This window comes from Thermobia domestica, chromosome 14 (assembly GCF_964235325.1).
Source record: "Thermobia domestica chromosome 14, izTheDome1.hap1.1, whole genome shotgun sequence".
NCBI classification, from domain to species: domain Eukaryota; kingdom Metazoa; phylum Arthropoda; class Insecta; order Zygentoma; family Lepismatidae; genus Thermobia; species Thermobia domestica.
The window spans coordinates 148837417-148981595 of record NC_137467.1 but is presented as its reverse complement, the minus strand read 5'-3'; positions in this window follow the sequence as shown (position 1 = coordinate 148981595).

The following is a 144179-nucleotide window of genomic DNA, read 5'->3' as shown; positions in this document are numbered from 1 at the left end:
CAATGCGAGACCACACTGAGTGACGACAACGCAAAATTATAATGCAACTCTTAGGGTGGAAGCGCCTTCCTTATCCGCAAGACAGTCTTGATCTTTCATCTGTTTTCGACTTTGAAAAAGACTCTTGGCGGCAAGCGCTTTTTACGCAATGCTAAAGTCACAGCTGTTAGACACTTCTTCCGTATGCAGAGCCCTGAATTTTTCCTGGAAGAGTTTTTGAAGCTTATAGATCGGTATGACAAATGTCTGAAAGTATGTGATACTTAGGTGGAAAAATAAAGGTACGTCTGATCTTTAAAGTAACATGCTGTTTTTTGCCTTCATTCCCACCTCTGTCCACAGTCGCCTGGAGTGGCTTGTTTTTGGACTCCCCGTCGTATAATTTAAAAAAATATACAAAACACATATTGTGCTACCATACAGACCCGTCAGATTTTGTTTCATTTTTTCTCTACTTCTCCCATCACATTCATATTTTTCTTAACCTGACACGTACCAACATGGAAGTATTTTTTTTTTTAATTTTTAAAAATAATTTTTCATATTTGTTTTGGAATGGATACATCAGCTGCCACATAAGGTTTAAGCTAAAGCTTGGGGAGCCTCAGATACAACATTAAAAACATTATTATTTACTTATTTTTTCCTTGTTGTTTTTCCTGTAATAATAATTACAACTACTTGATTATCAGCTAAACAATAACACAAATGCAGCACATTATCTTAACCACATTGTTTTTCTGCAAAATTTCTTCACTAAGAAAGACTACACTACCAGTCTTTGGAAAGCATATCCTGTAAAAGAGAAAATGTATATCGATTAATGCAGGAATTTGAATTGACTCATGGGGTGTGACTGCGGCTTAGTGGTAGAGTGCTTACGTCTGATGCGTGATGTCCCTGGTTCGATATCCGGCGAAGTAAGTTTGTGGTGGACAACATCGTGCTCGTGGGTTTACTCGGGGTACCTCCTGTTACCTTCCACTTTCTCATTCCACCAATTCTTCCACTATCATTCACCTGCTTTAATCTTCGTCTCCCTTAGCCTAACAGGCATAGTTGTGGGACGTTCAACTCTAAAATTTCATTTTATTTTTTTGAATTGCATCAACAAAATTGTACGCTAAAATTTGTGTGAAGTGTTGAGACATGAACTTATTTATTTTTTACAGAGACGTTTTTTTTAAATAATTAATATTTGCTGACCAAAGTATATGCTTATTTACTAAATTAAAATAAAGTCTAACAGTTTCAATTTTAATGTTATTAAAATTATATAGGCACATGAGAGGATGATTCAAATTAACGAAAAATTGGCTACTTAGCAATAATCTCTTGGGAAGCAGAAATATTTTTCACAAGTTTCGGAACAAAACGCTGGTTTTTTCTTTAGTTGCAAGGTAACAAGATAAAAACGGATTGGAAATAAAAGGTGTAAAACAAGGAATACATGCTCTAAATAAATGTAACGCAAAGAATGGATCCTGGAATGTCACGAGCAGTGCAAAGCGCAAAGAGAGTGGACTGAATCAAAGGAAGCCCGGTCTATGTTACGTCGCTATTGTCAGATTCAAAATATGCATCAAAGGTTGGTCACCCAGTTCTATCAATTTTGCCAGTATCCATATTTAAAGTGGATTTATATTCATGAATAAAAAATGCACTTAGTTCCGCTCGTGAAGTTTCATGATCTATTCTTCACGTTACATTTATTTCGTGGTATGCTCCTCTTGTGACATTTCACGATCCATTCTATGCGTTACACTTATTTAGTGATATATATTATTTGCTTTTACCACTATTACCTCCTATCTGTTTTTTCCTTTTTACTTTGCCACTCAAGAAGGAACCAACGTTACGTTTCGAAACGTATGAAAAATATTTAGGCTTCTCAAGGGAGGGTTGATTCGTAAGTAGCAAATTTTTGGTTAACTTAACGTTATCTTCATCAGACGTTACCTGGAAAAGATATCATTATAATATTAAATTATTGTTATATAATTCTAATTCTTACAATTTATAATTTTAAATTTTAATATGAAACAATCAGATATTGTTATAATTTACTACGGCAGGGATTTACTGTCATAAAAGAAGTTTTGTAGATATTAGCACAAAAAGAAACTTCGTAAGGAGTACAGAGAGGAGAATAGAAGAAATAGATAGTGACGAAGAAAGAAGAAAGAAAGACTACATACAGAAATTTCACAATCTACTAAAGAGCAATGGGTACACCGAAAACGAGATAAAGGAAAACGGAATAGAAGAAAAAAGAAAGGAGACAAGACAGAAGCAGTGACGAACTCAATAAGAAAGAGCAGTGTGAAGCCATACAGAGAAGGAGAGTTCTAGAAGTGGGTACTAAAATGAGAAATAGAAGGAAAGACATGAATGGAGAAGAAGAGGAAGGAGTAGTGTATGAAGTGAAATGTAAGAACTGTAATATGATACACATTGGAAGAACAGAAAAAAATAGAGTGAAACAACATGAGGATGATGTGAGGTTTAAAAGAGAGAATAACGGTGTATACTAACATGATAAAGAAACGAGGCATGATATAAATCTTGAAGGAAAAAAGGGATAATAGAACCATAATAAGAACATGGAAAGAAGCGCGAAGGATTAAGAAAGAAAGAAATGAAATATTAATAAACTGTAGAAATGAACTTCAAAATACACGAATTATTGAATAGATTATTAGAATGAAATGAATTGTAAAAATCAAGGATATGAGAAATTATTAGGAGAAGCAAAAAAATAAAATTATATGAAAGAACACTGAATAGAGACGAAACTTTAAATTTGACTGATATTTGGAATAATTTATTAAAAATAATAATAAAAGGAGTAGCGTGAGAATAATAATGATTAAGGAAACAGTTATAAATTTAAAAGGAAGCAGTAAATTATATCAATACGTAATTGTTTCACATTAAAATTATAAAATGTAACAATTAGAATTATATAAGAACGTGTAATGAAGATTACGTTAAGTTATTAAAATATTACGCCCATTTTAATTCTAATAAAAAAATATATATTAATTACTTACATAATAGTCCCCGAGTCAAAATCAGTGGAGTTACAGATGGTTTTGGTGTCATACAGTAGCAAAATAGATAAGTTTTGACTTACACAGTGGTAGAACCGAATACCACCAATGCAAGTGCTAAGCGCCACTGGAGCAGCTAGTGACAGTATCTATTAAGCATATCAACACTATACTTTAAAATGCAACAAATGAGTTCTGTGATTGGTGTAATACTTGGCGACTCGGAATCAACTCCACTAAAACACAGACACTTGTCTTCATACCATCAGGACAAACTAGTTGGTTCGATGCAATAGATCTCTTATACATATTACTATAGCTTTCACACGCATTTCCGTCACACGTACAGCGAGATATTTGGGTGTTATAAGTGTTAGGACCCCTTTTGGGAAACTTTTCGCCCTGGGAATGTTTCCTGGGCACTGGGTTGCTAAGATGAATATCGTAGTTCATGATTGTTTTAAAACGTGTTGGATTCCATTGATTGAACGTAATCTAATAACGGAAGCTTATCATAGTATTTTATAATGTTTTCAGAACATAGGATGAAAATTTGTATACTCAAGTCAACAGGAGGCGCTTGTATTGCCTGTGAAAAGTGTGATATGAAGAATCACATTAACGAAATTATGATGATGATGTCTGTAATGGCTAGTACTTAAAATCACATATACAGAGAATTCAAAGATCAAATTATGTCAACGAATTTGCTGCTCATGTTGAAGCCGTGATGAGATATGTAGGTGTTCAAGACTTGTGTGATTTGAGAAACCATGTCGTTCCTGCGAGACGTTTAAGAACGTTGAGACGATTGTATGGTTTGGTCGAAATATTTTTAAGTTGTTGCATCCAGGTGGTGTGTGTGTCGAACGTGATGATTAAGTATGTGACTGCTTTTGTAGCTTGCAGGGGAAACTGTTCTACGTGCAGAGGTAGGTAATGTCGATTTCGGCACATTTGGTTGTTTTCTTTGGTGGAATGAAGACGATAGCCTGTGTTTTTGTAGCATTGGTTGTGAGTTTCCAGTGTCGGCACTAAAGGCAGAAGTCAGAGATGGCTGTTTGTAAGATCTTGTTTATATGGTGGATGGATGTTCCTAGAGCGAGAAAAGCAGTATCATGTGTATACTGGAACGAATAAATTTTGTCTGGAAGCTGTGGCATGTGAGTAACAAACAAAATGTATAACAGGGGTGAAAGTGCAGAACCCTGTGGAACTCCTGACAGTAAGAAGATGGGATGAGACAAAGGTTTGTTAATGGAAACATAAGTGATACGACCTCTGAGAAAGATAAAGATAAGTCGTATTTATGCTGGAGGAAGCTCGGGCCTAATCAGTTTATAAATAAGAGCGAAATGCGACACCTTATCGAAAGCTTTCTCGAGATCGAATAAGACTAGACATGATGGTTTCACTCTATTGTAATGCGCAGTGAAAAGGCTTGTGAGACGTAAGAGTTGATCGTTTATAGAGAAACAAGGACGGAAGCCTAATTGAGCTAGAGGAATGATATTTCTGGTGTTGAGGTAAGTATGAAGCCGTTTAACGAGAATGTGTTCGAGAATTTTGCTAAATGTGCTTGTAAGCTTGATTGGCCTGTAAAAGATCTCATAAGTAGGCTTATGTGGTTTAGGAAACATAAGAGTTTTAGGTGTTTTCCAGGGCAGAGGAAGGTAAGTTGTACGCACTACGAGTAATGTAGGTGGACACTCTTTGATCTGGCGATAGGTGATATTATTAAAGCCAGGCGCTGTGTTTCGTTTACATTTGAAAGTATCTATGACCTTTTCAACAGTGATAGGTGAAGTAACAGGTTGGTTTACACTGAGTTCATGCATGGTGTTGGGTTGCAAGAATGGAGAAGTCTAAGCTCTGTCTGCAACATGGGGTGTAGTTCCAGGTAGCTGTGGTGTCAAGATGTTCTGCAAATGATCTGCGAAAGCATTTGCTTTCGCCGTATCTGTTTGAGCAGCAGAATTGTTGATCAGAATTCAGTATGGAGTTCTTGTGAACTTACCTTACAAAGCGTTAAACGTTTTCCAGAATTTGGTAAGGGGACTGATGGTAAACTGGTTATTGCAGGTTTTAACCCAACAACGAAGTTTATATGCCTGGATCTAGTTGTGCACAATTCTCTGCAATTGTTGATGATGGCGTAAGGCTTCAGGATTTCTGGTGCGAATATAATCTCGATAGAGTTGGCGAGAGCGCGAGATCACAATCAGATAATGTGGGAGGAGTCGAAGTTGATATGGGATATTTTTGCTAGCGTGAATGTACAGAGTGCTAGCTTCCTGTATAGTTTGAGTGAGTGTATCAACCACGGTGTAGAAATCGTCTTCTGTGGTGGGAGATTTCAGGTGCTTGCTGCGTTGAGCGAGGTAAGAGCGATAGGTTAATCCAGTAAGCTTTATCAAATCGGAAACAGGTACGGGAAGACATTGCGAGCGAGATGATGCTAAAAATGGAAATTTATGGTGAGTTTGACAGGAGCGTGATCACTACTTAGTATATCAAACACTGCAATGCTGCTACGAGCTAGGAGATTGGTAGATGCTATAACGATGTCAGGTCTGGTATTTGACTCTGGGCGAGTAGGTTTGGGCAACTGTCGAATGGTTCCAGTGGTGTATGTGGTGATAAGACCTGCAAAATTGGTACGATCGTGATCTGAGCGACTATTCATATTTAAATCGGCCATGATGGTGATAGCTGTTTGAAATGTACTTTACAAATTGTATCGCTAGGGAATGACCAGGCCGGATGTAAATGGTTGCAACAGTAGTCATAATAGATTTGAAATACAGAGTGGTAATGATATATTCGGGTAACGGAGTAAGAGCACAGTAGAACTGGCGATAAGGCAAATGAGGGGAAAACCCAACCGCTACACCCCATTATCTCGCTACTGCGAGTCGAGTCGAGTCGAGATTCGAGACATGTCTCGACTCGTACGCATCCCTACTTGCGAACACAAACAATTGAAAAGGTACTTGAAAGGTGTTGTTTACTATTTATTACAAGGATGAAACATTTTATGAAGCACGTTCGACCTTCAAAGGAGGAAAAGGTTTTGCTATTGTTAAACGGACACGTAAGAAGTAAATGTTTACTCCTTGCATTAGATTTAGCTAAAGAACATGGTATTCCTATTGTTGTCACATGACGCATAGGTTACAACCTCCAGATATCTGATTCTTCGTACCTCTTAAGAAATATTACAACAGTACATGCCAGCAATGGATGTCCGCCCATCCTGAATTATCCTTCACCAATCTTCGTGTTGCTAAGCATTTTCAGAGCGCATATCTTCGTTATGTAAAAATGGAAACTGTTGTGAACGGTTTTGTGCAATGTGGAGTTAACCCAATAAATGAAAATGTATTTGATCACTCGGCCTTCATGCCATGTCTAGCACCACCTAACACAGTCACTGAGAATGAAATTATTCTTTCAAATGATTCAGCTTCTACGTTTAGGGATCAAACTACAGCAATGAGAACTATCAGGAAAATCATCTGGTTGAGCCTTTTGTACCTGTTTCAGGTAGGGATGCGCACGAGACGACATTTGAAGCTGTCTCGTCTCGAAAATGTGCTATAAAAGTGATCTCTGGACTCGGAAAATATATAGTTCTCTATTGGAAGGGCTGTGTCACGACTCAAATTTGGTCACAAAAATTCCGTCTCGTCTCGTCTCGAACGCATCCCTAATTTCAGGTGCGTCAGCTCAAGAAAGTCATTGTAATTCTCCGCTACCAGTCGTCAATGTTGCAGATGTCCCCAGTGCCACGCAAGCAAAAGGCAACATGGAAACATCAGGCAAACTACGTGGAAGTGCTAGCGAGTACTCTTGTGCAGTAGCTTTTTGAAGAACAACAACTCAAACGGACGAAGAAATCTCGCAACGATACACTATGCAATGTAACGCAACTGTCACTTCTACAGATATTGCTTACAATTGTCTTATTTGTAATGAGAAATATGTAGATCCTCCACGTGAAGACTGGCTTCAATGTATGATTTTTCTCCGGTGGGCTCACGAAAATTGTTTGCACATTTGAGATCCTTCCATGATAACTTGTGATTTGTGTAGGTAAATGTTCAGCTGTTGGATGGTTGGTGCTTATGTAAAGAGGTAGTTTCTACACATGTACTGCTTTACAATTTTATATTCCATAGTCTTTCGTTTGTTACAGAGATCTTGATATCTTACAGTGTATTATAATTATGTACTTTCATACCACCAATTTACCATGCAATAATTACTACAGTGTGGCTTCAATGTATGATTTGTTTTTAGTGAGATAACGATAATTGTTCGGAGAGTCAAGATTCTTGAGTAGTAAACTGCCACATTTAGAATTACGTGAACATAATGAACTGTATTCTGAATATATTTCATGTCGTTTGAATAGACAAATATGGAAAAGCTGCTTCCATTTTCTTTTATTTTTAGTTTCCATTTCATTTCTTATAAATGTATTGTAAACATAGTCTTACAAATCCGGAACTTCATAATTTTGTTCTCCGAAGGTAATAGTTACGCAACTAATTTCTTAATTAAGTTTGCTATATCATCTCAGCAAACAGCATCTTTCACCCCAGTGCATTTTTTAAAAAACACTACTGGGTATCCAGGGACAAAAGGGGCCCTTGACACCATAACAAAATTCAAACGCTACACAACGTGAGAAAGGTTTACAATTTGTTACGCTTTGTGACATAAAGGATTCTTTTTAACAATTTAACCATCGCAAACTTTCAATCATTTTGTAGCATCTCACTGATCGTAAAATTGCCAAAGAAAAGGAAACATTTTTGCCAATATTTAAGAAGTTGAAAAAGAAACGGAAAACTAGACAGTGATCAATAATCTGAGTATTAGAGCTCCTTATATTAGGGAATAAGGAGATGGGCACAAAAGTAACCAGATTTAGAAAATATTTTGGTAGGGACTTCTCTTAGGAATACTTCATGTTTAGAAATCCCAGAATTTTAGGGGGAGGGTTTGAAGGTTTATGAGTAACATTTGATTCGTTTTCTATAGAAATCCTAAAATTTTGGAGAAGTTCAGGCCCTTTCAGGAGTAAATCCGCCACTGAAGGGCACTCTAAAACAAAGAGAATTAAAAATTGTTTAAAATATCGCTTTGTACTTAATGGATAATCCCTTACTTTCTTATATGTTTGTGCCATCTATTCATTATGTCAGAAAATGTGCCCGAAGAAATCTCAATTACCAATATTGCTCATAACAGACACAAAATGTTTGGTTGACAGGAAATGTTAGACCAGGATAAACCAGATTAGGTTAAAGAGAACAATCTTTGAGAAGGCTGGAATTAGGCGATAATGAGAATTGGGTATCTCTGGAAAGCGAACAAAATTACGAATGCACAAGTGTAGCCAGGAATAGCTGAAAGCTAATCTCAACAGGCTTCTAAAATAACGACTCAAAATTATGTATATGCACTCAACACAACCCAATCTAAGTAAAAAGTCAAAATTAGTTTTATCAAAGTTTGTAAGTTAATATGCATCGCATCAAATGAATATCAGCAATATAGTGCACAGCAGATCGGTGTGATGGTAGGATATGTGTAACAATCATGTGGTGGTAGAGAATAAAAAGCAATGTGACTTTAAAGGAAAAATCGTCTGTGATAGCTTCTTCTGAATAAAACGGAAATGGATTCTAGGAGACTCGATATTCAATTGTCGCCAGAAAACATACAAGCTGCAAAAGAAAACAAACATGGTAAGCCTAACTAATTTGGTCGCTCTAGTTCCTTTCTATTTACCATAGCCTCCGCTTCAAGAGAAAAGTTAGCTTAGCCTCAAATTGTTCTAACACGTGGGCCTACCGTACAGATGACAGACAACAAGCCTGGCTTTGACTTCACGTAGCTACATTAATCATTCGGCGTGAGAGATTTTCACTAAAAAGCCATCGGCGTCGAAACTCTGAATCAGCAGCTCCTTCTTGCTGTACATCTCGCCGTTTTTGATCGAAGGTTACCACGTCAGAAACACAATTGGCTATCGTCGTAAGGCAGTGTTCCAAAAAGTGTAAAAGTTCTATTCACAATATTTTATCAGAAATAATCAGCCCGGCTTTAGGATTTTCACTTTGGGTAGGCCTGCTCCCTCGCTTATGGATACATATACACGTTTCATTGATTGATGACAGTAGGAAATTATTTTTACAGTAGTGGTTGATGTTATTTTGTTAAATAATTATTTATCGTTAATATAAATACTGGAAAATATAATTACTCTTTATTGTATCTTTTAGCGTTTATATAGTTATCAAAATTTTTGTGTAGCCTCGTGCCTACCCGACCTACCCGCTAAAGCCGCCACTGGAAATAATGTCTTAATTGTAACGAACCAAAACATTGTTTTAAGCTAAAGATAAGTAAAAACTCCATTACATAAAAATTAAATATACAAATAGCAAGTTGTTTTCTTCTGTTATTTTCTCTCAGAGACTATTCAAAAGGTATATAAGCCAAATGTCATTTAGACCGTTACATGTGAGAATTCGGCTTCAATCTTTCTACTATTTTAGTTGGTCTATTAACTTTCTTTGCATTAGAGTAGAATGAAAATGCTGAAGAACAGATGAATATCTGAAATTTCAAGAATGAATCTCTCCAATTTTATACTTATCCACAGAATACAAGGTAACACATATAGTCACAAAACCAAAATATATTGGAGTAATTTAAAATTACAGTAGGCCTAATTCAAGTAATTTATTGTTTAAGTACTCTTCCAGTAATTTAAAGATTTATGAATTACACTGGGTATCCAAACTGGTAGGCCTGGGTATCCAAGTGCTGGGCCTGGGTATCCATTTGGATACAAAAAGGCAGCTTAAAAAATGCCCTGTTTCACCCTACATACATGTACATTCCAATTTGCCCGCTTATAAGCGGGCAAAGTGGACTTTGTTGTAACGACATTAAATCTAGTCTATCATCAATACGTTTAATTGTTTATTTTCGTTCTGTTGTATAATATGGCAAAACGTCCAAGCTTTCCACACGTGTATCAAACATTCTGTTATTGTGTTTTGTTCCGACAATATTACGCCATATATTACTTGTGTGTCACTTTGATCGCCCTTCTTATATATATATATTTCAATTGCACCTCCTCAGTGTTTGAGATATCTATCTATCTATTTAGATAGGTAGATAGATAGATAGATAGATAGATAGATTGATTGATTGATTGATTGATAGATAGATATTTCAAACACTGAAGAGGTGCAATTGACTAATTAAATGCGCAGTTGGCCCGTTTCGAAGCTCCACATGACTATCATTTCAGGTGTGAATTTTGCGGTTTATTTCAGACATAAAATTTATAATTTAATTGACATTCTTATTATTCAGCACTAGAAATTATGCAGAAATAAATTATCATATTTTTTTTTTAAAAAAAAAAGTGTTATTAAAGGACATTTCTATTTATTAATAGTATTATTTCTGTACCATAGATGGCAGAATGTTGGCTTTGGAATAGAATTTCCAAATCTGTAAACATTTTTTACAACTAAAGAAAATTAACTTATCGTAACCGATTTCATTTAATAGACTTCGTTAAAAGATAGGAATAAAAATGCTAATTTGTGAGTGTTGTGAACATATTAGAAATGTCTTTTAAAACAGCCGGTGTTCTAACGGGAGATTGAAGATACTAATTGCCAGGACACGCAACACAAGATACCAACACTTGAAGTAGCACATGTAAATCATTTGTAAAACTTTTTGTAGGAGCAGTAATAGGTAATATAAGCCTTTGCTCTGTCAGTGATGTTAACGTGCTTTGTTTCTAGGGGAACAATAGTATTTAATAAGAATTGTTTTCATTACGCAGTAAAGCACTTCTTATCCGTATGCGATGATTTTACTAATCGGAATTTGTTATTGAATTTCAGCCTGTTACTCATGTGCTTAAAGCAATGACCGCTATGTTTATTACACGTAGGGAAAACTGTGCCGCTCAATAGGAAAATGGCTTACACAAAGGTACGATGCATGTTTTTCAAGTGTGTACGAAGTTGTGAATAGACCAAAGAATAAAAAAATACCAGTATTTAAGGTTTCTTTAAAAAGGAAACTATTTCTAATATTTATTTATTTATTTATTCGTGTATTGATGTATTGCCAGCTTTTAACATATATTACTACTCACTAGGGATGATTCCATTCCTGGACCAAGTACCTGGGAAAAACCTATATATCGTCTGAAAGCTCTTACCATGAGAAGTACGAAACCGTTTTCAAATCACGGGCAAACCGTGTTGGTGTTTGTGACCCTATGTATGGTATATTCGACAGAAATAAAAATTAATGTTTCGATGCATCACACATAAGCCCCTGAGCCAATCATGTTCCTGTTTGGCTCACTGCTAGAACTTGATTCGGGTAAGGGCTTGATAGTATCAATTTGCACCCAAACGTACCAATTTCGTCAGTGTTGCCAACGAATTGTAAATACAAAGTGGCAGGTGGTTTCTGTACCACTAGATATATATCAATGAAAACGCGGCATAAATATCATTCGTCACTAGAGAAAATATATTTCAGACATATTCCTCTCCCAAGAACCCCAGTTTGTCAGTGTTGCCAACCAAGTATAAAAACAAGAAATTGTAAAACAGGTTCCATACGATGAGACGTTTATACACCAAGCTTTGCAGAAACATCACACGAACTATAGCAAAAAGATGTTGAGTGTGACCGTCTCCGAACCATTCTAGGTTGTCAATGTTGCCAACAAGTGTAAACATCACAATGTTGAAAATGGCGTGAATGTCATTGAACGAATATATGACAAAAGTGATAGAAGCAGCATTGAACAATGGAGAGTGTCCCCATCTTCCAAGCATCTCAGTGTTGCGGATATAATTAAACTATGGTCCATACTAGGTTTGTAGTATGTTAGTGAACCCACAAGCACCCATGTTGTCAATTATTATATGTTTGCCAATGCGGTAGAGTTCATGCGAAAATCTTGAATGTTCGCATTGGTTGGCAACACTGTCGCACTGGTGGGCTCGGGAGACGGGGACATACACTGTGTTTTCCATTGCCCAATGCTGCTTCTGTCACATTTGTCACATATTCTTTCAATATCAGTCATGCCATTTTCAACATTGTGATGTTTACACTTGTTGGCAACACTAACAACCTAGAATGGTTCGGAGACGGCCACACTCAACATCATTTTGCTATAGTTCGTGTGATGTTTCTGCAAAGATTGGTTTATAAACGTCTCATCGTACGGAACCTGTTTTACAATTTCTTATTTCTATGCTTGGTTGGCAACACTAATAAAATGGGGTCCTTGGAAGAGGAATATGTTTGAAGTATATTTTCTATAGTGACGAAAGGTGTTTATGCCGCGTTTTCATGGCTATACATCGAGTGGTACAGAAACCATCTGCCACAATGTATTTACAATTCGTTGCCAACACTGAATAAATGGGTACAAAGTGATATGATCTAACCCTTACCTGAGTCACTTTCTAGCAGTAAACCAAACAGGAATATGATGGTCAGTTTGCGGGTTTGCTCATGATTTGAAAACGATTTCGTACTTCTCATAGCAAGAGCTTTCAGACGATATATAGGTTTTCCTCAGGTACTTGGTCCCGGTATGGTTCATCCCTAGTCAGTAATAAAGTCAGTGCATTGATTCAACTCAGTGGTTCTCAACCTAATTCCTATCACGAACCCATTTAAAAACACCCTCTTGCCAGCGACCCCCGTTTTAATTTCTGGTTTGCAATAAACTTGTGGATTTCAAGTACACCTATTGCGGAGATCTCAGGATATTCATCTATTTTTATATTCGTAGAATCCATTTCTTGTACTGTATATAGTGGATAGAGTAACTTCCATAAAAGCGAATAGATTAAAACAAAATTTGGTCAGTTCATTCAAATATCGAATCCGATTAGTCATATTGTTTCCAAATGGAAGCTATTTGACAATTTTAAACTTCATAACCATCTTAATTTTATGCCATAAGATGAAAAAATCCTGTTGAAAATGTTCAGTACACTTTTCCTGTTTTGTTTTTGTTCTTACCAGTATGTATATAAATGAAAATATGCGTATCAAAACAAAATTCAGAATAATATTTAAAAATATTTTTCGGAATTTGAAGCTTATTTTCACTACAGGGGCGTCATGTAGGGGGGGCAGGGAGAGGCATTTTCCCCCCCTGAGTTTGAGATTTATATAGATTTTATCAATAGAATAGTAGTAACTCAGTAAAAAACGCGAAATTTTACTTACATCAAGGGGAGCTGCCCCCCCCCAAGCCAAATCAGAAATGACACGTTCTTACTCGTATTAACTGCTTCACTACCGGCATGAAACTCTCTCGCGATCCCCAAGTTGAGAAACCTTGATTTAACTAAACTATATAGGGGTCGTCCACATATTACGTAACACGGCAAAGGGCGGAGGGTTCTCGGCCTTGCGTTACGAAGTGTGACAAGAAGGGCGGAGGGGGTTTATGTTTTCGTTACCTAACGCATGTTTTGTTTTCTTTTTTTTTTTTTTTTTGCTGTAATTTTATTTTTATTCTCAGTGTTATATGCAGTCTTTTAGACAAGTACTTTATTTATTTCTTTTCTTTTTATAAATAAATAAACATTTCTATTGTTTTGGGAAATTCCGAACTATAGTCTATATAAATTGAATCATGTAGAAGGGATTAGAAGATGCTACTAGATACCAGCATGACTGGTGATAAACCTTCCGGGTATTACAATGCAATAAAACTACGTGTTGTGGCTATCCAGCAAAGCATTTATGGCACACGCTTTTCTGAAATTAGTTGTTAGTGATTGTAACCACCGCTTGAAAATGCTCTCGCGTTCTTACTCCTATTAATATTTCTGTGAATATTATTTAAAACTTTTGATTTAAATTATTACCCACTTTATTCTTCTAATGGGTTTCGCATGTGAATCAGAAGACACTCTTTTTCGTGAAATATTTTCCGCAACGGAATGATCCATGATTTCCAGAAGAAAATAACATATTAAAAACTTTATTCTTCGGATATTCATCTCTTACTTTTTTTTTTTTAAGTTGAATATTTGTGGAGAAATTGAGTTTATTCGCATTCTTGCACTGATTTAAGAAAACCACAATTTGAAAAGAGGTAAACTTAAGTCCAAAGAAAACGCTCGAAAGCTTGTTCACAAACGAGATATCCTTCCTCCTTTTAGGTGTGCAGTCATTTCTATTCTCTGATCGACAAGGAAAAGAACTTCTTTCCATCTTCGCCACTGGCGAACTTCAAATGGATGAAGCATCCTGGATCCCAGAAAAAGAGGTCCAAGTCTGTTCTTAAGATCTTATTTCACCTGCATATTCCTGCAGTATGGGTGCTGGTCTCTAGAAAAACGACAGTAGCGGTATGCAATTTCGAAAATTAAGACTGGTAAATTAAACAACTTTATGAGGTTAAAATATTATTACAGTACTACTATTTAAAACACCATTTGTTGGCTAAGGAAAATGCAAATACAAGCATTTTGTAGTAAATAGTTCTACCATTAAAAATAGCTTTTTATTGTAATAACCCTCAAAATAAGCAAAATAAGCATAAACAAAAATCAAAAAGTGTTACGTAACAAACGGGGGAGGGGTTTGGTCTTGCGTTACGAAGTGTGACAAGGGGGAGGGAGATGTAAAATGGGTCCAAAATAGCGTTACGTAATATGTGGACAGCCCCTTAATACGCAACAAGTGTTACTTTTCTTAGCAGCGCAGCAGAATCAATACCTACAGAAATTCGTACTCATGAAGCTATTACGAAAGTTATAATTAAGCTACTCGTGAAAGGACACAAAGGCTGTTGTTATAATAATTTCATTCAGTAGCTTTAAGTAAATGGGCATTGTTTGAAGCCTGAGTTTATACAGTAACAAATGCCTTGATGTTTGAATCAACAATATGATATCTCTCTCTCTCTCTCTGTATATATATATATATATATATATATATATATATATATATATATATATATATATATATATATATATATATATATATATATATATATATATATGGGTGATAGGGGCTAATTGCAATACTTTTCAAATTTTAAAACTCGAAAAATTATAGGCCTATAATTTTCGGTTTTGAACATACATCCACCAAGCTCTGTAGCTGTAGCGAGATATATTATACTTCCATAGGAAACTTGAGAAGTTCGACACTCTTGTACTTTTCTCTCGAAAATTAAAAAATTCCAAACACTAAACTTTTGTTGCAACACATAGAAATACAAAGCAAATCATGAACGTGAAATACATTTATATAACAAATGATACAAAGAACAATGTAAATATTATGTTAGACACGGGTCAGCATATGCTGACATTGTACTTAGCACCTACAACGGAAATTGTCTTTTCTAACACAACTAAGTAAAATATTTTTATTCTTTAAAAAATATAATATTATTATTCTAATCTGCACTGAATATATCATGTGGTGCCATCATCTTACACATAGGCCTACCAAACAGACTAAATAATATTTTGAAGTTTAGGTAGGCTTACACCTAAAAGTTTCATAAGCTATTTGTAGGTTACAAATGTAGGACAGAAAAATAATATATACAAACAAAAGAATCACTTCGATTAATCTCAGAAACAATGATGACAAACATAAAACTGATCCTCTTTCGCACATTTCTTAAAATGACCCCACCCGTCACACTTCAAGCACTGTAGTCTCTGTCTTCCATTATCTTCACACGTTTTGAGACATACTAAACATAAGTACTCATCATCATCCAATGAACTATCAGTGCTCTTACAATGCCATGTTCTCTGTCTTGTTTTTCTTCGGACTGTCTTTCCTTCTCCTTTTCTGGGTCAGTCATCTCTGTTTTTCATAATGCTTCTATTTAACTTTTGCTTCATTATACCAAGGCATGTTTCGACACCTGTTGGAACTCACCCGTTACCAACCTTACTTCACAAAATGAAGAAACTGTTTTCGACATAAACCTCACTGTAAAAACATGGTTGTTATTATTATACAAGTAAAGGTACATCTGTTTCGTTAGTAATATTATAGTTAATTTAAAAGTTACTTGTACTAGTCGCCAGTCACTTCAAAATACCTTCTTTATCTTTTACTGATCTAGTCTGGAAACAAATATTCTTCTCTCTGTCAACAATTACAAGTTCGCAACAACCAACACTCCACCAAGCTTGTTCTTCCACAAAATGTACATGCGTCAAGGGCAGGGCCACTCTCGTAACTGTTCGCGTTGAGATGATAATAACATTATTGGAACATGTCCCTGTTGCAACTAACCTCCGCTTCTCCTATATATTGATGTACAAGAACGATAGTTTGATAACGGAGTGCTAATTTCTGGTATACAAGTTCGCCATAGATCCGGCAAAAAATGCATTCAGGGAAGAGTAGGAGGAAATTTATCCTGGAGAAAATATTTCCTCAAGTAAAAATAATACAAATTCTCTACCGAATTCAATAAGCTTCGCATTCAGCAAGTTAACACGATAATCATGTCTGTGACTTCTGTCGGAATTGTCTACTACTATTATGGAGGTATTTTATGCACAAATAATATGATTTCACCTTTGTTTCCTTTAGCCAATGAAAGTTAATCGTTAATTGATCATATTAGTGCATGAAAAGTATATAACTGACAATTTGGTAAATAGTGGTCCATGTTAAAAATTTAGATACCAACTGAAGTGTTTTGAACACAAGAGTTAACATTTAAATCAGCAAATAAATAGGTATAATAAAACAGTAATGATAAAAAATACTTCTAATTGGATGATTACTGAATGAAATGAAATGAAATTCCTAATTTAATGTCCAACATTTATACCCTGTAATGATAAGAGTGACGGATAACTAATGAAGGTGAATGTTTGGTGTAATGGTTATTTGGGAGGAAATGCCACAACCGCAAGAAAACTCACGAACAAGATTTTGCCCACTAGAAACTTACATGGTGTGGGATCGAAACAGGATCCCTCAGACCACAGGTTAGAAGTGCACAACATATTCACCATGTCCCCTGGTTACTGAATGAGTACGAATTCATGCGATATTTTATGAAGAGTAACATCCACAATATTCTGTTCTTGTGATTGAAGAAATGTAAGGGGAACCAATGCATACTAATAAGACTTAAACATAGGATTTTAACTCTTCATCCGCTTAGTTTTCTGATATTTTCCATGTCTACCTGAGGAAATGTACAACACACAAACGCTTTCACGATCTACCCTTTGCAAGTATGTCATCATATTCCAAACTTTACTCGCAATCACAGCTGACGAAAGAAAAATTATAAATATGTCCGTTCGTTAAGAACAATATTTCCTGTAAGGTTCTTGAACTAAAATAAAAGACACTTTATATAAAAATTAATTTCATACGATGGTCCTTAATTGCAGCAAACTTGTTGATAACTATATCATTGAAGATAGAGATCTTTTGACCATTTCCTTTTCTATTGATAGTATGGCAAGTGTCGCTAACCATTCTTTTCCCTTCTATATTTTAGAATGTTTTTCACTCTTTTAAAGATAGAAAAAGATAATTTAGTCTCACTTGTAGTTAGGGCAGCATTATGTATATTCTCAAAAGTTTTAATACTTCAGAAGAAGTGGAAGCAAGACTCGTTTATAATGTACTGGAAGAAATTCACAGCACCAAGAAGTTTTTTGAACTCTTCTCTCGCATAAACTTCACTAAGTTTAGTATGAAGTTTGTCAGAAGCAGAGAAGAACTTTGTAAATTTATAGATTTATTCAGGAAATGACGTAATAAACTGATCAAAATTAAATTCCTATAGAAGTGAAGATACAGGTAAGTATTCTGTAAAATGGAAGCACAGATTATTTCGTTTAAAACAATGTAACACATTTCTTTCGCTTCTACTGCTCTTGACTGTGTGTTTGAAACAATTCTAATTTTGTTTCGACTTTACATTTCAGTGTCAATTAGCCCCAGAGATTCCTTCATTTTAGTAGTGAAGGTATATAAATATGGTTGAACGTTTTCTGTATCCATATGAGGACTCTATGGTTTGCTATATAGAATATCTAGGTGTCTCATAACTAAGTGAAGAAAACAATAAAACAAAACAAAAAAGTTTTCTGGTTTTAGTGTTTTTCTGGTGTCTCTTTTCATTACAGAATTTAATTACTATCAAGACAGTACATAATATAAGCATCAAGGTATATCTATATCCCTTTGGCCTGCACTCCATTTCTAACCCACTCATTGTAACTGCGTCATCATTGCTTTGATCAATAACTTTACTTTCTTCTTTCGAGATTTGATTAATCTCAGAGAGTATTCATTGCTTTGGTTTAGAAAAGCACCAGAATCATTTGACACTAACAATTTCAGTAGTGCCGTGCCGTGGAAAATCAGCGTTCGGGACGAGATTATAGGGCTACGACGGCGCTCCCGTACATAATGAGTGACGTTGACACACCAGCCGTGAAGAGCCACCATGGTTGTCACGAAACGTAAGAAAATTTTCAAAAATAAACCCTGATTCTCTGTGATGTTGAGCAGTTTTTTATTACTTTTTCCCTTCCATCTTTACATATTTTTTGGTTTTCCTTCCGAATTTTGCTCCCCCTTTCTTTGGTGCCGGGACCGTCGCCCCCCCCCCATATGGGCACAGCATTGACCTTAAGACAATAAAAAGTTGAAACATGTCTGCAATGTCAGTTGTCTCCTCACCCATGAGACAAGTTTGGCAGCTTTAATTTCTTTTATTATATTTTCGCGGGTGTCTTCTACCATGCATTACAATATTTCATTTTGAATTCCCTTTAAACACTCCTTAAATGCTGACGAACTGTCAAGATAGAACCTTAATAAGGAATCTAGTTCAGTTGTATATTTAACCAACCCGACGAACACTGATTTTTCGAACCTTCAGCCTTACAAACATCATTAATTTACAAACATAATGATTTAGAACACTGTATTTTAAACATATGATAGCTAAGTATATAAGGAAAACATTCGTGCAAATGCGTTAGTAAACATTTAGTATAACCATGGTTATTAAAATATAAACTTTGGGGCAAAGTAAACCCTTATATGCTATAGGTGACGATACTTTGGACCACAACAAAACAATGTATTCAATCTACGAACGTAATGTTTCTATCCAATGTTTTCTCTGTAGTATTTATATACTTCCTTCCTGCACAAAACAGTACACAGTCAACACTATCATTGATATGAGACTGATGGTACTGGTGCCGGTACTTAGTATAAATTACCGACATTTGTAAAGAAAATTGTGTAGCATATGTCCCACAAAAATGCCAACCCAGGAATAAAAATAAAAATCCGTTCAAGTAATTTGCCTTTGTTGGTTTTTATCTCCAAGAATATCATCCCAATCGTAATCATTGGAGGATTTACAGAGTATGAGGCAATTTGAGGAATACACAAATTTCAAGGTTTCTTTTTTTAGAAACATCTACTATTAGTCATTTCTATACGTATAAGCTTCAAACCTCCAAAAAGTCAATGAAAAAAACGAAGCCTTTTTGAGCGAAGACCTTCTTAAACTATTTTTCTAGATCCGCCACTGTTCGTAATTTATTTTCCAACAAAAAATCCATTCCAGCATCTACTTAAATAGGAAATTTACCTACAATTAGAAGACAGGAGGTACCGGTAGTAATAACTTCCAATTTTAGGGGTTACTTTAGACCGGTGCAAAGTAACTTCGATTAGACGCTGAAGCCGCCTACTCGCAGTTTTATTTTTTCTATGACTTTCAAGCGTTTCACACTTCAGCTACAACTATTACTTCAAAGTCAAATTATACACAGTAGTGCTCTACGAAACTGACTTACTTCGGATGGAAATTCTTGCAGCTTATATTTTTCATATTTTGTCGGCCTTTACAGTGACTGCTTTCTATACGTCTAAAACACCAAACGCTCCGAGTAATTAAAACTGATGCTAACAGCGAAAATTATAGCGAAAATACAGCTAGATGTTCTGTTTTACGATGGCAGTTGAAACTTTCTCTTTAAATTTCATGATTTTACTGACACACGACTGTACATCTCTTTTTCACACTTTGTGCTAAGTCACCTCTGAAAGTGCAAAGTAACTCCATCTTACGGTAGTTTAAATGTAAAGATAAAATATTTCTAGGCTCTAGATGTCATTAACATTAGGTTTCGTGTTATTGTCATTGACGGAATTTTTTTTTTCAAGGAGAAAGAGAAATGTCGTTATTTTGTATTCACTATAAAATCTCTTTCCTAACCTCTTCCATTACAGTTTGCTGTCTTTCGAGAAATGTGTCAAATACAGCGGTTGTTCCCCTTAATTATTCAACGCCGTGTTTCTCATATGGAAGTTAAAATTTGATAAAATGTTGATGAATGTATCGCGCATTGTGGTAGATTTTTTTATCTGAATAAAAACTCACCAAAAAGTATATCTATGTCATATATACTGATAATTTCACTTAACAGTTGTTGTAGCTTTCTGAAAAATAGAAACCTTCGGAGTCTCAAGTGCGATATACTATAATAATGATTTGATTAATAATTTTGTTTGTTAATTCAATTGGTGTAAATTCAAAGTGTCTATCAGCGTTTTCTATTTTGTCAGTTACTTTGGGCGTGAGCTGCTCAGCATTTTTTGCAATGTATTCAAACACCTCTACAGTATTCAAACATCAAACTATAACCTGAAATAGTTTATTCGTTTAACTCAAGCAAATGTTCTAAGAGACATAATACATCTATATCATATAGCTTCAATATAATTTCCAGATCATTTTGTTTATTCCGAACTGGTTTCACTATCAATAGTTCATTGAATTCATTAACTCTTTCGGACCCAGTTCATTTTTGTCGTTTTCCTACATTTTCAGTTAGTGACCTATTGCTTAAATGTATTTACCCGATTCATATGGTTAAAGCCTTGTTTTTTAGAAGAGAGATGAAGCTATTTTCTGGTGTAAGTTACATTGCAGTGTTGCCAACAAGAGGGAAATTATTATGGAAAATGTAAGGGTGAAAATTTACAAAAATTCCATAAACGAATTTCAAGATTTGTGTAGCCGGCACACTATTACCACACGGGTTCAAGTCACCTTTTTTTTTTTTTTATTGACAAATTGTCGTTAGAATCTGAAGTCGCTGGCTACCATATAAAGAGAGAAAGATTAAATTTTGACACTTTTTACGCGTCAGAACCAAAAATCAACAAATATGTCGAGGCTACAGCTTATAAACATTATCCTGTTGAAACTTTTTACGGTGCGTTCTGTAGATCAAAGAGAAGACTTTCAGATAGTGCGTGAATTCTCCCGTTTCTTTCTACTTCCTTGCCGTTGAACGATAAGCAGTGATAGTTTCTCTTCGACACAGAAAGATATGATGGATCACCTCCACCATAAAACATCATAATATTAACACCTTCTGCGGGTAGATGGTGGTTTTGGAAACCGTGTTCCTGAAGTGATCACGATCCAACTAGTGTCCTGACCGTTTTCGATTGTTGTCTTAAGTTCTGCTTGTTTAAAATTCCACATCTATTCTTCACAATCTTATGCTGGAAAACTTCTCGGTTATTCCATACTCAGAGAATGGCATACCTTTTAACGGCGATATTAGCCGATGTCAACTCACGTAGCCATTAATCCAACTTTTTCTACTTGCTGATTGCGTGAAGTCACGAACGATAGAGTCATGATCTGTATCAAATTCTACTACAATTTTAGGAATACTTTTCCGAAGGTCTGCTTTCACAGTTATTCTTAGGAGCTCATCAGAACATGCTGTTGGTCGGTGGACGCGGGGTTTATTTTTCAATATTTTCACTGGTGCGAAAGTTTACAAACCAATACCATATAGTGTGTTTATTCACCACTCCTGGTGCAAACGCACTGTTTGTATTTCGCGGATGTGAAGAATGTTTTAACTTGAACTCTTGAACAAAAATACCAATCGCATTTATGAGTTCTTCATGATGCATTTTCCCACGATCCCGTTCAACGACAAAGGACAGCGTGACTCAGTGATACAGCATTCACTTTTGGTGCGTATGGGTGTTTGGTTCAATCCCAGCTCGCGCCAAGTGGCCTCTTGTGGTGAACAAATCTCATATGCATGGATTTTCTCGTTCCGTTTCTTTCCATTTTCTTTATACCGATGTTTCATTTATTCTCATTATCATCATCTCCTTTATCCTAACCGACATACACGTAAAACTGAAAACTTTCATTTCATTTCTGTTCAACGACAAGCTACCTCCATGCTTGTTTTATGAAAATGTACACATGATCTTGATTTGTTGATAATTTGAGCTGGAGAGAGTTGTTTTTGAGCAGACGTAATATCCAATATTTCAATCGCGAGTATTGTGTGAAATCTCTACAGTAGATAGATTTTAAAATGTAGCTAAAAGCTTATTACAACCAAGAGAGTCACTAACAAAAGGGTGTAATAAAAGGGTGATATGAAACAAGTTGAGTATTCCTAATCTACACTGAAATATTCTGCACCTATCACTGTATAGTCTTAACAAGAATAAAATAAATAAAACCTGAAAAACCAAAAAAGTCTTAATAAATATATTATTAAACGATTTTGATATATTTTTAAAATAATGTTTTAAACTGTTCAATATGTTTGAAACCTTTTTCCTGTATGTTTTGAAACATGTTTAAAACATTTTGAACATCTTTTTATGTTTTAAACACATGTTTTGTTCTTTTTTTTTTAAAAAAAATGTATTTTTCCAACCCCGCTGGCAGACTGTTCACTTCTGGTGTATGGGATCCCTGGTTCGATATCCGCTCACGCCAAGTGAACTTTGTGGTGGACAAACAGGGGCTTCAAGTTTCATCTATTCAAGATTCGCCTAATACCTCCTAGCTATGCAAACATCCATGAAAACGATGACACAGAGCTAATTTTCTTATTAGACGAAAGTTGAATTTTTCTTAAAACTTGATTTAGGTCGCAGATGTGGATAGTCCTGCACCTCATTCATAATTTATAATGTATAAAAGACACAAAAATTAACCAATCCTTGACACTGTACACTATTGGGACCTGAACGATACGGTTTGAGTTGGATCAGACCCACTGCTGCTCCAGATAAAAAAGGTCATTGAAACAATCAGTTTTAAGGAGAGGGTTTATGTTTTAAAATTTTAGGTTTCATATAATAAACTCTGCCTCTTTCAGAACAGAAAATGTATCTATTACCTGAAAAACCAAGAAGAATAAGAAAGAAGAAACTTCGAAAGATTCATAAAAGCTATGTATAATTCGAGGGTAGTTCAACACTAAGATAACGCCAACATGTCACCTTCATCTTGTTATTTGATCCCCAAAACGTGATTTCCCTACAATTAATGTACATGTCTGAGTAAAACAATCTCGAACAAGAACAGTTGAACTAAGGACATGGTGGTTTTACATTTACAATACACTAGCTTCAGAAAAGAATTTGATACTTATATGTCCAAACAGTGATTGGGTAGCATTCTTCATTTTCTCCTCCGATCCCCAATCAATTGTTGGAATATCTTACTCCGGCGGAGTTTGCTTTTGATAGCACCCCTCAATACGTGTCGTCTGCTCGCACGCTTTCTTGGGTAGACCTGAGTGACAGTGACCGGTGTGAAATAAGTCTTCTGTATGTGAAATACCGACAAAATGCCAGCGCCTTACTATCATGCGATGCATAAAGGTGTAATTGGAAAAATTATCCCACTTTTACGAGTTCTTCAGGATTCATAGTAGATGAATCAATTGACCAAGTGCCATTTTGCGATTTTCGAGATTTTTACATCAGTGAGTAAGAAACACTGTAAACAATCTAAAAAAATGGTTTGAAACCCTACATATTTGTTTAAATGTTCAGGAATAGCTATTTGACCAAGCGCCAAGTACTGGATCGTAATGGGAACATGTTTTTATTTCCTTCAATATCTGAGAACCGTGTTTAGACGCTTGGTCAATTGATGCATAACACCGTTCAATTAACTGTCTATCTCTCGAGTAGTTTCTTACAAGTTTTTTTTTCTTTTTCTGGAAAAGACAAAGTCGTATCTCTTCCTAAAAAAATCACGTAAAACTATCACATCCTTCATACTTCCCCATGTATTTTCATGGATTCCCTCCTATTTTGCCTATTCCTGTTTAGCCTACTAGCCTCCCAACAATATTTATCAATATTTCTACGTTATCAAGATTGTACGCGAAGCAGAAATTCCTTTTTTGTCTATTCCTGTTTCGTCTACTGTTAGGACAAAGGGAAATTTTTGAGTTGGGGATTTTTTGAGGGGATTTTAGCTTTATGTGAATTCAGGATATTGATCTAATGCAAGTTACCAAAAACAGGTAAAAACATTTTAGCATGAAATAAAACTAAGTGATTAGGATTAAAAGAAATGAAAAATAGAGAAGAGCTATCTTATCGTACATGTTCATTTATTTGTATTTTTTTCTGTCGTACATTCATACTCAGTTTTTCAAATGTATGCAATAGAATACAGTATCAACGTAATCCATTAAATCTATAGCTCTAGATTTTAATCTCTCTTTCAAAGTATTAATTCTTTGATCTAAGCGTTTGTAGTTCAATTTCTGCAGTTTTTCTTGGTTCCCTATCTTTAGCAACAACATTTTACTTTCATTCTCTTGCTGTTCTTGCTTCAGTAACTCCAACTATGTAAATATATTGGGGAGATCATGACACAATTTTTATTCAGTTTTCAATGCCATTCAATGCCATCCCTCAACCCTGTTAGTTGTTCTTGCCCTTTATCACATTTGTTAATATTTCATACAAAACAATAAAAAGAAATAGGTGAGTTGGGAGACTATTAAATTTTCTTCACTCTTCCACTTGGCTATTCCACTGTTCATTGGTAAAATCTGACAAATCAACTCTGTGCTTATGATACTAGAAATGTCTGTGACTTGGACTACGATAGCAATTACCCCCTAATAAAAATAACGAAATGTCATTGTGTTGTGCCTTACAACAAAGAAATGAACGTACCTGTACATTTTTACAAGTAGTTGAATTGGATCCTCGATTACCCTGATCGTCATTTTATCCACAACACGTCTGTCTTCAATTGACGTTCTTTGCGGCTCGTGCGAATGTATACCTGACAATTTATGGGTTCATCTACAAGAACAACAACAGTGGCTTTGCATCCGAGTGTACATTTCATGTAAGTCTTCTCACAATTACGCCTTTAATCCGATATAAATAATCATTATATTCGAACAGTTTGCCTCCACGTTTAGTTTTAACAAATCTCGACATATCCTTGAGGATAAGGACACTTCTTACAAAAATATTCTCACAAAACACTCAGAAGACAATTCTATCTATAATTTTAAAGATGTGCGTCACGGGCCCAGGACAAAGCCTAGGAAATTTCTGAGTTTCCACAATTCTGAGCTTTTATGCGTACCTTGGCTACATATCTAAATGAATTCTGTCCGGAAAATGTTAAAAGAACTACCATAAGGAAGTAAAAGTATTGAAACAATGTTTAATTGGTATACGCTACATCTTAAATCACAATGGAATATTGTGATCATTTTGAATAATACTGTCACCACTATAGGATTACCGACTGATAAATACAAATAAACTGCTAAAAAGATTATACAAAATGATTAAAGCAGCAAAAATTACTGCAAATAAAAACTTGATTAATTCAAAGAATAAATGTGCAGCAGCTTGGTCTATAATTAATAAGGAAATTGGGAAACGCGCTGTCCGAGACCCCGTTCTAATATCCATAAACGAGTTGAATGGATATTTTGTAAATAGTATAACAGAATTAAATGGTAAATCAAAAGATGAAAATTGTTCCTCCGAAAATCAAAATTGTTACTTGAGAAGTTTATTAGCAGAGCGAGTTGTAATTAACATTGAGTCAATTTTTTCATGGACTGCAATTAATACTAGAACAGTTTTATCAATCCTTAGTAAACTGAAACCTTCAAACAATGAGGTTTTCTATGGATTTTCTATCAACTTGTTAAAAAAAGTGATGTTATAATTGAACCTTTAATTTACCCATTTAACTGGATGCTTTCAGGGGAAATTTTCCCGACTGCCTTAAATTGACAACCACTACAGCCATACATAATAAAAGCGATAAAAGTAAATCTAATAACAATCGTCCTATATCTTTAGTGCCAATTATATCCAAAGTTTTTGAGCAATGTATTACAAATCAATTATTAAATTATCTAGAAACGAGTAAACTAATCCATACTTCTCAATTTGGATTCCAACTGTGGAAAATATAGTAATACATGTTAGACAATTTTGAAAGTAATTTAAATACGTATGCTGTACAACACTGCTAGATCTGAGCAAAGCTTTCGATACAGTATCACACGATTCATTGGTTGCAAAGTTATATTATCATGGTATTAGGGGAATTGAATTGTCATTAATGAACTTTTATCTTAGTATTAGACGATAGGCTGTCCGTATTGCAAAGGAAAGTTCAAGTTTTTAGAATGTAACATCAGCCGTGGCTCAGAGGAGTGTGTTAGGATTTTTACTTTTTATTATATATGTAAATGAGTTCCCAAGTTTTCTACCTTGTAAATCAATTTTATATGCTGACGACACAAAACTTCTAAGTACAGATAAGACCTTAATGGGAGTTAAAATAACGAAAAGTTAAAAATGCCATCAATATGGTTAAAGTATAACAAACTTTATCTCAATGAATCTAAGACAGAAACCATTCATTTTTATCTTGGTAATCACGTGACTGATCTAGATGCATGCAATTCTGTAAAACTTCTAGGAATCTATCTATATATAGATCAGAAGCTAAACTGGAATGTGAAAATTTATGTAAAAGGTATTCAGAATATTGTTTATAATTCGGAAACTAAGGACAACCATTACTGAAACCATGCTTCTTACAGTGTGTTATGTTTACTTTCATTGTCATTTAAACTACAGTATATTATTATGGGGTAATTCATAGGGTGCTCAAATTGTCTTCCAATGGTAGAAGAAAGCTATAAGAGCAACAAAAGGTTTGCCAGATACTGTATCATGTAGACCATTCTTTAAGGAAATTTAGATCGTGACAGTTCCTTCTTTGTACATTTTTAGATGCCTTACACACATCAGAGAAAATCAGGATGGTATTGGTTATCGCAATAATATTGACTCGTATAATACAAAACGTAAAGATGATTTAAACACCCCACATGTTAGACTAAATACAACCTAAAGAAGCTATAAATATAACGGCGTCAAAATTGTATAATGTATTACACATATACTGCATATTCGAAAAATGTGTAATGTCGATTTCGAAAACCAATGTTAAGCATTTTTTGTAAGTAATATTATTTATAGTATTTAATGAATTCGAATAAAAATGTCAGTTATGATAACCTGATTTTTGTATTTATTGACGCTGTCTATTACAACATTCGTTGTTTAATGGCAATGAAAAAATATTCTATTCTACTTATATGACACACACGAAGTTCAACACAAGACTAGCACACACATTACATTCCCGGTGGCTCATTATAAGTTTCTATTCAAACGAAACGCCAATCAGAGCGAAATATTTGTTTCAACTGGCTAGGATGACTTTTGGTAAAAGTACACACATTGACTGTTGTTCGTACTGTAGTTGTTTAAATCGCGACTAATGATGCGTTTTCGTTATATTAAATTATTTTACGAAATAGGCCTAACTGAATTCACATTAAAACATTCATTCCTAACCATTCCTAACTGAATTCACATTACTTTATCTTAATAGTAGGCGAAACAGGAATTGGCATAACAAGAATTCCTGTTTCGCCTATAATTTTGATTACGTACGAATCTTGATAAATATTGCTGGGAGGCTAGTAGGTGGAACAGGAATAGGCAAAACAGGAATGCGCATTTTCCTGGTCATTATTTAAAAATTTTGGCTTGTGACAATTTCTCGCGCACACTTGATTAACTAGTCATATATTTAGATTAATATAAATAATTAAATTTAATTAATGTTGAAATTCAAGAAACGTATTTTATTTTGTTTCATTTCTTCTGCAAAGCGAATCCTTTATTTTTCGCAATTAGAGATTTTTTCGTTCAAAAAAAAAAAAAAAAAAAAAAAAAGAAAGAAAGAAAGAAATATTAAAGCCGCATCCGATACTCTTCAATTTTTGTCTCTACTTGTTCAAAGACCACCCAACATATCGCCTCTCGACTCATCGCTAATGGACTACCATTGTTAGTGAAGGTAGAGTTTCGCAGCACATAAGAATAGGAATCTTGTGGATCTCACGCAGTAGACAACCAGGAACCAAAAAATTTTTATCTTGCATCTTCGCAAGTGCATATGAAGTTCATCAAAATCACGTAGTAGCAAGAAAACGACGCTATTAAGCCAAGCCACGCCATTAACCCTTTTTTTTTTTTTTTTGAAAATGGTGTCACGTACCCACGACTACGAATCAGAAACAAAAACTCAAACTTCATAAAGAGAAGAAAAGAAGTATATATATATATATATATATATATATATATATATATATATATATATATTAGAAAATTTCGGAAATCGCCTCAGCAGAGGAGGAGAACACTCCAAGATCGTCTTTCGTACCGACAACATCTATAGTAGACCACATTATAATCGGGCATATACTTGTATATATTTTTTAAGTGTTTAATACGATAACCATGGCATGCTAACACCTTATTAGCTGCCGTCTCAGTGCCCGCACTTTCTCCACGACTACTTTCCGATATCGATTTTTTGTAAATATTTTATACGTTATTACGGTCATCTCATTATTATTATTTAATTGTGACGCTTCCTATTGTTATTTGAACTAAGTGATTTTGGTGACTGTGAGCTGCTTGCATCGGGAAAGTTTAGCATTATGCAATAAGTGAAAAAGGAATAGGCGAAAGGGTGTGGTGCTGTCGTGCTTAATAAAAACTGTGTTATTTTAATGAAGATTTACATGCAAGTGGATAAATACTTGTAAGTTCACGTATCGCTGCATCCCAACACCATGGAAATAGAGAGGGATATAAACACGAGTTTAAAGCCCGTCAACTCAGACAGATGCCCCACCATAAGAAGAGATACACGCTTCAAGCAGACGAGGACTTCTTCTCCGGGATTTGAACCCAGGAAACTCAGCGGGAGACGCTACTGCAAGACTTGGAAATGGACACTAGTAACCACTGCGGTACTCAGGAAAATAAAGTGCAGCTTTCAAATAAAGTGTGGATATATAAGCTGAGGAGGAAAGTCTTCATAAGGTAGGAAGTTCTAGTTCTAATATTTTTCGTTTTTGAGGAAAAATACAGGCCAATATTTCCGGGAATCGTGATCTTCTCCATACCTACATTTTAAAAAAAAGTTCGGGAAATTGCTTATCTATACGTAACTATTCGTAAATTTTAAGAACAAAAATTCTTTTTAAGATATAGAGAAATAACCTAATGCCTTGATTGCATTTCTAAAATTAATTTATTGGTTTAGGAATTATTAATTTAAATCTTGAATGAATTTTTGATTATTTTACTGGTAAAATCCGCACACCTTGATTTAATATTTAATCGTTCAGTTATTTGAAATTGTCATTTGTAGATATTAAAATTCTGGAAGGTGTCATTACGATCATTAATATGTAACCGAATATTTAGAGGGTCTATTAATATCAAGTGTGAGTAATTTTTGTTTTTCTAAATATAAATTGCGTAAGATGTCTGCATATAGTATAACTTCCATCTTGATAAAATCATAATCTAGTGTAAAAGTATAGTTGTTCAGATTTTAATTTTTTGTGAGGTTGTGCTAAGGAAATTGGTGCTAAAGCATCAAGCAAGCTTAATATTATTTTATTGTAAATCGTCAATTATTATTATTATTAAAAATAACTAATGCTAAGGAATTTCCAAAGTCGTGCTATTTCAAGCAAGTTGTAGACAAATAAGTGTATATCTTCTTATCACGTAATATCTTAAGAATTCTTAAATAACGTAAACAAGTTAAGACATTCGAGTAAAGTTACATTACATGTCATGCTAAAACCATCTTATGTATTCGTAAATAAAAATGAAATAAATTAATAAAATCGTAATACTCATCTTCAACAGACCTACAACAAGTAAATTGGTTCTCATGGCCATAGAGAAGGCGTTACCTTCTACGGCCCACCCATCTCGGATGGGAATGTAATTGCTCTTTAAAAACGAAGTGGTGGAAACAATTGCAGTAATTAAATGAGCAATTGTCCCTCTTTGAAGCCTCAAGTGACTCCAGTGTAAGGGAAGGTGAGATTTACATCGCAAAGTTTTGACGAAACTAGATTTGTCTCACGAAGTTTTAGAGTAGAATTTTGCAATTAAGTGTGGTACACATAACATTCCATAACTTTATTATAGTGCTGCGGATTAGCTAACCTATTGTGCACTTTTTGATAAAAGCACCAAGTTTGGCACAGAGGTAGACAGATATAGTATGAACAAATTTGGATGTGGAGCCATCGCCCAACTGACCCCGGGCGGCCGTGGTAGATGCATCAAGCGGCGGCCCGGAATACACGTAAATTTTCCAAAATGGCCACCAGTGGACACCCGAAAGACAACAGAAATTAGATAAAGTTTGTTGCTGAATATTTTAGTGAATGTTTATTGAATGTTTTGAATAGAAACATGCCGTGTTGTAATATAAATATGTGTGTGTGTGTGTGTGTGTGTGTGTGTGTGTGTGTGTGTGTGTGTGTGTGTGTGTGTGTGTGTGTGTGTGTGTGTGCAATATCTACAACAGTAATACTTAACCTTTTCATTCCCATTGCATAACTACAGATATAACCACAATTATGGAAAAATTATTAAAAAACTTTCCCGGAGTGTCACTTGAGATACGATATTACCGGAGAGTAAATTTTGGTGCTTTTATCAGAAGTGCATAATATGTTGAAATATCCAGCTAAACTCCCGGACTATCACTAATCTGAGCTAGCTTTAAAATTTCGAAAGATGCTGCTTTCTAATGCTAATTTACATATTTACTCATTCTTCCATTTCTGTTTCCAGAACAATATCAAAGGTCTTCAAACTCGTGAAGTCCCGTGGTGAAGAAGCAGAAACAGTACAGTCTACCTCCGGCCGAATAGCAAGAACAGAGACAGACTGGTCATTATGCTTCATATATCAAGAAGTGACGCAAGAGTCGCTAACATATCCATCCAGGAATACACGTAAATACAAGAGGAGCAGCTACAGCATTCTCGCAGGATATCTGAAAAGGTTGAATGACCTTGAGCTTCTCCTTAAATCATTTCTTTTTAACCGACTAGATCAAGGAAGTGGCGTTGAAGCAGCATTGTTTGCAAACAATGCACGATAGCATAAAACCTGTATGCTGAGGTACAACAAAACCAAGTTAGAGAGAGCAAAAAAGAGGCAGCTGAAAATAGGTGAAGATGAAGAAGTACAGAAAGCTGCTGACCACAAGCAAAAATGTAGTCGGCCACGACAATCAAGTACTGAGCCTAAACAACGAGAAGTGAAATGTTTCTTTTGCGGAAAAACTGCTGGTCGTGCTCTCTTCATGAAGCTGCGACATTCCAACTGGACTCGCGTGTCAGGTCGTATGCAATGATTCTGGGCGATATGGACCTACAGACGAAACTCAACGCTGGGGATATGATTGCACAGGATGCAAAGTACCATCGCAATTGTCTCGTGAATTTGTACAACCGTGTTCGGAAGATTAAGGAAATGTCTCGTAAAAGTTCAAATGACGAACAAGCAATAGAGGGGCTTGCATTTGCACAACTGGTCGTGTTTATTGAAGAAGTTTTAGTGGAAGGCGAGACGGCTCCGGTTTTCAAACTTGCAGACCTGGCCCAGTTATATGTTTCGCGGATGGAACAAATGTTGGGAATCAAGTATGAAGGCAGAGTGCACACGACCCGTCTTAAAAGGAGACTGCTTGCTTACTTTCCTAACATGTGTGTACAGCATCAGGGGCGCGATGTTCTGCTTGCATTTAATGAAGAGCTCGGCGATGCCTTGGCAAAGGCTTGTGAACTGGATATAGATACTGATGCTGACCATCTGGCGCGCGCTGCCCAAATTGTGCGACGCCACATCTTCGGAGATTACATTTTTTCCAGAATGTCAACAGGATTCCGTGCCATCCGTGTTGCTTGCCCTAGTCACTATGATCTTGGAAGGATCAAGTATCAAAGACCTAAGAGAAAGCACTACACAAGCGGCACTGTCCATCAGCCAACTCCTCAAATTCAATTGTGTGAAGCACCGAAGAGCCGACATAGGCAGTACGTCTCGACCAGTCCGTCACGCCACCACGCAGGAGATGCCACTTCCCATTTATATCGGACTCATGCTACACGCACACACTCGTAAAAGGGAGCTAGTCGACAAGCTGTCACACATGGGAATTTCTATTTCCTACGACCAGGTCCTGTCCCTCTCCGCACAGTTGGGGAACAGGGCCTGTCGCCTCTACCATCAGAAGAAGGTAGTCTACCCTCTGGGGCCTGAAAAAGCTCAGGCACTACCGATGTTTCATGCTTTGACGGGCTGCGACACGGTCTCCTGCTTCGCTGGACGTGGAAAGAGGATAGCATGGGCAGTGTGGACATAGCTACCTAAGCTCACGCAGACGCTCACTCTTCTCTCCACTGCACAATATCGTATTAATGAAGACGCCATACATATAATTGAAAGGTTCATCATACTGCTTTATGATAGAACAAGCACAGAAACGGACATTGGCAAGGCACGTCACAAACTCTTTGCAAGGAAAAACAACGTCCAGGTGATCCCACCGACAAGAGCAGCCCTAGGGCAGCACGACCGAAGAGCAGTATATCAGGGCGGACATGTCTGGGGTCAGGCCATGGTTCCTGCACCAACACTGCCATCACCAACCGACTGGGGTTGGATCAAGACCAGCGGCGTGTATGAACCTCTATGGACACCGCTACCCGAAGCATCCAATATCTGCTGGGAGCTCGTCTCTTGCAAATGCAAAGACTGCATGAAAAAGTACAAGTACAAGAAGGCCAGTCTGGAATGCACACCACTGTGTGCTTGCGACGGGGAATGCTCTGAAATGTAAAATTATGAACTAAATATATATAACTTACAAAATTATCTGGCATACTTTTCTTCAAAGCATCTATTAAAACCTTCAGCAAGAAACATTATCTAACTTCTGCTGTCTTTCGGGTGTCCAATGGCGGCCATTTTGGAAAATAGCCACCACGGCCGCAAGGGGTTAGTTGGCCGATGGCTCCACATCCAAATGTGTTCATCTTACATCTGTATAGCTCTGTGCCAAATTTGGTGCTTTTATCAAAAAGTGCACAATATGTTGTAATATCCTAGCTAAAGTGCCGCACTATTAACATTCTTATTGTTCAAAACTACAAATTGAAGAAAAATATTTATTACAATTTTAAAACTGCCTATTTCAGATTGATTTGTTAATAGTATTAGTTCAGAACTGCAGATAGCAGCACATTCGACATGGTAGACAATTTCAAACTTTCTATCAACTTATACAACTAGTGAAACATTAATATATTTTTACGTTTTATCTTAATAAAGTCCTTTAGAACATAGAAACAAAATGCCAGTTTGCAAGTTTTGTGATTAAATATTAGTTGTGTTATTTAAAATACCCACTAGTTTTGTAATGTCATTAGGCTTCTCATTTCCAGGGTGGGGGCTTTGAAGGACTTCCATGCCTCGTTGATTACAGTTAAACTAACTTTTTGTAGGAGCAGTAATAGGTAACATGCCTTTGCTCTAAAAAGCGATTAACATACCTTTCACCGTTTCACGTTCCGTTATTTTAAAAACCAAGAAATGTGGTTGTTATTGTGTTAAAGAAAAGTTTTGCTATACCGTTGTGAACCACCTACTAGTGGAAATTTGTTATTGAATTTCTCATCTGCTCAAAACAACGACCCTCATGTTTATTGTTTTTTATCTATCGGTTGAGCGGAAACTGTGCCCTCAATACGGAAATGGTTTTGACAAAAATACGATGCATGATTTTCAAATGTGTACGTAGCTACTAAAACAAAAAAAATAAACCAGTTCAAAATGTTCCATGCATGGGCGGCGATTAGGGGGGGCAAGAGGGGGCAGTTGCCCCCCCACTTTTTTGAAGAGACGCCCTAATTTATATAATTTCATTTGGAAATGTAAACAGTGTGTCCACACAATTTGGAGAAAAGATCTCTGACTTTTCCCTGACTTCCATGACGAAAGTTCCAGATTTCTCTGACCCCTGAATAACTTTAAAATATAGAAAAAAGAAACTCCATCCTCCACACTCCCCATAGTTGGCCTTTTCCGCTTCTGTTTCTTTCTTTTTTCAATTTTCTTTCCAAAGGAATGTAAATTTACAAACATATGTATTAGGCCGATATTGATTAGGCCTACATATTACACAAAATGTAAAGTTACAAACGAAAGTGTGCAGTATACAGAGTACTTAAGATATGAAAAAATACACATTATATGCTTACACATTATAATCCCAATTACACTGCATTATAATATTGCCTATAGTAATAAACAGTTCATACATGATTTTACTGATTATTAAAAAAAATACACACAGACACACATACTTTTGCTGGTGCAGTTGTTAAATGCAACACATTTAGAAGTTTGTTTTCATCCTTTCTCGCATAGTTTTCTTCTCATTGATCTGAATATTCTTCTTGTCTCCGCAGTTTAACTTTCTTTTTTTCTTCCTCCAGCTCCTTTAGTTGTTGCTGAATCTTCCGTTTCTCTCTCCTCTCCTCGTCTCCAGCATTTATTTCTCTTTTCTTTTCCAGATACACATGGTATTGTCTCATTGAACTTCTCACTGAATTTATCATGCCTTTTGTAATTATTAATCCTGGTTATCCATATATTATCATCACAGAATCATATATGATCCGTTGAGCCACCCGAGATTCTTCTTGTAAGTTGTCAACAATGAGAATTTTATTTATTGTGAAACCACTTTCAAAAAATGCGTTTACGTGAAAGAAGAAAAAACACAATTTCACAACTGACCATAAGTTAACGAAGTTCTTCCCATTTCCTAAGACTAAGTAAAAAGCTCATCAAGTCCAATACCATCTCTATCATTGGCTATGAATTCATTCGAGTGTTCTTTAAATTCTTCAGTCTGAGCTTTTACTGTGAGCTGGAGATAATATTTCTTCGCGTTCTCAACCACTTGTTCAGATATCCTCTTGGCACCATGCAATTCTTCTAGAACAGAGTCTACTCTTTTGAGCAAATATGCCAGGATGCAGTTAGATATGTATTTCGCAGAAAATTAGTTTCAACAACTATATCAGAGAACACTACATTTTGCATCTAGTAACAATAAAGAAATCAACCCTATTTCATAAATTCAGTAATTGAACAATGGACCTAAGTCGATTTTTCCCTGACTTTCCCTGACCAATCTGCCATTTCCCTGACTTCACCTGACCCATTTTTACTTCCCTGATCTTCACTTACCTGACTTTTACTTACCTGACTTTCACTTATTTACAAGAATGTGGATACCCTGGCAAAGGTTTTGTATGTATTACTGTTTCATAGGAAAAAATGATGCCATATGATATTTGCCGTTGCGTAGTACGTATTGGATATTTGTCTTCCCATGGAGTTAAGAAAGCTACAGGAATTGCATTTTAATTGCAATTCAAAGCAATTAATATTGCAATTGCATATTTCCTTAAATGTCATAGCATATGCTTGCAGTACTTACTGTATTTCATTTTCTAAGAGTAAAAACTAGAGATGCAAGGGCTCGAAAAAAAACCGGCTTTTTTTGGAAAAAAACTCGGTTTTTTCTGCTTTGCTTTTTTGCTTGGGAAATTTTGGGCTTTTTTCAAAATACTGCTTTAAATTGATAAAACAGACTTTGTATCGCTTCTCTATAACACAAAAAATCATTTAATTAGTGGTTGATGCTGATAATAATATAAAACATCGAAAATAAACTATGAATTTCGAAAAAATATTTCAAACAATTTTTCTTCAACATATTTACATTATGAATTCCACAGGATTAACCAATGTATATAATAAGAATTTTTTAACCTCCTATATACAAAAGTAAGCAGAGTTGGCAAGAACCGTGGTTGTTTTTGAAAATGCCAAAAACCCGTTTTTTGGGGGATGTTTAAACCAGGCTTTTTTGATTTAGATTTTTTGCTTTATGTATTTATATTACATATTCACAGAAATAAGTTTCTTTCGCCTTGATGTTATTATGCAACAGCGGGGTTATGCCGGAAGAACTCCCATAAGCTTAAAGAACTGCGGTCAATAAATTTCTTAAGTTGAGAATCTCCCGCCCTAGCCATTGGGAAAATCCCGTCATTACTTGAAATGTAAGACAATAACGGGAAAATCCTGTTATTGCTTTGCATGTAAAATTTAAAGGTCAACGTACCATAATCAGTACGCTAAAACTGAGGTATTAAATTACAAATTTAGTACGTAGATATCATTGAAAATCCAATCCAAGCTAATGTTGGAAGCTACGTAGGCAATCGATAAATTTTGCCAATTTCTATCAATATATTTAAGCAATATTGGCTTCTTTATAAAACAACACGCATTTAGGAACGCAGAAATATACAATTTGGTTTGTTTCGTATATTTAGACTTAACATCCTTACGAAATACCGAGGTTATCAAGAAGAAGACTTTCGCTTAAACTGACATCCGAACCGCTACTTGGGTTACGCATGAAAGAAGGTTTGTGGTTCGACCGAGAATTGAACATGGGACACCTTAAAACTATTGCAGGTGGTTTGATATCTGGAAACGTCAACATGAAGTTCAAAGGATTCGCATTTTTCATTCTTTTTATTTTTGTGGTTTAAACCAGTTATTAAAAAAAAAGTTGGTGTAAACCAGCCAACCCTAAAAGTAACACTTCTTTTTAAAGAATACACAAATAACTAGCAAAATAGTATGTAGTATTTTTACTTCAAAATATTCCATACCCTCTTTTTGAAACAAAATAAAATTAAAATAAAACATAAGAGAAATACTTAGATTTATATGATACACTTAAAGGCTGCACATCTAGAGCTTTTGGTTCTGTATATTCTTGAAATTCTACAGTTAAGTTTTATAGAACCACCATCACAGTTTACCCAATCCTCAAGTTTTCTGAATTTTTAACAAGAGGGATTCAACATATCATTACGGAACTCCCCTCCCCCCCCAAAAAAAAAGAAAGGATAACGGAATATATTTAAGTTAAGCTAAATACAACTGCACAACAAACATGACTGAGTGATTAGCTTTTGCGCTTCTATCGGGAAGTCCGGGATTCAACCAGCATTCGACCATTCTGACAAAGCTTTTCTTCATTCCATCTGTGAATGTAGAAATAGTGCGTGTACTGTGAGTTGGGCGACTTCCTTTTTTATTGTTTTTAAATCGTTATTATTACTAATTACCAGCAGTTTTGCGAAGGTTAGAGGGGCGGTCTTTCGGACTGAAGCCCGTTCCCCAAAGTTACGAAATGTCTGCAACAAACGAAATATCTATTATTTATGCCTTTACTCATAAACTTTAAGCTGCCGTCAAATAAAAATTACGAATGTTTATAAAAACTAAACATTAGTAAGAAAAAAACCCTCCCAAAATACTTTTCTAAATCCGCCACTGATTCTCAGTATAAAATGATTTTTAAAGTTGTATCCGGAAGATTATTGCTAAACATATAAATCAAACGAAATATTAGTTATGCCTGTACTAATAAACTTCAAGCACTTCCCAAATAAAATTAGGACTTTTTAGGAAACGACACAATCAGAAAAACCCCTCCTAAAGTACTTTTCTAAATCCGCTACTGATTATTTGTATAAATTGGTATTCAAGGTTGTGTCCGGAAAATTATTGCTAAATCACTTCACAGCTACAGTATAACAGAAATGTGGAAGTACGGTTTGACGGATATATTGAAGAACGTACGCTTTGACGGATAAATAAAAAACGGACAAGTTTAACTTTTGCGCTAGAAGCTAGAGTACTAAAAGCTCTTAGAAATGAAACACGGATGACAAACTAGAGAAGAAAAAAGATGTCGATAACTCAAAAGTTAAAATAAAGTTAAATAGCCTCTAAAATTACCCTCAAATACTACATTCTTCATGTTAGCTTTAATTCGTAAAACATGTGCTCCATCCATCTTGATGGTGAATTTCAGAGCGAAATATCACATTCAGGTCATAGAATTCTTATCTAACTATAGAATATATTATAAGAAAGCTATTTAGATAGAAAAATCATGAAGTTGAAAAAAGCCAAAATTTCCAAAATTCTCGTTTTTTCCCAAAAAAGCCGGTTTTTTTATGTGATAAAAACCATCGATTAAAAAGCCGGCTTTTTTGCATCTCTAGTAAAAACATTCATTTAATGGCATGTGTGGAATTAAAAGTATAAGTTGTTCATTAATTCCCAGTTTTAATATACCTTCTGTAAAACAAGCATCATTATTCATTACTATGATTAATATTATCCTTTCTATTTATTTGTTTTGCAAAATTGTTATTAAATAATCTGATCACACAATTTTCCAGACAGAATTGTAAGATATTCATGAGCAAGGAATCAAATCTCTTCTTACGCTTTCGTTGTTTAAGAGTATAAAGGGCTAGGTGCCTGTATTGCTCTTACGAATTTACTTAATAAAACAGAAATACGATATACGGCATTTTAAGTGAACAAAGATAGTATCCTATTAGTTATGCAACTTTTCATCAACCATTGTTAAAAACAACCAGGAAATCTAACATTGATATACAATTGTTAACATCATGTCTTGCCCCCCCACTTTTAACGTCCAACCGCCGCCACTGGTTCCATGAGCATTGCCGAAACTAACTTTAAAAGAATTAATTTGTCTTATTAACATCTACAGATTTTATACCAATTGTTCTATGTATTTTATTATTATACTCAATAAACATTTCTGATAAATATATCTATCTATTTACAATTTCCTTGAGAAGTAATTTTTTTCACATGTTTTCTTGAAAAGTTCTGTTAAAACGTTCTACGATATATTGTTTTACGAAGACACATGTTCAAAATGTAGGTGCTCCAGATTGAAAAAATCACAAAAGATCATCTGTCTATGACTACTGTTCCCGAGGTATAACCCTAGTTTCTAAAATCCCCTAAAATCGGAAATTTTTTGGCCAATATCTCAGGAACGGTAAAAGTTGCGCGAATAATTCCATCGCTTTTTTCAAACAGATTTTGATGCTCTATCGAATGGAGGACTCAAGATTGAAAAAAATCGATAATAACACAAACACACAGAAAGAGACATACAGAATTTAGTAACGACCCCAAGTTTGTTGAAAAGTAAAAGTATTTAAGGCGTCTTTGAATTTTTTTTACAATGATAGCAAAGGCTGGCTACCATTTACAGGGTTACGCCCAGTGACGTAATGCTGATTTTTTAGGCGGGTATACGCTCATCTTTTGTCACACACACACACACTAACACACACATACACACACACACACACACACACACACACATATATATATATATATATATATATATATATATATATATATATATATATGTGTGTGTGTGTGTGTGTGTGTGTGTGTGAGTGTGTATATATATATATATATATATATATATATAAAGATAACCAAGAAAGTTATGTTACTTTTTGTGGAGATCTGTGTTCAATTGGCCCTCACACCGTCAGTTGGATGCGGATGGAGATAAGGCGAAGGTCAGTTGTTGGTGTGGGTATATCCAACATACTGCCTAATTGTGGCAGTTCAGTTACATTAGTTAAGCCGTGAACTTGCGTAAGGAGAGAGTGAATATGGGACTTTTACAGAGCGTCATAAGGGCGTGTATGCTGTACGAGTTCAAAAGTTCAAACTGGGGTTAAACGCCGCTGCAGCGGGGAGGAAGATATTCCAGGCCTTTGGCGAGGGTGTCGTGACTATGCGGAGAGTACAGCGGTAGTTTAACAAGTTTAACGACGGTGACGAAACAGTCGAAGACGCACCACGTGCCGGAAGAACAACATGTGTACAAAATGAAGATCTTGAGGCAGCAATTGAGGTGAACAGTGGCCAGACATGTGAAGAACTGGAACTACAATTCAGTGTGTGTGGAGAAACCATTCGGCAGCACCTCCATCAACTTGGGAAGCACTACAAGTTGGGTTGAGGATCCTACATGATTTGACTCCGGGCCAAAAGGCAACTCGAGCAGACACCTATATTTCTTTGCTGCCTCTTCTAAGGAAGGAGCCATTTCTCGACAGTGTGTTGACATGTGATGAGAAGTGGGTCCTGTACGAAGCTCCACGGCGCCGTCATCATTGTTTAGCATCCCATGAACCGGTTCCAAAACAGCCTAAACCAGCACTGCACCAGAGGAAGGTCCTCCTGTGTGATTGGTGGACTGCTCGCGGATCGTGCATCGGAAACTGCTACCAGCTGATCAGAGCATCAATAAAACTGTGTATTGTCAGCAGTTGAGCCGTGTTCAAGAAAAACTCAAAACTCTGGAGCCAGCACTTATAGATCGCAAAGGGGTCCTCCTCTTACAGGACAACGCTAAGCCCTACGAGACTAGGATTACCCGAGATACCATTCTAAGCCTTGGATGGGAAACACTATTGTATCCACCATACTCTTCGGACATTGCACTGTCCGATTATCACCTGTTCCATTACTTGAACACCCACCTTAGAGGACACTAGTAGAGGTACAAAATGCACTTGATACCTTCTTCGCTTCACTGCCCACCAAATTCTACCGCGATTTAATTCATTGGCTTCCAAAACGTAGGCAGAAGGTCGTCGATACTGTTTTTGATCTTCGAGGTACGTCTTAGGTGACGTATCGATGTTGAAGTTGGTGGGTGAAAAAGCGACAGAACTTTCTTGGTTATCTTTATATATATTCCCAGGCCCGTATTTATATATTGTGTTCCCCTGTGTTCTAAATATTTTATCGCCTCCCCCGCACAAACTCATGTCTTAAACAAGGAAAGAAGCCATGATTTTGCAAACATACCAGCTCTTGTGAATATTACAAGTTACAAAAGTTACAACGTAATTTTAAATGGGCTAATTCTCTCAATGATTATAATGTGGTGTTCTTCCGACGGTAGGTGTCCTCATGGTTGTTTGCCATTGTCTTCCATAGGATAATGATGATTATTAAGGACGGAACCTACAGCTCAACTTGAAACCACTTGTGTCCCCACCGGGAATCGAACCTGGGACACCTTGATTAGAAGGCAACGAACGAGCTTAATAACTCATCCATTGAGAACACATTCTCTCAATACTGGCATGTAATTTATTCATGTAGGTTTTAATTTACTGTCCGGAGAAAATGCATTCTATTAATTCTTATTCAAACGTTATGTCATTTTTATATTTCATAATTTCACTTGAATCACAATTGAATTTCTTAAAAATTTACTCTTATCAATGTAATAATAACATATGGAATTTAGAAAAATAGACAGTGTTTTTAACGTTGTTTGTTTTGAACTTACAATGTAATTAAAGATTATAGTGAGTTTAGTGAGAAGTATTTTATAAAACTTTACATTATTCATCGTCAGTAATGGTTTAGTAGCATCTAGTATCTATATCAATAATACAATAAGCTGTCTGTCTGTCCTTCTATAGCGCTTTTCAAGTCGAGAACCATAATAGATAGAAGCACAAAATTTTAATATATTTTAAAGCTCTCAAAGAAATAAGCCAAAGATCAGGGTTGACCTGTGCTGAGATATGGAGGTGCGAAGTCCCCATAAGAATAACATGAGGTCATTTTGAAAATAAATTAAAACAAACAACATTAGAGTTGAATTGATAGTTTCTGGGGTCGCTGAGATGAATAGTGAAAGTTTTAATCCAATTCAATTTCAAGGTCAGACTCCACTTTCCAGGGAGTGGATGATATTTTAAAAGTAATCGAAAACGACAGATAGTGTTGAATTCATAGTTTTCGAGGTCGCATAGTTTCACAGTATCAGTTTTCATGATGTTCAAGTTCATACTCACCCTTGGGGTGGGAGTTCGAGAGGATGACATTTAAAAATAATCAGATAAGCTAGCTAATTAGTAACTACTGTAATTAGAGCGAATTAAACTCATTAACATATTTTCTCGCGTTTGCGTGGGACTGCGTGCTGCTAGTTTTAAATATTACTTTATTGTGAATCTTCGAAAAAATTCCAAAATTGCTCTAGACACTGATGAGAACATGGGGAGCCCAATTTAATAAACAAAGGTAATCACTGTGCGGGAAATGATGGATGGATGAGAGGAAGATTATCGAGAACAACATATTCTGATATGAATCGCAAAGTTGGGTCTGGTGGTTGAAGCGTGTAGTGATATAATGTAAACAGTAGAGAGAGTGGTGAATAATAGTAGGTATAAGGTGTGAGATGAACTGCTAAATAATGCATTGTATCTTGAAGTAATGGGTGGCGAGTTTGAAAGCGTTTAGTGATGTATGTTAGCCGCAGTTTTGCGAGGTGAAATTTCAGAACTGGAAAAGTAATATGGCGGTAAAGTTCCTGCGTAGGGCTAGGGAGCTTAATGCTATAAGCTGTACGGAAAGCGTGGCGTTCTAAGATGAAAAGTTTATGATAGTATTGAGGTCGGGCGGCTACCCAGGCAGTGAAACCATATGTCAAAACAGGTCGGAGGAAAACTTTGTAGGTGTTGAGGATTGTGTGTGGCTTCAGACCCCAGGTAGTACCAGTAAGAAGTTTCAAAATATTGATGCGATTATAGGCTTTAGTAGTGACTGTTTTCAGATGTTGCGACCATGTAAGATAGCGATCAAAAGTAATTCCCAGATATGTTACTATATGGTTGGCCTGAAGCGGCACTTGATCAACATGGAGAGTCCTGCGAGCTCTCGAAGAGCGTCGTGGAGGTAAGAATACCATGGTCTGTGTTTCTGTTGCGTTAATAGTAAGTCTCCAATGAGTACACCAGTTACTGAAACGATCGATAGCAAGCTGGAGAACGGTATTGATCTGTTGGATAGAGTTTCCGAGTCCAAGGAAAGCCGTGTCATCGGCATATTGAAAAAGATGAACGTTATGAGGTAGTCTGGGTATGTCAGCGACGTACAAGAGGTAGAGTAAAGGAGATAATGCAGACCCTTGTGGCACTCCAGTAAGTAGAAAGATCGGATGCGATAAACAGTCATGAATGGATATGTAGGCGAGACGGTTGGTAATGAAATTGTATATTAGCCGGATGTAGCGAATGGGGAGTCGAAACTGAAGAAGTTTGCATATTAGCCCGTGGTGCCAGACTACCAAACGCCTTCTCTAAGTCAAATAGGACTAGACAGGATGGTTTTGCAGAATTGTAATGTTAAGTAATAAGTGATGTGAGTCTTAAAAGGTGATCGTTAATAGAAAAAGAGGATCTGAAGCCGGCTTGTGTGACAGGAATTAAGCTGCGATCGCTTAGGTAGATATGTAGGCGCTTGACCAGGATGCGTTCCAGGATCTTACTGAAAGTCGAAGTTAACTGAATAGGACGATATGATGAAACGTTCCGGGGTAGTTTATTTGGTTTTAGAAACATGAGTGTCTTACAGGTTTTTCTTATTAAGGGAAAGAAGCCTGTGCGCAAGATAAAGGTATAAATATTAGCGAGGAGGAGTAATAACAAAGCAGGACACTCTTTGATATGACGGAATGTTATATTATCTAGACCAGGTGCAGTATTTCGTTTATTGTGGAGAATCTGAGAGATTTCGTGAACGCTTATAGGATTAGATATGGCTGTGTCTGGCGGTAAGAGATGGGAAGCGTTTGGTTGAAGGTGCGGTGTGGACGTGTTAAGCCTATCTGCAGCGACTGGAGTATTTCCGGATGATGGCGTAAAAATCTCATCCAAGTAATCTGCGAAAGTGTTTGCCTTATCACTATTGGTGGAAACAGGTGTGTCGTCCTGGAGAATCTGATAGGGTGAGCTAGTAAATTTGTCACATAATGCATTAAAACGGTTCCAAAATTTGGTTGGATGAGAAGTCTCGGATATATTATTGCATGCGTTTACCCATTTTCGAAGTTTATACGCTTTAATGTAATTGTGAACTGTGCGTTGTATTTGGTGATGATGATGGAGTGCTTCAGGGTTGCGAGTGTGAAGATAATCTCGATAAAACTGGCGTGAGCGTTGGATCAGCGTGATATATTGCGGCGGAAGTTTAGGCTGATATGGACGAGATTTGGTGGTTGAAATATATAAATAACTGGCCTCTTGAATAGCTGAGATAATAGTATCAACGACAGCAGTTAAATCTTCACACGTATGTGGTTCAGTAAGATGATCTGTGAGGTGAGAGATATGTGTGCGATAGTTATCCCAGTTGGTCTTATCGTAACGAACGCTTAAGCGGAGTGGTGCAGATGAGCTATGCCTGGTGGTGGTATTTGCTGATAGGTGAATTTAATTGGGGCATGGTCACTTCCCAACAAATCAAGAATATCTAGCGTGCAATATGAACCGAGGTTTGCGGAGATTATGACTATGTCAGGCTTTGAGTTGGAAATGGGACGGGTTGCTTGTGGAGGATCAAGTATGATTCCAGTGGTATTGGTCGTAATGAAGTTAACAAAATTTGTACACTCGCCATCGGTGCGGCTATGCATATTGAAATCAGCCATGATAATATACGTCTTATAAGTTTTAGATATGTATTGTATGAAATGCTCTGGTAGAGGATGGTTGGATCTGATATATACTGCTGCCAGTGTGGTGATGACGTTTTTGAAATAGACAGTGACGAGGAGATATTCCGGAAGAGATGTCGTTCTATAATAATATTATCGAAACGGTATATGCGGCGAAACTCCAATGGCCACTCCCCCATTGGCTCGAAGTGCAGGTATAGGATTTTCAGCGTGCAATATAGTGTATCGTGGTAAACACGTTCGAGATCTTGTCAAAAAAGTTTCGTTTAGTAAGAACACTGTGACATGTTCCTCAAGAAGCAATTGTTCAAATAAGAGTTTGTTTTTGGGTAAAGACCGGATATTTTGAAACAGAAAAGTGACAGCCATGTTATAAAATAAACTAGTCGAGAGTAGTTGTTTGAGATTTATGAAAATGAACAGTGTTTCCTGAATAAGTGGCTGTGAAATTTACATAGAAAGTGGTTTTTGCCACAAGAATGATTTGTTGCAGTATGTGAGGCCTTATGAAAGGATGGATATTCTGTAGAGCTAAAGTCAGGAAAGTCAGGAGTTGATCTAACGAAACATTTGCGTCAATCGGATGTGGAGTGGCATGGGCTTGTGCTGGTGGTCGTAGTGGAACTGCGAGTTCTGATTGACCTTGAATAGATTCCGGTTTTGCTTTACACTTGTAGCCGGATGCTGATCGTTACAAGTAGCACATTTAACTGTAGGTGGTACAGGGCGCGAGGTATAGCACGAGCTATGACCTTGAAATGCGCCACCAAAACACTTGAAAGAATAAGGCAAAGGTAATAGTTTTGCTAACTGCCACAGCGGTGAACTAGCATTTGGAGATTTGAAGCACTTCTGGGAAGGGATGACAAAGACACTTTGAATCAATCTGCAGCTTGCATTTCTCACCTTCATTTAGAAAGATCTGAACAATAAAGTAGCATATTTATTTAATAAGATGTAAAAGTGCACTCGGTCCGTTAAAGGTTTCCTTACACGTTTATTTTTTAAATACATAATGATCGTAAAGTAAACTAAAATAACTAAAAATTATATCACATAACACCATCTATATTTGCAATCCATTCATTCTGGGGATCACGACTCATGTCTTAGCCTTAGGGAAATTGTGGTTACAGACCTGTCAAATCCTTCCCCTCTCATACAGAGAAGTTTGTCATTTTCTCCAATAAAACAAAGTGGTCCGATTGGTACCCTCCCTCCCGGGGTGGTTATTTATGACACAGATGGGGGCGTCCTAAGATACACATGCAGAAGCCGAACTGGACACAGTGTTATTGTGTTCAGTGAAGAGTGGTTCTTTGTGCATAGTTCAGTGTTGTTTTAGTCTGTGTTAGTTTGTTTCTTTTTTTAAAATCATAATGGAGGGTAAGAAGAGCGGAAAACTTGGAGGATCGAAAGTAATTCACAGCCAAAGCAGAGAGATTTTGGTTAATGTTTATGATTTTATGAAGAGAAAGGCTGACAGTGGAAATCCAATTAATGTAAAACAAGTGCAAAAGCGAGTATCTGAAGCAACAGGTGTTTCAGTAAGCACACTAAAACGTGTTTCGAGTGAGCGCGAAAAAAACAAAATTACGGGAACGAGCTTTTCTACTCCCAATAAGAAGCGAGCACAATGAAAAACAAAAATCTCAGTGGATGATTTTGACAAATGCGTTATTCGTCGAACAATTAATGAATTTCATATTGTTCACGGTCAACGACCCTCTGTAAAACACTGTTGCGAGTACTTCGAGAAAAGATTAATTTTAACCCGGGAAAGCCCGGTGTCCCCTACAGGGGACAGCAATTTAAAAGCCTCCTATTTTCCACCTGAAGGAAGTATTTCGGTTATGTTTGGAGTTTTGGAAAGTATCTAGTGTGAAGATCACCTAGCACTACTGTGCGATTTTAGATCCACCTAGCGGTGGAGATATGAAGTACAGAATTACGCATTCTGCGGCCTGAGTGTCTGTTTGCACTCTTCACTGCATGAAAATGGCTGCCAAGAAAGGAAACAGGTGACTATATTCTTTTAAACTCTTGATTTATTATCTTGAAACATTCATGTTCACATATAAAATGTAAGGTTTGGTCACAAATGATTAAAAGTACTTATAATTTTGCAACAAAGAAGGTGTCCCCTGTAGGGGACACTGGGCACTGTACGTACATAATCTGTTTCTTTGTATAATTTCCGATTTTGAGAACAGTTTGAATATATTATGTAGTAGATTTCTGGCACTGTATACAAAATAGATACGCGATACTTTGCTTGTTATATACTAAGTTTGATTTACGTCTAGTTTTCCTCAAAGGCGAAAAAGGCCTTTGAGAACGGTTCTTTTCTACAGAAAGGTTTTCAAGATGAATTTATCTAACCACTACATAACAATGATAATGATTGTTGTAAGTAAAGTAAGCAATTAAAAAACAATTATAAGAATTGCATTGTATTGTTGAAGTTTACATAACCAAACCAAACCTAATCAAATCTCCTTTGCCAATCTGTTTGATTACGTTTTCTATGTGTAAGTAGGTTGTGCTTTGTGTGATAATTTACGTGAAGCTAATTTTCTTTTCAGCCTCAAGCTACATGAAATTGTAGAAATCCCCTAAGATTTGACTATAAACTGTGGTCGCTGCCCCCCGAACAGGTTATTTGATTGCTTTTGAACCCTATCAGGGAGCTGAGTATAGCAAGCTACCGTATGAAGAGATCTTGGTCTAGGTCCAGGTGTTGATTTGGATATGGAGTCTAGGTTACCGCAAGGCTTTGGACCTTACAATTTTTATTTTGATAACTTTGTTACAACATTGTCACTTATTGAAACTTTGTCAGCGCATGTGGAGGCACTGGAGGCATTGGTACAGTACGAGAGAACCGTATCCAGAAATAAATGTTGCAAGGGACAGCGGCACTGAAGAATAAGAAGAGAAGTTCGTTCTCTTTCGCAGCAAAGTGTGATATGGCACGATAATAGTATTGTGAGTAACAAAAATCTCTGTGGACAGCCAATCTCTTATTGAAAAATACAATAAATACTCGTATATAGGGGGGGTCAACAGATTCAATGAAAATGTACACTTAATGCGAATTGCTTTCCAAGGGGAAAAATGGTGATTCCCTCTCTTCGCGTTTGGTATGGATGCCATTCTTATAATGCATGCCTAATACTAAAAGAATGCGGCCAAGGTTAAAAACTCACTTATTGTCAATTTCGTAGAATGATTGTTCAAATTTACTGCGGTATTTATGGGAAACCACCTGTGAAGAGTGTCACTTGTAGTGCACCATTAGATCAACGAGTTCCGAATGGCGTTCGCCTCAACTCTGACCCTAAGGACCATGTACAACAGAAGTGCGCATAAAGAGGTGTGGTTTGTGCCACAAACACACAAGAATCATGTGCGAAAACTGGGAGATTGGGTTACATGTTCGTTGTTGGTATGACTTTCACTGCCAAAAGTAAACATTGAAGGTCCCTATTGTAATTTGCGTTCTGTAATGCTACCTTGTTCTGTTTTACCTTGCTTTGGGCAGCGTATTGAAATGTTATAACCAGAATATCCCTATTTAATATTTTGCATTTTGTATAGTTATTGTATGTATACGTGATATTTGTGTTCATTTATAATTTATTTACAACAAACCTCTATCTTTTAAGTCGATAGTCGTTTCAATATATGCCCATTGTATTTCTAATGCCCAGTGTCCCCTTCAGAGGACACCCCTATTTCTCCGCATTAAATACACGTATAGAAATATTTTCCCGACAATCTCGATTTAGTGTCTATAAAGGACGCAAAAAAACAAGAAAATTATTCAATACCCACTTTGTAGTAAGTATGGGCTTTCCCGGGTTAATGGAAGCACTTGGTCTTTACGGAAAATAATCCGTGCCTTAGGATTTAGATGGATTAAGGCTGAAAACAATAGACGACTACTTATTGAAAAAGATTAATTTCGGTCAAAGAAGTTGGCTTATTTGCGAGCTATAGATCATTACAGAACGCAGAACCGCCCCATAATTTACATAGATGAGACGTACTTGCATTCATTGCACACAAAACAACACGCGTGGAGCGATAAGAAGAATACAGGTTTACTCACATCAATTTCTAAAGGACAACGCGTAATAATCATGCATGGTGGAGGAGAAAAGGGTTTCATTCCAGACGCGTTAGTCATGTTCAAATCTGGAACGAAATCTGGCGATTATCACGACGACATGAATTATGAAAACTATGAAAAGTGATTGAAGTCACGGCTAATTCCTAACTTGCTAAGTAATTCAGTTCTTGTGATAGACAATGCACCATATCACAATGTCTGTTTAGATCCTTCACCGACATCATCATCTCGTAAAGCTGTAATGATCGATTGGCTTGTAAGACACAATATTCCTTTCAGAGAAAATATGTACAAACCAAAACTTTATAATTTAATCAAAGCCAATAAAGCTCGCTTTCGGACATTTAAAATAGATTCGCTCCTTGCTGAATATGGACATACAGTTCTGCGTTTCCCCCCATATCATCCTGATCTAAAGCCGATAGAGTTGATTTGGGCTGCAGTCAAAGAATATGTAGCAGCAAGAAATACCACTTTTTCCATTATCGATGCGATGAAACTCGCCGAAGAGAAATTTACAAGGATAACAGCGGAAGAGTACAAGGCTAGGTGTGATAAAGTACGAAGATGTGAACAAACATATTTGCAAATGCAACCTCAGTTAGACGTTCTTACTGAAAACGTTACAATAAACTTAGCCGAGGACAATGACAGTAATATTGACTCTCCCGAAGAAAGTGACGACGATACGGAAGACGACGATGATGAGATGGATTGTATGGACGGTATTGAGCCTTTATAAATACCTGAAGCTAAAGGAAAACCTATCATAATATATATATAAGTTGCGTTAAGTAGTTATTATCAATTGTTGTTACTTATGTTGGAGGTTAGTATCAGCATGGGTTAGAAACACTACCAAAAAATCTTCCCTCTCTCTCCAATGTCACCCTGCAGCGATTAGCGTTCTCCCTACCTCCCGCTTCTCATAGCTCATGCTATCTCTCGCGCTCTGTAACTGTAGGTTGTTACAAGTTCGGATGGTATACGGGCCTGCACAATATCCGCATTTACTTGAGCTTTTGCTATCACATGTAAAATGAGCATTATATACTTGACAGCGTTCACACCTAACTGGCATAGGAACAGGTGTCCTCGATGGTTCAACACGGTGTTTATGATTGTAAATGTAAACACCTGCTGCTAATAACTCATCTATAGTGTCTTGATGCGTGGTTAGGACACGAACCATGTATTAGGTCCTTAGTCATTACGAATTCGCAAGACTTTAGTGATGGTATGACCCTCCAGCTTGAGCTCGTCTTGTATTTCGTCATCTCTATAAGATGGGTCAACCCCACGGATAACTACAGATAATAATGGTGAGCGTTTCGGAGGTGGAGGCTGCTTGCGAGTGGATGATGACAGTGCTTGAATCTTTGCGTCCGGACCAAAGGTATAAATAGGCACCTTGTTTGTAATGTTAGTAAGGAGAGTTGGATCGGATGTTTTTAAAATTATGCCATTTCTAGTATGCAGGATTTGTTTAATCGCAGCTCTAGGATGATATTTACGTAATTGAATTGCGACGAACTTCGCGTTGTTGAACTTCGTATCGAAATTTGTGAGTAGCATGGAATAAATAGAAGATATGGGAGGCGCGTTGTTATCGCTTGTAGATGCGGCGGTGTCCATTGGAATCTCATCTGGATCAGATGTAGATGCAAGATGATGTTTTTTTGATGCTGGAGATTGCTGAAGCCGTTCGGAATAGCTATTGTTCGGTGCTGGTGATGATCTGCTGCGGACGGAATCAGACAATACAATGGAAGAAGCAGAGGCAATAGAAGCTTGGGAACCTCGGCGTTGCTGTGATTTACTGGATGGATGGCATTGCCTGGGATCCTTCCGAAGCTGAGTCTTCCTAGGACTCTCGGATGGTCCAACAAGAACTTGAGGTAATCCCTGATGTTTGCTTTTTGTCGTTTCTCCTGTACCGAACCGTGAGTCCGCCATAGAAATATCCGTCCCTGGGCTAATGCCCAAATGAAAAGATGTGTTGCGTATATAGATGTGTAATGATGATGATATGTTTCACCCTCCAGCACTGAAAAGCGCTGTCAATCCCAGTGAGAGCGTATGCGTGCTGGTCTCGATTGTGCGTATGCAACACAATGTCCTCGAAGGCACGTTAACACTTCCCAGCTAGGCTAGGTACAAAAGACAGCTTGTGACGTATGGTACGTCAAGCTGATGAGCATCGAAAAATTAAGATTTTTTTTTAGGTGAGGGAGTAAAGGTATAAAATATATATCTTTATTCATCAGTTTTTGAGCATCCATTTTGAGGAAGAGATGTTGCACTCCCAGCCATTAGAGGGTTACGCCCTCTCTTTGGCACAGCTGTTAAGACAAGTTAATTGAATTTAAACTATTGTAGTTGGTCTAAGTGAGAAGATTAATATTTAACACAAAATACAAATACATTAATCTTGAGAAAAAATGTATAATAATAATAAGAATAAGAATAAGAAGAATGAGAAAACATAAGTGCAGGAAATACATTCAAGGTGCTAAAGTGCTGGATATGAAAAATAATACATATTTAAAAGTGTAAATAAATATAATGTGGATATGAATAGATGAAATGAAGTGCATTCACGCCACAATCACAATGGGCAAGTTAGTTTAAATACATGAGGGTTATATCTTCTGTCTCGGGGTGACTCGAGACTGATGTAGACAGGATGGAAGCCCAATGTTAATTATGAATGAAAAAGAACTGCTAAGATGGTAGAATGTGAGGTAAATGTTCGTGAATCATGTAAATGGCAAAAGTATCTCTTTCTACTGCGTCCAGATTCGATGTTTGAATATATATCGTTGTTAGGATGTTGAGTGGCGAGTGTAGAAATCTGTACGGTGCGTCGGTAAGGGCATCAACTCGTAATGTATCGAGATATAAGGGATGCGAAGTAGTGATGCGAGAGCGTGTATATCGTGTCCTAAGAGTAGAGAGATGGTCAATGATGTTGGGAAAATCAATGTGTTCATACGTGAGGTAATTTGGATATGGTAATTTCATACGATATACAAGGCGAATAACATGGCGTTCGAGAATTGCAAGCTTTTCGTATAGCGTAGGTGAGGCATGGCACCAGGCAATGTGACCAAATGTTAATATAGGCCGTAAAAATGCTTTATAGGTATTGAGTAATAACTTTGCATTTAGCCCCAAGTTGTGCGAGTGAGACGACGGAGGAGATTTAACCTGCGCTTTGCTTGCAACACCAGTTTTTGGAAGTGGGGTTTCCCAGCGAGTTTCGAATCGAAGACCACTCCTAAGTATGTTGCAGAAACTGCTGTTGTAAGAAAATGACCATCTAATGACACACGAAGATTTCCAGGATTTCTGTGTACTTTACTGCGTCGTTTTGAAGGAAGGAAAACAACGGCTTGTGTTTTCGCAGTGTTAACAGTTAATTTCCATTTACTGCACCAAGTAAAAAAGTTGTTTAACGTTATTTGTAGGATCCTGCTGACCTGAAGGATTGTTTTTCCAAGCGATACAAAGGTAGTATCGTCTGCGTATTGAAAGATGTACACATTAGGCGGTGGGCTCGGCATGTCGGAAGCGTATAATATATACAATAATGGACTAAGAGCGGAACCTTGTGGTACACCTGTATGTAGAAAAATGGGCCTTGATAGAACATTCCCTATTGAAACATATGCGATACGGTTACGTATAAACGAGTATATGAGTCGAATGTAACAAGTGGGCAGGCGGAGTGACTGTAGTTTACGTAGTAAGCCATAATGCCACACTTTATCGAATGCTTTTTCTAAGTCCATGAGGACTAGACAGGATGGAAGGCCCATATTGTACTGATTTGTGATGACTGTAGTTAAACGAAGCAGTTGATTGCTGATAGAGAATTTAGGTCGAAAACCTGCTTGATGTATTGGTAATGGATCATATGCCTTAAGATGTGCATAAAGTCGATTTACTAGAATCTTTTTCCAATAGTTTACTAAATACAGAAGTCAACTGAATTGGCCGATATGAACTGACATCATGATTGGGCTTATTTGGTTTATGGAACATACATACTTTGGAAACCTTCCACTGTAACGGGTAATAACCAGTTGAGAGGATGAAATTATAAACGGAAATTAACAAAGTGATAAAAGAGACCGGTGATTCTTTTATCATCATATAAGAAATGCCGGCCATGCCTAATGCTGTGTTTTGTTTTCTACTAAGAGCTGAATGAAATTCAGTCAGTGTAGTAGGCCTTGTAAGAGGATGATTGTGATCAATGTGAAGTGATGTAAAAGGTTGTAGAGAATAAATGGTGGAGAGATCAATCCGCTCATCACGGCAGGGCGATTCTGATGGAGTAAAGACTGTCTGTAATTGGTCAGCGAAAGCATTTGCCTTATCGATATCAGTGTGAAGTAGTTCACCATTAAGTTGATGCGGATACGTATTTATTGTACTTTTACCCTTAGTTGATGAAATTTCTTCCAGTTACGGGTTGGATGTACTTCGTCTGGCAGTTTTTCCAAGTACTAATCCAGTGCTTCCGTTTGTATGCAATAAGGTAGTTCTTAATGCTCTTTACCATTGCCTGTGGTAAAGGAGATCTTCCACATTACCAGTTCGGTGATATTCTCTAATGTGTTGACGTGAGCGCTTTACAAGTGCAAGATATTGAGGTGGCAATTTTGGTTTGTACGCACATATTTTGTCTTCAGGAATACTTACACGTGCGTTTGTTGTTAAGGTGCCAGTAAGATGAGTGAGAGCATTATATAATTCGTGTTAGCTACTCGGTGCAGCAATATCCGTAATATCTCTGTCAATATTCTGCCTATATGTGCTCCAGTTTGCTCGATCATATCGTTTGACAGAACGGTATTCGGTTTTGGACTGTGGGCAACGGCCCCTAGTCAACGATAGCTTAATTGGTGCATGATCGCTGCCTATCGTGTCAAGAATTTGTGTAGTGCAGTAACTGACTAGATTAAGAGAATTTATCACTACATCGGGTGTTGTTTGACTAATTGGTCGTGAATGACTAGGTAAACGATGTACATGTAAATTTAAATTTTGAGCTACATAGTCAAAGAAGTGTTGTTTCTCTCGGTCGCCTCGACTATGAATGTTCCACCCCCAACTCTTAGATATTCGGTATTCCCTGCTCATGATGCAGATATTCGGTATTCCCTGGTCATGGTCTTTGATGCAGAAAAGAAAAAATTTCCGTTATATAGCAACTTGAGTTTTGGAGTATTAGAAAGCCGTGGAGTTTGCATGAACGAAAAAAAAAAGTTAACTAACGATGGGTCAGAATAGCGGTAGCAGAAACTCGGTCTCAAGCAGCATATTTTGACATATTTCTGCTGATTTTCAAAAAATAAATAAGTTACTGTTGAAGCGTGCAGTGAATTAATTCACACTTGTATCCTCTCGTACTTTTCAAGGGCTGCGGTGGCTCAGTGGTAGAGCGTTCACCTCTGATGCATGGGGTCCTGGGTTCGATCCCAGCTCACACCAATTGAGCTTTGTGTGAAAACACCGTGCTCGTGGGTTTTCTCGGGTTCTTCCGTTTCCTGCCAGTTTCTTCATTCCACCATTTCATTCAGGTCTCATCATCACCATCTCCTTTAGCCTAGCCGGCATACTCGTGGGACGCAAAACTCAAAGATCTCATTTCATACTTTTCACAATTGTGGGTTTAGGGGGAGAGAAAGATGGGCCTCAAATTATTTCTGCTTAGCACTTAACAAAGTATTTTGTTAATGTAACTGTACGGTACGATGATAATTTAATGTAAAACTCTCAGCTCAGTGCAAAATATTCATACGCGTATCATTGATGTTGTTGATATGAAGGGGGCTTGAGTTTTTGTGTTTTAGTCCTTACTTAAGTCCAAATCTATCAAGGATTGAACCTAATATTTATGTGGGTTCCGAACCACGGGACATTTGCGGAGGCTCTACAGATTATTATTTAAGACCATAACCTGAAAGAGAGCTACAATACAGAGCCATATTACTGGTTCAGGATTGTCATGGGGGCAGATTACAAACTCGATGAAATTTTGAAATTATAACCAGATCCTTAATAAAGAAAATCAAATTGAGCTGAAATTTGTACTCTCGGACAAAGAATCCAGAGAAAAAGAGAACTAAAATACTCTCTGAATGTTCTAATCATCTAGAAGGGAAAGGGTGCGATCACCAGGTGGAAGTGTGTGATGATATAGCGTGAAAAGAAGGGATAATGGAGTGTGTACATATCGTGAAGGCGTGCAATGTAGTACTAAGTAATGCATTGTGTCAAACAGAAGAGGAAGTTGAGCTTGAAAACGGCTACGGATGTAGGAGAGTCAAAGGGTTTCGAGGTGATATAGCAACGTTAGAAAAGAGATACGGGTTTAGAAGTCACTTATTGGGCTAGGCAATTTTATACGAAAGGCTATGCGGAAAGCGTGGCGTTCAAGGACAAGTAGCTTATGGTAGAATTTGTCGGAAGCGGCTATCCAAGCTGTACGGGATCAGGGGTTTTTGGGGTACTTTTTAGACTTTCAGTCAAGCAGCTACTGCATCGTCACTATTTATCGTAGGATCATGGTTCATACCTCATTCTCTTTAGAATGGAGCTGACTTTCAAATGGTGCCACTTGCATGCGGAGAGGGAAAATGACGTCAAAGGGAAAATTTCGGAGGGATTTTTTTCACACTTTGGGCCATTCTGGAACGGCCCTCTGTGAACGTAGAGATCTAAAAAATCTGATAAATAGTACTTGGTATACTGAATGTGTGTGCCAAATTTCAAGTTTCTACCTTGAATACTAAGGGCGGGAGAAATTTTATCAAGAATTCCCACACTGCCCCAAATTACTGCAAAACATGATCTCAGGTAAAAAAAATTCCTGAGACATCTCTGTTTACCTTAGGATTATAATCCGCCAATCATCCTCTTCAGAATAGAACTGCCTTTCAGGCGGTACAACTCACATGTCTCACATATATCTAAGGCGGGAAAATCCCGAAAAAGGGATTTTTTGTCTAAATATCCCTTTTTTCAACCTTTAGCCCCTCTAGACCCCCCTGTCTTAACGCAGAGATCTGAAAAAAATCTGATAATTACTACTAGGTAGGCTAAATGTTTATGCACAATTCAATCTTCTAGGTGCAAAAGTAAGCCCGCCAAAAAATATATATACCGACAATGTACCATATGCCCGTATACTGAAGGATATTTTGTAAAAATTCCCTGATACATCCCTAATTACCCTAGGGTCATGCTTCGCCATCATTCTCTTCAGAATAAAACTGCCTTTCAGACGGTATGACTCACGTGTCTCCATCATGTATCTAAGGCGGGAAAATCCCGAAGAAAGGGATTTCTGGGTAAAAATATCATTTTTCAATTTTAGCCTCCCTGGATCCCCCCTGTTTCAACACAGAAATCTGAAAAAAATCTGGTAAATACTACTCGGTGGAATGAATGTTTGTGCAAAATTTCAATCTTCTACTTGCAAAAGTAAGCCCGCCAAAAAATAATGAACATAGGCTTAATAAATGAAAATATATATTTTAGAATTATGACGTCATCACCTCCTTTGTCTCGACGCAGGAAAATGTGAAATCATACGTAAGGTCTTCTACAATGCCTCTGGACTTGAAAAACAAAATACCCGGACGAAAAAGCTCAAATAGGAGAGTTATAACGCAATGTACCATGAAACACCCGTATGGTACAAATTGTATCATGGGATCCTCAATGAAGACCTTGTAAGTGCATAGAATAGTGTGCGGTGAGATACCCCAAGTTGTACCAGCGAGACGCTTTAGTAAATTAAGTCTATTATAAGACTTTGTCGTAATTGCTTTAAAATGTTGCATCCATGTAAGATGAGTATCAAAAGTGATGCCTAAGTAAGTTACTGTCCTGGTAGCTTGCAACGGAACCTGATCCACATGGAGAGAGAGACAACGTCTATTTCTGCGTACTTTAGATGTTTTCCTCTACGGGAGAAATAGGATGGCCTGTGTCTTGGTAGCATTAATTGTAATTTTCCAGTGTCTACACTAGCGGCAGAAATCATCTATGGCGAGTTGCAAGATACGGTTGATATGTTGAATAGATGTGCCAAGAGCAAGAAAAGCAGTGGCGTCTGCGTACTGAAGGATGTGCACGTGATCCGAGAGGCGTGGTATGTCAGCTACAAATAGAATGTATAGGAGGGTGAAAGGGTGGAACCTTGAGGGACTTCTGATAGTAAGAAAATCGGATGAGACAGGGCATTGCGAATGGCAACATACGTAAGGCGGCCAGAGAGAAAGTTAAAGATGAAACGTATGTATTCGGCTGTTAGCTGAAGTCTAATGAGTTTATGATTTAATCCGAGATGCCACATTTGTCAAAATCATTTTTCAAATCGAAGAGAACCAAACATGATGTATTTACTGAATTATAGTGTGTGCTGATTAGGCTGGTGAGGCGTAAAACCTGATCATTTATAGAAGACGAAGGGCGAAGTCTTGCTTGGGTGAGAGGTAGGATGTTTCTGGGAGTGAGGTAACTATGGTGACGTTTTACGAGAATACGTTCAAGTATCTTGCTGAATGTTGTTGTTAGTTGAATCGGTCTGTAGGAAGAGGTTTCGTGAGGTATTTTACGCGGCTTTGGGAACATAAGAGGTTTTGAAGTCTTCCAAGACATAGGAAAGTATCCAGTACGCAGGATAAAGGTGAAACTATTAGCAAGAAGAAGTAGCAAGGTAGAAGGACACTCTCGGATTTGGCGATATGTGATGTTATCTAACCCTGGTGCTGTATTTCGTTTGTATCGTATGGTATCGCTGAGCTCTGTGACTATTATGGGTGCGGTGATGGGTTGATTTTGGTTGAATACATGTAGGTGAGTAAAGAGGGGATAGAAGGATATGACCCCAAATATCCATCTTGGGATACGTATGTCAATCGTTGAGGAACTGTGTAACTTCTAACGCTATTGTGATGAATACATTTATAGATTTCCAAAAGTATCAGACCTTGATTGATGACGAACATCGCTCCTTCAACACTACTGACCCAAAGAAACACTGATGTCATCCATAACATAGTATTCAGCATTGGTGTGTTGCAGAAATTATAAGCATTTCGCATAAGAGATTACAACATCCTCTGATGAAGTGTTGAAGATACAAATTGAGTAGAGCATGAGGAAAATATTGACGAGACAGGTTCGAAATCTGAATGCTGAACACAATCTGCAACGAGTTCAATGTTCTTTCCAGATATAGTTCTTCCCCTCTTCCCTCACAGTTGAAACATCTCCTGAGCAGGAACAAAGGTATATCAAATACAGTCAAAGTGTACCCCAACTCATTTTCATTTCTGCCCTTACAAACTTTTCCATAGGAAACTGTGAGCGAGTATTTGATTGTGATCATATGATTAACCTTCATAAAGAGGTGTTAGTAAAATTCGTAATTAAAAATATTACTTACGTTCACCACTTTGAGCCTGAGACAAAACAAGTTTGAAGTCAGTAGAAAACATAAATCATCTCCGCTCCTAAAATAGCCTTATTTGATTGCTCATTGTAAGGTGATGGCAAGGGCTTTATAGAACGCAGAAGACATTCTGATGATAGAGTCTCTACCAAATGGTGGTAAGTGAGTGGGGTATTTTATTAAGAGCTATTAAGGCGTTTAAGTGAAATAAAAATGTGAGATTGCAGCGAAAACCAATCTAAAAATGTTCTGATGAATCAAGATAATATAAAGCTCATCGGTGTAAAAACAAACTGCCAGGAAATATAATGTCTCTCCAATTTTAGTACCCTCAAACCGTTTTTTCTGTTCCTACAAAATAATAATAATAATAATAATAAAAATAATAATCTGATTTGAAGTTTAGCGTTATTTCAGCAGGAAGGCTAAATGAGACGTGAACCTACAGCTTCACGCTGCCTTCAAACCGCATGAGGTTCCGCCGTGAATCGAACCCGGGTCTCCCACGTCAAAGACGCATACAACAACAACAATAATAATAATAATGATAATAATAATAATAATAATAATAATAATAATAATAATAATAATAATAATAATAATAATAATAATAATAATAATAATAATTACCAGCATCTATGGAAAAGTAACCCTTGAATAGGGTGACTAATTTTCATTCCAAATGAAATAACAAAAAAATTTATAAATATGAATTGGTGTAGGATTCATTAAAAAGAAGACGATGACAACTGCGACAAAAGTTCTTTTCTTTTTAGGTAATTCCTTTTGGGTCAAATAGACAGTACAGGGCGAGTATAGAAACAGCAGTAGTGGTAATGGTAATAATTAGTCGATTTCTTAGAAATCCGTTATAGAGTTTAATATTTTCTAGTCCTAGTAGTGTTATTAACTGACAACTTAAACTATTGTTCAGTTCAAGTGTTTCCCCTTCAATGAACAAATGATCTGTGTTCCGTATTGTAAAAGAACAGTAGATTTTTCAAATTATGAGGCTTGGTATTAAAACCGGAAGTGATAGATTTATAACTAGAGGTCTGCGCGGATACAAAATATCCGCAGCATCTCTATCCGCATTCGCACCCGCATCGGCAACATCTCTATCCGCATCCGCAGATAAGGATGTAGCAAATATAAACAACTTACATATTCTATAATACACGTAGTTTTCTGAATCAAACGAAACAATATATTATATCAGTTTCTTCGTGATCAAATACCAACTACGATAAATAAAATACAATACAAATCGTGCAGATACAAATTGGAAATTAATAAACGATTTATGTACTTACCCAAGATCTTCAAATACAGATATCGGACCAAAATAATGCCACGTAGGTAATATTCCCTCAATCGACTAATTTTAGACCACGTCACTAAGTTTTTAAACTTCATTACTCATAAAAAAGAGGCATTTGTTCTAAACACAATAGCAAAATAGAAATAATCGTTAATAAGAAATAAAAATTAATCACACTACCGCAAACACATCCACATATTCCGAACTGACACTAGCACCAGTAATTGCACTAAATTTAAAAAAATAAGTGGTGCAACTAACAACGCAATACAATGCATGCTTTCACGACCAAGCTCCTTCGTGGCTAAGCTGTTAGCGTACGCGCCTTTGGCGTGGGAGACCTGGGTTCAATTCCCGGCGGGAGCTCATGCGGTTCGGATTCCACGTTAATCAATAGGTCCACGTCTCATATAGCCTCGCTGCTGAACGAGACGTTGAACTCAAAATCAACTCAAGCTTTCACGACCACGCTTTGACTGAAACTAGAAGGGAAAATAACTTCGAATACAAGTAGGAAATCTATACCGTTAATTTCGGGAAGAGGCAATAGAGGAAGTTTAGAATTTATTGCTTTTCTTTGCAGTCCCCGTTCATTATTGGACACATTTAGGGTAGGAGAAAAAACGCATTGGTTGTTCTTTCTTTCTTTACCGGAGGTCCAGAACATACATACATATAGACATGCACACAAGAAGAAAGAGAGAGAGAGAAACAATTGCTGTTATAAAACTCCAATCCCTCGAAATATTCATTGAGATCCGTGGCATCTCACCGAAAACAGAAATCTGTGCGGTCGCAAATGTGCATTCAGTATCTGCTGTAATTCAACAGAAACAGTGAAGAAAAAAAATTTTTTAAGAGAGAGGGAGAGAGAAACATAAGCGTATGATGTGATTTGTTTACTATTTCGGTGATCTATGCGCTTCTCCAGTTTATCGCAAAAGGCAAAGATAATTCTGCTGAACAGTTTTCAGTTTATGGAAGGGGATGCGGTGTTTTAAATTAGGGTATTTGTTCCTGACCTCTCAGACTAGAAAAATGTTATTTGAAGAGATTTCTTCCTCTTCAAAGCGAATCGTCTGAAAATTTTCAGCTTTATCAGAGGGGCTTTGGCGGCAATTATTTTTCTTTTTACAGCAAATAGCGGTACTTGAGGAGTAGCGATGGGGCCTGTCGTTTCTTTCTGTTTAGGTCAGAGATGTCATTCACCTACAAAACGGCTGCTAAAAATATTGAAAACAGCAATAAAAGGACAACTCTCTCGTGTCATTTTTTGTCCTTTTGCTGTCACTGAGTCACAAGCTTCAAACACACTTGTATTTTGAATTTAGTATTTTTCAACTGGTTTTAAAACTTTTAATTCAAAACGAACGTTTCTAGTGCACTTTCCTCCATTATCAGAAAATTCACATTTTCTTAAGTAGAAAAAATGTAGGAAACATTATCCGCTATCCGCACAGAAAAGAGATATATATCCTCAAATACCCATTTTGATGCGGATATCCACATCCGTGCAGACCTCTATTTTTTGGTTGCATGAAAGGGATAAGGCCCAAGGTAGAATCTTCCCTTAGGACGATGAAACCACTTGACAACATTCTCTTTATATATTGCACTTTTTGATCCAAGAAGATCAGAATTGAAATTGGTAGTTGTATAGATTTCTAAAACTTCCAATTTTCCCATTAATGCAAAGGTGGAAATGTAATTTGTTCTTATCGTATTTCTGCCATACTGAATCCAAATAAAGAGACAAGCTTTTAGCTATCTAGCGTGTTTCTTCACGGTGATCAGTGTAGAAAGAAAAAAATGTTATACCTGTTAATTTTGAGTAGAGGAATAACGGTGAGAATATTTTATTATGACAATAATGAACTACGCTCTAGTATTGGTGCAGACATTATGGCATAGTAATTTTCCTGAACACTAGAACTCCGTTTTTTTAGGTTTACGAAAATATTATGGAACACTGTAAACAGTGACTTGTAATAAGGATGTTTTTTTTTTATTTTACATTAGGAAATATAAGAAAGGCTTCACATTTGTACGACTTGACTAAGTTAGAAAGTTGTCAATCACTCAGATGTAAAACATAAAACATATAAGAAAACTTACGACAAGAATAGCAGAAAAGAAAAAAATAAAAGCATAGAGTGGGATTCGAACCAGGTTCAAAAGAATTGTATCTCCACAAAAAGAGACAACTTAGCACGCATGACTATCGTAACAACTGCAACACGCTACTCCAGTTCTATTTACAGGTAAAGAACTCCTTAACAATCCTTTTTTTCACGATCAAGGTCGAAAAGCGTATATGTTTTCTTTATCAAAGATTTCTACATTTGCTGAGGTACTGTTTTGTTCTTGAAGTATCATTACATGAAGTAACAGAAGAACAATTGAGAATTTCAAAGAGCAAATTGTGAGTTGTGTTCATATGTCTTGCCTTTTTTCTTCATTACTTCTCCTGGTATTACTCCCAATGTATTGTCGCCAAACTCTCAATTTTAACGGACTTAGAAAAAATTCTGCACGCAAATGTGTTTTGGACAAGTGTACATTTAAGCTAAACGTCACGAGTGGGAACGTGGAGTCGCTATATACTAAATCTTTAATCTGGTAATTTTATAAATATGAATTAAAAATGAATTAAATTGAATTAATGAATCCTAGCTACATATGTATGTTTTAGGCTTAACTAATTCGTATCGGACTTACGAAGAGAAACATCAAAACAATTTTATCACCGTGTCTATAGCAACAACTCCCAGTCACGACCCCTCTTAAGTTTTATTAGAAAAAGGAAAAGAAAGAGTGAGAAAGAAGAGAAGGAGGTCGGGGAAATGAGAAAAAGAGAAAGAGAAAAGGGAGAAAGGAAGAAGAAACTAGGGATAAAGGATTACTGGATAATTATGGATATATGGTAAAGGAACTTGAATAGTTATTAAAAGGTGATTCATATTCGAATATTGTTACTTGAGGATCAATTCTGAAGTGATCTCGAAGAGACACATGTTCCCTCATACTACCCCGACCTGGATCCTGGCAACGCCACAAGTGGGAGTTGCCCTAACCCACCCAGGTGACGAGAAGTTTTAACTTAATTGCTTGTCTATTATCTCGAAATGTTAAGGGGGCGCGGTGGCTCAGTGGTAGAGCGTTCACCTCCGGTGATTGGGATCCCTGGTTCGATCCAAGATCGCCCTGTGTGGATTTTGTGGTGGACAAACGCCGTGCTCGTGGGTTCTCTCGGGGTTCTCCCGTTTCCTCCCACTTTCTTCATTCCACCATTTCATTCATTTCTCATCATCACCGTCTCCTTTAGCCCAACCGGCATAACCGTGGGACGTAAAACTAAAGATTTCATTTCATTTCATTTCGAAATGTTAAATAACCTTTATCCAGTATTTGAATTTTTGGAATAAAGATCGAACACACACATTTGTATAGGCCAAGAAAATAAAAAAAAGTATTTAAATTAATGTATATATTCTTCACAAATAGAAGTTTTAAGATTTCTGAAAAGACTGTCGTTATTCAGGCTCATCCTGTTATTTTTGGCTTTTCTCCCAGAGCCGATTGAGACTACTTTAGAATTAGTTATCTTTCATGACCTCCGTCATACACTAATACATATAACATGCTATTACACATTTATTATGAATACTATCATAGTAAATCAGTATTAATCGCCACCATTTAAAACAAAATTTATCATTCATGCACACACATTCACGTACAACCCCCTCCCCCCACACACATACTCTTTGATTTCATATGTTCCAGCCATTAGCTTTTACAGTGTTAACCCAGACCAATCCAAAAACTACTTTCCATTTTAGCATGTTTAGATTTGTTGCAATTAGATATATGAAAAAATGTCATGGAACAAAATTTTATTGAGTAATAGAAAGTATTTGATAGACATTTTATAAGTTACTGCATATTAAGTTCTACCATAAGGGTCATAGTACTGGAAGCTGAACGATACATCATAGAAAAGAATGCACGGGGACTGTCTACAGCCCCATGGTGCAAATCTCTCCCAATGCCCGCGGGGTCTGCGCCCCATATATTGTTTTCCCCGTTTGTGTGACACATTCATGATGGTACATCCAAATTAGCTAGTGGTGTCAAAAATGTCTTTGGGTGCCCATTATGGATTAAAAGAAGCGAGTTTTTAAAACATTTTCCTATATTGTCGTGATCTATTAGTAATCGTACACCATCATACCAAGCCGACCGGATAGCCGAGTGGTCGGCGGTGATAGACCATCGGTTGGACGGCCCTGGGTTCGATTCCGGAAGAGGCATATATATGGACTTTGACAGTACTTGTATTTTTGTATCAGTGTGAGCGAGCAAAATCGTGCTAGATAAGATGGATTTCAGTCTGAAAGATTTGAGGAGAATAACCTTCCCAGGTTACTTTTATGGGGGTAAGGAATTAGTAAAAATATAGGCTATAAATTTTATGGCAGGACTACAAATATGGTTTGGGTATTCTATTTCTTTTCTGTTAATTATGTTCTTTAATGCTCGAAGTTTGCCCGTCCTTATGATATTTTCTGCTTTCAATGGTGTTCCATGAATATTATACCAAATGTTCTTTACACTTATAAAATTCGAAAGTTTTTTTGTGCCATGTCGGAAACGGTTACTGAAGGTAGTTCAGGTTCTAATTAATATTATTCACTTGGAAAGGGAAATATTCCTCTCTTCTCTACATGGAAGCAGACAGCAATTTCGCACTCTGGTCATATCCAGCATTTCCACGGAACAAAACAAAGACCCCCTGTAAAATCTCTTCATCTCCAGTGTTATTTGGTATCATAAACTTACTGAAAGTTAACAACAATTTGAAGAATCCGTTGACTATCTCATGGATTTCTTTGTGCTTCGCCAGGCTTTCCCCACGAAGAGTTGAATTTTACAACATGACTGTTGTATATTGAAGATGTCCCTCTAAGTATGCAAGCGATTGGTAAAATAGTAAAACTGTGTGTGTGCGAGAGGAAAAGAGAGAAGAAAAATTTTATTTTCAAGATGACCCTGTGCTTGCCGGTTTCGGTGCATTTAGCAAAAAGAAATACCGCCACGAGAAAATAAAAACCAGTCTACTCCGTTTTCTTCCGTCCCTCAAGCCAGAACTTTCAATCATTTTTCAAGTTTCTTCACTTGGGTAAGGTTAATTGCTCGGTTCAATTTCAGCTAATAAAACTTGTGACGAGTTTAGACCCTACCCAGTTTTCAAATTGAATGCATGGTGGTGATAGTTCGGTTTTTGTGACCTTGTAAAAATCTTAACTGTCTTTCTTCTATTTGTTATCATTGCAGCCAGAAATTAAAAAATAATAAGAATACCTCAGTTTACATCAAGGAAAGCATGGGACAAGAGATAAAGGAAGTTCATGTATCACGATTGTTTCATTCAATAGAGAGAGGACACTTTTCTATGGGTTTCTAACATCTTTTCTCACAAAGGGAATTTTTCTTCTGCAATCTAAATGACCACTGACAGTTTCAGTCTTGGTTTTACCGCCAGCGTCTGTTCATCTCAGCTGCTTTAGAAGTCACATGACTTGATCTGAATATGTAGTGTTGGGTTTGAAAATACAGGTAAATCTCGGTCTCCAAGTAAATAAATTTTTAAACACATTCAGAAACTGTCTTTGCATTTCCGAGACACGAGCCGAGACGAGGTTTTCACGAGACGTCTCGTCTCGTCTTGGAGAGGAGACAAGGCAAGTAGTCGTGCAACACTAACAGAACCTGAGCCTCCAGCTTCTGGTGCATATGCATGTGTGCAATCGCTAGAAGTACTCCATCCCTGAAAACTGTATTAGGTACTGTGTACCGGAAATGGTTTCCCGGAGATGACCAATTAGCTACCAATGGCTTTCTATCCTTCTTTCTTACCTTCCTTCTGTATTGCTTGTGTGCAACCACTAGAAATTCACTACTCTTGGAAATAGTTATTCTCATATGTGGCAAGTAGCATGACCTTATGACGTAATTTAAAACTCCAAGTGCTGCATTGCTCATGAGTAATAGAGGTGAAACGTGTGATATAAAAAGACAAGTTTTCAGAAAGCCAGGGAGAAAAGAGTTGTATGGTTCCTGAATATTCAACGGAAATACGCATTTTGCAACCAGGTGAGTACAGCATTCTTCATAGTAGAAATAGATGAAATGACACTGTGAATTGATGAAAACCTTGTTTTGGAGAGCTATAAAATGTGATTCGTGCTGGCGCTGGCAAAGAGAAATAACAGAAGGCGGGCAAAATGGAACTATTTCACCTTGCTAGCTTCCAAACACACACAATTCAAGTAGTATTCGAAAGGTGTTCGTGAACTATTTATTACATGGATGAAATATTTTATAAAGCACGTTCGACCTTCAAAGGATGAAAAGGTTTTTGCTATTGTTAGACGGACACGCAAGTCATAAATGTTCACTCCTTGCATTAGATTTAGCTAAATAAATGGGAGACCTATTGTTGTCATTTGTTTTCCGCCACACATAACGCATAGGTTACAACCTCTAGATGTCTCCTTCTTCGGACACCTTAAGAAATATTACGACAGTGTTTGCCAGCAATGGATGTCCACCCATTCTGAATAATCCTTCACCAATCTTCGTGTTGCTAAGCTCATATCTTCGTGCTGTAAAAATGGAAACTGTTGTGAACGGTTTCGCGCGATGTGGAGTTAACCCAATAAATGAAAATGTTTTTGATGATTTAGACTTCATGCCATATCTAGCACCACCTAACACAGTCACTGAGAATGAAATTATTTTCCCAAAACATTCAGCTTCTACGTTTACGGATCAAACTAGAGCAAATGAGAACTTGTATCACGAAAACAATCTGGTTGAGTCTTTTGTACTTATTCCAGGTACGTCAACTCAAGAAAGTCATTGTGATTCTCCGCTATCAGTCCTCAATGTTGCAGATGTATCCCTAGTGTCACACAAGCAAACGGCAACATGGAGTTGTCAGGCAAACTACGTCGAAGTGCTAACGAGTACTCCTGTGTAATAGTTATTTGAAGAACAACAGCTCAAACAGACGAAGAAATCTCGCAAAGAGACACGTATGTAATATAGTGCAACTCTCACTTCTATAAATATTGCTTACAATTGTCTTATTTGTGACGGGAAATATGTAGATCCTCTACGTGAAGACTGGCTTCAGTGTATGATTTTTCTCCGATGGGCTCACGAAAACTGTTTGCACATTTGAGATCCTTCCATGATAACTTGTGATTTGTGTAGGTAAATGTTCAGCTGTTGGATAAATATATATTGCATGTGCTGTTTTACAATTTTATATTCGATAGTCTTTCCTTTGTTACACAGGTCTTGATATTTTAGAGTGTAATATAACTATGTAATTTCATATCGCCAACTAATCATACAATAATTAGTTCAAGCGTGACTTCAATGTATGATTTGTTTTGAGTGGAATCATGATAATTGTTCGGAGAGTCAAGATTCTCTAGTACTAAACTGCCAATTTAAAGATATGTGAGCATAATGAGCTGTATTCTGAGTAGATTTCATATCGTTTGAATCGACAAATATGGAAAAGCTGTTTGCATTTTCTTTTCTTTTTAGTTTACTATTTCATTTTTTACAAATCCGTACAGTGGCGGCGTAAGGGTGGGGCGAGCGGTGCCCGCACACCGGGCCCCACTTTGTAGGGGCCCCCGACGGTAGGTAAGGAAATAATTACTAAGTAATCTTTTTAGCATGATCCGTAGAAGGGCCGTCAAGGTTTATAATCCACACCTTCCCTAAATGTAAACGCAATTAATTGTCAATCAATACCGGTATTACACCAAATAACGGATGAAACAACAGAAATGTCTGTCTAATAAAGCTAGTCAATGCTGGATTTCCGTATAAGCTTGGGACCTCACTCTCTGGGGGACCCGAAAGAAATTTAAGGAAAAAACTGAATGTAGATTAAAAATAAATAAAATAAAAGTTTCATTCTCCTGTAGTCTTCCATAGAAATTTAAAGGAAAAAGCTCTGAATATAGGTGAAAAATAAAGTAAACGTTTCAAACTCTTGGGGCTCCCGAAAGAATTTTAAAGGAAAAGGCTGAATGCAGGTAGAAAAATGAAACAAACGTTTCACTTTCTTAGCGTCCCCAAGAAAATTAAAGAAACATTTGAACGGAGGTAAAAAAATAAATAAATAAAATTTTCATTCTGTTCAATAACCTCAAAGAAATTTAAAGGAAAAGCTTAGTGTAGATTAAAATATAGTAAAAGAAAGTCAAAGTATATTGTGTTGTTTACATTGTAAGGTCTTATAATGTAAGTAATGGAGCCCCATCTACAAGCCTGCTTCCTAAAATATCACTGTATAATAATTAATTAATTTATTTATTCATAAATCAGTTCAAGCGAAGGGTAGAAAGAAGGAATCAAAATATATAATGCTCTATTATAGGGTAACTATACCATTCTATTGCTAACTAAAAGTTCTTTGGTGCAGACGCTATAGCCCCTAATTCACTTGTTTTCGCTTGTTTCACTTGTTTCACTTGTCCTTTTTAATTTGACCTTTACAAGTCGAGTTTTCAGCGAGCGAAACCCTTTTGCATAGCTGATTTCCCCATTTCTGCTCTTGTTTTTTGGCGTATGAATTTACATTTCAGCCCACAAATTTAGAGTGAAGAAAATATTCAATAAGAAAACAAGTGTTCCAATATTCAAAATACTTCAGCATTATATTTAATTCAACTCCTGATTGTTCTCCTGTGGAACAGTTGTCACAAATCATTCGATTTGTTGACATACAACGTGATTCTGTTCAAGTTCGTGAAGCATTTATCGATTTCATCCCTGACGAAGAAAAGACTGCTGACAAGGGAACATCTTATATTGATAGTAGCGCTGCCCAATCAAACAATGTGCAATCGATAGTGGAGTGAAGAAAAGTGAGAAATCCAGAGTTTTACGGGCCGACACCCCAAAACACAGGAGATACAGAGGAAAGAAGAATCTAGAATCATGTGAAAATAGCAATACAAAAGAGACACTGACACAGAAAGAACTTCAAAATGATTAAAGTAATCAAAATGACATTTACACAACAGTATATTAAGCAAACATTGTACCCACAGATAGCATGTGAAGATAGACTTATATGAATCTCGGATGTAGAAGAGAACATACAGTACACGATTCATACTAGCTAAACCAAAATATGAGACCATAAACAATAATATAATCACTGAAGTATGAAAATAAGGGACGAAGCACAGTGTCGAAGCAGGTTTGCCCAAGTGGAAAATCAGAGTAGTATCAAACACAACATACAAAACTGAAATGATACCATCACTTGGATTGACAATTGATTAGCAGGCTTACTGTTCTGATGCACGTAACATTGCATTACCTCACACATAATTGGTAGTCAATTTTTCAGTGTAGATGTTGATAAAGCGCTCCGCAGTGTGTTGATACGTCCGAGATTCATATATGCCTATCTTCAAGTGTTAGCAACACTGTACATCATGACTTCACAGGTATGGTTCTACTCCTCATAATTATATTTTCTAGATGTTATAATTTGTGTTCCTGCCGTTTAATAAAACTTCACTTTGTGTTCAGTTGGCAACACTGCGTTACATATGATGTTATTGAGCATGGCTGTGGGTACAATGTTTGTTTACTATGCTGTTGTGTAAATGTCATTTTGATTACTTTAATCATTTTGAAGTTTTTTCTGTGTCAGTGTATCTTTTAAGTTGCTATCTTCACATTATTCTAAATTCTTCTTTCCTTTGTATCTCCTGTGTTTCCGGGTGTCGGCCCGTAATGACCTGTTTGGCTTAGAATTATATCAGGACTGTAAGGATATAATCCGTTCACTAAGGTGTACTGAGAAAGCTAAAGAACAACTTGACTTTTCACCACTATGAGTGTGTGTCCGCCCTCACTCCCATTCCATTTGTTTAAATTCCCCAGTGAATCGTATCTGAAGTATATGGTAAAAGGTTCAAGCTTTCCATACGTGTATGAAACATTCTGTTATTGTGTTTTGTTCCCACAGTATTACCCTTTATTAATTGTGTGTTACTATGCTCGTCCTTCTTTATATATATATATATATATATATATATATATATATATATATATATATATATATATATATATATATATATATATATATATAGAGAGAGAGAGAGAGAGAGAGAGAGAGAGAGAGAGGGAGATAAATAGATATTACAAACACTGAGGGGGTGTAATTGCAGTAATTGAATGTACAATTGGCCCGTTTCGAAGCTTCAAATCACTACCGTGTATGGTAGGTAAGATTTAGACCGCGAGGTTTTGACGAGGCTAGATTTGGCATGCAAGATTTCAGGTGTGAATTTCGCAGTTAAGTTTAATTCAGACAAAATTTTACAATTTAATTAACATTCTCATTGTTCAAAGCTAGGAAATTATGCAAAAATATATTATCATATATGTTTTTAAAGAAGCTTATTAAAGAGCATTTCCATTTATTAATAGTATCATTTCTGTACCATAGATGGCAGAACGTATGCTTTGCTATAAAAGTTATAAATCTGTAAACAATTTTTACAACAAAAGAAATATTAATTTATCATAACCAATTTCGTTTTATAGACTCCGTTAAAGGATACGAATACAAATGCAAATCCATGAGTGTTGTGAAAATATGAGAAATATCTTTTAAAACAGCCACTGTCCTACGTTCTAGTAGCCAGGGCACGTAACCTAGGCAAGGATAATATAAATTATACTATACGCAATATTAATTTTAAAACTTTTTGTAAGAGTAGCAAGAGGTAACATATACCATTGCTCTGTTAGTGATATTAACATGCTTTGTTGCCGAGAATTGGTAGTATTAAGTAGATTTTTTTTTTCCATTGCATGCGATGATTTTACAAGTCGAAATTTGCTACGTGTGTTTAGCAGTGTTGTCAGATAGCGAAACATTACCACAAAACGGGAAGTTCTTAACATTGGCGGAAAATTTTGGCTGGAAATGGGAAATTCTGTCAAGTGTTCTTCCCTTTCATTCATGTCGTCCCTTTCTTGCTCCTTGTCTTCATCTCTTTTTAATGGAATAATATAGGTACATAGATTGGAAGCGTGTTTGAAGGTTAAAAGAATCAGAACAGGAAGAGAAGTTTAGAAACCGAACCAAAATAGAACTGATTGTTAATCGCACCAATATCCATTTTCTGCGAGAAAAAAAAGGTACAGGAGGGTTTATCCTTTGCTTACTATATTTGTTATGGCCAGTCATTCAAGGAATGTTAGGGTGAAGTGAGGAGTAGGAAGAAAAGAAGCACACACACAATGTATATTTCTCTCTATACAAAATAAGCTACAGATAGAAAATAGAATAGTGGTCTTATTCATAGATTTCTCCTCCCGCAGGAAAAGATGTACCTCTGATTGATTCCTCATAGTTATTTGCTTTTAACTTGAAATTATTAATATAATGACTAATTAACTAATTATTAATTAAATTAATTCATGATTGATATACTTTCTTGGCGGGAAATTTTGCAAACGATTGGGAAATTTCAGGGCTTTGAGTGGGAAGTATGTTATTCTGAATCTGACAACACTGGTGCTTAGAACAATGACCGCTATGTTTATTACACGTAATCTGTTGGTTCAGGGGAAACTGTGCCGCTCAATAGGGAAATGGCTTACACAAAGATACGATGCATGTTGTTCAAGTGTATACGAAATTGTTAATAGACCAAAGAATAAAAAAATTACCAGTATTTAAGGCTTCTTTAAAAAGGAAACTATTTCTTATATTTATTTATTTATTCGTGTATTGATGTATTGCCAGTTATTGAGTATACTTGAATATTTAGCGATAAAATTGTAGTGTACTAATTTACAACATGATACAACTAAGCTTTTAACATATATTACTACTCAGTAATAAAGTCAATGCATTGATTCAACTCAGTGGTTCTCAACCTAATTCCTATCACGACCCTATTTAAACACATCAGCGACCCCCCTTATAATTTCTCGTTTGTAATAAACTTGTGGATTTCAAATAGGGTGACTGTGCCACTAGTCAGTCTCTTACCGGTAGCCAGCCACTTACGCATTTGTCGAAACAAAAATAAGAAAATGTTACGTTTTGACCCTTATCAACATGAAGCTTAGCTTTTAGACATTCATCCTGTACGCAGCCGATCACATGTCATTCTGAAAAGTCACCTAGTGTCGCAGCAGTAGGTGGACAAAGAAGACGCTATGTTGTAATGCGTGGATTTGCTACATAAAAAATAACAGACAAGACTTTTTGTTAAAAGTGTGTATTTGTTATCTAATGTAAAAATAATAAATATTCTTTTTATTTTTTAATTTGTATATATTAAGGAAATGAAAACAAAAAATATTTTTGTAGATTTTGAGCATTTCGTTTGTATAAAGGGGTGGCCGAGTACTGAAATTGAAAAATGAGTGATTTTCTAATAGTCAGCCCCCGGGTAGCGATGGGTAAATTTCCGGGAAGATTTTTTCGGGAATATTGCCGGAAAGATTCCCAAAATGGGAATTTTTCCGGGAATTTATGTACAATCACAAAGAAAATTGCATTCTATTACTATATTATGATTTCAAAGTTAAATTGGTTTTTTTATCACAGTATATTATAACAGTTGTCTCCAGAGGATTCTTTAAAATGTATATTCTGAACGGTATTATATTATTTTATTTACATTTTATTATATTTAGAGAGTACGCATAAATTTATATTTACTTACAATATGTTCTATGAAACTAAATATGTGGAAAAAATGGTATAGTAAGTCCACATATTTTTACACCGCTAAACAGTTTAAATTTATAAGTAAGTGGATTTTCTAAACTTCGCTTTAATACTGATATTACAAACATATTAAATTTTTAAATGTTATAAACAAATTAGATTGGGTAACTGCCAAAAGATACATGTCTCACCAATTTATCAACATTTACGCATATATATTTATATGTTCACAAAATTTTCAAGATACTGACTTATCTTTATAATTTACCACGTAACATTGCCAAACACGTCCTTTCTTCCTACCTATTTCTCGAAATTTCATGCGTTAATTCACATGTAAGAGAAATTCGAGTCAGAGACAGAAGACAGACCGACGTTTATTACTAACGATGATTCGGAGTGTATTAAATGTACTTCATCTCTACTTCTACATAATTTCTACATTACTTTACAAACTGGTTCCTTTTCATCATTTGTAAATTAGTACTTTGCTACTTTTTAGTGCAAATGGAAATGAAACTAATTAATAATATGATTAGTTATATAAAGTACAGCTAAGGAATGTTATTTTTTTAACCTCCAAATTAATTAAATTCTAGAAGTAAATCATATTAAATGAAAATAAAGTAAGTAGTCATACGATTCTTATAATTTGGAAGATAAAATAAAGAAATGGAAATAAATTCCTTCCCGGGAATTTATATGCCAGTGAAAAAAACCGGGGATATTCCCATTTTTTATTTTCCTTCCCACCGAGAATATTCCCACTTCCCATCACTATCCCCGGGGCTGAGTACTGGAATTATTGCATATGTGTGCAATTTCGTCCATCACATGCCCAGACCAAGTATTCACTTCCTTTCTGTTAATAACATAAAGCATGACTCATAAATCTTTGTTTTTCCAGTAATCCGCCTCGGTAAAAATGCAAAGGCCGAATACTGGTGCCTCGAAAGCCAAAAGTCAGCCCTGTTTGATAAATTTACTGCAATTTTAAATATCAATATCCAAATTTGCTAAAATCAGGTTTCCAATTATTCATTTCATGTGTAAATCTAAATGAATGAAAAAGGAAGGAAAATGGAAGTTCCGAAATAAAAACGGTGGTCAATTCACCAGTACTTAGAAGAGTATCTCTACAATGCACTGAGGGCTGTAGAAAATGGAATGACTACACGCGAAGCTAGCAGAACATTCAATGTTTCTTGCAACACAATCCAAGATAGAATTCATGATCGAGTACACGAAAAGAAAAGTGAAGTGGGACCAGATGCACTGTTAACACTACCAGAAGAAAAGAAACTAGTTCAGTGAATTACTGAAATAACCAAAGTTGGATTTGGGCAAAATAAAATTAATATATTGAATACAGTATACAATATTGTAAAATGTCATAATAGAAAGAAACCTTTCAAAGAGAGCTATCTAGGAGAGAACTGGTATAAATTGTTCGTACGAGGAAACCCAGAATTAGTTTGCAAAGTTTCCGAAGCTAAGAGCAACAGTCACCGAAGAATTTATTCGGAAGTGGCTTAAAAACCTCTAGGAGTACCTCCAAAGCATTAACGCATCCGATATTCTTGGAGATCCCACTCGAATCTTTAATGGTGATAAAACTAGTTTTAGCCTTTGCCCCGAAACTAGTAATGTTATCGCTTCGAAAGGTTTGAAAAATGTTTAAGGAGTCGACGTGCAATTGAAAAAGAAATAATCACTGTTATCATAGTTTTCTCTGCAAACGGCGAAACTGTATTTCCAATAGTTTCCCTAATGTGGTAGACCACCGCGTGACATCATAGAAAGTATGTCAAAGGACTGGTTTTGGGGAAGATCAGAAACAGGCTGGATGAGGAGTGATAAAATATTGCGCTTGATTACATTTTATGAGTATATTGTAAATGGTATAAACAAATGGCTGGAAAAAATAACGTTAAGAGACCAATAATTTTATTTGTTAATGGACATCACTGACATCCAACTATGGAACTTAATGTGTTTTGCAGCGAAAACGGAATAATGCTATATGCCTTACCACCTAATACAATACACATACTTCAGCCAGCAGATGTTAGTGTCATCAAACCCCTAAAGATAGAATGGAAGAAGACAGTTCATGATTGGCAAAGCCAACCCAAAAACATAAATAAGTCTATAACAAAATCTCACTTCTGTTCACTTTTGTCAACGGAAGTAAACCGTTCTTCTCTCTCCGATTCAATTAAAAATGGTTTCAGGAAATGTGGTTTGTGTCCTTTCAATGCAAATGCTGTAGATTACTCTAAATGCATTAAAAATAGCTCAGTGAAAAGACGCTTGGAAAAAAGATTGCAGTGTATCGGCTGACATTAATTCATAACACTTTCAATCAGCTCAGTCAATGATTTCATATGTAAGAGAAAAACTGGAAGAGAAAGGTGTAGGTTGAAACAGTGTTAAGTGATATCGAGGAGGAAGCTTTGATTCATAATAATTCTATTGAAAGAATGGGGAATTCATCAACTGTTCGTAACATCAAAGGAAAGCAGCTCCGAATCTTAACTCTGCTCATCTGCGAGTTGATTTCCTCGCAGATTCCTTCTCTATTTCCTTGTCAAGCAGATCAAGCTGAAATATTGGTCCATAATGTAATGGAAGATTGTAGGATGTTTTGAAAGATGGCACATTACTTCAAGTTCAAAGCGCCGACGTTAATATTGAGAACAAAGTCATAAATAAAGCTCCCGAAAAGAGTTCAAATAAGAGTAGACAAGTCTCACCAAATTGTGAAAATAATTTATTTTGGCCAGGACCAATTGCGAAGACTTCAAAGAGGAAACGAAGCAAAATAAATTACCAAGTGCCATATTGTCAGATGAATGGAGAAATAAAATGATAGACAAGATCTTAGAACGGAAGAAAGCAATTGAAGCCAAACAAAAAAGGAAAGAAAAGAAATACAGAAAAAAGAAAGAAAGAACAAAGATGAAAATTCCAACTTCGTAGAATTTTTGTGAAGATACAACTAATACAATTTTATTATTATTATTATTATTTGTAAGAAGTAAATGTTTTATTTGTGTTTTCAACTTAATAAGGGTGTTCAAACAATAATGGTGATAAACTAATGGCTGTGACATATTTCCACTCTAGTTCTATGTGAAATATTCCTAACTTTGTAGAATTTTTACGAAAACATAATTCAATTTTATTTCATATTTTTGTGAGTTTTTTTTTCTTTTTGCGTTTTCTAACTTTTAACTGGAGTGATCAAATGATATTGTGATATACTGGTCATGAAATTTAGCTATGATCTAACGACTTTAGTTCTATTTGAAATGTTTTAGCTTCATGGTTGCTTATATTTTCACGTAGGGTCCGTTCAATACAATTATGTTCCTGTTTTTCCGATAAATAAATAATGTGTTGTTTTGTTAGAAAATTATAATGTAATCTGTTACATTTGTAGTGTGATGTAGCAAAATAAAAACGCTCCATGATATTACATCTGTTTTTATCATTAGTTTCAAATTCATTCGTTAATGGCTAAGTTCCAGAATGTAGTGGCTCAGTACTGGTATTTTTCGGCATTTTTAGGAAATTTATAAATATTGTTAAAATCCTAAAAATGACATTAAAAACACTCCTTTCATTGTAAACTATACTAAATAATAAATACATATATCATGAAGAAGTCTCATTCTGTTCAAAATTAAAATCAAAAATGACATTCAAACTTAAAATTTGAGTTAGGGGCCTGACTACTGGCACATTCACCCTACACCTATTGTGGAGATCTCAGGATATCCATCTATTTCTATAGTAGTAGAATCCATTTCTTGTATATACTGGATACAGCAACTTTCCTAAAACGGAATAGATTAAAACAAAATTTGGTCAGACCAATCATATTACAAATATCGAATCTGATTCATCATATTGTTTCCAAATGCAGGCCACAATTTTAAACTTCATAACCAGGGGTGCCCACAAGGGGGGGCTATGACGCAAACTGCGTCATTGAAATATTTGGGGGGGTTAAAAATTATATAAATATGTTTGAGAGGGTGTAAAAATTAATCGAAAAGATTTTTTTCATGGAAGAACACCTACGGATAGGCAATTGAGGGGGGTGCGTCATGGACATGAGGGGGGGCACCACTGTCATAACTATCTTAATTTTGTGTCATATGATAAAAAAACTGTTGAAAATGTTCAGTAGACTTTTCCTGTTTTGTTTTTGTTCTTAACAGTATGTATATAAATAAAAATATGCTTATCAAAATAATATTTAAAAATATTTTTCGGAATTTGAAGCTTATCTTCACTACCCACATGAAACCCTCTCGCGATCCCCAAGTTGAGAAACCCTGATTTAACTAAACTACTTAGGGGTCGTCCACATATTACGTAACGCGTAAAAGGGGGAGAGGGGGTTCGGCCTTGTGACAAGGAGGGCGGAAAGGGTTTATGTTTTCGTTACCTAACGCATTTTTTTGCTGTAATTTTATTTTTATTCTCAGTCGTATATGAAGTCTTTCAGACAAGTACTTTATTTAGTTCTTTTCTTTTTTATAAATAAATAAATATTTCTATTGTTTTGGGAAATTCCGAGCTACAGCCTATATAAATTGAATCATGTAGAAGGGATTAGAAGTTGTTACTATAGTGCTGCCAAAATATCTTGAGCCGTGGCAAAATGTGAACTAAAGCTCACACCCGCTACACACCCACTCATTGAGCCAATAAGTGTTCGCTGTTACTAAGCGAGAGAGCCTTAGCGAAAGGGACAGGAATTCCTTCAGCCGATAGCAGCGCTTAGAATGGAAAACTAGGTTATCAAGTCAATGCGGTATATCTGTAGATACCAGCATGACTGGTGATAAACCTTGTGGTAGAGACCTGCACGGGCCGGGCTTGGGCAGGCCGACTCTGCTATTTCTTTGGGCCGGGCCGGGCTTGGGCGGGCCGACACTGTTATTTCTTTGGGCCGGGCCGGGCTTGGGCTGGCCGACACTGATTTCTCTTCAGGTCGGGCCGGGCTGGGGCCGATCAATTGCAATTCTTTAATAATTATTGACTTTCGTTAAACGATAATGGGAATAAAGCCAAACGTTGAAGAAGTGTGTCCGTGAAAAATGTTACAAAGGATGCAATAGCTATTTACAGTTTGTGTTGCTTAACGGCTCCACTTTCACTATTGAGGATTGCAGGCATTATGCGGTAAATTGAGCTCTGACCTTGACCTTCACTGAATTCAAAATATAACAAGAAGGGGTGGGAATGTTTTGCCTGTCGCTGAACAATATTGCCATCTTCACTTTATAGTAAAAATCAATTAAGTTAGATTTTTGTTACAGGGAATGGAGTTTTTGTTCTCTCGATGACAGGCAAAGTTCTAGGAGGCAATGGTACCATTCGGGAGGCAAGCGTCAGGTTGTGAACCAGAGTTTAGAAAATGTTTCTGAGGGTTAGGCCAAATTTAGTACTAAATTTTGAGAAAGATTCAGGCTCGAGCTAATTTTTTTAAAAAATTGTCGGGCCGGGGTCGGGCTTGGGCCAAGAATTTTAAAAAACTTATCGAGCCGGGCCGGGCTCGGGCCGAAAATCTCCAAAACTTTTCGGGCCCGGGCTGGGCCGGGCCTAGGTACGTTCGGGCCGGATTGGGCTCGGGCCGAAAAATTCGGCCCGTGCAGGTCTCTACCTTGTGGGTATTACAATGCAATAAAACTACGTGTTGTGGTTATCCATCAATGCATTTATGGCACACGCTTTTCTGAAATTAGTTGTTAGTGATTGTAACCACCGTTTGAAAATGCTCTCGCGTTCTTACTCCTAATAATATTTCTGTGAATATTATTTAAAACTTTTGATTTAAATCATTACCCACTTTATTCTTCTAATGGGTTTCGCATGTGAAACAGAAGAAACTCTTTTTCGTGAAATATTTTCCGCAACGGAATGATCCACGATTTGCAGAACAAAATAAGATATTAAAAACTTTATTCTTCGGGTAGTCATCTCTTACAGATTTTTTTTTTAATTTTTATTTTTGGGGTTGAATATTTGTAGGTAAATCGAGTTTATTCGCATTCTTGCACTGATTTAAGACGAAAAGAATTTGAAAAGAGGTAAACTTAAGTCCAAAGAAGATGCTCGAAAGCTTGTTCAGAAACGAGATATCTCTCCTCCTTCACGTGTCAGCCACTTCTATTCTCTGGTCGACAAGAAAGAGAACTTCTTTGCATCTTCGCCACTGGGGAACTTCAAATGCGTGAAGCATCCTGGATCCCAGATAAAGAGGTTGATGCCAGTTCTTTAGGTCTTATTTCACCTGCATATTCCTGCAGTATGGGTGCTGGTCTCTGGGAAAATGACAGTATGCAATTTCGAAGAATTAAGACTGGTTAATTAAACAACTTTATGATGTTAAAATATTATTAGAGTACTACTATTTACTAACACCATTTGTTGACTAATAAACAATGCAAATACAAACATTTTGTTGTAAATAGTTCTACTATTAAAAATACTTTTTTATTCTACTAACTCCTAAAATAAGCAAAATTGGTGAAAGAAATCAAAACGTGTTAGGTAACAAAGAAGGGAGAGGTTCGTCTTGCGTTACGAAGTGTGACAAGGGGGAAAGAGGGGGTAAAATGGGTCAAAAATAGCGTTACGTAATATGTGGACAGCCCCTTTATACGCAACTAGTGTTACTTTCCTTAGCAGCACAGCACAATCAATACCTACAGAAATTCTTGTTCATGAAGCTATTTTGAAAGTTACAACGTAAGCTACTCGTAAAAGCACACAAAGGCTGTTGTTATACTGCAAATAAAAACTTGATGAATAATTCAAAGAATAAATGTGCAGCAGCTTGGGCTATAATTAATAAGGAAATTGGGAAACGCGCTGTCCGAGACCCCGTACTAATATCCATAAACGAGTTGAATGGATATTTTGTAAATAGTATAACAGAATTAAATGATAAATCAAAAGATGAAAATTGTTCCTCCGAAAATCAAAATTGTGACTTGAGAAGTTTATTAGCACAGCAAATTGTAATTAACATTGAGTCAATTTTTTCATGGACTGCAATTAATACTAGAACAGTTTTATCAACCCTTAGTAAACTGAAACCTTCAAACAATGAGGCTTTCTATGGATTTTCTAACAACTCGTTAAAAAAAAGTAAGTGATGTTATAATTGAACCTTTAATTTACTCATTTAACTGGATGCTTTTAGGGGAAATCTTCCCGATTGCCTTAAATTGACAACCACTGTAGCCATACATAAGAAAAGCGATAAAAGTAAATCTAATAACAATCGTCCTATATCTTTAGTGCCAATTATATACAAAATATTTGAGTCATGTATTAAAAATCAATTATTAAATTATCTAGAAACGAGCTAACTGATCCACACTTCTCAATTTGGATTCCAACTAAGGCTGTGGAAAATATAGTAATACATGTTAGACAATTTTGAAAGTAATTTAAATACGTATGCTGTACAACACTGCTAGATCTGAGCAAAGCTTTCGATACAGTATCACACGATTCATTGGTTGCAAAGTTATATTATCATGGTATTAGAGGAATTGAATTATCATTAATGAACTCCTATCTTAGTAATAGATGATACGCTGTCCGTATTGCAAATATAAGATCGAGTTTTTAGAATGTAACATCAGCCGTGGCTCACGGGAGTGTGTTAGGATTTTTACATTTTCTTATCTATGTAAATGACTTCTCAAGTTTTCTACTTTGTAAATATGTTTTATATGCTGACGACACAAAACTTCTAAGTACAGATAAGACCTTAATGGGAGTTAAAATAACGAAACGTTAGAAATGCCATCAATGTGGTTAAAGTATAACAAACTTTATCTCAATGAATCTAAGACAGAAACCATTCATATTTATCTTGGCAAGCACGTGACTGATCTAGTTGCATGCAATTCTGTAAAACTTCTGGGAATCTATCTATATATAGATCAAAAGCTAAACTGGAATGTGAAAATTTATGTAAAAGGTATTCAGAATATTGTTTATAATTCTCAAACTAAGGACAACCATTACTGAAACCGTGCTTCTTACAGTGTATTATGTTTACTTTCATTGTCATTTAAACTACGGTATATTATTATGGGGTAATTCATAGGGTGCTCAAATTGTCTTCCAATGGTAGAAGAAAGCTATGAGAGCAACAAAAGGTTTGCCAGATACTGTGTCATGTAGACCATTCTTTAAGGAAATTCAGATCATGACAGTTCCTTCTTTGTACATTTTTAGATGCCTTACACACATCAGAGAAAATCAGGATGGTATTGATTATCGCAATAATATTGACTCATATAATACAAAACGTAAAGATGATTTAAACACCCCACATGTTAGGCTAAATACAACCTAAAGAAGCTATAAATTTACCGGCGTCGAAATTGTATAATGTATTACCAATATACTGCATATTCGAAAAATGTGGAATGTCGATTTCGAAATGCAATGTAAAGCATTTTTTTGTAAATAATATTATTTATAGTATTTAATGAATTCGAATAAAAATGTCAGTTATGACAATCTGATTTTTGTATATTATTGACGCTCTCTATTACAACATTCGTTGTTTAATGACAATGAAAACACATTCTATTCTACTTATATGACACACACGAAGTTCAACACAAGACTAGCACATACTTTACATTCCCGGTGGCTCATTAAAAGTTTGTATTCAAACGAAACGCCAATCAGAGCGACATATTTCTTTCAATTGGCTAGGATGACTTTTCGTAAAAGTGAAAGTACGCACATTGACTGTTGTTCGTACTGTAGTTGTTTAAATCGCGATTATTGATGCGTTTTCGTTAATATTAAATTATTTTAGGAAATAGGCCTAACTGAATTCACATTAAAAATAAAATTCCCAAGAAGAATCCCAAATTCAAAAATATCCCTTTATCTCAACAGTATTCGAAACAGGAATTGGCATAAGATGAATTCCTGTTTCGCCTACAATTTTGATTACGTAGGAATCTTGATAAATCTTGCTGGGAGACTAGTAGGCGGAACAGGAATAGGCAAAACAAGAAGACGTATTTTCCTGGTCATTATTTAAACATATTGGCTTGTGACAATTACTCGCACACACTTGATTAACTAGTCATATATTTAGATTAAAATAAATATTTAAATTCAATTAATGTTGAAATTCAAGAAACGTATTTTATTTTGTTTCATTTCTTCTGCAAAGCGAATCCTTTATTTTTCGCAATTAGAGATTTTTTTCGTTCAAAAAAAAAAAAAAAAAAAAAAAAAAAAAAAAAAAAGAAAGAAAGAAATATTAAAGCCGCATCCGATACTCTTAAATTTTTGCCTCTACTCGCTCAAAAACCACCCACCATAGCGCCTACCGACTCATCGCTAATGGTCTACCATTGTTAGTGAAGGTAGAGTTTCGAAGCACATAAGAATAGAAATCTTCTGGATCTCACGCAGTAGACAACCAGGAACCAAACATTTTTATCTTGCATCTTCGCAAGTGCATATGAAGTTCATCAAAATCACGTAGTAGCAAGAAAACGACGCTAGAAAGCCAAGCCACGCCATTAACCGATTTTTTTGAAAATGGTGCCACGTACCCATGACGACAACGAATCAAACAAAAAATAAAACTTCATAAAGAGAAGAAAAGAAGGGTATATATATATATATATATATATATATATATATATATATATATATATATATATATATATATATATATATATATATATATATATATATATATATATACGAGGGCTAGTCAAGAAAGACTTGGACTGATTTTTTTTTCTAGGCAATTTATTATTACTCAGCAACAGGCACATGATCCTTTTCAAAGTAGTCCCCGCCCATTTGAATGCACTTTTTCATTTGAGTCTTCCAGGCCATTCTTTGAGAGGTCCTTCAAAACCGCCTCCGATGCCTTCAGAACCTCGGAATTATCGGAGAAGCGGCGTCCACGCAGTCTGGATTTTAGGGCAGGGAAGAGAAAAAAGTCGCACGGTGCGAGATCTGGGCTATAGGCGTCTCCACCATCCTCAAACCTTTGCAACAACTCCCTGCAAGTCTCCACTCGAACGGCCTTCTGCTCTGGTGTCAGGAGTCGCGGAATCCATCGCGCACACACTCGGCTCATGTGGAGGTGGTCATGCAAAATTTTGAAGGCACTGCCATGAGATATGCGTAGTGCGGCTGCCAGATCGTCGATACTGATGCGGCGATCTTCTCTAACAATGACTGCTGCCATGTTAATGTTCACCTCAGTAACAGCTGACGCTGATACACCTGGTCCACAAGCTTTCGTGATTGTCATTCGGCCCTCTTTAAACTCTTTGAACCACCAGAACACGGTACTTCGTGGCAGAGCGTCATCTTTGTAGGCTGCTCTCAACATTCCTAGAGTTTCTGTTGCACTTTTCCCCAGGCGATAGCACAACCGTATAGCTGCAAATTGTTCATCTCGTAATGACTCCATTTCTTCTACAGGCGACTTCTAGAGGCGGCGCAGAACATCACCTGCAATAAAAAGTCGTGGTTACCAAACATGCAATGATTCCTTAACAACATTTTATATATATGCACAGCAAGACCCACCCTACTTGTATGCCAAACTATGAAGCTCCAGCGTTAACAGAACTGCCGGGAAAAAGATCAGTCCAAGTCTTTCTTGACTTGCCTCGCGTATATATATATATATATATATATATATATATATATATATATATATATATATATATATATATATATATATATATATATATATATATATATATATATGTATGTATATATATATATATATATATATATATATTTAAGAAAACTTCGGAAAACGCCTCAGCAGAGGAGAACACTCCTAGATCGTCTTTCGTACCGATAACATCTATAGTACACCACATTATAATCGGGCATAGACTTATATATTTTTAAAAGTGTTTAATACGATAACCATGGCAGGCTAACACCTTATTAGTTGCCGGCTCAGTGCCAGCAGTTTCTCCACGACTACGGTCCGATATCGATTTCTTTTGTAAATATTGTATACGTTATTACGGTCATCTCATTATTATTATTTAATTGTGACGCTTCCTATTGTTATTTGAACTAAGTGATTTTGGTGACTGTGAGCTGCTTGCATCGGAGAAGTTTAGCATTATGCAATAAGTGAAAAAGGAATAGGCGAAAGGGTGTGGTGCTGTCGTGCTTAATAAAAACTGTGTTATTTTAATGAAGATTTACATGCAAATGGATAAATACTTGTAAGTTCACGTATCGCTGCATCCCAACACCATGGAAATAGAGAGGGATATAGACACGAGTTTGAAGCCCGTCAACTGAGACAGATGCCCTACCATAACAAGGGATACACGCTTAAGGCAGACGAGGACTTCTTCTCCGGGATTTGAACCCAGTTAACTCAGCGGGAGACACTACCGCAAGACTTGGAAATGGACACTAGAAACCACTGTGGTACTCAGGAAAGTAAAGTGCAGCTCTCATATAAAGTGTGTATATACAAGCGGAGGAGAAAAGTCTTCATAAGGTAGGAAGTTCTAGTTCTAATATTTTTCGTTTTTGAGGAAAAATACAGGCCAATATTTCTGGGACTCGTGATCTTCTCCATACCTACATTAAAAAACACTTTGGGACATTGCTTATCTATACGTAACTATCCGTAAATTTTAAGAACATTATTATTTTTAAGATATAGAGAAATAACCTAATGCCTTGATTGCATTTCTAAAATTAATTTATTAGTTTAGGAATTATTAATTTAATTCTTGAATGAATTTTTGATTATTTTACTGTTGAAATCCGCACACCTTGATTTAATATTTAATCGTGCAGTTATTTGAAATTATCATTTGTAAATATTAAAATTCTATATGGTGCCATTACGATCATTAATATGTAACCGGATATTTATTAATATCAAATGTGAGTAATTTTCCTTCTTTTTAATGTAAATTGCGTGTAAGATGTCTGAATATACTATAACTTCCATCTTGATAAAATCATAATCTAGTGTATAAATATAGTTGCTCAGATTTTTATTTTTTGTGTAGGTTGTGCCATGGAGATTGGTTCTAAAGCATCAAGCAAGCTTAATATCATTTTATTGTAAATCGTCAATTGTTATTATTATTATTATTATTATTATTATTATTATTATTATTATTATTATTATTATTATTATTATTATTATTATTATTATTATTATTATTATTATTATTATTAAAAATAACTATTGCAAAGGAATTTCCAAGGTCGTGCTATTTCAGGCAAGTTGTAGACAAATAAGTGTATATCTTCTTATCACGTAATATATTAAGAATTCTTAAATAACATAAACAAGTTAAGACATTCGAGTTAAGTTACATTACGTGCCATGCTAAAACCATCTTCTTATGTATTCGTAAATAAAAATGAAATAAATTAATAAAATCGTAATACTCATCTTCAATAGACCTACAACAAGTAAATTGATCCTCATTACCATAGAGAAGGCGTTACCTTCTACGGCCCGCCCATCTCGGATGGGAATGAAATTGCTCTTTAAGAACGGTGGGAGGTAATTGCGGTAATTAAATGAGCAATTGTCCTTCTTTGAAGCCTCAAGTGACTCCAGTGCAAGCGAAGGTGAGATTTACATCGCAAAATTTTGACGAAACTAGATTTGTCTCACGAAATTTTAGAGTAGAATTTTGCAATTAAGTGTGGTACAGATAAAATTTCATAAGCTTTATTAACATTCTTATTGTTCAAAACTACAAATTGAAGAAAAAAGTATTTATTACAATTTTAAAACTACCTATTTCAGGTTGATTTGTTAATAGTATTAGTTCAGCACTATAGATAGCAGAACATTTGACTTGGTAGAAAGTTCTCAAAGTTTTTATCAACTTTTACAGCTAGTGAAATATTAATACGTGTTTCGCTTTCTCCTTAATAAAATCTTTTAGAGTGTACAAATAATGTGCCAGTTCGTGAATGTTGTTATTAAATAATAGTTATGTCATTTAAAATACCCACTAGTTTTCTTTAGCACTAGGCTACCTATTTTCAGGGTTATTGGTTGAAGTTCCCCTCTATTCAACTCACCCTTGTGTTTAGCAAGATTCTTGAACATATCCTCGTCACTCGTCTTCACACCCATCTTTCAGCATATAATTTACTCCCTCTCCATCAAGCAGGTTTTCGTCCTTCCTTTAGCATCTCCGATCAACTCCTCCGCCGTACTACTTTCATCACCAATCAGTTTAACACATCCAAACCTTCCTGCCTCATCTTATTTGCCCTCGAGAAAGGTTTAGATAAAGTCTGGCATCTTGGCCTCCTCTATAAACTTTTCTCCTTTCACCTGCCCTACTGTTATATTCGCCTCATCTATCAATTTCTTTCCTGCAGACTTTGCTATATATCAATTAATAATCACCTTTCTTATCCTATCTTCCTTCATTCCGGAGTCCCCCAAGGATCAGCCCTCTCCCCTCTGCTCTACCTTCTATATGTCGCAGACTTTCCTACACTTCCCCCGAACGTTACCCTGTTTCAATATGCCGGCGACACTGCCTTTTTAGCAACAGGAAATACGATTCAACGCATTAATTCTTCTCTCCAACCTGCCATAGATTCCTTTCTTTCTTGGTGTCAGACGTGGCGTCTTACCATCAATGCCGCTAAAACGCAAGCGATTATCTTCTTACCACCTGGAAAGCGCTCCCGTGTTCATCGCAATCCTACCAATCTCCATCTCCGTATATCCCATACTCCTGTCACCATCAGCAAAAGTCACTTATTTAGGCATTACTTTCTACCAACATCTTAAATGGACTCCATACCTCAAGTACATCTGTGCCAAGGCTTACTCATGCCTTAACCTTCTTCGCCGCTTTACAGGCACTACTTGGGGTCTTTCTGCTGTCACTCTTCTTAATACGTACAAATCATTCCTCCGACCAGTTCTTACCTACGGCTTTACAGCTTGGATCGATGCTCCCTCTTCTTTCTATAAACGCCTCCAAATTCTAGAATGCCACGCCCTCCGACTTGCCTTTCGTATCCGTCTTCCCAGCCCTACTCGAGACCTGTATGACCGTACTCCGTTTCCACATATTCTATACCACCTTGAAACACTCCGCCTACGCTATATTTCTCAACGCTTCCAGAACCACCACCCCTTACTTTTTGACACCATGCACGCCGACGCCACTTTCCCGAAACGAGAAATACTTCGCCATACACCGTTGTCTCTGCTTTTCTCCCTGTATCATTACTCATTGCCACCTGACAGCATTGATCTTCCTCTCGTTGCCGATTTCATCACTCATCTCGATTCACCTTACATTTTCCCATCTACTGCACAGTAGTCCTACTGTCTCATCAGGCCTCCCACTGTCTTCATCACGATCCAGAGTAGCCCTGGATCAGAAGATAATCAGCATTTGTCGAACTAACAAAATACTTTGTGTTGTGACGTCTTCTGCACTTCATCCTCATCTCATCATCCCTTCATAGTATGATCATGGTTAAAGGCCATGATGTCCTGCAGCTCCTCCAGTCAATTCCAGAGCTGAAAATTGATGCTTCCCCCCTAATGTTGTTATGATTTTGCAATAAAATAAAGATATAATACATAAATTAAACCTTACTTGTCCCATCTATCTTTCTCCTCTCCCGAGATTTCCTTTATTCCTCATCCCCTAATAAAGGGCATGACCCTTTGGGCGGGGCTAGTCGTGCGCGGCTAGCAAAAAAAAAAAAATTGAAGTTCCTCACAACTCAGAATTCAGAATCGAATCATCGATTCATAGGTCTGAGACCGATTCTTAGCGCTCTGCGAGCATCTAATTGTGTTTTTGTTCATTTAGGGAGGATTGTTCTGCTCCAGACAATCGACATCCCCTTGCAGTCCGTATTGCTGACTCAAGTGGGAGCCCGTGGCCATCATCATCATCTAATTGTTTTTTCATCTCTTGTTGTGGAGGGCCAGTGCTTGCACTGACCGACATCTCCGCGAGGACGTATTGTTTCCTCAAGTGAGAGCCACAGTGGGCTTCCTCTAGGTCTTCATTCATACTATTGCCTGAAAACACTTTCATGTGAGTCGCATCCTCTGCTAAGTTAAATCATCATCATGCCCCCTCCCCGATGGGAGCGAAGGGTACAGCCACGAAACCAGGTCACTCTGCTGGTACGAAGATCACTAAAGGAGATACCTCTAAGCAAACTGAATCTCGATCTCGCTCACGATCTCCAATTAGGCACTCCAAGGAATCAGACGCTAAGAAACCAAGACATTATAGCTCTGATGGAGAATGTTCCAATGCCTCAGTGGCTGCGAGAAACACCGAGATGGACTAGACTAATGCGCCATCCTCTCCTACTTTACCAGCTAACAGATAAACCATGTATAATTTCATCCTAAAGAACTTCGATACCAAGTACCGGACTGCACGCGCCATCTTCATACATATCAATAAATATTTTCCGCGCGCTGATGTCCACCAAATCATTCCTACTAGAGATGGAATTATATTAAAATCTCCTAACCCTAACTTTCATATTCATGTTAGAAACAAAGTTACCTACGAAATTTTTGTTCCGCAGGCTGTGTTGTCACCTCTCAATCCGAGCCAACGGAAAACACCTCCGCCACCTCGTCGTCTACCACTTCTATCAGTAGTTATCTTAGGCATTGAACCCGAACTCACTGACGATGAGATCTTTGATGAGCTGCGATTCGAGGGCCTGGAGATCAAAAATGTATTAGAATCCGTAACAACAATGGCCCTACCTACCTTGTGCGTGTTTTGACTGACCAGCAGCAAATAATTGATCATCTTTTGGCTAACGGTGCTTATATATATCGCCGCCGCTACAAGGTAGAGCCTTCTCGCACGCCTCCACCTCTTCCAATACGATGCGAGAAATGCCAAACATACAACGATCATTACACCCATAATTGTACAAACACCGTCAAATGCGGGTACTGTAGTGGCAATCATCTGACCCAAAATTGTCCCAATTCAAGCGCACCTCCTCAATGCACCACTTGCCCTGAAAAGCACCCTACATACAGTTACCGATGTCGTGCCAAGCCTTCACCTGCACCTGATAAGCCAGAATTAGTAGCACCTATCAAAACCTCTGATGACAGCACCCCACCTGCAAACTCGCTGACACATCCTGTCACAGTAGAAGACCTCTTACGATTCATAACTCTTACTTTACAGAACATCCTGCCATTTCAGCGCCAGCACGTCCTCAACCAAATCATTCACTCCGCTAAACTTCTTTACAATCTCACATTACACGCCACATATAGCGGATCCAACGTTCATTTCCAAATTCAACCCATTGAAACGGGTGTTTGAACATGTTCCGTAGTATCAGTGCTATTTCCATACTTCTGGTCCACATCATCATGGCTTACAATTTCTTATTTTTGAACATAAGATCTCTTCTTACGCATCAAGTACTGTTTCAACAACTTCTTCTGGAGGAAACCATCACCGCTTTTGCTCTCAACGAAACGTTCCTGGCTCCCTATATACCCTGTATATTCCTAAGTACGTTCTCCACAGACATGATGGACCCAACGGCGCTCGGCTCCATGGAGGTACAGCTATTGGCTTGCAATCTCGCATTCCCCATCGGTCTATTATCCTACCTCCTGCTTTCCAGTTGCCCGAATACAATGTTGTTCTCTTATATCTCAGGAATCATACTATAGCTTTTGCAACCATCTATGTCAGGCCGAGACAGGATATACCCTATCAGTTTTTTCAATACCTCTCTGACACCTATCGTAAATTCATTATCATGGGAGACATCAATTTTCACAGCCGGCCTCAACACGAACAACAACGATTTTTGAATTTCCTCACGCTTAATACGACCGGCCGCTTCCATGTACTTCCTCGGCCAACTCGGCCATCTAGCAATACCACACCTGATATCGTTATATCCTCTACAACACTCAACTCTCTCATCAATATTGACGTTTTGGATTCCTTGGGGAGCGATCACATTCCTATCAAGCTGTTTCTTGCTACCAACACTTCTTCACACCATACCATACCGAAGAGAAAAGTTTATATGTATCATCAGGCCAACTGGCCAGCGTACCAAGCGACCATCACCTCAGTACTTTCTGATACTTTAGAGCTAACATCACAACATGACCTAGACACTGCCGTGCAGCATCTCACTCAGACCTTACATACGGCCGCTGATCAACACATTCCAACCGCATACATTTCCCCGCACAAACCGAAACTTCTTCCACGATACCTTTCTCTCATAACTGCAGCTCGACGTGCCTACAGAGAATACACCCGCAGCCGCAATTTAGAAGCACTTCGCCTTCATAGACAATATCTTTGCATCACTCATAACTACATAATCGCATACAAACGCCTTCACTGGACCAGAACTTGTAATAAACTCAACGAAACATCCCATCCTACCAAATATTGGCGACAGTTCAATCAACTTGTTGGCAAATTTCAAAGGACACCATACCCCTCTAGTTGTAAACCAGCAAGCACTCTCTTCTGATCAGGAAAAGGCCAATACCTTTGCCGCACACTTCCAAAATATCTTTACTCCCTTACCTGGCTGGCATACTCCACAACGTTTACTTACGGAAATCGATCGGCTGTCTGATCCTAACTTAACACATATGCAACCACATCATAGTCACCCTCTGGAACTAAATAATGCACTCACAGTACCCATCCAACCGCCAGACATCCAGTCTACTCTCCTTCAGAAACGAAATACAGCACCAGGCTTCGATGGGCTTACCTATACTCTGATTAAAAACGCTCCTCCTGTTGTCTTCACAATCCTAAGCTTTATTTATACATTTATACTCCGTACTGGTTTTTCCCCATCACTTGGAAGTACTCAAAAGTATTACTCTTTCCCAAACCTAATAAACCACCCTCTGACGTTACCTCTTATCGACCTATACAACTGACGTCCACGTTTAGCAAAGTATTTGAACGTATCTTAGTGCGTCGTCTCCACGATCACTTACAGACTAACGCTCTTCTACCATTGCATCAAACTGGATTTCGCCCCAATTTCAGCATTCTGCTACGTCTCAGCACCTCTATATACAATCAATTCAACCAGGGTCATCCATCATGTCTGGTTACATTCGATCTTGAGAAGGCATTCGATAAAGTTTGGCACCAGGGTCTTATATACAAGTTATACTCTTTCCAACTTCCTCTCTCTTACATACGAACTATACACTCCTTTCTTACAGCCCGTCTTGCTTACATATCGATCAATGATGCTCTGTCATTTCCAATATTCCTTAATGCTGGCGTTCCTCAGGGATCTTCTCTCTCCCCTCTGTTGTATTTGCTATATGTCTCCGACTTACCAACAACTCCTGGTATACAACTTTTCCAATTCGCTGACGATACTGCATTTCTTGCTGTCGGACGGACAATTGCTGGTATCCAACAACATCTTCAACAGGCAATTGACACATTTGTTGACTGGTGCAACGTTTGGCGTTTGGCAATCAATGCTACTAAAACGCAAGCTATCGTCTTCTTACCATCTGGTCGTCGATCTCGAGTACACCGAAATCCTAATTTATTACGACTTCATGTTGCTAACTCACCAGTCACAATCCATAACACTCTTAAGTATCTAGGCATTGTGTTCGATTCCAAGCTTACTTGGACACCGCACCTTCTCACTGTCATCGAGAAAGCCAAAAACAGACTTAACTTACTGAAACGACTAGTTGGTACCACGTGGGGTCTACATTCAAATCTCCTCCTAAACACTTACAAAGTTTTCATGCGTCTGGTCTTAACCTATGGTCACAGAGCTTTGTTGCCAGCACCTCCGAAGTACTATCGAAAGCTAGCAATACTCGAACGCCATGCATTTCGTTTAGCCTTTCGTATCCAGCTCCCCCACCCAACCCGTCTACTCTACGACCGTATTCATTTTCCACCGCTCTTATCCCATCTTGAGGCTCTCCGCTTAAAATACATAACGAAACGCATTGAAACTGCTCATCCAGTATTCCTGAACATTCTCCGCTATGATAGAGACTTTGATACCCCAGCTGTTTATTATCCGACACCTTTACAACATCTGATGACCCTGTATCATTTGAACATCGGCCGAGAGAACGTCGATCCGGAAGTCTTCGACATTTATCATCCTGGCACAGTTTCACCGCTCATCTATCCATCTCATGCACGGTAAATCAACCACTAACAGGGCTGCCTTTGTCTTCATTAGTTCCTGAGTCGCCCCAGGAACAGAAGCTAACAGCATTCGTCTTACTAACAATACCCATGTGTTGTGACGTCATAGCACTTCACCCTCATGACATCTACCACTCCTCCTGTCTTGCCTACCGTCTATTTCTGTGATTGAACCGTGTGTTTTATAGCTCCTGATGAATCTGAATGACCGCAACTGTGTTTTCTTATTTTCTCTTTATTTCAGGCACCGAAGTTAAGGAACGAGTACGACTTATATGTCAGCCAGACGATCTTCCTTAGCATCCATGGCACATGAAAATTGCCCCCATTTAATTGATGCCCATCCCTCTGATTAAACTGAATAAAATGTTAAATAAAGATGACTAAACAACACCTAGACCCTCTCATAATAAATTCATGCTCCTATACCATCCAACCTCTCCCCCGAAGAAAGGGCGCAACCCTTTAAGTGGTTAAACGTAAAAAAAATAAAAAAAATAAAAAATCAAGTTCCTTTTTCTTCTTTTTTCATGCCATGCACTATAAAGAATCAAACTTTTTGAAGGAGCAGTAATAGGTAACATATGCCTTTGCTCTAAAAAGCGATTAACATATGTTTCACGTTTCGTTATTTAGAAAAACAAATATGTGGTTGTTATTGTATTAAAGAAAAGTTTTGCTATACCATTGTGAACCACCAACTAATGGAAATTTGGGATTGAATTTCTCATCTGCTCAAAACAACGACCCTCATGTTTATTATCTTTTATCTATCGGTTGAGCGGAAACTGTGCACTCAATACGGAAATGGTTTAGAAAAAAATACGATGCATGATTTTCAAATGTGTACGTAGCTACTAAAACAAAGAAATAAACCAGTTGAGAATGTTCCATGAGCATTGCTGAAACTAACTTAAAAATAATTAATTTGTCTTATTAACATCTACAGATTTTATACCAATTGTTTTATGTATTTTATTATTATACGCAATAAACATTTCTGATAAATATATCTATCTATTTACAATTTCCTTGAGTACTAATTTTTTCTACATGTTTTCTTGAAAAGTTCTGTTAAAACGTTCTACGGCATATTGTTTTACGAAGACACATATTCAAAATGTAGGTGCTCCAGATTGAAAAAATCACAAAAGAACATCTGTCTATGACTACTGTGCCCGAGGTATAATGCTAGGTAATAAAATCCCCTAAAATCGGAAATGTTTTGCCCATTATCTCAGGAACGGTAAAAGTTGCACGAAAAATTCCATCGCTTTTTTCAAATAGATTTTGATGCTCTATCGAATGGATGGCTCAATTTTGTAAAAATCGATAATAACACAAACACACAGAAAGAGACATACTGAATTTAGTAACGACCCCAACTTCGTTGAAAAGTAAAAGTATTTAAGGCGTCTTTGAATTGCTTTTACAATGCTAGCAAAGGCTAGCTACCATTTACAGGGTTACGCCCTGTTTTAGAGAAGTGGTGTGAGAAGAATGAGGTTTCAAGGTCTGGGGATGGTCTAAGGGGAATGCAGCGTACGATCCAAACTGCGTAGCATCAAAAAATTCATCTCAAAACCTGTTTTGATCCTACGCAGTGTGGACCCTATGCAGTGTGGATTCTATGCAGTTTGGATCCTACGCAGTTGTGGTCCTACTCCGTTGCCCTGAAATAATTTAATTTTTAATCATTCGCTCAAAAAATATATTTATATCATCAATTTAATTTGTTTAACCTGCGCATCTATCAATTAGGGTTATATTCATGGACTCCGCACGAAATAAACTGCGTAGAATCCAAATTGCATAGGATCCAAACTGCATAGGATCCAAACTGCGTAGAAACCAAACTGCGTAGAATCCATACTGCGTAGGATCCAAACTGCGTATGATCCACACTGCGTAAAATCCAAACTACGTACGATCCAAACTGCGTAGGATCCACACTGCATACGACCAGGGGCGTCGCTAAGGGGGGGAAGGGGGGAGCAAGTCACCGTCTTCTAATCGAGTTGGCATTTTCTTAGTTACCCAGTTGTTGTGAAATATCAATTCTTTTACGGACTTGGCAGTTGGCACAATTGAAGATTTATGTAATTATTCTAGGTTTATGGCTAGGTGGGGGCTTCGTCCCAAATTTACCAACTTCTGAACAAGTTGGCAAATTAAAATGCCTAGTTGCCAGTTATTACATTAAAGACTGTCGTCACCTTCAATCAGAGTCGTAGCTAGAGGGGGCCAGCGGGACGCTTGTCCCGGGCGCTGATAACAAGGAGCGCCGAACGAGCAAGAAGAAAGGAAAAGTGTTGAAAATGAATAAACGACGCGGCGGCCCGTAAAAGTTCTGGCCCCCTATTAAACCAATATTGTCGGTTAGCAAAGAAATGGATTTGTTAAAGATTTTCTTGCTCGCTCGGCTCGCAACCCAAACGTTTCAATAAAAATCACAAGTTTTTCACTTATTAAAGAAAGTTATTATATATGATTTATTAATGAGGATGTGATATCAAGGTGCCGAGTAATGTCTTATAGATTACGCAGGAGCATTTTCAAAGTCAAACGGTCAAAGTCTGAAATGTGTTTTGATTGTAATGAATTTGCGTAGTTAATCACGTCTTTCTACCCAATCGGGTTTATCAAGATATTGAGAATCAAGGTATGAAAAGTAGAGGAGTGAAGAGCACATGCAAACTGCTGTTTGCGCGGGAATATTAAAAATGAAAGTAAACAAGAATGTTGTAATGCGCTGTTAATCTGTACCTGTACCTCAGTGCATTACTTCATATTTGGCAAGGGGCGATTCGGATATTGGTCTGTACCCTCGGATATTAAAATTAAAAGTTACGGAAACTTTTTCGAATCGATAATAGAATATAACCGGATTGATTATAAATATGTGAGTTTGTTATTTTGTGATCGGTAATTTTATTTTTAAATATATGGCTGTAATTATATCAAACCTCGGATCAACATATCTAATGCTAATTCCGACTATTTTAGTATTTATAAATGGATAACTATGTTTGAATTAACTGAAGAGATGAATATTTAAATATTGAGAAACTATTGCAAACTTCGTTTCAAAGAATGGACAAGTTACAGGCGTATTTATTGAGAATCAATTATGATTTGTAATGATGACTATGTCAGAAGTGTATAACTTTGAAACAGCTTCGACGGAATATAATGTAAGATAGTTAATATTATGTAATATGAAGAATTTAAAGTAATGAAGAATATGATGTATGATGAATATTGAAGGATAAGAATAATAATAATGTTTAACGAATATTTGAAATGTAAAGATATTATTTAATAAAGGCTGTCAGAGTTAGAAGAAACAAAATAAAAGTCAGAGAAACATTCATATGCTGATCTGTGTGTACTTGTCTTCGTAATATGAATGAAAATTTATATGATTTTATGTACAGCTTAACGACCTAATCACCAGTTATTCATATGTATTTCAACAACGTTACAACATTGTACTTCGCTTTGGGAGTTTCTCATTTGTACACCGAACCTCAAATCGATTTATAATTGGAACACGTACCCGTGGGAGTAGGAGAATTTTAATGTATTCCGTTATATTTCACAAAAATATTTTTTACCGTAGAAGATTCGAAATTAAACTACTATTAAAATAGAGAATAAAATTACGAAAGTTTACAATTATTACTGGAAATCAATGCTGTCACTCATTTTGAACATTTTAAAAGAACATAGTTTCTAATGTATTGAAATTTAATTTCTTATGAATAGTTTGAAACGTTGTAAATAGTTGTAAAGAGCCTGGAGAAAATTCCAACAAAATCCTCCTACAATGGGGAAGCCGTGTTAGACATGGAGTTAGTGAATGCAGATGGTGGCATTGGAAAAGTCCGGGTTTCCCGAGCACAGTGGTGATATCAGAAACCGGGCCCCAGCCATGAGGCTCCAGAAAAATGGGGTAACGAAGTTTTGGGCGCGGGTTCTTTTTATACGCCTATTAAACATGGAATTGTACGTGGAGGGTGAACTTGGAAAGGTTTGGGTCGTCTGAGCACAGTTGTAACGTCAGAAATTTTGCCTTTGTCTCAAACGACCAAAAATGGTGTCCCGAAATTTTGAGCTTGGCTTCATTCTATTTTTCTATTGTGGTGTTGGAAAGCTCCGGGATCTGAGACCCCAGAAATGAGGTCCCAAAAGTTTGGGTTCGGGTCTCTTTTATTTGCCTATTTAACATGGTGTTGTACTATAGTGTTAGCGTTTGAAAGATCGAGGTCGATTAACGAAAGCGGTAATGTCAGAAATTGGGCCCTGGCCTCGAAGCTCCAGAAAATGTGGTTCCGAAATGTTGGGCTCGAGTCCACTCTATTTCTCGTTTATGCATGGAGTTGTTGCATACAGATGGTGACGTTGGAAATATTCGATTCCCGTTAGCACAGTGATGGTCAGGAACCGGACCCCCACCATGAGGTCCCAGAAATTGGGTCCCAATGTTTTGGGCATGAGCCCCTTCTATACGCCTATTAAACATGAATTGTTGTACGAGGGTGATGAAAAACTTGTATATTTCTAAAAAAAAAAAAAAAAAAAACGTATCTTCCTTATAATTATTAGATAATAATCTCAGCTCCTCAACACGTATAAAATATATCGAAGTTATATTTCAGCAAAAGAAAAAAACGATTACCATAATACATCTATTTGCATGTGTAATGATTGAAATGTATTATACTTTGCTTCCCTCCCAAATAAATAAATAAATAAATAAATAAACGAATACAGTCGATAAGCGTAAATCTGGCAGAACCTATTTTCCGAAATCTAAAGCAAATCACGCAGATTGTTTATTGCTTGTTCGAGATTGTCCACATTACATTTTCGGTTTTTCATTGTTTGTAACTAACTTATACCATAACAGAATTTCCCGTTACGAACAAATTACACGTAGGTATGCGCCTATGTGTCTCGTCTCGAAGACTTCTGAGCCGCGGTGGCTTAGTGGCAGAGGGTTCACACATGATGCGTGGGCACGCGTTCTATACCAACTTGCGCCAAGTGGGGTTTGTAGTGAACAAACACCGTGTGTGAGGGCTTCCTCGGAGTTTCTTTTACCCACAACTTTTTCATTTCACCATTCCATTTATTCTCATCATCTCCGTCTCGTTTAGCCTACCCTGGATGACAGTCGGACATAAAACTTGAATTTTTCATTTTCACATTTAGAGACCCTGTGTCTGTGTTCCTTGAGTGCCCCAAATGCTAAATAATAATGGGTTGGAAGGCCCATGAAATGTACTACCTGGTATACCCATTATCTCAACTTGCCCAAAAAGTTAAGGGCTCACGTTAAGTTAGCGCCCCAAATGTTTGGTTTTCACACCTTATTAACTATATTGGCTCAAAAGATGAAATTTGTTAGCCCGTCTTTATCTCGACTAGTCCAGAAAGTTGGGAGGCTCTGGTGGATTAGCCCCCAAATTTTCGGCGCCCATATCTCATTAACTATGGGAGAACGAAAGCTGAAATTTGGTAGCCCATCCAGTCCGCAGACAGTACTATGTGGACCATTCATTTTCTGGACCAGCCCAGAAAGTTGGTGGGGGGGTGGGGGGAGAGCTCACGTTAAATTAGTGCCCGAAATCTTTGGCGCGCATATCTCGTTAACCCTTTCGGGACAAAATCGATTTTGGAGTTTTCGTGGACTTTTAGTTAATGATTTATTGCCCAAACACTGTTAGCCCGACTGATATCGTTTGTATTTTAGAAGAGGGACATGGCTATTTTTTGGTGTAAGTTAGATTGCAGTGTTGCAAACGGGAGGGATTATTGAGAAAAATGTAGGAGTGAAATTTAAAAAAAAATCCCTAGCCGAATTTCATGATTTTTCTAGCTGGCAACACTGAAGCCACATGGGTTCAAGTCACCTAAAAAGAATTCTTTAGTATGTTGAGAAGGAACAGTAAAAACCTGAAGTCGCTGGCATACAAAGAGAGAAAGAAAAAATTATCTCTTATAATACACATGAAATTTTGGCACTTCTTACGCGTCAGAAGCAAAAATCAGCATACATGGTGGTTCACCGGCTTTCCTAATTATCCAATCGTGCTCCTCTATGGTGCGTTTTGTAGGCCAAGAATGATTTCAGACAGTTGTGCGTTGGTTCGAATATGGCCAACGACACTGAAATAATAGGGAGGGGAAGTATACATTTCCCAAATTTCTCAGAAAAATTAGAAATAACATTTTCTGTAGCTGGCAACATTGCTATCAGACAGACGCAAACAATTTTAAAGTAACATTTAGCCTACCACTAACATATTCAGCTAGTATCATGATGATATCTCTCAAATTAGCATGTAATTTTAAAAAATATATCATTTTACCTAGAAAGTCACTATTATCCTTAAAATAATGTAATATGGTATACTATAAGACCTGAATTGTAGGGTCCCTAATTATCCAAGTGAAACTTTTTATAGTGCGTTGTGCAGGTCAAGGATGAGGCTTCCAGAATCTGGTATGTTCGTTCCAATGTAGCCAATAGAAGAAAAGGAAATAAGAGGCAAATTTTAGAAGCGAAAAAGGGAATTTTTTACCAAAAGTCTGGAAATAAATAGTTCTATGGCTGGAAATACTGCTACGAGACAGATGCAAACTATCTTAAAATAAATCTCAGCCCACCACTAATATATCCTGAAAGTACCATGTCGATATTGAATAAACGAAGCTAGTAATTTAAAAAATAATAGATTATGGTAAATATAAAAGTGAGAAAAATCAAGGATTAGAACCTTAATACGAAAATGAAATGAAATGATCTTTGAGTTTCACGTCCTACGGATATGCCGGTTAGGCTAAAGGAGTCGGTGATGATGAGAAATGAATGAAATGGTGGAATGAAAAAAGTAAGAGGAAACGGGAGAACCCCGAGAAAACGCACGCACACGATGTTTAGAACTAAATACGAATTTATGGTGCGCCACCTAATTACCCAATTGCAACGATCAGTGCCCACGTTTGTTCAGTAAGGACCGATGTTTGACTGACGTAGTTCACTTGCGCTCGGACGTATAGGTACGGAATTATAAACATAAACTTCGAAAATTTCGAATTTTTTGCCCACATTTAGAGAAATTTAATATAATACATAGGTTCCAGGTCGCTTCCTTCCCTCCCCATTCCTTTCTCCTCCCCTTCAATGATTGTGTGCTCGCCGAGGGACGTAATCTCTTCAACGTGACGGACTTAAGGTCAAAGATGCTGGTAATGTCGATAACTCTGTATAATAAATAAATATCCGAGATCTAAGACTTGGATGAATTATTGTTGCCTAGCAGACTCGTGAAATTCGTTGGAGCTGAGTTTCTTGAAGCTCGTCAAAACGTACAGTATTTCCATGTGTTTTGTTTCATCTTGAAAATAAAAATGCGCTTCTCATATCTGCCACCATACAAATTTTAGTCAAAATCGGATTATTCATTTCTCATGGGCATTCCCTGCCTCATGGGCAACACTAATTCCATCGATTGCGAAAAATACATATTATCCTTATGACTGGTGTTCGTAATCAATGAAAGTACTAAAAAGTAATAAAACGATTGAATTATACTTAGGTACATAGGCGTAGCAAGAAATATACAATAGGAGGGGAAACATAACAAATACATTATTATTAACATTATTATTATTATCTTCCTATTTTGTAGAATAAATTTTCACTTCTTCCCGTACCTCAAGCAATCGTTTATACAGTTTCTTCGAATTCGGTTACGTTAGCACAATTACTTCTGTAGATGAACTCAAATCGGTAGAAATGACACACTACCAGGGACGTAAGCAGGGGGTTTCGTCCTAGTCCGAACACCTCAATCCGAAATTACCACTTTTCTGTAAATTTAGTCTAATATTAGGGGTGATTTTACAAATTTGAAAATAATTTATCTTCACATTGAATTTGGACCCCTCCTCCGAAGTAAATTCCTGCGTAGGGTACGTGCCACCATACTACTATCTTTAATTTCAGTAAAAATCCTTTCGTTTTCTTGCCCCCAGGATAACTATATACTCTGCCAGTTAATATTTTCTAAACATTTGGAGTGATGTATCGTCATATGTATAGATTAACCTCTTCCACACAGAGAATATTTCTTTTCCAAGATTTAAATAAAACTGTTTTCCATTTCCATACAGAATTCAATTCATCTAAGATGACCAAAGTTTGTGCGCTCACCTGCTCAGACAAGTTCTTCCTCCACCAACGGTTGTGCTCGATGTGGCGGCCACGAGCCTGGACTATCGCCCTGCAACGCAATTGACACTGAAGCATTGCGCGTAGAAGTTGTGTGAGGGGAATTGTAGACCACACCGCTTGACAAGCTTTCCAGAGCCATCTATGGTAGTGGGACGCCTATGTGTGAGTCCTTGTTTCAGAAGGCCAAAGGCTCAGAAATCCATTGGCTACGCATCTGGTGACTCCACAGGTTTGAACGAGAAGGGTATAACAGACACATCAGTCTCCGTGGCCATACGCCAATAATACGCGACAGAACTGCGAACATTATGACTGGATGCTTTGACCATGTGGATCCACACCTTCTGGATGTCCCTGCCATAAAACTGTGGGATGTGCGTTCTGTATAAGGGTTCCATGATGTTCGTTTGAAAGTAGGCTGCATTTACCTTGTCCTCGAAATTCACACGATGCATTGGCAACTTCCTACTGGCGCAGAAACCTTCCACCATCATGAAGCAATTCGAAAACTTCTCGCGACATTCACGGACGGACTCGCCGTGGCTCTTCGCATCATGTGGTGAATAAAAAATGGCCCTGGGCTTATTGGTGTCATCAAGGTAGATCCAGGCTTCATCCAGAGTGACAACCCACTACCATTTGTCATCTGAAAGGTACTGTTCATACAACTTTCTTGAATCTCTCTTGAATGTGCCTTGGTGATAAGTTATGACCCATCGCCTTATGTCGTTTTTTTTTATTTGCAAATTGTCCTTTATGATGCGACACACTGTGCTCTGTGACTTCCTGCATGAGATGGCAAGGTTGCTTTGGGTGGGTGGATTCTTCTTCACAACTGCTGCCCTGATGTTTCTCAAACGCGTGGTTTCCTGGCTGGACATGCCCGTTTCTTCTTCACTCTCACGAGTTGATCTTGATATTTAGGGCCGGTGATTTTACAGCGCTATTACCCTTCCTACTGCACGCCTGCTGATATTGTTGCTGCTTACCGCACACATTTTCACATTCACTGACTCATTGCATTTTGCATCGGAAAGTGCACATATGTGACCTCCGCAATAAGGTGTCACTTTAACAGACACACTAGCTGATCACCACAACTTCCATAGCGGTGTACGTAACTCACTACTGGATTTACGGGCTACTGACTTCTGGTTCCTTCTCCTACGCTGTGCTCGTCAACAGCTCTGTAAAATTGACCACCTTAGGTGAACTGACCTTCTGTAGTATATGAAAGACTCAATGGGAGGGGCTACAACCTGCCCCCCCTTCGGTACGCTACTGCCTAGGTATATGACATATTTAAACGGCATGTGTTGAGTAATAGAAAAGATCTTTTCGCAAACTCTCTTCAGTGCATTTTCAATTTACAAATTGTGGTTAGGTCATTATTAGGTAAGTAAGTGTAGGCTCAGAAATACGTCTCCATCATCATGAGACATAACAAAATGGAATGAAACTTTATTTGGCAGGCCTGTACACGAGATTGTACCAGAAAACAGAAACTCAGCACCAATATCGAATAGGAATATTTAGACCTATACATGTGAGCATTTACATTCATTTATGAAATACTAGCTGAAATGCCCGGTCTGCACAGGGAAATATAGTTATGGGAAGTGTCTTAAGGTATACTTGAACTTAATTTCTCCTTCCTGAAATATTTTATTTTTGACATAAAGTTGAAACCACTCTCCATTGAACCCCGCCCTAGGATCCACACCCCAAAAAATTAAATATAGGCCTACTATAGTCTTTTCCAGACTATTATGTCCTTGATGAATTTAACTAGAAGGAACTTATATATTAAGTTTAATCTTCCTAACATAAGGGTCTCGACAGATATTCTCCCGAGTTCGATCTCCGGTGGGATTCGTGTCGTTTTGATACACGCTAAGTTGTAGATCCACGTCTTACATGGAGTCGCTGCTGAAAGAGACATTATTCTATATATATCCTCACCTCGTAATATATTATAATTTTGCATTACTTTTTACCCCCTTTTCCATTTTTAACCTTTTCCTTCCCCTCTTTCTCCCCCTTCCCACAAGATGCGCACCAAAAATTCTAAATAGTCTACGTTATCTTCCAGACTACGATATCTTTAGTAAAGTTACTAGAAGGAGCTTATATATCAAGTTTCATCAAGGCCTTAACCTTTGATCTTGAATATTCAAAATACCCCCTCTTCATTTTTTTAAAAAAACATATTTTATAAGTCCAATATAGTAGCACCGACATGACAAACATAAAGATGGCACACCAGGGGCATCGTACAAAAAAATAATTATCCACATCGCTACATCACCAAAAATCACGAAAAAAGCACTTTAATGCATCTTAAGTACCGTTTACTCTTATAAACTTGAAAATTAATTTTACTAACAAGGGATGTATGTGGACTCGGACGGAAGAATCCAAATGAAACCATGTGGGTTATATAGGAGGCATCTTTGTGTTCGGATATAGGGTGAACTATTCATCTTGATACGCCTTTATAACTTTTAAGCGAATAGATGCATAACGCTGGGATTTTTCACATATACCCTACAAATATCGGCAAGGTGATATTTTCTGGCATACTCTTCAATACCACCAAATTAACAGTGTTGCCAACCCATCACAAAGTTATATTTTTTTCAATGGCACTAAGTCAGGTTATTATAGATTTCAAATCTACTTTTAAAACAAGAACAAACAATATCACACTTGTTGTTCAGTATTGCAAACTAAGGAAGCTACAGCATCACATACATTCACAAATGTAGAAATTTTATAGTCCTCTACATGAGTGATAACTCAAGTGAGACTGACGGGACAATACACGTCCAGCGTACGTTAGTGCAGTATACTACTGTCATATGTCATGGTATGACATATTTCGAATAAATACGAACAAAGCTACAAGGATTTGAAAATTTGACTTTAAAAAGCTTTATTTCAAAAAGTCCTCATATAAATATCACATCTAATTATACAGATTAGTTGCAAAAGACGTAAAGATCATAATGCTATTTACTGCAATTTGATATTTTAAACCATTTTCAAGATATAATAATTATTGTAAAAGTTGTCAACTCAGCTGAAAATCTTGTAAATGTGAGAACTTGTTGTAATTACACCTATCAGAAACTGTTTGTGAGATGTCAAAGAAAGATTTCTTGCAACTACGTTATTTTAATATTTCCAACTTTAACAATAACTATTATATCTCCGAAACAGTTTAAAATATCAAATTCCAGTAAACGACATTATGATCTTTACGTCTTTTGTTACTAATCTATGTAATTAGATGTGATATTTACCTGAGGACTTTTTGAAATAAAGAAAATGACTATAAAATTTGAATATTTTTGAATGTTTGTGATGCTGAAGCTTCTTTAGTTTGCAACACAGAACAACAAGTGTGATATTGTTTTTTTTAATGTACATTTAAAATTTGTAATAACCTGACGTAGTGCCGTTTGAAAAAAATATAACTTTGTGATGGGTTGGCAATACTGTTAATTTGGTGGTATCGAGGAGTACATGAGAAAATGTCCCCTTGCCGAAATTTGGATTTTGAAAAATTTCAGCATTCTCTATTCATTAGTTTACAAGTGCGTTTCAAGAAAAATGGTCCTCCCTGTATATATTCCACACCTTCCATGGCTCTAATGTCACATACAATTTTTGGGACATTACTTTATCCTTTTCAATATCTTCCATGCGCTGTGCAACTTGAGTTATATGAACCTAATAGTATAAAGGAGTGCTCCATAATATTATGAATTGCAAATATCCAACACGTGTACAGAGTGATTCAAATTTTGGGATTGAAATTCAACGTTCTTTAGAGCTGACATTTTGTAACTTGCGTAATAATTTCATACATATTTTTTTCAACACGTTTATCGTTCAATTGTATTATTGTTCATGTTTATTTGTCATGTTTTGCACCTAGGTAATGCTTGTTAGCTATTCTAGCATTAAGTCCCTTCGGAGAACATTGTACAGTTGTTGTTAGGATACTGGTTCAGCATAAATAGGGGCGATGAATGTTTTCAAAGTCGGCACTAATCGTGGAAGAGAAGGAAGAAGACAGTATATTGTAATTTTTTGTTTGTAACATACAAGTTATGTATCATTAATCAAATATATGGTGTTATTCTTAGTGTGGTAAGAGTAAAGAGTAAATTCACACCAATCTTGTGTATGTATTTTATTTGGTGTACTAAGAGGTATTGTTGCATTACCATTTTTTCATTATCCATTCATTCCATCAATTCATTTTCTGTGTTATAATCGTTTCCTTTAGGTAACATACAGGGTGACACACGGGAGACGGATAGTGTTGAACAGCGTAGTACTGAGAGTGTGGTGGTGAGAGGTGGTCGTGGTGGGGATAGTTCCGGTCTACACAATAGGCCATTTCATTACTCACTCACTGCTCAGTCACTATGGAGCAGTGGAACTTAAAACGTCGATTGTTTGTCTATGACAGTTTCGTGAGAAGTGGTGAGTTTATTACAGCTACGCAGCGATTGTTTCGTGCGCGGTTCAATGTCGGTTGACATGGAGCTGTTCCGAGCCGTAACACAATCCTCAGATGGGTGAAAAACTTCAGATCGACTGGAAACACACTGAATAAGAAGCATCCTGGCCCGAGACGCAGTATAACGAGATTAACGACACCAGAAAATATTAAAAGGGTAAGGGAAGCGGTACTCAGAAGCCCAGGGCAGTCAGCTAGACATCATGCTAGTGACCTACGAATCAATCGTGAATCGGTTAGACAATTCTTAACAATTTTTATAGAGGTAGTTGGTGAGTACTTCAAATTATATGCCCTTAGCAAAACTCCATCTATAAAAACTGTTGCGGAAGTACCGCGGGATTTTGAAACTATGATTTTTGGATAGCTTATTAGTTAGCTCCTATAGCTTTGGATAGCTAATAGATATATATTAGTTTCGAATTAATAGTATTTGAGGTAGAGGCAGCTGAAACGATTAGTGACACTATCGTTTCAGCGAAGCACAAGTTCAACCGAATGGACCTGGAAACAAAGGAGCACAGGGACGGGGATCCATTTTAGCTCGGTCTACGACCTCTCACCTCATGAGCCTACAACCATACCGAATTATTAATTCCTATTCCCATTTCAATCATGATAATTTTGAGGGCCAAATCATGTCCCATTTAAATAACATGGGAACGATTTTTCAGTTGCCCATAAAACCTCAATAAATTTGATTTTTTTTTTTATTTTTTGATGATTTACACCTATGATGCTATCGGAAAAGTACAAGGATACCGACTTTTAAGTTTTAATTCCAATTCTAGGTACCTAAAACATAAGATTTTATGTCAAAAAAAAAAAAAAAAAAAAAAAACATCCTTAAGAATAACATGAAAATTTTCTCCTTCCCATTAGACCTCCTAAAAATAAAAATATTCACTTTTGGCATTCGGTCATTTCCGAAAATGAACAAACATGGCAAATTTTAAGTTTCCATGTTAACCAGAGGTATGTGTTATTTTCTGTCAGTTCATATAGTTTTACCTGGGGGCCCCACCCCCAGCCCCCGCAGTTTGCTCGGCCTGTGGCCTCGCATTTCTTATCTATCAGCCTTTTCATCAACAGTGAATTTCGTGCACTTGCTCTTCATATTTCCTAAATCTGCTCATTCGGATGCTTCGCCCCCAAACACCGTCTTTGCTCGGCCTACGGCCTCGCACCTCTTGAACCCACAATACTCTTGTTTCTTTTCCTATTTCAACTATGTAAAAGATAAGATTTTGTATCCTAAGAAAACGCCCATTTAAATTGCATGGGAATTTCTTCACCCCCTTTAGACCCCTAAAAAATTAAAAAATATTCACTTTTGGCAATTTTCCTGTCGGTTAGTCCTGGAATGCTACAATCATGCAAAATTTCATCATTCTACTCCTGCCGGAAGTGCCTAAACATTTTGGGGTGTAGAAGAGTTTTCATATAAATAACATGGGAAAGATTTTTCAGTTCCTTATAAAAACAGTATAAGGTTGGAATTTTTTATATCTGATGATTCACTTACGTAACGCTAACGAAAACGTACAAGCATACCGAATTTTAAGTTTTTATTCCAATTCTAAATAACTAGAACATGAGTTTATGTTTAAAAAAAAGGCCCTTTTAAATAGCATAGGAAAATTGTTCATCCCTTCTTTAGACACCCTAAAAATTAAAAATATTCATTTTTAGCTATTTTGCTGTGGGTTTGTCTCGAAAAGCTACAATCATGCCAAATATAATCATTGTACCCCTACAAGAAGTGCTCAATAATTTATGTCAGCTCATGTAGTTTTACATATAGTTAAGATATTCATACAATTTTATGGCGCCATCAACAGCCTTAAGCCCGTCACGTTTGAGGAATGAGTCTCTCAGCGAGCATAGAATCCGGGGAAAGAAAGGGAAGAAAGGAATGAGGAGGGGAAGGAAGCGGCGTGGAGCCTATATGTGAGGTACCATCCCGGCATTTGTCTTGTGTGAATGAGGAAAACCCAGGAAAAAAACCTCACCCGGAATGGCTGGCTTGAAAAAAGATCTGTACACCTTTTCGACCTAGTGGTCCTACTGGGAATCGAACCCGGCACCGCTCTTGCCTTCGGCGCGAGCGTTAGCAACTAAGCCACAGGGGCCACAAATTGGAATTTAAAAAATAATTAAAATTTCGTATTGTAGGGTCTGGATATGGTTGTCTATGAAAATTACAATAAATAAATAAAATAACAGTTTAAAACTTTAGTTGTGTTTTATGGAGAACTGAAAATCATTCCATGTTATTTCAATTTAAAGCACCCCAAGGTATTTATGGAACATTTTCTACACCCAAAAATGATTAGGCATTTCCAGTAGAACTACAACGATTAAATTTGGCAAAGTTTGTAGCCTCCTGGAACTATATAGAAAATTTCCAAAAGTGAATATTTTCCATTTTTAGCAGCTTTAAAGAGACAAAAAACTGTGTAATTTAAATAGACTTTTTGGATGTACAAAATCTCATATTTTAGGTACCGTAATTGAAATCGGAATAAAAACTAGGAAGTTTGGTATGTTAGTAGGTTTAGGAGGCGCGAGGCCGTAGGATGAGGAAATTTTGTATCTGGTGACAAATTCCCACCCACTTAAAACTAGACTAATTATATAAAGATTCAACTGTGCCAATTGCCAAGTTCGTAAAGAAATTAAAAATCACAGGAACTGGGTAAATAAGAAAATACTAATCCAAATGTCAATTGAAAGTAACGGCAGCCTTTTAAGTAAGTATTGGCAACAACGCATTTTAATTTTTCAACTTGGTCAGAAGTTAGCAGGGTTGGAAAAAATACAGTTTTTTTTTAAACAATTAACGTTCACATGAAATAGGTGTTTAAAACATGAAAAAGGCGTTTAAAATGTTTTAAGATGTTTTAAAACACACACGAAAAAATACATGTTTTAAGCATTTTGAACGGTTTAAAACATGGTTTAAACATATTTCAAAATCGTGTAATCACGTATTTATTAAGACTTTTTTGCTCTTGCAACCGATCTTTTCATTTATTTTATTCTCTTTAAGACTACACAGTGTTGGGTACAGAATATTTCAGTATAGATTAGTAATTCTCAACTTATTTCATATAACGACCCCTTTTATTACACCCTCTTGCCAGTGACTCCCATAAGTATTTTCTTGGATATAGTAAGCTTTTAAGGTAGATTTTAAAATTTGCCCGCTATAGAGGTTTCACAGCGAACATGTTTGCTTAGTATTCGAAATTTCAAATACAAATGGTGTCATGTTACACGAAGGCTAGAATTTTACCAGAAATGCTGTTGTGCGGTTATTTTAACCCTAAAGAAAATCATTTCGAGTTACAGCTTCTGAAAGTTTTGTAGTTATGCCTTTAGGGGCTAAGCTAGCGTTTCGTGGAGGTGGGTGAGATTTTTGTTGCAAAATTATTATTTCATAACACTGATGCTAATAAAATTATTTTATAATAATAGGGCTACGTTTTCGAAAAGTAATGTTTGAAGCACACTTCATGTTGTGCTAACTTTATATTTTCTATGTAATTGGTTGTTTTTTGAGTCAAGAATTTATTGACGAAAGGTAATATTTGGAGGGTTCAGAGCACAATAGATCCAAATCCATTTTCTATAAATTTAAGTTCTCCTCAGCAAATGAATTTTATTTCAAAACGTAATACTTCGCAGTCAAGAATCCAAAACAAATGTAACTAAAACCATGCGAAAAGGCGTGGGATAGTTTCATATGATAGCCGCTAGTAGGGGCGTCAGTGGAACAGGAGGGCAACCGCCCCCATCGCACCTTGCATTTCAGATTTTGGGGACAGCAAGACAGTTTTAGAAATATTTTGATAAGCAAAGTCCAACAGAATAAACTTGATGTCCTTATATCGAATAAATACGAAGAACATACAGATGATTAAAGCTGCGAAGTTGCTTAGGTCCAATTTCCTGAATTTTAAGCAGGCCCGAAACTCGAAAGTAGAGCCACCTTTGAAATCCTTGGGTAAAAAAATATACAAGAGAGCAATATAGGCCTATAGCTCCTTACGGCCAATGGAAATGGATTATCACTGATCAAAATCCGTATTTATTCGGTGTAAGGACTTCAATTTTTAACTGTTGGACATTGCTAAGCAAAATGTTTCTAAATCTGCATTTCTGCCCCAAAAATCTGAAACTCAGGGTAGAAGACGGATGACTTCTAAACGAACGCCCCTGTCTAGCGGCAATCATACAAAATTCTAGATTCCTTTTTTTCATGTAGTTTTTCTTTCTTTCATCTCGGATTCGTGGTTGTGAAAATATGACATCTTACGTTGGTGTATTCTTTTCGACACATTATGCATTTATGTAACGTAATTACGCATCATTGACTATGATATTCGGAGCTTGACTTGTTAATCATTCCCACGCTGCAGCATACACAATGCAAGTATAATGTTAATATCTTAAATTTATATGTTAATATCTTAAATTAATATCTTAAATTAGCCCTCCTCCCCATTCCGTCAACGCCCTTGTCTAGCGGTTGTCCTATGAAACTCTAGTCCACAACGCTTTCACGTGGTTTTTGTATCATTTATTTCATACCCTATGCTACAAAGATATTACGTTTCTGAGCAAAAATGAATCTTTCTGAAAATGGACTTGGATCCCTTGTGCTCTAAATATTGAGTTGGAGCCAAATTGAAAAAATGAAATGAAATCTTTGAGTTTTACGTCCCACGGTTATGCCGGTTAGGCTAAAGGGGACGGCGATGATAAGTAATGAATGAAATAGTGGAATGAATAAAGTGGGAGGAAACGGTAGAACCCCGAGAAAACCCACGCACACGGTGTTTGTCCACCACAAAGTTAACTTGGCGGGGAGGAGTCAAATTTATCCTGCAACCCAAGTTTTTTCGAAACACACAAAATTAGTTTATTTAGTTTGATTGATTACATGTTGCATCAGTAGCAAGGCTATATGAGACAGGGCTTTTTGTTTAAAGTGGGATCCGAACCACTAATTTTGAAATTTTACGTGGGATCGCAGTCAAAATCTATACAGCAAATTCCGACGTCTCGTGTCTCTATCCTCAAAATTTAATGTTAAAAGACTAAATATTGCACCCTGTAGCGTGGTACATACATACATACAGACGAACAAATTGAGATCAAATTGTCCCAGACCTTGACGTTCAGCACTAACGTTATAATAAGTATCACACTTGGTTAGTTACACGAGCGACTACCATACCTTGCGTTTCTCACCTGGTCTCTTCATACAAGATATGCTAAGTTGTAAAGTTTCAAAGAAAATTTAGAACTGTGGTGGGGAAGAGGTACGAAATAAAATTTTCCTAATATAATGAAAAAGATATTGTTGATACAAAATTAATTGTTACCTGAAGTTTCCAGTTGCATCTCAGCCACACCACTGACGTTAGATTCATCAGAAGCAATTTTCGGATCAACATTTTTACCATTTGTTTGGGTTTCCATTTTTTACCAAGCATTGCATATTTTGTAATGATTTTCGTTCTTTGAACTAAACCACCCATTTCTTTCTTACACGTTTTGCAACAAGCTCCTATGATCGTTTACTTATCTGATGGAGTTTGAGTTACTCTAATAAATTTGCACCAAATCATGTCCTTTTTTTCTTCCCGTATAACTCATGTTAAACGATTCCATGTTGTTAAACGGTTCCACGGAGACTGAGAACCAACATGTACTGTACAAACGAATGCCTGCGATATTTCAATTTCAGAACCTCAACTTAGCAAATAATCTGTTGTTTGTTTTCTGAATACAACACAAAACTTTGTTTCCGTGATAATTATTTTATTCATTTTTTTAAATATCAGTTCTACAAGTAGTCCAATCTTCGACTACGACACTTTCTCGCAAGTTAACTGAGAAGCATTTAAACAACGCAATATACGTTAAAAATAAGGGGGAAAAGAGACAAAATAAATTGTAGATCACCACATTGACTGCTGTAGCCACGATAAATCAAAACATTCACATGGGACGAAAATAGTCTTCTGATTGGGGAGCACTTTTGGACAGTTCTCTTGCTCTGGAAGTTTTTTTCAAAAATAAAATAAAATGCAAATAAACATATGTTTAAGACAAGTATTCAAAATACACGTGTTTAAAACAAAATGTTGAAAACGTAAACAAAATTTGTTTTAAACAAAATCAATCGTTTAAAACAAGTTTTAATAATTTGTTTTAAATATTTTGTTTTAAACAAAACAACCCTGGAAGTTAGTAAATTTGGGACGAAGCCCAAACTAGCAAAAACTTAAACTAATTACTTGAACCTTCAATTGTACCACCTGCAAAGTCTATAAAAGAAGTGACAATTCACAGCAACTAGGTAACTAAGAAAATGTTAAGCTAAATCAATTGAACGTAACCACAATCTTCTGAACAAGGCATTTGCCAACTTGATCAGAAGGTGGGGACTTTGGGGGGAGGTTCTCCTTTCTCCCCCTTTCTCCCTGCTGAGACCTCCTGGGTTAGCTTTCTGGGCCCTCCTGAATAAGTCATAGTCCCCCAAGAAAAACTTCCTGTGTACACCCCTGTATGATTATTTAATTATTTTTGTCACTATTTTATTTGTCAGTTTCGTTTCTATGCAGTTTGGATCGTACGCACTGTGGATTCTACGCAGTTTGGATCCTACGCAGTCTGAATCCTACGCAGTGGATTTTACGTAGTTGTAGATAAGAACTGTCAACATTTTATCAAAGGCTTTCTCTAGATCAAAGAGAATGAGACAAGATGGGTAAACAGAGTTATAGTGGTTGGTAGTAGAGATGCAAGGGCTCGGAAAAAAACCGGCTTTTTTGGGAAAAAACTCGGTTTTTTCTGCTTTGCTTTTTTGCTTGGGAAATTTTGGGCTTTTTTCAAAATTCTGCTTTAAAACGATAAAGCAGACTTTGTTTCGCTTCTCTATAACACAGAAAGTCATTTAATTAGTGGTTGATGCCGATAATAATATAAAACCTCGAAAGTAAACCATGAATTTCGAAAAGATATTTTAAACAATTTTACTTCAACATTTTTACATTATGAATTCCAAAGGAATAACCAATGTATATAATAAACACATTTTAACCTCCTATATACAAAAGTAAGCAGAGTTGGCAAGAACCATGGTTGTTTCTGAAAATGCCAAAAACCCGTTTTGGGGGGGGGGGCAGTTTAAACCAGGTTTTTTGATTTAGATATTTTGCTTTATGTATTTGTATTACATATTCACAGAAATAAGTTTGTTTCGCCTTGGTGTTATTATTCAACAACGGGGTTATGCTGGAAGAGGTCCCATAAGCTTAAAGAAGTCCGGTCAGTAAATTTCTTAAATTGAGAAACTCCCGCCCTAGCCATCGGGAAAATCCCGTCATTCTTTTAAATGTAAAACAATAACGGGAAAATCCTGTAAAATTTAAAGGTCAACGTATTATAATCAGTACGCTAGAACTGAGTGACACACAATCATAGTCAACGTCTTGCGAATAAAATCAGAAAAATAAACACACTGCTGAACAAGACTGCACTTATTTAATATAAAAACACATTTACACCTGACGTTTCGATCTTCTATCCAAGATCCTCATCAGACGTACACTCACGTCCTCATCAGACGTTTATTTTTTTTAGTTTAAACCAGTTATTTAAAAAAAAAAACAGCTGGTGTAAACGAGCCAACCCTAAAAGTAAAAACTTCTTTCAAAAAATACACAAATAAATAGCAAAATTGTATGTAGTATTTTTACTTCAAAATATTCCATACCCTCTTTTTGAAACAAAATAAAATTAAAATAAAACATAAGAGAAATACTTAGATTTGTATGATACAATTAAAGGCTGCACATGGTTCTGTATATTCTTGAAATTCTACAGTCAAGTTTTTTATAACCATCATCAAGGGCGCCCATCAGGGGGGTTAAGGGGGGCGCTTGCCCCCCCTAGAGGAAAATGTACTTCAGAATATTGAAAATCCAATAGGATTTTTACATTAGTTACAGCAAAATTTGAAACTTTTTGAAACGTCGCTTATACTTCCCCTCCTTGGAAATCACAACATGGGCGCCCTTGACCACCATCACGGTTTACCCAGTCCTCAAGTTTTCTGAATTTTTAACAAGAGGGATTCAACATATCATTACGGAACAAACAAACAAACAAACAAAAAAAAGACTACGGAATATATTTAAGTTAAGCTAAATACAACTGCACAACAAACGTGACTGAGTGGTTGGCTTTTGCGCTTCTATCGGGAAGTCCGGGATTCAACCCAGCATTCGACCATTCTGACAAAGCCTTCCTTCATTCCATCTGAGAATGTAGAAATAGTGCGTGTACTGGCCGACTAGGAGTGTAGGAGTTGGCCGACTTCCTTTCTTATTGTTTTTAAATCGTTATTATTACTAATTACCAGCAGTGACGGTTTTGCGAAGGTTAGAGGATCGGTCTTTCGGACTGAAGCCTGTTCTCCAAAGTTGTGGAATGTCTAAAACGAACGAAATATCTATTAGTTATGCCTTTACTCATAAACTTTAAGCTCCCGTCAAATAAAAATTACGAATATTTAGAAAAACTAAACATTAGTAGTAAGAAAACCCCTCCCAAAACACTTTTTTTAAATTCGCCACTGATTCTCAGTATAAAATGATCTTCAAGGTTGTATCCGGAAGATTATTGCTAAACATATAAACGAAACGAAATATTAGTTATGCCTGTACTCATAAACTTCAAGCACCTCCCAAATAAAATTAGGACTTTTTAGAAAGCGAAACAATCAGAGAAACCCCTCACAAAGTACTTTTCTAAATCCGCTATTGATTATTTGTATAAATTGGTATTCAAGGTTGTATCTGGAAAATTATTGCTAAATCATTGCACAACTACGTATAACAGAAATGTGGAAATACGGTTTGACGGACATATTGAAAAACGTATGCTTTGACGGATATATAGAAAAACGTAAGTTTAACTTTCGTGCTAGAAGCTGGAGTACTAAGCTCTTAGAAATGAAACACGGATGACAAACTAAAATGATCTAGAGAAGGAAAAAAATGTCGATAACTCAAAAGTTAAAATAAAGTTAAATAACCTGTAAAATTGCCCTCAAATACTACATTCTTCATGTTAACTTTAATTCGTAAAATATGTGCTCCATCCATCTTGATGGTGAATTACAGAGCTAAATAAGACATTCAGGTCGTAGAAATCTTATCTAACTATAGAATATACTATAAGAAAGCTATTTGAATAGAAAAATCATGAAAATGAAAAAAGCCAAAATTTCCAAAATTCTCGGTTTTTTTCCAAAAAAGCCGGCTTTTTATGTGAAAAAAACCATCGATTCAAAAAAGCCGGCTTTTTTGCATCTCTAGTTGGTAGTGAGTGTAGTAAGACGAAGTAATTGGTCGTTTATGAACTACGAAGGTCGGAATCCAGCCTGATGACTGGGGATTATGTTTCGAGAGGCTAAATATGGATGTAGACGTTTAACAAGAATCCTTTCAACGATCTTACTGAAGGTGGATATTAACTGTATTGGTCTGTAGGACGAAAAATAAGACGGCGGTTCATTCGGCTTGGGAAACATAAGAGTTATGGAGACTTTCCAGTCCAGTGGATAAAAGCCAGTGCGGAATATGAAGGTATAGATCAATGAAAGAAGAATGGGGACTTCTTTAATGGCTATAGCTGATAGCATCAAAACCTGGAGCGGTATTGCGCTTCCGTTGAACAACAGAAGTAACCTCTTCTACTGTAATGGGAGTGGTGAGTGCGTGAGTAGGTAGTGTATGAGTATCAGCTGGTTGGAGATGTGGTGACTGAGTATTAACCCTATCAGCAGGATGAGTGCGAATGGCAGGATCTGATGTTGGTGGAGTAAAGATAGATTGAAGATCAGAAGCGAAAGCGTTGGCTTCGTCTTGCTGAGAATGGGAAGGCGTATTATTGATAAGAATTGGATAAGGTGTCTTAGTGAACTTGCCACATACTGCATTAAAACGTTTCCAGTATAACGTGGGATGGGCTGTGTCTGCAAGGTGATTACATGTCGTAATGCAATGGCGTTCCTTGTATGCGGTAATGTAATTGAGAACGGTTCGTTGGAGTTGGTGATGAAGACGTAAGTAGCAGGATTTCTAGTGCCCAGATATTCCCAATATCATTGGCGTGAACGACGTAACATAGCAAGGTATTGAGGTGGGAATTTAGGCCGAAAGGGTATGTACTCAGTTTGTAGAATGTAGAGTGTGGAGGTCTGTTGCATAACGGTGGTTATAGTATCAAACTGGGTAGTTAGTTCGTCGGAAGTGGTACGTGAAGAGATGGTTGGATGGCGGAAGAAAGGTAAGTGCGAAAATTATTCCAGTTGGCTTTATCATAGCGTGCAGAAGAACAAGGTGATGGTGCGGATGGCGAGTGAGCAAGACCAGTATGGTAAGTAAGTTTAATTGGAGCGTGATCACTGCCAAGCAAATCCAGGACTGTAACTGTGCAATGCGTAACTATTGTATTGGAGGTAATTCCTACAGCGGGTGTAGTATTAGATGCTGGGCAAGTTGGTGAAGGTAAGTCAAGTAGAAAACCTGTAGTGTTGGTCAGTATGAAATCTTGGAAGTGTGTACGTTCCTGATCAGTGCGACTGTTTATATTAATATCTGCGAGAATGATGAAATGCTTATAGGTGCTGGATGATATGGGAAAAGAAGTCGTATTGTATGGGTACGCTGGGCCGTACATATAGTAGCAAGAGTGATAGCAATACATTCAAAGTAGAGAGTTGCAATAACATATTCTGGTATGTTTAGTACAGGACTAGTGTGTTGTCTGAAAGAAAGATCATGCTGGAAACCTATGACTGCTGCGCCGTTTGCCCGTAACGTAGGTAAAAGGTTATCATGTCGAAGTAAAGGGAAATTTGGAATTCTACACTCTTTAGATGGAGTGAGGAAAGTTTCGTTCAAGAGAAATGCAGTGATATGTTCTTCAAGCAAAGGTGCATGGAAAAGGACTTTGTTTTTTGGAAGAGAATGGATATTCAAAAACAGAAAACCTAAACCCATGATTAGCAAAGAGTTACACTGGTGTTTCATAAGGAGTAGTATGAATATGGACATAATTGTTAGAATACGTGGCATAAGAGCTACATTAAAAGTCGATTTGGCGGCTAGAGTGAGCTGGTGATAAATTCTAGCAATTTACTAACGGTAACTGGATCATTGAAAGTAGTCGCGGTGTTTGTGGATGTAGACTGAGTGCGTAATGGAAATACTAGCTCTGGATGTGCTTCGTCTTGTGATGGTTTGCGTTTACATTTATAACTGTAGGCAGGATGGCGCTCGGTGCAAATGGAGCATTGAGTTGCAAGCTGCATGTTTGGACCAACTTTAGTGAGATGTAATCCAAAGCAGTACCCACAAACTGTGGGGTTTGTGCAATTTGCTTTTGCAAGACTGTTGTAGGTCTGGCATTTTTCGCAACGGAATGGTAGAGGCGGAGAAAGCTCAACTTGATGCTTTCTCTTGTAAATGAGTGCACCATAATCAGCACTCGTAACATGTAAGTGGGACCATTATTGTTACGTATGCGAATTACTTTGTCAATGGTGTGCCATTCCTGCTTTAATTCCTCGAGTATTTCTTAGTCAGAATACGAGGGATCGACTCCTCAGTTAACCACTGATAGCAGCGGAGGACGTTTGGGTAGAGGAACTTGCTTACGACGAGCGGTGTTGAGAGAAACCCGTGTAGAATTTTTTGCCAAATATCTCAAAAGATGCCTTATTACTGACGTTAGTTAAGAAATTAGCATCAGTAGATTTGAAAATGAACCCATTTTGTGTCTTGAAAACTTCAGTAATGGAAACACTGGGAAGGTATTTACTTAGTAGAAGAATGATTAACTTTTAGTTAGTGAACTTGGCGTCAAAATTTTGCAGTAAAAAACAACGAAGTGATGAAGAAGCAGAATGAGATGATGATGATCGGTGTGCAGTTGGTGTAACATCGGCTTTCATGTCGGATGAAGCTGAAGCGTTATCGATATGGTGTTTCTTGGGGGGAGGCGAGTTCTTGACCCTATCTGAATATTTAGTTTGGCTCCGTGGAGATCTGGATCGAGATCTAATAGAAGCAGTTGACATAGTGGAGGCAGTCAAGCCTTCTGAAGCTCGTCGATATCTTTCAACATAATTCCTCCGCTTCTCAGCCTTCGTGGAGGGAGCCGATGGGCTAGCGAAGACTGGGGGTAATTCTCCGTGGCGACATTCCAGAAGTATTACACTGACTGAGCCTGGGTCGTTCATCGTAAAGGTCAATTACTGGCACAAGCCTTCGATATTCTGAACTTAAGCGTGTGTAATGAAAATGACAATGATGAAATGTATTGATGTAGAGGTGGGGCAACCTGTCCAGATAGTTGTTCAGGGGGAGCAGCCCCTGCCTCGATCTGTAGAACAGGTTGCTTATGGCTTGATCACTCTGACAGACGGTTCGAGCAAAAGATACAGAGAAAAAGCTCAGGATCAGAAAAAGGAAAAATCTTTACAAAACACGTCACTGTTCTGTCAGTGGCGCTTCAGAGCCGAACTCAAGGAAAGTATGTTAAAAGAGATTTTTTTTTACCGGCTAGCCAAAGCGGCTAGCAATCTATGAGAGGGTTCTGCCCTCTGTGAGGTGAGTGACGAAAAACATTTTATGTGCAAGGTACAGTTGGTGGTCTATGTGCTTTAATGAAATTATTTAGTATTATGTCTTACACTAACTAACAAAATGGACGTAAGGAACTTTGATCCTTACCATTATGAAAGGAAAAAAAACATACATATATATAGCAAGTGACAACTATAACAAATAACTGAACGTAAATGGAAAAATATACAATATAAAACAAAATATAATAGAGAAAAATTAAATAAGAATATACAAGATAAGTAGAACAAAATAATAAATATAGATGTTTAATGAAATTTTGATATGTTTGTAATGAGGATGAAGAAGGAGGCGAGGTGCGAAGCACAGGGCAACACGTGGGTTTTGTTAGTAAGACAAATGAAACTATCTTCTGCCTAGGGGCATCTCTAGGTGATGATGAGAACAGGGGGAGCCCGAGTGAAAATGAAATGAAATGAAATCTTTGAGTTTTACGTCCTACGTTTATGCCGGTTAGGCTAAAGGAGACGGTGATGATGAGAAATGAATAAAATGGTGGATGAAGAAAGTGGGATAAAACGGGAGAACCCCGAGAAAACCCACGAGCACGGTGTTTGTTCACCATAAAGTCCATACTGCGGGAGCTCGGATCGAACCAGGGACCCCAACACCAGAGGTGAACACTCTACCACTGAGACACCAGCCCCCTGGGAGCCCAAATGAGTAGACAAATGTAATTATGATGGGTGAATAAGCTTAAAATGTTCAACAATAATGTAGTCAGAAATGAGTAAGAGCGAAGGATCACTCGGAGGTAAAATGTACTGATAGAGTGTAAACAGTAAAGTCAAGAGGGTATGGTAATAACGTTGTGGTGTGGGATTCTAAGCAAGGTATCGCATAGTATCATGAAGTAAAGGGTTCTGGATTTGGAAACGTTTGTTGATGAAAGTGAGACGTAGTTTTTCGATGCAATACTGTAATGTGGGGAAAGTTATGCGATGGTATAGCTCCTGGGTGGGGCTAGGTAATCGGACACGGAAGGCTATGCGGAAAGCGTGTCTTTCGAGGATCAAAAATTTTGGTAGAATTTATATGATGCACCAATCCATGCTGTGAATCCATATGTTAATGTTGCCCGTAAGAAAACTCTGTATATATTTGAGATTGTCTGTGCGTTAAGTCCCCTTATCGTACCAGTTAAACGTTTCAGTAAATTGAGTCTATTATATACTTTCGCCGTGATAGTTGCAAGATGTTTGTTCCATGTTAAGTGACGGACGTAAGTAATTCCGAGATCGGTGACTGTGTTACTGAGTCGTATAGGCTCATGATCTACATGAAGTGAGAGATGGCGAGGATTTCGACGTACTTTTGATCTTCGACGTGGTGGTAGAAAGACAATAGGTTGGGTTTTAATCGCATTTACGGTAAGTTTCCAACGAGTACACCAGGAGGTAAAGCGGTTAATTGCAATCTGTAACACATGGTTTATTTGTTGAATGGTGTTACATAAAGCAAGGAAGACGGTATATTGGCATACTGAAATGGATGGATCCTATCGGGAAGCGTAGGCATGTCGGCAACATAAAGTAAGTAAAGTAGTGGGGACAAGTTCGAACCTTGTGCTACGCCTAAGAGTAGAAAAATAGGGTGTTACAGGCTGTTGTTCACAGAGATGTATGCGAGGCGGATGGAGATGAAACTGCAAATGAAACGAATACATATTATCGGCAGCTGTAATGCATGGAGTTTGTATATGAGCCGTTAAAAGAGATTTTTTTGAAAAGGAGGATTTTAGGTTGAACAAGGAATGGGTTTTCTTATATGACTTTTGTTGCTGTAGTATTTACTTATTTGTAGAGCATAATTCATTCCATTGGTATCAATCATCAGTTATTTGCATGTGAAACTGCCACTAGAGGCTTACGCCCATTCTCTTGGCATGTGATGTGCTGAAAACAAGTGCAAACATAAATAACATTAGTTGTACAATGTGATTTAAAGAAAACAATACGTGCAAAATAGAACAAGTACTACCAAAAGTACTTAAATAGAACAATATGCATTAACATATATAATAAACACTAAAATACTGAGCATTGCGGAAGATGTAACATGAGAAAGTTATGAACAAGGAAGAAGCGAGAAAAATAATGAAGAGATAGACTTAAAGGATATATAAGATTATATGTTGAATATAATTACAATTGTTATAAATATATTAGCGTGATTGATGAGATGAAAGTGCATTATACGCCACAATACAATGGAATGGTTAATATTAACGAATGCATGTTAGGCTTCTTTCTTGGGGCGGATCAAGACTGATGTAGACATGGGGAGGCCAGATTATTGTTGAGGAAGAACTGTGCAGCTATTAAAAAAGATGAGGCTTGTCATCAATACCCTTTTCACGACCTTGAAAATGCCGTACCCGTCGCCTCGCATTACTCACGTCTATTGCATCGTCTCCATAAACCTTTACCAAGCGTCGATGAATTTCAATCGGCGCAATTCCTTCAGCAATGAGGTATTCAATCACGCATCGTTATTTTATCATCACGTTCATATCAGGCTCCATTTATTAACACTCCTATGCTGGCGCAACTACCGCAGAACAACGGGACCAGCTGCAAATAAAAGAGGAAGGTTCTAGCATTGGCACTACATCATCGACATGGACATAAAAATTCAACACACACAAAAAAATAGGAGGCATTTATTTCTGAATGACCCTTGTATTTTAAAGTTATATTGACAATATAGGGATGCATGTGAAGTACACAGACTCCTTTTGAGGGTGACATTGGTAAAGACTATAATTTCATCCATTAGCGTCTTCTCCATTCGAAACAGCTAGGGCCTCTTATGCATCTCGAAATAATATTTATATTATTGTAAACCCTACATCTTCTAGGGGAAGGTAGTCTAATCTTTGCCTTACTACAGTCAAGCTTCATATCGTTTGTTCTGCAAGGGCACAACGCCGTTCATCATTCGGTTGTTGTCGGTGGTGCGAGAAAGGTTTTCTTCTGAATAAACTCGAGCAGACACGAATATAGCGAGAAACGGACGAAGGTAAGGAAAGTTGTGCATTTGATTTCTTCTGTTCCATCCCTTGTATTAGGCATGGTGGAATTTAACCCTCCACACGGTATAAATATATTTTAGTTTGCCATGGAATAATGGAGTTCGTTAATCCGTTTGTATAACGTTGTTATGTCATATTGTATCATTTTCTTAGATTTTCATATACTGCTACTGTTACTTAAGCTTGTGCAAATAGAATGGCAACGGAACAGGAGAATAGTAGCAGTTCTAGGTTCACATATTCGGAATTTTCATCTTGTACAGAAACAAACCAGCTAGTTTATGATAGATCAAGTGAAATTGTGTCATTTTTGTTCACTGAACTTTATGATAATATATGGTTATTTTTTAAATGACGGATCTACCCTTTAACTTACAGAGTTTAAAACAAAAGTAAAATCTTACACTGGACATTTTTTAAGCAGTCACCATAATTCTAAATGGTTATTTATGTATTCATCAAGTGATAAATTGTAATATTAGTCATGTTTATTTTGGTGTTGAAAAGGCATTTGGAGTGTCTCAAAATTCAATGATCATTTCCTATGTGAATAGGGAGTTATGAATAGTCTCAAAACCATTTCTTCCAAGTACTGCGCAAAAGACATTCAATTACACAAGGATTGATGCTCAAGTAGATTATTAACATCTTTATGAGATATTTAAAAATAATAAAAATGTAAAACCCAACAGAAAATGTCTGATTAGTGTATAAGTTCATTTTTTAGCAAGATTAGGGATTGGATTATGAAAGACATAGAGAGGGTAGCAGTCAATGAACAAAAGCAACTACATTGAACTTCTGGATTTGATTGTAAGATATGATTAGAAAGATGCAAATCATTTGTTGAACAAACTACGTTTGCTAGGACTTCCAATAGATTCAAAATTTACCTAAGTAGTTTTGTAAAAGAGGAAACATTTAACGAAATAAGGCATACAATTTTTCAGTTCTCCCTTTGTCGCAGTATTACTTCTGAACACCGTTAGAGGTGGGAAGATGATATCCATGATTCTTAGATGATATTGGAAACCCATCAGCCGCAATAACATATTGGTCGAGCATCTGTAAAAATAAAAAAGGGAGTTTTTATCGTTCCACGAATATGTCATTCAGGCTTGTAGTATGAAAATTATTAATCATAAATAAGTAGTATTAATAATAATATAATGGCAAAAAAAGATTATGGGAGAAAGAATGTAAGACTCACTGTCTAGTACTGCACTACTATAAAACCTTTAATTTTCTCTCTCATACCGGTCTTCTTCTAACTAAATGAAAAAAACAACATGCTACATAAATAAAAAGTAGAATACGAGATTAGTAAAATTAATCCTTCTTTACTGGCTTCTCCCCAAAACTTAAATGCTAGGGGTATGATTATAAATATTTTAACTACATCTGGGTACAGGGAAGTTTTTATTTTATAGAATGAAACATTATCTTGATCTTTTATCATATTTTATTCAAAAACTACGTATGAGGCAAGACGAAAAAAATCTCTGTGAAACATAGCAAGAGTTCTAGTTTAAAACTTGGAAAACTTTATTCGTGAAGGATCGAACTCACAACCCATCACTCCCTAACTATACACAATTATATGCTAAAGTATGCTCTAAGTTTTAAGGGTTCTATAGCATAAGTTTCTCTCCCCTAGCTAGCGGCACAGCTCCACTTACGATAGCCTTCACTTTAAAAGCAGTTCCTTTATTCAAAGGAAATGCTTGGCCTATCTGCACAGAACTCCAGGACTCAAGAGAATCTGTGAAAAGAGGATGCCTGACTAAGAAACATTACAAGGTGAGTGGTTATGTTCAGAAAAAAATACTCTCTTTCATAAAACTATAAACTGGCTTGTAAAGTGGACCTTGCCCTAACCAAGTCTCTCTCTGCGGAACAATAAACTCGCCACCAACATTTAGGCCTTGCCCTAATAACGCTCCCGCTCTAAAAGAGATCAGAAATTTTTCCTTTTCAAGAAGTAATCACTAATATAGGATTAGGATCAGGGAAACAAAAAACGATAAACTTAACTTGAGAAATAATGTTCTCGAACCAGAGGGGCCTCAACCCAACACCATTGGAGTTCGAAACTAGAATTTTTTAATAAATCTTTGAAAGAGATTAAAACATATCTTAAAATATAAAACCTACTTAATGCATATCCCCACATCCTCTGCGGGATTAATAATCAACACCTAACAATCAAAAAGGATTTCTCCCCAGTTAACGATTCTTTAGTTATCTACCAAAATTTCCTATTCCCTATCCACGGTCATTCCGAATGACCATTGCACTCTGCCAGCTTTAAACAGCATAGCTTAAAAAAATATGGGTGATCCAACAGACATTAGGACCTTCAGTCGAACGTAACAATGTGGTTTAGAGTGTCAGAAGAACCCCTACCAAGCGAAAGAGCTCAGTTTATATACGATTGCGCTCACAAGTGGCAACATCTAAGAACGAAAAAAAAATCCCCTTCCAAAATAAAGAAAGTACGTTACTAATTTGAAAAAAGCCGACGCACAGCGGGGCGAAAACGCAAAAAGCTGGCCAAAATATGATAACTATATTCAGATTGAATGAAATTTAGTATTCAGGGGTTATTGAGGTTGCTGATTACGACTCTGCAACTAAATTTGTAAAAAACAAAATGGTGGATCCAAAATGGCGGAATAAAATTTGCAAAAGCCGAAAAAATCGTAGAAATGTTCTCAAAAGTGGCGATAAAGGGGTTATTGAGGTTGCTGATTACGATTCTGCAACTAAAGTTGAAAAAACAAAATGGCGGATCCAAAATGGCGGAATAACAAGAATGTCAACACACTTCGTAATTTTCACACTACATCTTTAACAACATTCACTTTTTCACATATTTTGATGAACAATTACTTGTTACTTACGTTCTTATTTAATAGAAATGTATTATTACTTAAATGACACAAATTATTGGTATTTGATTCGGTTATGATAACTGCAACGGCTTGTCACTATAACATTAATGAGCAATAATTAACATCAACATGCTTCGTAATTGGCACGTTTTGGCAGCTAAGTTTTTGCCGACAGCATTAATTAATTTTCAGACTACCATTCTACAAAATGTGAACGTGGTGCACGGGGGTGCACATAATGTTTTCAACGCTTTAAGTTAATAAAATATATAAACAATGTGAAAATTTTGCCTGACTTTGCGATTCAAATTATAAATTATTACATAATTATCATTAATTTTTCACTTCATACACTTATTCTACTTACCAGTACGATATAGGAAAACTTTACAGATTTAAAAACTATGAACGCGTTCGAAAGTTACAACCGTTTAAACGGACGCACCACAATTCTTATATTGTTCTCTGCGTATTTGACCTGCTGAAGGGTCTACTTAAGAGTGGCTCAGGTAGTCGGAATAAAGTAAAAACCCTAATCTATTTATAGAATTGGGCCGTTCTAACATCACTCTAGCCAACCACATAAAAACATTCCTATATTACTAACTTTCGTTTTTTCCTTTTGACCAGCTTTTTGCGTTTTCGCCCCACTGTGCGACGCTACAAACCCCCCCCCCCTTGAGGTTCTCTCAGTTCATTAAACACGTATCCGGTTCTTAAACTATAGAAACAAATGGAACAGTGTATCTAGCTAAGATGTAAAACTTTAGAAGCAATTTTCTAATGTTATATGCAATATATAAAAAATGAAAATTATTATACAAATAATATATAGATAAATTATATAAATTAAACATTAGAACTCCTTATAAACTACATAAATATGTATATGCATTTAAATAATTATCCGGTCCTGGAATTAATGAACCTTAACTTACTTGATTTTATATATATATATATATATATCTTTATACAGTTAGCTTATTACAAGGCCCCTGTCTCCCTTAATGTCCACTTACAGGCTAAAGAAGACGATGGTTATGAAATAATTCATTGAATGTTGAAGGAGACGGGAGAGCTCCGACAAAACCCAGGAACATAATACAGGGTGGCCCAAAAGTAGATATACAGTACCGTACTGATCAGTTCATTGCATTTTATATCATTTCTTATTGTTATCCATCAGATAGACTTAGTTTCTTTATTATTTGTTCTTAATGTGTTTTTACTTACATCTCAAGCTCGGAAGAGCCGAAGCAAATAAACCCATAAACTAGAATGTTATACTTGTACACCTACTTTCGGGCCATCCTGTATTTCCTCTGTTAAACGAATGCTAATATTATCTTATGTTTGACAATGCCGAAGGTTGTGTTACTATTCATGACCTGTTGTCCGATCGGAAACAGGACAGCACAAGACTGATTTTAACACTATGAGTTAAGAGAAGGAAACTTACCTAATGCTTTAATCGTTGTATACAGAGCTTCGATTGGAAGTACAATCAATAATAATGGCGACTCTAAGCCATATAAAATAGCGCCGAAAAGCAGATACATTGTGTGCACTACATGAAGAGATACAGTAGACATGACGTACAGATTAATCTTTATGCACACTGCTAACTTTTTTACATTTATTTATTTATGTTTGGTTTAGTTCGCTTAATTCAGAAGAGTCTGGATGGTTATGATGAGCACTTTACAACATGTCCTACACTTGTACGACGGGTATCGTAAAGTTTTAATTATCACCAGGAAGTTATTAAGATATGATCATCTAATTTTGGCAGTGTTATATTTGGTTATGTGCATAATGTTAAAGAAATTAGCTTCTAATGAGTGTTGTTTATTTGTTTTCTAGTGTGTGCCGAAAGTGACCAAAGTGCAAGAGGGATAAGATTGAGACTCACAGTGTGATAAAGTTAAAACCGCAGTAATAATGCTAGACAAATTCATGATGAGATGAAGTTTGTGTATGGCAATGAATGTCCATCTTATCACAACATTGTAAAGTGGAAAAGGAAATTCCAAATTGATCATGCGTCCCTTACAGGCGATCCAAGACCTGGAGAACCATCTCTGACGGATGATGCAGCCACTGTGAAGAAAGTGAAGTATTTAATCCAAGGAAGACAGACGTGTAACCATCCAAACAGTTATGAATGAGATTGGTCTGTTATGGAAGTGTGTGAAAAATTATCCATGACGAATTTCACATGTCTAAGATATCTGTGCACTGGGTTCCTTCGTTTGCTGACTCCTTTTCGAAAGCTCCAGCTCATACAGCTCAAGTTGCTTTCGACAAAGCAAGGGCGTGTGGCTTCCAGATATTGCTTCGTACACCTTATTCTCCTGATCTCGTACAAAGTGACTTCTTCTTGTTTCACAGAATGAAGAATCCGTTACGTAGTTGCCATGTTTACAACACAGATGACGTCATTCTTGAGGAGAAAGTGTGGTTTAAAGCACAATATGCAGACTTCCACAATAACGGTTTTCGTGAAATGAAGGAACATATACGGGTTAACAACCACAAATCAGAACAATCCCTGTATCCTGATTCTTTTACTATGATACTTAAAACTTTACGATACTTCGTCGTATAAACAGTGGAAAAATGCACGACTGGACGGATAATTGCATCCGAGTTTTCAGGTAACCGTGACGATGCGCGGTAGTAGTATCATACAGTAAATATATTTACTCTATGGTAGTACACACGGAAAAGAAAGTGTTTGACAGTTGACAAATTTTCTTTTGCCAATGACTCGGAAACAAATGAATTAACTTGGATCTTTTTGTTGTCATCCTTAGAATAGTTATAGTTTGATAACTTGCTAAAATAAGTACTCCAATAGGTTAATTTATTGTTGAGTTAATAGCCGAAGAAGTTTTGTCAACTGAACTGTTTATTTCGTGACTGTACCAAGGACTTTAATCTGTCCTTGCTCCGATGATAGTGATCGTGCCACGAGATGTGGAGTGGGAATTCAAGATTATTCTTTGAAGTAACCATCTTCATTATCGATGTGAACTTTTTACCATTTAATGGCTCAAAGCTAGCTTCTTATGTATGGCATATGTCTCTTGATCAATAACTGTAACTAATAAACTGACTATATATGCTGTAATCGTCAGTTGATAGTCGCCTCTGTTTTTACACGTAATTGGCCATTATCCTCAGTAATAATAATAGTAAATTTTATTTCTGTACTGCCCACTCGACGAGAAATCTGTACAGAGGAGGGACGAAGTAAAGTGTCAAAGCAATCCAAGTCTATTTTCAAAATTTGAAAATGAAAATGGCGTGACTTTTGCGTGTGAAAGTAATCAGAAATCTCATTTCAAAACAGCATGTTTCTTCACTAGATGTCCGAATGAAAGAGCCTTCCCTGTAACTAGAGACAAAACTTTTTCGTTAATGCGATATGTGTGAAACGTTAAAAAGATGCGTTTATATTTCAAGAAATCTCAAACTTGCCAGAGGTCACGTTTATATTATCGTGAATTTTTGCGAATTCGGCATTACTTGCAATAAATGAGAAAGTTTGATATTCTTGCTAATTATTGCTGATAAAAAATAAAGTGCACATTTCCAACGTTATTTAACTTACAGATCAATACATTTTACCAAAAACGTGGACGAGGCTAAATTATGTTTTCCATAAAATCCGTAAGCTTGCATGGTATGATGTCACTTTCTGGTATTTTCAACGCCTCTTTATGCATCACTGAATCCAGCCGGGACCCTTATACTCACCTTATTGTCGGAGAAACGAGAAACTTGCGAAATAAATTAGTTATCTCAAGCAGGAAAGTTTGGATCTGCTACTGTAGAATTAATTAAAAAGGGCAGTGCTTCTCAGCAGACTGAAGGTGAAGCAAAGTTGAAAACATACGTGTCAAAAGTATTGACGACGCTGCAAAATTACACGCAGGCAGTGACGACAATTCTGTCCGAAGAGTTTACGGAAAGTTCTGCGAGTTATTTGATCCAGAAACTGTTTCACTTCATAAAGATGTAGACATCAACAAAACTGAACTGTATAAATCTCTGACTGAGTTTTGTAGTGAAAATGTTCGTGATATGTTGGTTGCTTACGGTGAATTTAAAAGTAAGGTTATTGGAATTCTCAATAGTGAGGATAAGGAAGTTGACATCGTATCATAGTTAAACAGTTTAAAAGATAACCACAGATCAATTGCTGTCAGCTCGTTACGTTCAATATGGATGCCAGTCTCAGGTGTTGATGCCGAGAGATTCTTTTCCAAGTATAATATGGTTGTTACTGACAGGAAAACAAATTTAAAAGAAGAATTTGTAATGTCTTGCTGCACGTTATCCTTTAACTAAGGATGAGATTAGAAGAAGTGTTTACAATTTTTTTGTTAATTTCTATATTTCAGTGTATACAGTAATTAGAATGTGCACCTAATCAAGGTATATTCTCATTTCTGTATTAGAAACACCTTACTACCAAAGATATTGTTTACAAGTACCATATTTAAAGAAAAGTGCTTCATTAAAAAAGTAAATGGGACTTAAAATCGAAAATTGTGATAATGATACAAAATATCAAAATTGTTGCGTAGTTTCGTCTCTACCATAACCAGTGAAATCGACAGCATGTGATACACAACGTCGCAGATTTTGTCCTGGCGTACAAGCAGTAAGTAATACGTATTTATAAAACAGTGTACAGTAATCACATGTACTAGAATATATAAAAACCAAAATGGGATACCAAGTGAGAAAACATTCCAGTAATTAGATCATTTCAGGCTTTTTCCAGAATGATGCAAAAATGGTTATATTGTAATATATAGTAGATACGGTTCACGGGTTTTTCTTTTTCCTCACCTTTTTATCATGAAAAGGTGTATAGAAGTTCTATGTACACTGTACTACAAATAAGTAGGCATCTCTAAATAGCAGGACATTATCTATAGGTTTCGGATCTCTTGTCCGGAGCAGCACAAAGGTAAATCAAGGAAATCTCTCCTCTTAAGAGCAGAGCTAAGAGAAAAGTAGGAGTGATCAGCTGGAACTGAAATCTTCTGCCTTTTGACACACTATTTAATATCCAAATTTAGATGCGAAACCTATAGAAGTGTTGCAGGTGTCTCTTCGTGACTCTCCGTGTCCTCATCGCACTTCTCCGTAGACGACGTTCGTTGCCTTCTTGATAATCCTCGTGGCAAAGCGTATATTTTGTTTACAAATATGGGGAGATATTGCAATATTTTCCACGGACCATCTATGAATCTAATGAGTAAGTACACTAAATTTATGAATATTTCTGTTTTTCTTTTGTGGGCGGGGAATATGTACTAAAAATATTGTCTATAACTTCTGAAACAACGTAATGACTTTTAAATCCACCAACAAAATGGTAGTGTGTCATTTAAATACCATCGGCCTCAAATTGTTGATCATTACATTACCCGGTCTAGAGCTAGAACAGCTTTCAATATCCTACTACTCTTAAAGTCAGTGTTCAACCACTCAGACAACAAGGACTGTACCACCACTCAATTCTTGTTATGCTTGAAAATCAAATATCTAGATTACAGCCCAGTAAGGAAACACATCTACGGTAACTATAAGTTTGCACTTAATTTCCCTTGCGTTCTGAACAACACATCTCATTAACAGCACACTCGTCCGTTTATGATTTCTTTGAAGTGTTATGTTTGAATGCGGTTAGGGTAAATCTGCTTGAGTACGAAGGAAGCTGTTTGAGACGGTTAAACGTGGTAAATAAAAGACATGCAATATGAACGCTCGGAAAAAAACCTTTGAGATGTTGGAATAGTCATCGAAAGTGCTCTGTAGCAACCAATTTTCCTACAGGTATAGTTGCGGAAGTCGTCCCCTTTTCCTTAAAAGGTGTCGATGCTTTATTTGACTGTTCAGAGTACATTTTCAGAAAACAAGGCTTTGTTGAATTCGCCCTTCCTATCTGAAACACCTCATATGATAATAAATCGAGGAAATAAACGATTTCGTACAACATCAATGCTTCGCCCTTACTATTAGGAAAGCCTCACGTGATAACAATAAATCGAGGTGAATTTAATGATACACCTGAATGGTTGGATACCCTACTTCAAGAATGATTGAATATATGATTGTTCAGAGGAAGGATTGGGAAGTTTATGGTTCACCCATTGGCACGGTAACCCAAAGAAACGAGTTCGATTCCTGGTCTAATCATGCATTGATTTCTATTCTATATATAGAAGAATTTGTGCGGTTCGAAGTCGGTTACTTTCTCCATTTATCATATAAGAGGAATTGCTGAAAAATATGAAAACATTCCACGGTTATACCCTTAGACTGAAGAGATCGATGATTATTTGTGCTCTTCCACCGGGAATCGAAGCCGGCAGCAAGCGCACCGAAGGAACATGCGCTAACTACTAGACAAGAGGAAAGAGCTATACTGGAATTGGTGTGATACAGAACAGGTTATTTCCTCTCATACCGTGTATAGAGGAATTGATGTAATATAAAACGAGTTATCTCCTCCCATTATCATATATAGAGTAATTGATGTGATATAAAACGAGTTATTTCCTCCCATTATCATGTATAGAGGAATTGATGTGATATAAAGTCGGGTATTTCCTCAACTTACCACGCATGTACGTATAATATGACTTGTGAAGTCCTCTCGGAGAATATTTTTATGTTGAATTCTGAGTATAATTTTGTGATACTTTGCACATAAAAGAAAGGTATGTATGATAACGGATGGTAACTTTAAAAAGCTAATGAACTCTTTTTGTTTTTTGTTTAGAATTTTTAATATACCTTCCTACATTAATAATTTTATTATATATATTAAAAATACACAGATTATATACCACCTCACTTTACTCATGCTTCCAAGGGCATGAGATATTAACAACAAGATTTTCTTTAAAAAAAACTGCCAAAATTTGGTAGTTGTAAGTAAATTTCATTTAAGTTAATGACAAGCTTTTAGTTGGTTACAAGAGATTGTCAGAGCTTTTTAGTATAGTTTCAAATGGTTTCTGTTCCAAGTATCACTTAAAATAACAATAATAAAAAACTTATAGTAATAAAAAGGAAAACAAATTAATAATACTGACACGTTACTTTTCGATTGTTGTATCGTTTGCATAAGAATGTATTCATATAATTTATCAATCTTATAGAAAAAATTACATGACTTGTAAATTATCATACAACAAAGCAAACTTAGAATACTTTTCTCTTTGTAACGTACTCCTATTGAAAATGTTTTACTGAAGAAGTTTGTGTTGAAATTTACAACGACTTCTTTCTATTTCTTACAGAATACTAAAATGAAATTTAACTTTTCTACGTATTGAAGGAAGTTTTATTAATTAATTAATTTATTTATCTATTTATTTATTTTTGGTTGTAAAATGTAAGTTAGGCACTTAAGGGGGCAGACTACTATTTCTGAAAAACTAATATTTTTTTCTTTTGCCTATTTATCATAAGTAGAAAGAGGTAATTAAGTGTAACTTACCACCATAATAGATAATATTATACACTCGAAAATACGAATCGGAAGAATTTTCAGTGTTGCCATCCATAGAAATTACAGTGTGACTAGAATTTGAATTACTCAAAAATCTAGGTTAAGGCATCGATTAGAAAAATGAACTCAACGGTAATTGATGCCTTATCTTACTGACCATGTTCCTTGTTTAGTACTTTTTAATAATATTTGTATTTATTTTGTAATAGCTTATTTATTTTGATTGAATTTATGTAAGTTTTATAAAATAAATACAAATATTATTTAAAAAGTAGTAAACAAGGAACATAACATGTCAAGTCATCAATTACCGTTGAGTTCATTTTTGTAGTCGGTGAATTAACCTAGATTTTCGAGTAATTCAAATTCTGGTCACACTGAAGTTCTATGGACGGCAACACTGAAAATTTTTCCGATCCATATATTTGTGTGTAGAATAACATCTATTATTGTGGTAAGATACATTTAATTACCTCTTTCCACTTACGATAAACGTCAAAAGAAAACATATTAGTTTTTCAAAAATATTTAGTACTTTATCCCCTTATAATAGGTACTTTATGGCCTTAACTTAGGCATTGAAAAGGAAAATATAAATCAATGGACTCCTTAACTACCGTGTGAGTATGTTATTTCTCTCTTCTGCTTACAAATAAGTCTTCCTTAATGATGCTGTATATTTTCGCCACCTTTGTTGTCTAACCCAAAAATGAACACATGCTTGAATGACCATTAGGATGTGTTCATTTTCGCTTCACATATTTAAAATCCTTTTAATATTTTTTTACCTATTCACATTCCCTTATGTTTTAATTTTTCTTCGAACTGTTTTAGGGTGAAGATGGAAACACGTTTTTCCAAAAGCGCTACTTAGAGGAATACTTTGTTTCCTTGCAGTGAGTACTAGCCTCTTGTTTAGATTTCTTTCTAAACATTATCACCGGTCGCAATACTGTAACAGACAAACAGAAGAGGATTTTAACTTGTCTAAAGTATACTTATCTTTTCAAAACCGAATTTAGGATTGTTTTGTTCGTGCATTTTCCCATTCCAACCCTATCTTCGTTAGAACTCCCAACAACAATTCCCAATTCACGCGGTCAAAAGCCTTTTCTAGATCAATAAATATAACATACATTTATTTCCCTTTTTCTATAAATTTTTAACCGGTCGCCCTTAATAATCTAATTGCATCTCTTGTGCCCTTGCCTCTTCTGAACCCGAACTGTTCCTCCTCAACTTCTTTATTTGTTCTTCCATATAACCTTCTATTCACTATTCGGACCAGAATTTTAGCTGCATGAGATATGAGACTAATAATTCTATAATCCTCACATCTCTTTGGGTTCGATTTCTTAGCCATCGGTATAATGATCGTTTTCAGAAAGTCTTTTCGCCATTCTCCTGTTTCATATATTTCATTGCATAGTTGGAACAATTCTTTTTTTCCCTTGTCTCCTATATTTTTAATGAATTCGATTGGTATGTTATTTATTCCGGTTGCCTTTCCATTTCTAATCTCGGATATAGCCTTTTCAAACTCATCCCTAAGGATACTAAATCCTTTATCATCCTCGCCTACTTCATTTTCTACTTCAACATTTAGGCTACACGGTCTATCCCTACTCTCATATAAGTCTTCAACGTATTCTTTCCACCTTCCTATGACCTCATTTCTCTCGCTGACTACCTTTCCATTCTTATTTTCTACTGCCATCATAATACCGCCTTGTTTCCTCCGAAATTCCATAGATTTCACCTCCTTGTATACACAACTCCAAAAGTGCATTACCACCTGCAATTCTCGTTTTCCTGCAATAGCAGGCAACCCAAAAAGCGCGGCGGTTTGGTTGGTTCCGAATTCGAAAGGCGTTGGACCAAACCTCAATTCTGTTAAAAATATGTCAGTGTGGGAAACTAAAAATAAGGAAATAAATTGTTAAGAATGACAATTTTATTATCGTGACGGAGTTGGATGACATAAAAAGTTACAAAAAGATCTTACTTAAGCACCTCAAAAAAGATGAATGGCAAAAGACACATATCAGAAAAAACATTTCTCTCTTTCTCACCCAGAAAAAGAATTTTAAAAAAGAAAAGTTATATAAAGTAAAGGTTTAATATAAAAGCCTCACCCAAAATTTTGAAAATTGACACGCGAAAGGCAAGAATAACTGAACCGAAGTGAATAAAATTGTGCACAGACATTGCAGACGTAAAATGTGGGAATACAGGCTTCATATTTTCCTGAAAAAACGGTAGGGTGGGGCACGGACCCCTCAAACCCTTGATCACGAGATATAAAAAATGCTAGTAACAGTATGTCAGATGTGTGTAAAGGACATGAAGAATTGTAACGAAACATTTTCTATGGACAGCTCGCAAAAATAAAGGAATACAAGTTTTTAATGTTCTGCGGAAAACAGTTTTAGGGGGCAAAAGCCCCCACGAAAACTTTTGAAATTTGACGCCCAAAAGGTAAGAAGAAGTGAACCGAACTGAATGAAATTCTGCACAGATATTATAAACATAAAATGAGGGAATACGGGTTTCTTATTTTCCTTTAAAAAACGGCTGGGTAGGGCACGGACCCCTCCAAACATTTGATCACGAAATACCAAAAGTGCTAGTAACAGTATGTGAGATGTGTGTAAAGAACATGAAGAATTGCAACGAAACTTAGTGTATGGGTAATATGCAAAAAACATACGAATACTGTTTTTTTTATTTTCTGCGTAAAAATGGTTTTACGGGGAAAGCACCCACCCAAAATTTTGAAAGTTGAAGAACGAAAAGCAAAGTCAAGTGAATCGAAATGAATGAACTTGTGCACACGTATTGTAGGCGTAAAATGAGTGAATACGGGTTTCGTACTTTCCTGAAAAAAAAACTGTTGGAAAGGGCACGGACCCCTCCAAAGTTTTGATCACGAAATATCAAAAGTACTAGCAACAGTATGTCAGATGTCTGTAAAGGACATGAAGAATTGCAACGAAACATTGTGTATGGAGAATACGCAAAAAGAAAATGAATATTTGTTTCTCATTTTATGCGGAAAAATTATTTTGCGGGCAAAAGAACCCACCCCAAAATTTTGAAAGTTGACGCCCGTAGTCCCGTACTCCCAAAAGGTAAGAAGAATTGAGCCAAAGTGAACGAAATTGTGCACATATATTGTAGACATAAAATGAGGGAGTACGAGTCTCGTATTTTCCTTGAGAAAACGGAAGCGTGTGGCGACGACCCCTCCAAACCTTTGATCACCAAATATGTGCAAGTAACAGTATCTGAGATGTGTGTAAAGGATATGAAGAATTGCAACATATCTTTTTGTATGGACAATACTCTAAAAATAAAGGAATACGGGTTTTTTATTTTCTGCGGAAAGACTGTTTTATGGGGCAAAAGAACCCACCCCAAAATTTTAAATTTGAAGCTGCAAAGGTCAGAACAAGTGAACCGAAGTGAGTGAAATATTGCACAGATATTGAAGGCTTAAAACGTAGGGGAATACGGGTTTCGTATTTTCCTGGAAAAATGGCTTGGGTGAGGCACGGACTCCTTCAAACATTTTGATCACGAAATATCAAAAGTACTAGTAACAGTATTTGAGACGTATGTAAAGGACACGAAGAATTGCAACATAACTTTTTATATGGACAATACGCAAAAAATAAAGAAATATGAGTTTCTAATGTTCTGCGAAAAAACGGTTTTAGGGGACAAAAGACCCTATCGAAAATTTTGAAAGTTGACGCCCGAAAGGTTAAAAGATATTAGCCAAAGTGAATGAAATTCTGCACAGATATTACAGACGTAAAATGAGGATATGAGTTTCGTATTTTCCTAAAGAAAAAGGTTAGGTGAGGCGCCAACCCCTCCAAACCTTTGATCACGAAATATCAAAAGCGCTAGTAACAGTATGTCAGATTTGTGTAAAGAACATGAAGAATTGTAACGAAACATTGTGTATGAAAAATAACCAAAAAATAAATGAATACTGGTTTCTAATTTCTGCGGAAAACTGTTTTAGGAGTCAAAATCTCCCACCCAAAATTTTGAAGTTGACACCCGAAAGAAAAGAAGAAATGAGCCGAAGTGAATGAAATTTGCACAGATATTGCAGACGTAAAATGAGGATACGGGTTTCGCATTTTCCTAGAGAAAACAATCGGGTAGGGCACCGACCCCTCCAAACGTTTGATAACGAAAAATCAAAAGTGCTACTAACAGTATGTCAGATGTGTGTATAGGACATGAAGAACTGCACCGAAACTTTTGTATGAACAATGCGCTGAAAACAAAGGAATATGGGTTTTTTATTTTTGCGGAAAAACGGTTTTATGGGGCAAAAGACTCCATCCCAAAATTTTGAAATTTGACGCCAAAAAGTAAGAAAAAGTAAACGGAAGTGAATGAAATTTTGGACAAATATTGTAGACATAAAACGAGGGAATACGAGTTTCGTATTTACCTAAAAAAACGGTTAGTTGTTGCCCGGACTCTTCAGAACCTTTGATCACGAAATAACAAGAGTGCTGTTAACAGATTGTCAGGTGTGTGTGAAGCCCACCAAGAATTCCAAAGAAACTTTCAACATGGATAATACGCAAAAAATAAAGGAATACGTTTTTTCTTTATTTTCAGCGGAGAAACAGTTGTAGGGGGCAAAAGAGCCCACCCAAAGTTTTGAAAGTTGATGCCCGAAAGGCAAGAAGAAGTGAGCCGAAGTGAATTAAATTGTGCACAGATATTGTAGACATAAAATGAGGGAATACGAGTTTCGTATTTTCTTGGGGAAAACGGAAGCGTGGGGCGCCGACACCTCCAAACCTTTGATCACGAAATATGAAAAGTGCTAGTATGTCAGTTGTGTGTAAAGGACATGAAGAATTGCAACACAACTTTTTGTATGGACAATACGCAAAAAATAAAGGAATACGAATTTTTTATGGTTTGCGGGAAAACGGTTTTAGGCGGCAAGAAATCCACCCAAAATTTTAAAAGTTGACGAACGAAAGACGGCAAGAAGTGAACCAAATCGAATCAAATATTGCACAGATATTGTAGGTTTAAATTGAAGGCATACGGGTTTCGTATTTTCCTGAGAAAAACGGTTAGGAGGCAGGGACCCCTCCAAACCTTTGATCACGGAATATAAAAAATGCTGGTAACAGTATGTCATATGTGTGTAAAGACCACGAAGAATTCCAATGAAATTTTTTGTATTGACAAATACGCAAAAAAATAAAGGAATACTTTTTTATTTTCTGCAGAAAAACAGTTTTAGGGGGCAAAAGAACCCACACCAAAGTTTTGAAAGTTGACGCCCGAAAGGTAAGAAGAAGTGAACCGAAGTGAATCAAATATTGCACAGATATTGTAGGTTTAAATTGAGGCATACGGGTTTCGTATTTTCCTGAGAAAAACGGTTAGGGGGCACGGAACCCTCCAAACCTTTGATCACGAAATATAAAAAATGCTGGTAACAGTATGTCATATGTGTGTAAAGGCCATGACGAATTCCAACGAAACTTTTTGTATGGACAAATACACAAAAAATAAAGGAATACTTTTTCTTCTTTTCTGCGGAAAGATGGTTTTATGGGGCAAAAGAACCCACCCCAAACTTTTGAAAGTTGACTCCCGAAAGGTACATGGTGTCTCAAAGATCGAGGGCATTCTTTATTGCTAGTTTGAGGCAAAAAGTTTCTAAGTCCAGCTTCGCGTATCTTCGAAAAAAAGTAAACCAGGTTCGAACCTCGAAGCCAATCTTTGCGATCGGGAGAAATTTTGCAGATGTGTTTTTCTTCTTTTAAATATAATAAGACTTGTTATTAATTGTATAAAAAAGCAACATTGATTGAAATACTTAATAATACAATATTTCGAAACTTTGTGTTAATATCAGCACATGCTTGTTTGTCATTTAGCTCTCCATACGTAATGAAACATTAGATACGTAAACGAATCTTTCCATATGTGAAAGAATGCAGAAAATTAAGACAACACAATTCTCGCCTGAGTACTAAAATAAAAGTCAAAATAGAACAAAAACAGCGTTTGCAGTGCATATGAATCAGAGCCCTGCATGGGCTGGGCGTGTCCTGTTCGGCCCGGACACAAATGCTATAGGGCCAAACCGGTTGCATGTATTTCCGGGCCAAGCCACGCCGGCCCGGCTCGGCCCGGGCAAGCAAAGACGGGTTGGAAACTAATGTTGTCATTTTTTTCCTTAAATGTCCTCCACTATCCCTGCCTTTGCCGTGTTCGTACGGTCTTACAGTCAGTCTATGTTAATCGTAGTGTGTTTGGGAAACTGACTCTTTATTCAAGACTGCAAAGTACTTTAATACTACTAATATTACTACTTCTATTACTACTACTTCTATTATTACTACTACGACCACAGTTAATACTACTATAACTGCTACGATTTCGCGTCAGAGTTGACATGTCTGGTGGTACAGAATTTACCTTCTAAGTTCAGTATTTTATAACAAGACGTTTCAAACAGGGTGAAATATCCCTATTTTCATTTTCCAACCATTTTTGACCATACATCGACTTTTGCGAGGTGAAAAAGGAAGATACGACAGAAGGAAAACAAATTATTGTAAAAGCATTATCATCAATATTTTGCATTCCAAAATACGAAATGTTTCTTAAAAAAAAACATAACTTTAAAAGAAATATCTGCTAAAATAAAAGAACAAATCATGGCATTTTAGGCGTGTGCGTAACAGTAATATACAAAATAAATAAATAAATGTTACAATACTTTTGAGTGTCTAGATCATTTAGATTATATATTGGTATTCCAAAGGTAAACAAATGAAATGTTTTTTTTTTTACTTTCGACTGAAAACGTGATTTTGAATTATATATATATATACAGACTGTTTCATAATTCGTGTAATTTTCTATAGCACTGGGAGTAGATGAAGTTTTCACACCATTAATATAACATTTTTCACTCTTATTGAGAAATATCTGAATTTTTTGAATTTTTAAAGGAAATAGGAGAAATTTGCTGTTTAGCCCCCCTTTTGGGAGTGTAAACACAGAAGTTCATTTTCCTTATGGGAGATTCAATGTTAAATTTTGGAAGCAGTTTTCTCCAATAATTATTCGTAAAGATTTTGGGGCAAAGAGTTGTATTTGTTACGAAATGCAAAAACAGTCATTCACCAAGCTAGTAAAGCCGTCTCAAACATTATTTTGGGAAGCCCCCCTTTTGGGGGGCAAGGGGCGTAAAAAGATGGTGGGTGATGTGTTACCAAAATCCCAAAATTTATTTTCGGAGTGCCAGTAAACGTCAGATTAATCACGAATGTCACAGAATCAATGCTCCAATGCTCCTTACATGTAAGAGTGACTAATAATGGGGCTACAGCCCTCTTTCAAAGGTAAGAAAATCACCATAAATAACCTTAGTAGGGATATACGAGAAGAAGTTATTTTTTATTAATTAATGTAAAATTTGGCGTCATGTAGAAAAAGGGTATGCCTTTTTGAAATCTGGAATGCTATTTTGGTAACGCACCGCCTTAGGGGGGCACAGGGGACGAAGCATTAGATGATGTATCTTTATAAAAATTCAAAATTTTGTTCCGGAAATGCCAGTGAGCGTCATATTTTTCACGCTCACTGGTATTTCCGGAACAAAATTTTGAATTTTTTGCATGTTCCTTGCATGTGCCAGTAACTTATGTGGGGCCATAACCCCCTTTCAAAAATAAAAAAATCACCATTTATATCCCTAGTAGAGATACGAGAAGAAGGTATTTTTAGTCAATTAATGTGAAATTTGGCGTCGTTGTAGCAAAAAAGTATGCATATTTCATATCTGAAATGTTATTTTGGTAACCACCACCTTATTGGGGCACAGGGGGCGAAGCATCTGATGACTGATCTTTATAAAAATTCAAAATTTTGTTCCGGAAATGCCAGTGAGCGTCAGATTATTCACAAATGTCACAGAATTAATATTCTAATGATCCTTGCATGTGAAAGTGACTTATATGGGGCTATAGCCCCTTTCAAAAATAAAAACATAATCATAAGTATCCTTAGTATTGACATACGGGAAGAATGATTTATTCTCAATTAATGTGCAACTCGGCGTCGAATTAGCAAAAAGTTATGCGTTTTCCAAATCTGGAATATTATTTTGGTAATGTACCGGCTTAGGGGGCACAGGGGGCGTAAGCTATTGGATCTTTTTAAAGTTTCAGATTTTATTTTGGAAAATCCAGCGTGTGTCAGATTGATTGTAAATAATGCAAAATTAATATTCCGATGCTCTTTGCATGTGCCAGTGACTGATAGTGAGTTACAGCCCCCTCTTTAAACAATTACATTAAAAATTTATAATAAATATCCTTAGCAGGAACATACGGAAGAAGCTATATTTTGTCAATTAATGTGAAATTAGGCGTTGTGCTAGTAAAAATCTGGAATATTATTTTGGGAGTAGGAGGCACAGGGCACGGAGGGTAATTTGGTACTTTTGGGGATCATAGGGAGGGGGCTGATAGAAATTCCAAATTTTATTTTGGGAGTGCTCATGAGTGTCAAATTAGTTTCAAGATCCGCACAATTAATACTCCGTAGTGCTTTTATGTGCCAGTGACTAATATGTTACTACAGCTATCTTTGAAAAGCATCATAAAGTCAATATGATTATTCTTACGCAAAGACCTACTGGCAGAAACATGTGAAATTTGCAATGTGAAATTTGGCATTATTTTTTAGAAAATAAATGTTTGTGACAATAAGATAATACCCATATGTGGATTTCTTTTAGGGGCGTGGACTCAGAATTTCTTTTGCCTAATGGGAGTGTGACATAGGTAAATTTGCATTTTTAGTTAGAAAATACAATAACACTCTTTCGCTTGTATCTACACATGAAATTGAAATCAATAAAAATATATCCACAGAAAGCTATATTGGTCCGTATATCCACCCAAATTTGTTGATGATTTGCGAATGAAACATCGCAACCAAAATCTCGCGGCCCAGAATCTCGCCTGGCGAAAATCTCACATAAAGAAAAACTTGCCAGACGAAATCTAGCCTGGCTAGATCCTCGAGGGATAAAACTTAGCCATCTAAACTTTCGCGGGACCAAAGCTTGCAGTAGCAATTTCTTCTGTATTGAATGTTTAAAATATATATTTAAAATATTCACTGTACACTTTGAAAATGATAATAATTATTATAAATAAACTACAAGACAGAACATAAGTGATTTTATTAATTTTTAAAAGAGGAAAAGAAAGATAGATAAGTAGTTACTTCCCGGCTTATTAACACTTGCGTCGAAAATAGATCTTTACATTTCACGCTCACCAAATAATTTAATTAAATAGAGAGACAGAACAAGAATTAGGTGGCCACTTGTTTTGGAAAATTTACGGATAAAACCCGTCAACTCAAAAACGAAGAACTTATTTATGTAGGCGGATAACTTGTAACTCATGTAACTGAGATACAGCACTAGAAAGTTTGTTCCATCACCATGATATTGTTCTATATGAACAATGCAATGAACATACGTATTTAGTAAAACTATGAAGTGTAACTTGTAGAGATGCAAGGGCTCGGAAAAAACCCGGCTTTTTTGGAAAAAACTCGGTTTTCTCTGCTTCGCTTTTTTGCTTGGGAAATTTTGGGCTTTTTTCAAAATACTGCTTTAAATTGATAAAACAGACTTTGTATCGCTTCTCTATAACACAAAAAATCATTTAATTAGTGGTTGATGTTGATAATAATATAAAACATCGAAAATAAGCTATGAATTTCGAAAAGATATTTCAAACAATTTTTCTTCAACATATTTACATTATGAATTTCACAGGATTAACCAATGTATATAATAAGAATTTTTTAACCTCCTATATACAAAAAAGTAAGCAGAGTTGGCAAGAACCGTGGTTGCTTTTTAAAATTCCAAAAATCCGTGTTTTGGTGGATGTTTAAACCAGGCTTTTTTGATTTAGATTTTTTGCTTTATGTATTTATACAGTATTACATATTCACAGAAATAAGTTTGTTTCGCCTTGGTGTTATTATGCAACAGCGGGGTTATGCCGGAAGAACTCCCATAAGCTTAAAGAAGTCCGGTCAGTAAATTTCTTAAATTGAGAATCTCCCGCCCTAGCCATTGAGAAAATCCCGTCATTACTTGAAATGTAAGACAATAACGGGAAAATCCTGATATTGCTTTGCATGTAAAAGTTAAAGGTCAACGTACCATAATCAGTACGCTAAAACAAAACTTATGTATTAAATTACAAATTTAGTACGTAGGTATCATTGAAAGTCCAATCCAAGCTAATGTTGGAAGCTACGTAGGCAATCGATAAATTTTGCCAATTTCTATCAATATATTTAAGCAATCTTGGCTTCTTTATAAAACAACACGCATTTAGGCATGCAGAAATATACAATTTGGTTTGTTTCGTATATTTAGGCTTAACATCCTTACGAAATACCGAGGTTATCAAGGAGAAGACTTTTCTTAAACTGACATCCGAACCGCTACTTGGGTTACGCATGAAAGATTTGTGGTTCGACCGAGAATTGAACATGGGACACCTTGATTAAAAGGTGAAAGGGAAATAAAACTATTGCAGGTAGTTTGATATCTGGAAACGCCACCATGAAGTTCACACGATTCGCATTTTTCATTCTTTTTATTTTTGTGGTTTGAACCAGTTATTAGAAAAAAAAGTTGGTGTAAACCAGCCAACCCTAAAAGTAAACACTTCTTTTAAAAGAATACACAAATAACTAGAAAATAGTATGTAGTATTTTTACTTCAAAATATTCCATACCCTCTTTTTGAAACAAAATAAAATTAAAATAAAACATACGAGAAATACTTAGATTTATATGATACACTTAAAGGCTGCACATCTAGAGCTTTTGGTTCTGTATATTCTTGAAATTCTACAGCTAAGTTTTATAGAACCACCATCACAGTTTACCCAATCCTCAAGTTTTCTGAATTTTTAACAAGAGGGATTCAACATATCATTACGGAACTCCCCCTCCCAAAAAATGACTACGGAATTTATTTAAGTTAAGCTAAATACAACTGCACAACAAACATGACTGAGTGATTAGCTTTTGCGCTTCTATCGGGAAGTCCGGGATTCAACCAGCATTCGATCATTCTGACAAAGCTTTTCTTCATACCATCTGTGAATGTAGAAATAGTGCGTATACTGTGAGTTGGGCGACTTCCTTTCTTATTGTTTTTAAATCGTTATTATTACTAATTACCAGCAGTGACGCTTTTGCGAAGGTTAGGGGGGCGGTCTTTCGGACTGAAGCCCGTTCCCCAAAGTTACGAAATGTCTGCAACAAACGAAATATCTATTATTTATGCCTTTACTCATAAACTTTAAGCTCCCGTCAAATAAAAATTACGAATGTTTAAAAAAACTAAACATTAATAAGAAAAACCCTTCCCAAAATACCTTTCTAAATCCGCCACTGATTCTCAGTATAAAATGATTTTTAAAGTTGTATCCGGAAGATTATTGCTAAACATATAAACGAAACGAAATATTAGATATGCCTGTACTCATAAACTTCAAGCACCTCCCAAATAAAATTAGGACATTTTAGGAAACGAAACAATCAGAAAAATCCCTCCTAAAGTACTTTTCTAAATCCGCTACTGATTATTTGTATAAAGTGGTATTCAAGGTTGTGTCCGGAAAATTATTGCTAAATCACTTCACAGCTACAGTATAACAGAAATGTGGAAGTACGGTTTGACGGATATATTGAAAAACGTACGCTTTGACCGATAAATAGAAAAATGGGCAAGTTTAACTTTTGCGCTAGAAGCTAGAGTACTAAAAGCTCTTAGAAATGAAACACGGATGACAAACTAGAGAAGAAAAAATATGTCGATAACTCAAAAGTTAAAATAAAGTTAAATAGCCTCTAAAATTACCCTCAAATACTACATTCTTCATGTTAGCTTTAATTCGTAAAACATGTGCTCCATCCATCTTGATGGTGAATTTCAGAGCGAAATATCACATTCAGGTCATGGAATTCTTATCTAACTATAGAATATACTATCGGAAGGCTATTTAGATAGAAAAATCATGAAGTTGAAAAAAGCCAAAATTTCCAAAATTCTCGTTTTTTTCCCAAAAAAGCCGACTTTTTATGTAAAAAAAAAAAACATCGATTCAAAAAAGCCGGCTTTTTTGCATCTCTAGTAACTTGTATTTATGGACTAAAAATTATGAAAAAATCTTTTGATCAGTGGCGTATTTATGGGCTATCGCGATAATACCCACAGAAATAATTTCTTTATTACGTTTTCGCATCATACGTACAACACAAATGATGATATAAAAGCAATATGAAGAGCATTTATCTACGTTTAAAATATCCTAGTCATTACACAATTTACTCCAATAATAAATGTGGTTTAAATGTTCTTATATCACACTATTCGTGGAACAATCGTGACGCGGAACGGTTGTCAAAACTCCTAATTGAAATTAAGAAAAAATAAGACATAAATTTTTTAAACATAAATTAACAAAACTCAGCAATAAAATTTCGAGACAAGAGCGAGAAAAGTCTTCAATGATCGAGACTAGACTAGGCCTATTAAACATAGGAGACGAGACGAGAAAACCTTACTTCTCGTCTCGTCTCATGAGGAACATTATCTGAACGAAGCAGATATCATTCTTGCTTGTAGTGACTAGCTGGGAGATGTAGGTGCATTTTTTGCATGAATAGTCGATTTTATGGCATATCAATTTCCAACCATATCATCAATCTGTACGCTATTATTGGTTATTAGCCAAGAATAGAACGCTGTAGAATGCATTAGGTTATTATTTAGAAATGAAATGAAGACTTTTAGTTTTACATCCCACTCTTATACCGGATACACTAAAGGAGACTCTGATGATGAGAATGAACACGAAATGCTGTAATGAAGAAAGTGAGAGAAACGTGAGGACCCCCAAGAAAACCCACACACATGGCGTTTGTCCACCACAAAGCTTACTTGGCGCGAGCTGAAATCGAACCTGGAACCTCATACACCAGAGGTGAGCACTCTACCACTGAGCCACTATGGTCCCCGTTATTATTCAGGGCATAATAACTGATACAAAAAGAATTCTTGAAATTCCCATATCCTTAATCTGCACGAAAATAGATTTAATGAATAATATTTCTTCTTTCTGTGTTTATTATACTTCCAAA